The sequence below is a fragment of the Simochromis diagramma genome, unplaced genomic scaffold (assembly GCF_900408965.1).
Source record: "Simochromis diagramma unplaced genomic scaffold, fSimDia1.1 OVJJ01000377.1, whole genome shotgun sequence".
NCBI lineage: Eukaryota > Metazoa > Chordata > Actinopteri > Cichliformes > Cichlidae > Simochromis > Simochromis diagramma.
The window spans coordinates 528,060-646,294 of record NW_024387037.1 but is presented as its reverse complement, the minus strand read 5'-3'; the positions used below and the strand labels follow the sequence as shown (position 1 = coordinate 646,294).

The 118,235-nt window shown below is 45.2% G+C and overlaps 10 protein-coding genes and 1 non-coding gene across 19 annotated transcripts; 3 read left to right on the top strand and 8 right to left on the bottom strand.

Annotated features, from left to right (window-relative positions):
• Positions 1 to 5,887: 5,887 nt before the first annotated feature.
• On the bottom strand, positions 5,888 to 7,029 carry LOC120740846 (olfactory receptor 51G1-like). The gene has a single exon (XM_040043339.1). It carries the CDS (start codon positions 7,027 to 7,029, stop codon positions 6,064 to 6,066), a length of 966 nt encoding a protein of 321 aa, XP_039899273.1. The 3' UTR covers positions 5,888 to 6,063.
• Positions 7,030 to 13,990: 6,961 nt separating this feature from the next.
• Positions 13,991 to 34,252, bottom strand: abcg1 (ATP-binding cassette, sub-family G (WHITE), member 1). 4 transcript variants are annotated; one of them, XM_040043327.1, is made up of 16 exons: positions 32,829 to 34,252; positions 27,327 to 27,573; positions 24,408 to 24,525; positions 24,025 to 24,157; positions 23,898 to 23,948; positions 23,678 to 23,823; positions 22,996 to 23,119; positions 22,384 to 22,498; positions 22,165 to 22,310; positions 21,932 to 22,033; positions 18,217 to 18,385; positions 17,450 to 17,550; positions 16,477 to 16,635; positions 16,270 to 16,388; positions 16,113 to 16,180; positions 13,991 to 15,964 (listed from the first exon to the last, which is right to left on the bottom strand). In XM_040043327.1, the coding sequence occupies exons 1-16, from the start codon at positions 33,039 to 33,041 to the stop codon at positions 15,858 to 15,860; spliced, it is 2,118 nt and encodes a 705-aa protein (XP_039899261.1). In that variant the 5' UTR covers positions 33,042 to 34,252; the 3' UTR covers positions 13,991 to 15,857. The 4 variants fall into 4 exon arrangements, with proteins under 4 accessions (XP_039899261.1, XP_039899263.1, XP_039899260.1 ...); XM_040043329.1 differs by having other exon boundaries at positions 15,846 to 16,180; positions 33,290 to 34,252; XM_040043326.1 differs by having other exon boundaries at positions 15,846 to 16,180; positions 32,829 to 32,994.
• Positions 34,253 to 34,371: 119 nt separating this feature from the next.
• spcs2 (signal peptidase complex subunit 2) lies at positions 34,372 to 49,415 on the bottom strand. 5 transcript variants are annotated; one of them, XM_040043333.1, is made up of 7 exons: positions 49,407 to 49,415; positions 41,544 to 41,548; positions 38,503 to 38,561; positions 37,440 to 37,523; positions 35,913 to 36,073; positions 35,492 to 35,626; positions 34,372 to 35,390 (listed from the first exon to the last, which is right to left on the bottom strand). In XM_040043333.1, the coding sequence occupies exons 3-7, from the start codon at positions 38,548 to 38,550 to the stop codon at positions 35,204 to 35,206; spliced, it is 615 nt and encodes a 204-aa protein (XP_039899267.1). In that variant the 5' UTR covers positions 38,551 to 38,561; positions 41,544 to 41,548; positions 49,407 to 49,415; the 3' UTR covers positions 34,372 to 35,203. The 5 variants fall into 5 exon arrangements, with proteins under 5 accessions (XP_039899267.1, XP_039899269.1, XP_039899266.1 ...); XM_040043335.1 differs by having other exon boundaries at positions 38,503 to 38,555; XM_040043332.1 differs by lacking the exon at positions 41,544 to 41,548 and having other exon boundaries at positions 38,503 to 38,575.
• On the bottom strand, positions 44,847 to 52,159 carry rnf169 (ring finger protein 169). The gene is made up of 6 exons (XM_040043338.1): positions 51,766 to 52,159; positions 50,652 to 50,722; positions 50,267 to 50,353; positions 50,103 to 50,197; positions 49,914 to 50,007; positions 44,847 to 46,773 (listed from the first exon to the last, which is right to left on the bottom strand). The coding sequence occupies exons 1-6, from the start codon at positions 52,058 to 52,060 to the stop codon at positions 45,658 to 45,660; spliced, it is 1,758 nt and encodes a 585-aa protein (XP_039899272.1). The 5' UTR covers positions 52,061 to 52,159; the 3' UTR covers positions 44,847 to 45,657.
• Positions 52,160 to 52,722: 563 nt separating this feature from the next.
• lipt2 (lipoyl(octanoyl) transferase 2) lies at positions 52,723 to 55,650 on the top strand. 2 transcript variants are annotated; one of them, XM_040043331.1, is made up of 4 exons: positions 52,723 to 52,829; positions 53,452 to 53,766; positions 53,846 to 53,972; positions 55,136 to 55,650. In XM_040043331.1, the coding sequence occupies exons 2-4, from the start codon at positions 53,458 to 53,460 to the stop codon at positions 55,426 to 55,428; spliced, it is 729 nt and encodes a 242-aa protein (XP_039899265.1). In that variant the 5' UTR covers positions 52,723 to 52,829; positions 53,452 to 53,457; the 3' UTR covers positions 55,429 to 55,650. The 2 variants fall into 2 exon arrangements, with proteins under 2 accessions (XP_039899265.1, XP_039899264.1); XM_040043330.1 differs by having other exon boundaries at positions 53,248 to 53,766.
• Positions 55,651 to 56,523: 873 nt separating this feature from the next.
• On the top strand, positions 56,524 to 67,990 carry pgm2l1 (phosphoglucomutase 2-like 1). The gene is made up of 14 exons (XM_040043345.1): positions 56,524 to 58,055; positions 61,117 to 61,284; positions 61,362 to 61,468; positions 62,267 to 62,351; positions 62,592 to 62,675; positions 62,767 to 62,963; positions 63,704 to 63,893; positions 63,971 to 64,068; positions 64,147 to 64,327; positions 64,402 to 64,495; positions 64,811 to 64,940; positions 65,779 to 65,968; positions 66,044 to 66,177; positions 66,967 to 67,990. The coding sequence occupies exons 1-14, from the start codon at positions 57,945 to 57,947 to the stop codon at positions 67,067 to 67,069; spliced, it is 1,872 nt and encodes a 623-aa protein (XP_039899279.1). The 5' UTR covers positions 56,524 to 57,944; the 3' UTR covers positions 67,070 to 67,990.
• Positions 67,991 to 75,027: 7,037 nt separating this feature from the next.
• Positions 75,028 to 76,441, bottom strand: LOC120740820 (putative gustatory receptor clone PTE03). Its single transcript, XM_040043294.1, has one exon. The coding sequence runs from the start codon at positions 76,038 to 76,040 to the stop codon at positions 75,105 to 75,107; it is 936 nt and encodes a 311-aa protein (XP_039899228.1). The 5' UTR covers positions 76,041 to 76,441; the 3' UTR covers positions 75,028 to 75,104.
• A 2,976-nt stretch (positions 76,442 to 79,417) lies between these two features.
• Positions 79,418 to 79,490, bottom strand: trnak-uuu. The gene has a single exon. It is a non-coding gene; the product is annotated as a tRNA-Lys (tRNA).
• A 7,087-nt stretch (positions 79,491 to 86,577) lies between these two features.
• Positions 86,578 to 90,841, bottom strand: LOC120740819 (otolin-1-like). The gene is made up of 5 exons (XM_040043293.1): positions 90,825 to 90,841; positions 89,992 to 90,238; positions 89,672 to 89,752; positions 88,406 to 88,486; positions 86,578 to 88,325 (listed from the first exon to the last, which is right to left on the bottom strand). Exons 2-5 carry the CDS (start codon positions 90,233 to 90,235, stop codon positions 87,421 to 87,423), a joined length of 1,311 nt encoding a protein of 436 aa, XP_039899227.1. The 5' UTR covers positions 90,236 to 90,238; positions 90,825 to 90,841; the 3' UTR covers positions 86,578 to 87,420.
• A 13,630-nt stretch (positions 90,842 to 104,471) lies between these two features.
• Positions 104,472 to 105,407, top strand: LOC120740854 (olfactory receptor 10J5-like). The gene has a single exon (XM_040043349.1). It carries the CDS (start codon positions 104,472 to 104,474, stop codon positions 105,405 to 105,407), a length of 936 nt encoding a protein of 311 aa, XP_039899283.1.
• Positions 105,408 to 110,438: 5,031 nt separating this feature from the next.
• Positions 110,439 to 115,273, bottom strand: LOC120740880 (olfactory receptor 52E4-like). Its single transcript, XM_040043397.1, has 2 exons — positions 114,747 to 115,273; positions 110,439 to 111,086 (listed from the first exon to the last, which is right to left on the bottom strand). The coding sequence occupies exons 1-2, from the start codon at positions 115,167 to 115,169 to the stop codon at positions 110,439 to 110,441; spliced, it is 1,071 nt and encodes a 356-aa protein (XP_039899331.1). The 5' UTR covers positions 115,170 to 115,273.
• Between the last annotated feature and the right edge of the window lie 2,962 nt (positions 115,274 to 118,235).

The window sequence follows — 118,235 nt, the reverse complement described above, 5'->3', positions numbered from 1 at the left end:
TTACCGTACAGTGTAAGAAGTGCAAACCATTAGAGAAAAAAGCTACTTTTAGGTACCATTAGACTCTTTTTCTCCAGTTGATCTTTCTGAGTTAACTTCAATAATTACTTCCTCCAAACCATCAACGTGTCTTTTAGACCCCATTCCTACAAAACTGCTCAAAGAAGTCCTGCCATTAATTAATGCTTCGATCTTAAATATGATCAACCTATCTCTAATAATCGGCTATGTACCACAGGCCTTCAAGCTGGCTGTAGTTAAACCTTTACTCAAAAAGCATCTCTAGGCCCAGCAGTCTTAGCTAATTATAGGCCAATCTCCAACCTTCCTTTATATCAAACATCCTTGAAAGAGTAGTTGTCAAACAGCTAACAGATCATCTGCAGAGGCTTATTTGAAGAGTTTCAGTCAGGTTTCAGAGCTCATCACAGCACAGAAACAGCTTTAGTGAAGGTTACAAATGATCTTCTTATGGCCTCTGACAGTGGACTCATCTCTGTGCTTGTCCTGCTAGACCTCAGTGCAGCGTTCGATACTGTCGACCATAATATCCTATTAGAGCGATTAGAACATGCTGTAGGTATTACAGGTACTGCGCTGCAGTGGTTTGTATCATATCTATCTAATAGACTCCAGTTTGTGCATGTAAATGGAGAGTCCTCTTCACACACTGAGGTTAATTATGGAGTTCCACAGGGTTCAGTGCTAGGACCAATTCTGTTTACATTATACATGCTTCCCTTAGGCAGCATCATTAGAAGACATAGCATACATTTACACTGCTATGCAGATGACACCCAGCTCTATCTGTCCATGAAGCCAGATAACACACACCAATGAGTTAAACTGCAGGAATGTCTTAAAGACATAAAGACACAAAATCATGCGATGTGTACATGTATGTATGTATGTAGGTATGTATGTAGATAGATAGATAGATAACTTCAGTGCCAGAACAAGCTACCTGTACAGTAGGGTAGTTATCACAGTACAAACGGTTTATGATGCTCCCACAGAGTCAGATGGAGGCTTAAACATATAGTAATGACACATCTGACAGATGAGTACAACCATATCATAACAATAAAGACAATCACCTTTTGAAATGTTATATTTGATATAAATGTTTATTGCAGGAATATTATTTTTCAGTACCCAGATTTTTGTCTATATTTTGTTGGTGTTTGAGCAGGTCAGAGCATAATCTGTTTCATAAGTTAAACTACAAGGTTGATACTTCTGTTGTCGCTACCACAATACATAATCTAAGTAAACTGATCCTGCAATGAGTGATCTAAAGTATGTTTCCCTGAATGTTAAAGGGATAAACAATGTTATTAAACGTAAGAAGATTTTGACCTGGTTTAAGAAGGAGAAAACTAACATTGCTCTCCCGCAAGAAACTCACCTCTCAGATGTGGAACACCTAAAACTAAAGAGAGAATGGGTGGGGCAGGTGTGCTTTTCTTCTTTTTCATCAAGTAAGAGAGGGGTTGCAATTTTAATTCATAAAAATACTCCATTTGTTCTTACAAAGTGTATTAAAGTTGATCAGGGTAGATTTGTCATTAGGACGTTTATATGGGGAATCTGTTCTGATAGGCTGTATTTATGCTCCGAATGTATATCTGGGAAATTTTTACTCAGAACTTATAAAAGAAATATGTCAATTTGACAACATTTACATTCTGGCAGGAGATTTTAATTGTAGCATAGACCCAGAAATGGATCAAAATCCACCACCCAACAACTCAGTATCCAAAAAGCAAGAAGCTATCAAGGGACTGTGTTCTGACTTGCAGCTGATAGACGTTTGGATAACTCTTCATCCAGGTGAAAAAGATTATACTTTTTATTCTAATCCACATAAGAGTTATTCCCGTATTGATTATTTCCTTGTCTCGAGGGAGGTCAACAGAGTTAGTATTTGTGATACTGGTACGCATATACTCTCTGCAAATGTTCATTTAAAGATTTCACCTCCTGAAGCTCACCCAACTCTACGTAGTTGGCGATCAAATCCATCACTTTTAAATAATTCTATGTTTCGGAGTTATATAAAGGAACAAGTGGACCAGATCTAGAGCACTAGAGCACTCCCTCAAAATACATTTTTCACCTGACGTACTGAAAAAAATAGAAGCCACTAGATCAGCTCTGAATCAATTTGTGACTGAAAAAGCAGAGGCCAGTATATTCTATGCTAAGGCTGTTTGAGCTGGCAGATAAACCTGGACGGTTATCGGCACGTTTGGCTGCTGGGAAACTAGAATCTCATGCTGTCACGTCACTAAAAGATGAAAGAGGTCAGAATCAATATGAAAATAATAAACTGGTTAAATTAATGGAAAATTTCTATAAACAATTATATATATCTGAAAATACACAAACAGGCTGCACAGAAACATGTACATAGGTTCATGTAAGCTTCTGTTCACACAGATAACCACAATCAGAGACGTGTTGGTAGCAATGACTGTGATGTAGAACGTCACTGTTATCATAAAATACAAATATTTCAGAGCTCCTACCTTCATATAGGCTTCAAGAATGAAATACGTGAAAACTGATAAACTAGAATTCAACATCATTTCATAAAAGAGACAATAATGATTAAAAATATTCTTTTGAAAGTGTCATTATTTCCTAAACTTCACGCTGGTTTTGGACTCTCAGGTAAAAGTAGAGACAAGCAGCAGGAAGGAACATTAAACGTCCAGCTGCGTACTTGTTACCTGCTGTGGTGTAAGTCTGCAGCAAATGATTTTATAAATGTGACCTGCTGAGGGGACTGATAAGGAATGGGAAGGAGAGCTACAGGCAGAAGATGGAGAACCAGCTTCAACAAAAAACGTTGGCGAAGTCTGGAGAGGCCTCAGAACCATCTCGGGCCACAAACATCAGAACTCTCTGCCTGGGAGGGATGTTCGGTGGGCAAATGAACTGAATCATTTCAGTTCATCCACCTCCTACATCGTTCCCTCTCTCACCTGGAGACCGCTGGGAGCACTGTGACAATCATGTTCTTTGATTTCTCCAGTGCCTTCAACACCATTCTTCCCACGGTCTTGAAGGACAAGCTGGAGAACTCTGGAGTGGACCATCACCTTACTACATGGATTTTGGACTACCTCACCGACCGACCACAGTATGTGAGGACTCAGGGCTGTGTGTTGGACAGGGTTGTCTGCAGTACAGGGGGCCCCACAGGGAACGGTTCTGGCTGCGTTCCTCTTCATCATCTACACTGCAGACTTCTCCCACAACTCCACCCACTGCTTCCTGCAGAAGTTCTCTGACGACTCTGCAATAGTCGGCCTCATCACTGATGGGGACGACAAGGAGTACAGAGGACTGACCCAAGGCTTTGTGGACTGGTGCCAGCTGAACTACCTCCAGATCAACACTAGTAAAACCAAGGAGCTGGTGGTAGACTTCCACAGGCACAAACATCCACTGCAACCACTGAACATCCAAGGTATGGACATCGAGGCTGTGGACAGCTACAGGTAGCTTGTTGTTCATCTGTACACTCATAATTCAGACGCCCTCTACAGGAAAGGGCAGAGCAGGCTGTACCTGCTGCGGAGACTCAGGTCTTTCGGAGTGAAAACAAGAAAACAGTCCTTTTGCAACTACGGGCCCATCTAGATGCAAATAGCATCACTGATAAATTCCAGTCTGGGTTCAAACATGTCATAGTACAGAAACGGCATTGTTGAGAGTTTTCAGTGATCTCCTTTTAATCACTGATTCAGGGCACTCAGCGGTTTTAGTTTTATTGGATTTGTCCTCAGCGTTTGATTTAGTGGACTCCAGTATCCTTTTAACGAGGCTAGAACACATGGTAGGCATTAAGGGTAATGCTCTTAGTTGGTCTAAATCGTACCTTTCTGAAAGGTCCTTCGCTGTTACGATGGGAAATTACTCTTCCTCTGTTGCCCCCTTTTCCTGTGGTGTGCCCCAAGGGGCTGTGTTGGGCCCTATGTTGTTTTCTTTTATTTGTTACCTCTAGGTCGCATCTTTGAAAAAAATAAAATTTCCTTCCATTGTTACGCAGATGATATTCAAATTTACTTTCACCTGACTGAGGATGTCTTACTGTCGCTACACAGCTTTTTTGATTGTATGAGAGAAGTTAAGGATTGGTTATTGAGTAACTCACTCATTTTAAATGAAAAGAAAACGGAAATTCTTGTTTTCGACAGCCATATTCCTAGGGACCAACTAACAGGTTCCCTTGGGCAGTTTGCACCTTTCTTTCTGACACTGTAAGCAACCTGGATGTTCTCTTGGACAGTTCTTTTAAACTTGACAAATAAGTCTCCACTGTAGTTAAGTCTAGCTTTTACCAACTACGCCAAATTGCCAAAACCAAGCCTTACATACCCTGTAAGGACCTTGAGAAACTTATCCATGCCTTTATTGCCTTTAGATTAGACTACTGTAACTCCCTCTATATTGGCCTCCAATCTACCCTTCTCTGCAGACTGCCTGTTGCCGTGTGGTGCTGTTACTCGCCACACCAGGCGGGGGCATTGTTTGTACTCTGTGATGTTTGTGTTATGTAAGTTTCCAGGTGGAGGCTGACCATTGGTGGAAGATGGAATGAGGCCGGCTACAAATTGGGACCTAACTGGGCCGGCAGCCCCCTCCTACTTCCTGTTTCCAGTGAGCTGTGCATTTGGGCCCCTTCGTACCATGTGACTGAGTTTTCCGAGATGAGATTGAAAAACGGTTCATTACTCGAAGCTTTTCAACACAGTCCTCTCTGGTGACATCTGGTGGCCAAAAATACGAAGAGCAGCTTGAATCCACAAAATAAAACCGACCGCTTCATTATGATTGCCCACTCTACAGAGTGGAGTTCTGTCTGATATTGGGCCGCCGCTGTGTTGCTTTGAACGTGTATTTTGGGGGGTTAAAAAAATGTGGTTTATTTGTTTAATAAATAATTTTGACCAGTAAACTCTCCTTCTTTAAACATGCACCATGGCGTGGTCTTTCTTTGCTTGTGACGTCTTGATGTTGGTAAATACAATAATTAAAAAAATACCACGTTACATATAATATACATATTATAATGTACAACACATTATGGAGTATGCTTCTGCTGTGAGGTCCCGCCTCCATGCACTTATGAAATTAATCGCAAGATGGGTGTATTTATCAATAATATTATATTAGGGAAATTTTCCCAGACATATTTTTGACCTGGGGGTAGAACTGATTGTGAAATGGAAAATGCTTATGAACTTGCAAATTAAAAACATGATGCATTTAAGGTAACCCTTTTCCAATTGTATTGTGCGATGGCTGAACCTGTTCCTTTTATATTTAGATAATTTCTCCTGCCTTAAGGAAAATCCCTTCACATGGCACAGAGGAGGCTGGAGTGCAGAGAAACTGGTAGAGATGCAGTTATACAGTCTACCTGGGCCCCACAAACTATCAGCTATAGAGAATAAATACATTAAATTTCTGCACATTTTGCAGACTAACAGTTTAAGATTATTTAAAACATAAAATGTATCTTTTTATAACATTAAATGTTACGAGTCAAATGGAAGTTTTTCTAAAGTTATTTAATGATATTTATATTATGAAAAGCAGATTTTTGACATTTTAAGTTTTTCCTGTTGTCAGATCAAATAAACACGCACAAAACAAAAGCAAACAGCCAGAACACAAAGCTGGAAAACCCGACCGACCTCTCCCCGCCACATTTCCAGGGGAATCTGAGATGGTCTGAAGTCACGTAGAGTAACCAAACTTTAACTTGCTGATCCCTGTTATACTATATAATCTCTCTCTGTGTGTGTGTGTGTGTGTGTGTGTGTGTGTGTGTGTGTGTGTGTGTGTGTGTGTGTGTGTGTGTGTGTGTGTGTGTGTGTGTGTTGCCTGAAAGCTATATTATATTACAGCGTATATTTCTGTGGCACACAGGTTCTCTCTGGTGCTTCTCTTCTGTTTTGTTAAATACAAATCAGCTAAACATTAATTCATCTCCACAGGAAGACACTTTCTCATAATTTAACAAACACATTTCAAGGTCAGCTGCTGTCAATCACTCTGTGAAACTTTACTACACCCACATGACATTATAGAGGACAGCACATGTTCATAAACGCCTCTGATCTTTGACATCTGTGTTCCATACAAGATCGGATTCATGAGCGGCTGCATCATGAGAAAATACAGAGACAGGAAGATTCTCAGAGCGGCAGGTAAACCCGTCGTATCGAACCTACTCTGAAATATTTCAAAGCAACAACCAAAAGAAAAATTCAAGAGAGACACCAGCTGAGGCGTGCAGGTGGTGAGGCTTTTTTGTCTCGTCTGTTTGGATCCATAAAAACACACTTTGAGGATTTTCATGTAAGAAAACAAGATGATAAGTGTGGGGACTATGATGGTCATAATAATGTCAAAAATCCCATAAACATTATTCACCTTTGTGCTAGAACAAGCCAGCCTAACCACCAGGTAATTCTGACAATACAAACTGTTTAAGACGTTTCCACACAGCCTGAGACGCAGGTTTAAGGACAAAGCAATAAGAAATTTCGCTAAAGAGTACGCCCACATCACCATAATCAGAACAGCTGTATTGTTAGATGTCATTTGGGTGTTATATTGTAGAGGACAACAAATAGCGAGGTATCTGTCATAAGACATGACGGCTAAGTTTGAAACTTCAATGCTTCCATAAGTGTGAATGCAGAAGATCTGCAGGAAGCAGAGAGGAGCAGAAACAGTGTGAACATCAGAGAGGATCTGAAGCAGGAGGAACGGAAACAGCCCTGTACTACCATACAGCTCATTCACAAACAGGCTGCACAGAAACATGTACATAGGTTCATGTAAGCTTCTGTTCACACAGATAACCACAATCAGAGACGTGTTGGCAGCAATGATCAGGATGTATAATATTACAGTTAATGAGAAATAGAAGAATTTTAAACTTCCAACATTCATAAAAGCTCCAAGAATGAAATAAGAGAGAGGAGGCGTGGTTACATTTAACATAGCTCACAAAGTACAAATGTCCCAAATATGTCATGTGCACAGTTGTTGTGTCTGATCTAACAAACACTGCAGCTCACCTGTTCACCTGTGACAACACAGTCACCTCTGCAGCCTTTTTATACCTTCTCAGCACAAATCCGCCTTCGTCGCTCCATGTGACGGACTAACGAGTTCAGTGATTGACGGGAAGGTTCGGATTTGTTTTGTTTTGCGTCTGGTTCAGTGTAACAGCCTCTGTCTCCTGAGCACTTACCGTCTGGAATTGTTTCAGTTTTCAGAGTGAGCTATCTCGTTGCTTTAATAGCACAGGGTGAGCAGGTGACCAGAAGCCCCGAGTGCCTGGGTTTGACTCTACCTGAGGCCCTTAGTGTATCTGTCCAGCTTCAGAGGACAACCTCACAGACGCAGCAGTCCTCATGTGAAGCCTGGTTAGTTGTTGCCTCGCTGCATCACGGCTGGGCAGCTTGGAGTTGACGTGACGTCAACAAAGAGCTGTCAGTAAGCAGTCATGTGTCTCACGCTAAACCTGCTCAGACCTACAGATTCTGGCCTTGGCTCAGACTGCACCACTAATTTTGCAAACATGCAGCTGTGGCAACACGTCACTGACGTGCTGATGAAGATGGGCCCACTAAAACAACAGGCCAGGCTCAGCATGAGTCGAAATTTCTGCACTTTTCAGTTATCAACGTTTTCTTGTTTTAAATAAGCTATCACAGGCAAATTCAGCCGGTTTCACACCGACCGCTTCCTGCGCAATTTGAGCAGAACATCACAGTTCAGAGGTTCAGGAGAAGAAAACCACTTTTATTCTGCTGTGGGTGTCCTACTGTGGACAAAGGACGACTCATCCTGATCTAGTCTGATAGATCTAAATCTGGGTGTTTCAAGCAGGTGAATAATGAGTGGTAGGTTAGCTGAGCCCAAACCCTGACCTCAGATGGGTCACCTATGACCTGGTAAATAGATTTCATCCTGATACCCAGTGACAGTCAGTGTGTGGCTGCCTGTAGAGGTCTGTGCAGCCCTCTGTGGATATGCCTCCCCAGACCATCAGTGACCCCCCACAAACGATGTTACAACGTTCTCCACAACTTCACCTTCACATCTGTCACATGTGCTCAGAGTGAACCTGCTCTCGTCTGTGGAAAGTTTGGGCACCATTGGTGGACCTGCCAATTATGGTATTCTATGGCTAATGCCTGTCGGGCTCCACGGTGCCGGGCAGTGAGCACAGGGTCCACTAGAGGACGTCGGGGCCTCAGACCCCCCTCGTTAGTCTGTTTCTGATTGTTTGGTCAGAGACATTCACACCAGTGTCCTGCTGGAGGTCTGTAGCTCTGAGGACGCTCCTCCTGTTCCTCCTTACAAAGACGAGCATTTACCGGTCCTGCTGATGGGTTAAGGGCCTTCTACGGCCCTGTCCACCGATAACTGCCCATCTCTCTGCATGGTCCTGAGACCGTGCTGGGAGACACATCAAACCTTCTAGCAATGGTACGTAGATGCCATCCACAGGTAGTTGGGCTACCTAGCTCTGCAGGGTCCAGGTATGGCCTGAAACTGACTAACATCTCCTTCTAATACTTACCTGAATAGTTCAGACTCAACGCTGTAGTCTGATTAAAGTGTTCTTGTACTTTTTTAGCAGTGTGTTTGGTACCACAGTTTGGCCTGACTTTGATCAAAGTGGGTCGTTTGATTTTGCGGTAGGGTCTCTACCTTACAATATGAAGCACTTGTGAAAAGGTCGGTCATCCCAAGCCTGCTGACAGTCATGCTCACAGTCTTCATGGCGGCGCTTCTGAAAACATGTCAGGTGGTTACCAGCCTGATGAACGCCCCAGTCTGGTGCACGTGAACGCTCCCTGTGTTTAACCAAGAATAAACTCAGAAGCTTTCGATCAGATTGTTCCGCTGAGCTAAAATTAAACTGAAACTAATCATTAAAAATAGTTTTAGATTTATGAGTCACCAGTACAGCACACCTTTATCTACCTGAGGTGTCTGACTGTGTGCCACATTGTATTTCCTAATGTATTATAATCTTAAAATGTGACAGAGACCACCTGCTACATGTCAGCTCACGATAGAAAGTGATATGAGTATAGATTACATTTTTTAAAAACAGAACAAAAGTAGAAAGCAGTTTTTATAGTTTTATATATTTATATGTTGTAGAATGCAGTGGATGGTAACGGTACAGAGGGGAAGAGGGGAAGGACCAAACTATTCTTGTGTTACGTTTTTCCTCGACTGTTCATGCGCTCCACTTTGATTTTCAGAAGTTTTACAACAGATTGAACCTCAGAGTTAAAGTTCATATTAGTTTATTGACCAAAGCAACTAAAATCCATCCTGGGGGGGTCATTACAGAGCGGTCTGAGGGGATGTCGTTATCATCCCGAGCCCTCAGCGGACCACTGAGGCCAGAGCTCAGGTCCGCTCACTCTGATTGGTCGGCTCGGGACCTCTCTGGTCTCTTTGGTCTCTCAGGTTTCCAGCTCTGATTTGCTCCAGAGGGAATTAGAGGAAACTGTAGCTAATGTGAAAATGCCTCAGGGACAAACATGACGACACACTGAAATGACCTTTGACCTCAGGGACTTCATTAACGAGCCACAGTGATAGAGAAACAGTTTAGTCTCTGAGGGGTTTACATTAATCACAAATTTCTCAGGTTCCTGATTTTCCAGTGAAACCAACAGTACAGTTTGAATTAGAACGTTTTAACACCATCAGTAATAAATGTATTAAACTAAGACTTCACATTCGTCTAACGCCTGCTGAAGTCACGCACCCTCACATCTAAAGACAATTATACAGGTTCAGAGTTTTCCAGTTAGTCTCGAGGGAAATCGGACTGAAGTTAAACTAGCTTTTCCGGATCAGTCCCTCTGATAGAAAATGGATTTGGATTTTCACTCCTCCAGGAACCCAAATACTTTAATACACAACTGTAGGATTTAAGCCACACACACGATGGTTCTCACCTGATTAAATGAAGTTAAAAGTTCAACCAAAGATAGTTTGAAGGCCTCCTGCATCTTTGACTAACCCTGAGTTTTCAGTTCCATTAAAGCTGATCAGAGCATGAATGGGCCACGTTTCATCGTGTGAACAATCTGAGTGTGAAGACCACTTTCAGGCTGTCTGGGGGTTCGAAAACTCACTTTTTAAACCACTGTAGTCCACTTTAAAACGTTCACATTGACGGCGTCATTGGACGAATTTGTGACATTTGTTCTCAAAACTAGCTCAATATTTCTGCATTTTTACATGCGAATAAAAAGATCTGACCAATCAGAACGCTGCATTTGGTACAAGTCTGTTAACATGCACATGTACTGAATATTTAGTGAGATGGAAACATTGAAATACTCCTGTTTCCCTCAGACTCACAGCTGGCTACTGCTCCGGGTCGGTTGACTGTCTGAAATCATCCTTCTGCCTCCTCAGATGTGGTCCCAACTCTGCACACAGAACTCGAGCCCACTGACATCCTGAAACATGGACCAAAGCTTCGGCCATCAAACCAGGAAACCCTCCCTGCTGCTCCTGAGAATCGGATGAACCAGAATCTCAGTTTCTGCCTGTTCAGAAACGTCAGGAATGATGAACACCTCATGTCCATTGATGAACACAACAATGGACATGAGGAGCTTCTTTCAAAGAAAAAACTCAGATGTTATTTTATATATTATGCTTTGTATGTTGTTCAGTATATTTCTATGCAAAACAAGAGGAATTTCTATACACAGCAGGATATTCACAGTTTAAACCAGATATTTACACTTTATGGAAAACACAACATTGTTTTACTGTACAACATCAATTTAGAGTAAACTTGTTTTGTTTTGGATAAATAAATGTTGAAATATCTTTTGAATTAGTTAAATGTCAGAATAAAGAGAGACAGAGCTTCTGTTTTATCACTTTCATCAAATGTAGGAGTACATGTACACTAAGTTTATTGTTAATTAATAAGAAACTCCAGACGACTCCATTCTGAGCTGAAGAAGCTTCTGATTGGTTAGTAGAGTCCATGTGAGTAAACTGGTGGCACAGCTGTGGATGCATATAAGGCAAAACACAGAGCCTGTTTCTGTGACATGGGAACATCAAGAGATGTCAACCAAAACACCAGGAACAGAACTGTGGAGCTCCATAAGTGTGGCTCAGTTTGAATACAATTTGGTGCCATTTGCAATTAAGAAACACAGATAGTTTCTCTCTTTACTCTGAAAGTTAACAAATATGTTTTTATATTTATCTAAAAACTAAACATTTAGTCTGATTTGATGTTACAATTAAAAAAGTGTTTTTATCTGAAGAGTAAATATCTGGTTTCAACTGTAGATTTGATGATTGTCAGAGCAGAGAGAGAGAGAGAGAGAGAGAGAGAGAGAGAGAGAGAGAGAGAGAGAGAGAGAGAGAGAGAGAGAGAGAGAGAGAGAGAGAGAGAGAGAGAGAGAGAGAGAGAGAGTTACGTCCCCCCCACCATGGTGGAAGCAAAAGTAGGAAGGAGACAGCAACACTGGACAACCACAATCAATGAAGGAGGAAGACAACAGAGCAGTTAAGAATCAGACAGGATTTATTGGTTGCTTGCCTCGATAGTCAAACTTAAAAGAAAGGAGGTGGGGGAGGAGGACTGGGCGGTTGATCCAAATCAAAGAAATTAATAAAACAAACAGAGGTCGAAAGCTTCCAGGGCCTAACTGAAACAAAAAATGCAAAACAAAAGGCCTACCTAGCTACTCGACAAAAGGACAGTGAAAACATACAAGAGTGGCATCAACCGCATAACCTAGTGTGACGAACAGTTTAAAACCTGCAACCAGTGTACAGGGTACCCCAGCTTACCTGTCCAGCCTCCCACCACACACAATACAAAGAAGCCTGTTCATGTGTTTGTCATAAAGCAGCAGCCAGCAGCCACCAGCTGGCCAGAGAGCTGCTCATTTGTAGTGATCCTCGGAGAGTGATTGGCCACCTGTGCCCAGACCAGCCAATAGACACATGCCAATCAACTTTGAACTGGCCAATAGGTGGAGGCCTGACACCTGAAAGATAAAAAGAACACCAAAAGCAAAGCCTCATCCTTTCCAGGGATCCCAGAACACTGTGAATCCAGAGCGAGACTTTATCCTGCAGTCAGAGCAAAGCCAAAGATGTTTGCAGTCGCTATCGTCTCTTACATCGTATTTTACAGTTACACAATGAAACTGTGTGATCGTTATGAGCTTTCAACATGGACACACAACACATAAATATACACAACAGGCAGGTTTATGTGATGTAAGGGGGGCATTATAGGGGAGGAGCTGGTGTTTGTGGTGCTGTACCCGCTTTCAGCTGGAGGGACAAACTGTTTATCACTGGTGGAGCACACAACGCTGCAGCTGGCCTTTACCTGGCCACGTCCAGCATTTACTGAGCCCAGACCTGAGAGACAAGTTCCCACAATCCCTCTGTGCTACAAAACACTTCCTGTCAGAAGTGGGATTTAAACCCACACCTCCAGGGGAGACTGGAACCTGAACAGAGCAACTTAGACTAAGACTGATCGCAGAGGCCCGGACTTGGTTTTGCTGGTGGCCCACCTGTGGGCTCCTACAGGGAAGAATTCAGCACAACACAAAAGTCGAGAAGATGTTGGTCCCACTACTGTGTTTGTTCTGAGAGCTGGGTCAGAACCTCATCCCTCTGTCCACAAATACAATGAGGTAAACAACGCTACCACCCAGGCATCACTCTGACCAGTGTAGGTCAAGTTACTTGAAAAACGTAATTAGTAACTAATTACTGATTACTTCTCCAAAAAAGTAATCCTGTTACATTACTGATTACTTATTTTCAAAAGTAATTAGTTACTTAGTTACCTTTTAAAAACATGATACACAACCTGAATACGCAATAAAGCAACAGACCTTTCAGCACAATCCTATTTTTTCTGCATTTTTTCCACCATATAAAATATATAAAATGAAAAAGTCTCTTCTTAAAACTTGTTTTATTAGTTTTAATCTTTTAACTTTATGCATCAAGCAAAAATGTAATTATATGCAACAGTCTTTGACTGGAAGAAATGTGTTTAACATTTAAACCTATGTTCTCCATATTCCAGCATTTAAAATAAAATAGTGTTTCGTGTTTACACTCTTTCAAATAGATGCAAGTAAAACACAGCAGAAAATAACTAAAATCAACGACTCAGCAGCTCTTAAATCTATTGTCACCTGTGTAGCAGGAGTGGGGCGGGTGGAGGTTTGCCCACAGCGGTCATGTCAGTGGGGGGATCCGGGGTTTCTCTGTGAATGTCGCATTCCCGTGGCAGCGTGCTCGCTGCTCACTCAGATTAGAAGTTTTCTTCCCATGCAGAGTGTAGAGCAGACGCTTATGTTTGTCTCACTTTTTACAGAATCAAACTCAAAGTAATGTGACTACTTCCAAGCTTTAAATGCTGCACAGTTGTACTCTCTCCATATTATCCATTGTTGATGTACACCCATCTGTTACCACTAAAGTCACACGCACTCATGTCATTGTCATGAGACACTCTCACAAATAAAATCATGGTTTAATAACGCAGTAACGCAGCGTGCTTACTGGAAAGTAACTTTAATTTGATTAATTTTTGTAATAGTAATCCCTTATTTTACTCATTACTTGTAATGCCCCTCCCTCATCCTGGTCATGGTGGACAGATGCCCCTCCCTCATCCTGGTCATGGTGGACAGATGCCCCTCCCTCATCACAGTCATGGTGGATGGATGCCCCTCATCCTGGTCATGGTGGACAGATGCCCCTCCCTCATCACAGTCATGGTGGATGGATGCCCCTCCCTCATCCTGGTCATGGTGGACAGATGCCCCTCCCTCATCACAGTCATGGTGGATGGATGCCCCTCCCTGACTGTGATCATGGCTGATGGATGCCCCTCCCTGATTGTGGTCATGGTTAGGTTGTGTCTGAGTACAGAATGACCGCTCAGGTCTTATAAACTCTGCTTTAAATGTTTTTGTCCGTCTTAAATTAAGACGGGCAAAAACTTCCTGGGCTGTGGTAATGATGATAAAACTGAACTTGACACTGTGAAGGTGATGTACATGTGTGTCTTCTCTCAAAATGCAGCTGCTGTTGTGGACAAACGAGCTGAGCCTAGGTTTGCCAGCACTTATCAGCTGGCAAATTAAGAACATCTCATTACAGCTTTTGTGGTGTTGTCCTCTTGTGGGTGGTGGGGAGGACACAGGAGGCACTAGAGGTTCAGTGCTTGGTGGATTGGGTGGCAGTCAGGGGCAGAGGTCTTGGCATTCTGATCCCCGGATGGCTTGTGATACATGGGTGTCGCCTTGCTCGTATGGAAGGAGGCGGAGCTGGTGCGTGAGGTTGGGAGATCAGGGGTGATCATGTGGATGGAGGGCTTCCTGCCGCCGCTGACCTGTTCATCTACGGCCTCGAACTGGACGACGTCAGCAACAGCTTGAGCACGTGTGCGACGTGCACGCTGACCGGCCCGACCCTCAGGGCCCCTGTTTAATCGTGTCTGAATCCCTCTGTGTGCTCTCCGTCTCTGATTCACATCTAAACTCTGATTTTATTTTCCTTTTCTCACTCTCTGAGTTTAAATCTGATTTTTATTTAACCAGGTTTCAAAGATGAACATTTCCACTTTTGTGTTTTAAATTTCTGCTGTTAAATCAGATGTGACACAGTGATTAGAGCAGACGTCCAGTAGGATGGACGTCATTTCCCAGTAAACAGCTCCACCTGCTGGTCACAGAGACACAGTGCAGCTAAGCGAGCTGCTGTGAAGCGTGTGCGCTCAGCTGCTTTATGTGAGGAAAAACATCTGCTGAGTTTTTCAGACAAAGCTGCTTGCCTGCTGGTACATACACAGTTAACCTGAATATCAAAAACAGACAGTGTAATGTTCCCATAATTCAGTTTAATTAGTTCTGTCACAGCCAGTGAAATGATCAGGAATAAACAGCATCTCAACATGACAAATACTTTTGATATTTTCATTGTTTTGTTCATCCTACCTTTCAGAACACGGTGTGGGTAATTATTGTTTTATTGTTTTATTGAAATATCAGTTTTTCTGTTTTTTCACAGGAAAGTTTTCTAAAATTTATTTAATGTGAATTTTATCAAAGTAAACAGATGTAATATTTGTGCTTAAACAGGTTCCAGACAATGATTTTTATTCATATTTATTGTAAAACTTTTATATCTGAATCATGTGGATTTACTCCCAAACACTTTCTGCTCAAAAGTTTGATTTTTCATCATTTTTATCCCAGTTAGTTTTCACCAGCAGCCCACTGAGTTTTGTTTTAGCCTCAAAAGAAAAGCTTCCAGGATCTAGAAGATTTTTTGTTTGAAATCATGTGTCTTTGTGTGTGAATGTCGGTCGGGTGGATGGAAGATTAAAAAAACTTTTAAATGCACTGCCGAAAACTTCATCCAACAGTTTTCCAGGATTTGCAAAATCTGAAACATTCCTGCATCACTGCCTTCAGTGGATCTGCAGAGGCTCACAGGATGCTTAAACGTGAAGGACAGAACTCAGGAAATCAGGGCCTCTGTGCTGCTCTCACCTTTGACCTCAGCAATAAACTAAAGAGGCAGAGATGTCATCATCCTGCGACTGCAGAGGCTTTTATTCTAAAAAGTAGAAATCAGTCAGGATGTGGCATGGTGAAACCTCCAGGATCCAGAAGACCAGCTCCTGGTCCCACAGGACCTCCATGAGACCATGAGATCTCCCCCTGTAGGCCTGCGGTGTCCTCACACGCCATCTCTTCTTCATGTGTTGTTTAAGAGCGAGTCAAAGTGGAGACAAACTGGACAGCTGCTCTTCGGCCTCCGGGCTCTTGCTCTGCGACTCCTCCTCTTCCTCCCGGCCCCGCTCTACCTCTCAGAGCTGATTTTGTACCGGAGGACAAAATAAGCAATGAGTCTCAGAGAGAAAAAGAAGATGGTGAGGACAATGAAGTCCAGGTAGAGTTTGGCGTCCAGCATGTCCAGCTCCTTCAGGATTGCCTCAGACTTCTGGAAGTGACACGCCTCACCTTCATCGCAGTGAAGATCATCACGACCCAGGCTGTAGATGGACAGGATGACGCCCTCAAACCCGTACCTGAAACACACAAACACGTTCAGCGAGTGCAGCAGCGCCCCCTGCTGTGTGGATACAGCCGCAGGCCCGCCAGCTAACAGCGCCCCCACCTGACGTAAGAGATGTAGGACATCCACTGCAGGTACCAGGGGATGGTATCGAAGCTGACGAAGAACCCGGAGAACAGCAGAACCGGGATCGCCGTGACCGGACCCACAAACGTGGCCACCTACAGGAAACAAACACACACGAGTGATGTCAGCACAGGAACACACCTGTGAGCGGACAAGAGGTGATGGAGGAAACAGCGAGCGGACCTGCAGAGAGGTGGAGGCGGCTCCGATAAGCAGACCCAGACTCTGAGCCACCAGAGATGTCAGAATCCCCAGAGACAGGAAGAGGAAGAACCGGCCAGCGTCCGGAGGCTGAGCCGTCATCCAGTACACGATACTGCAGTACACCACCGGGAACACTACCTGTACAACAGCGACACTGCAGGTCAGCGGGTTGATACTGCCAGGTCTCCGTGTGCAACGTTAAGCTGAAGCTCTTAAATCTAGGGCTGCGTATTGCCACTGATTTCTACAACGATTCAATTCTGATTCACAAGGTTGGATTTTGACTCAGAAATATTATAATTCTGATCAATTATCTTGGATATGTACAGCATGTCCGTGTGCGTGCTGTCGGGCTTACATCCTTTTGCAGAATCTGTTCAAGCTGTTTTCAATGTTTGGTTATTGTTGAAATGGTTTTGTGAGACTGTAGCTGAGATTCTGACATTTCTGGCAAAATACATCAAATTCAGGATTTCGTGAGTCGATATGGGATTATTAAAATTAAAAACTATTTTTTAAACCCACCCCTACTTAAATCTAATAAGGTTTAAGGCTTTCATTATTAGGGGTGTGGCCTCTTAGACTGACCAGTGGATAGTGATACAGACAGCTGTAGGTGTTTGCTGTCTGCTAGCCTGAGGTGAGGCATCCCTGAACTGGACCATTGCTGTTTTTTTTAGAACATTTCTAATGACATTATCAATATCATTAGCAGTTACCAGAAATATGGCCGGGGTGAAGTTACTGTATTAACTGACTATCCATCAAGGGTGAGCTCCCAAAGTTTCTAACAAAATGATAAACTGTGCCGTCAGAAAAATGACAATAAAACAAGATCTTTCATCATCTTTCATCTTCAAATGTGTCATTAAAGAAAGAGATTCAGGAGCTGGAACCAGGAGCTGCCACTCTAAGTGCAGCTTAGAGATCGATAAAGCTGTGTCTTTGTTACCTGGAAGGGGACATCAGCCATGGTTTTGGCCAGGTAGTACGCTTTCAGGCTGTACCAGTAGTTGAGGTGTTCTCTCAGAAAGACGCCCATCTCCAGAGGAACTGAAGCACAAAAACATGGCAGCAGGTTTTCAAAGGTTGCGACGAATAAAACTCGTCCTTATTACAGAGACTTAGTCTGATGTTCTCTGACAGCAGCTCCCAGAGCGACTCATAAAATCCCAGAAAAGCTCAAATTTAAAGACACGATTTTACCGTCATTAATCCTGGCAATTGTGGGTGTCAGTTTAAGGATTTTCCCACTGCAGCCTGGATGGGTTTGGCCCTGAGAACATCAATAAAGCTTTTATTGTGTATGAGACAGAGAGTTCCTGAGTCAGAGTCGGCACCTTTGGTGCTGTTCAGGTAAAAGTGACGCACCTGTTGCTGAGCTCACCTCTGAACACTCAGCTCTATGCTTGAACCTCTGTGATGTCAGAGAGGCTAACACTTCAGAACCTCTGTTTACAAGAGGAAGCCAATCAGAACAAAGTTGTCTTTAAGGGGGAGGGGCTAAAACAGGTTGTATTGCAGGTAGGATAAATGGAGGTCTGTTGTTCTGTCCACCTTTGTAACAGCAGACCTCGTGTTACACAAGCCGATGAAGGACAGAGAACAGCTGCTCTCCAGCTCGACTCTGATGTATTTGTTACGCCGATGACACCCTGACCTTACTCAAACGTCACCTGTGTGCAGGTAAAGTGACACAGCAGCTTGAGGCGGACTCACAGGTGAGCACCGTGGGCATCAGAGCAGCGAACATGAGGAACAGCATGGAGAAGAAGAGGAACCCCGAGTTACTCAGAACCTTCTTGGCTTCGTTCCCGATACCCAGATACAAGAGACCAATAAGAACGCCGATCCCAATGTGAGACGAGATCCTCAGGTGAGTCAGCACCTGCCAATGACAATGCCTTACTTCAAACTGCAATACTGCACAGTAATATTACCACACTGACAGTGTTTTATTTCACAAATCTGTGCTGGAAACCGTCACCACGTGTTTAAGTTACAGTGAAAACAATGTTTTTGTGATTGAAAAGTAATCCGTAAAATGATGTCATTATATATGACCAGACTCAGACCAGAGTTTTAGGAAATTAGGAAGAAAATTGGCAAGAAATTATCTGTAAACCCGTCTAAGGAGCTTAGAAAGAAAAGCATCTGGACTTCTTTAAGTTTCTTGAAGACATTTCATCTGAGAAGCTTCTTAAATTCTATGAGCAGCTGGTGAAGAGTCACAGATTTTTACACCCTGTATCAGGATTATCAGAAAAACACATCCCAGTGTCCTTCAGACCCAGACAGAAACTAAACAATATAGTGTAGCTGTGAAGTGCAGGAGGAGTGCTCAGACTTCTAATAATAATAGATTGCATTTATAAAGCGCTTTTCTAGGCACCCAAAGCGCTTTACAATACCACTATTCATTCACTCTCACATTCACACACTGGTGGAGGCAGCTACGGTTGTAGCCACAGCTGCCCTGGGGCAGACTGACAGAAGCGAGGCTGCCATATCGCGCCATCGGCCCCTCTGGCCAACACCAGTAGGTGGTAGGTGAAGTGTCTTGCCCAAGGACACAACGGCCGAGACTGTCCGAGGCGGGGCTCGAACCGGCAACCTTCCGGTTACAAGACGAACACCCACTCTTGAGCCACGATCGCCCCACTGGAGACACCAAACAGCCACCTTGACAGGACAACACTCAGTTGTTCATCTGCATCTAAAGGTCAAAGGTCACTCTTTGAGAGTAATCCAATGATGTTCAGGAACAAATGAGGAAACAAAGTAGTTGAGATCTCTCAGTCTGGAAAAAGCCATTTCTAAAGCTGTAGGAATCCAGTGAACCAAAGTAGAAGCCTTTATCCACAAATGAAGGTCAGTGCTCACGACTCAGGAACTTCTAAGAGTTCCAAGACAAAAACCCCGGCTGAGCAAAAGGAACATAAAGGCTTGTCTCAGTTTTGCAAGAAAACATTTGATGATCCTCAAGACTTTTGAAAAATATTCTGTGGAATGATGAGACAAGTTGGAAGGTGTGTGTCCTGTTACATCAAAGTAACACAGCATTCACGCAGCTCAACGTGGCCAAGACCAAGGAACTGATCGTGGACTTCAGGAAGACCAGGAAACACTTGACCCCTGTTTCAATCCAGGGGGTCAGTGTTGACATTGTGGAGGACTATAAATACCTTGGAGTACACATTGACAATAAACTGGACTGGGCTAAAAACACACAGCACTTTACAGGAAGGGCCAGAGTCGTCTCTATTTTTTGAGGCGACTGAGGTCCTTCAACATCTGGCAGAAAATGCTCAGGATTTTCTATGAGTCTGTTGTGGCCAGTGCGATCCTCTATGCTGTTGCATGCTGGGGGAGCAGGCTGAGGGTCGCAGATGCCAACAGACTTAATAAACTGATCCGTAAGGCCAGCAATGTTGTGGGGATGGAGCTGGACTCCCTCAAGGTGGTGTCGGAGAGGCGGATGCTGTCCAAGATAGAGACAATGTTGGATAACACCTCCCACCCACTCCATGACATGCTGGTCAGTCACAGGAGCACGTTCAGTGAGAGATTACCCATAATGCACCACTGAACGACACAGGAAATCATTCCTGCCTGTGGCTCCCTGTACAACGCATCCACTTAACACACTGGTTACTGCTACAACTACACGTTTCTTTTCCAGCTATTTATTAATGAGTGACTTATGTATGTATATATATATATATATGTATATATTGTACTATTCTTAGTAAGCGTACTGTCTGTCTTGTCTTAGTGTTGGTTTATGTTGGTTTATAATGGAGCACTGTAACAAAAAATAATTTCCCCCAGGGATCAATAAAGTATTCTGATTCTGATTCTGATTTCAAAAAAGGATTGTATCAACAGCAAAATATGGTTGTGTGATGGTCTGGGGCTGTTTTGCTCCTTCAGGACTGGAGTGCACTGGGTTCTGCAGCAGGACAACGATCACAAACTCACCAGCAGGCCACATCTGAACTGCTTAAAAAATGAAGACTTGGAGTGGCCTAGTCAAAGTCCTGACCTGAATCTGATTGAGATGCTGTAGAATGACACTGAGTGAGTGGTCCAAAATTCCTCCACAGCTGTAAAAGACTCATTGCCAGTTATCGCAAATAGTTGTTTGCAGTTGTTACCCGCAATCAGTGAAGTTATATTTTATCCTCAGGTTTCAGAGCTCATCACAGCACAGAAACAGCTTTAGTGAAGGTTACAAATGATCTTCTTATGGCCTCTGACAGTGGACTCATCTCTGTGCTTGTCCTGCTAGACCTCAGTGCAGCGTTCGATACTGTCGACCATAATATCCTATTAGAGCGATTAGAACATGCTGTAGGTATTACAGGTACTGTGCTGCAGTGGTTTGTATCATATCTATCTAATAGACTCCCGTTTGTGCATGTAAATGGAGAGTCCTCTTCACACACTGAGGTTAATTATGGAGTTCCACAGGGTTCAGTGCTAGGACCAATTCTGTTTACATTATACATGCTTCCCTTAGGCAGCATCATTAGAAGACATAGCATACATTTACACTGCTATGCAGATGACACCCAGCTCTATCTGTCCATGAAGCCAGATAACACACACCAATGAGTTAAACTGCAGGAATGTCTTAAAGACATAAAGACCTGGATGGCCGCTAACTTTCTGCTTCTTAATTCAGATCAAACTGAGGTTATTGTACTCGGCTGCCTGACCTATAGGAGATTCTTATAGGAGATTCCCATGATGCACTGAGTGTTTCTTGTTTATACACTTTATTTTTCTACACCTCTCTGCATTGTGTTATCATTAGTTATTATTAATCTCTGTCTCTCTTCCACAGCATGTCTTTATCCTGTCTTCCTTCTCTCACCCCAACCAATCACAGCAGATGGCCCCGCCCCTCCCTGAGCCTGGTTCTGCTGGAAGTTTCTTCCTGTTAAAAGGGAGTTTTTCCTTCCCACTGTCGCCAAAGTGCTTGCTCATAGGGGGTCATATGATTGTTGGGTTTTTCTCTGCATGTATTATTGTAGGGTCGACCTTACAGTATAAAGCGGATTTAGGCAACTGTTGTTGTGATTTGGAGCTGTATAAATAAACCTGAATTGAACTGAAGTTGTTGCTGCTGAGGGTGGCCCAAACCAGTTTTTAAGTTCAGGGGGCCATCACTTGGTTTGGATATTTTTCCTCTAAAAATAAACACCTTCATTTAGTAACTGCATTTTGTGTTTACTTGTGTTATCTCTGTCTAATATTTAAATTTGTTTGATCTAAAACATAACAAAAATACAAAAAATAGAAAATTGGGAAGGAGGCAAACACTTTATCACACCAGTATAAATGGTAATGATAATTGTTATGTCAGAGTGATGGAAGAACGGTGTCATCTGTGTGAATCTGAGGTGACGTGTACGGAGGTGTTTGTCACCGAGTCTCTGAGGATGCTGAGAAAGGTCCTCCTGAACAGGATGGAGAACTGCGTCATGCAGCTAGCAGAGAAGCTGTGACAGCCTTCAGACGATGAGCTCTCCTGACGGGAGATCATCACAGGTACATGTTGATTTTCAAAGGACTCATTCGTCATGAAACATTCACAGGAGGTAAAGCGAAAACCATGCCTCTCATCAACCAATCACAGCAGAGGGCGTGCTGTTTTTTTACCTCCTCGGTGCGCTGCCACAGGAAGGGGTGGAGGGTGCTGTCTCCGTTGAGCTCGGGCTGGTGGTCTTTCTCACACTTCTTCTCCTGAGCTGCCGTCACCAGCCTGATCATCTGGTCCCCGTACTCTCCGGACGCCACCTCCATCACTGCGCACAGAACCCATCAGTGAGTCTGACGCCGCGACGGCCGAGTGGGAACAGCTCGCCGGGCGAGTCTTACCGAAGTCAGCGGGGTTGTGGTACGTGGGGCAGTTCAGCCCGAGGTCTCTCAGGTACGGGACCAGACTGGACACCTGTCCCCTGTAGATACACTGACCCTGACTCAGCACGTACAGCTGAAACACGCACAGAGAGACAGACACAAGTGAAACCCGCACTGAATCATGTTTCTTATCATTCTGTGGACCCACACCAAGGTTTTCAGCTCCAAACACCTTTGTAGAGCACTTCCTGTTCTTCTCTCATCCTTAAAACCTGAGCAGGAGGAAACGGATTTCACCCCATCATACAAACTGTTACAAGTGCTCACTCGAAGCTTCTTTACACCACATTTACTCCTCTACACAAACTTGATTTTATCCCCTTTAAAAGCTCTTTGCCCCCCTCACACACTGATTAGCAGATGACCCTCTAACCCACTGAAGGAAATGTAATCATTTATTTATTGCTTCTGACATTAGAGCTGCTTCTATAAATGTTTCAAACTGTTTCAGATCTTCAGAAAAAGAACCGCTGCTAACACTTCTGTGCATTGTCCGGCCACACGTTCATGTGATACCAGTTTACACCACTAGATGGTGCAGTGAGTCAGTGTAACGTGGAGGAGGGTCACCTTGTCGAAGAGCTCGAACAGTTTTGCGCTCGGCTGGTGGATGGTGCAGATAACCGTCCGTCCTCCTCGAGCCAGAGCTTTGAGCAGAGACACCACTTGGAAACATGACGAGCTGTCCAGGCCACTGACACACACACACACACACACACACACACACACACACACACACACACACACACACACACACACACACACACACACACCCTTCATAGAAGCTCAGCATGAAGCAGAAACATGACCAAACATCACTCACATGTAGAATTTGAAGTACAGCTTGTTCTGATCAAACGTCTGAAATAAGTCAAGTAAAAATAAAACAGCTGTGCTTTGGCATGACTGATCTCTGAGGCAGCGAAACCATTTCACACAGGTGAGTGGCGGGACCAGGAGTCGAACCACAGATCTCCCTGCATGATCCTATGTGTCAGGCATAACGTTTAAAATGAGTCTGCACAGTCTGAAAGGCTCTAAAAGCGTTCAGCCTGCGCGATTCAAAAATTGCTTTAGTGCAAAGATTTAAAGTTGGTTAGGAAGACTGAGCTGACTGAGTGGAATGGTTCAGCTGCTTTTCATTGGCTGAGGACAGAGCACCGTGGTCAGGACTGATATCCGACCTTCTGTGACCTTCTGCCAGCTTGGGATGAACCACGGAGAGGACCTGGAGGTCAACCTGATTTCTTACCTCGTGGGTTCATCGAAGAACATGACCGGCGGATTGTTGACAAGCTCCAGAGCGATGGCCAGCCGCTTCCTCTGCCCCCCCGACAGGTGAGACGTCCTGGTTTGAGCACATTCCAGCAGACCCAGAGCCATCAGGATGTCCCGGACCTGAAGGAGCAGAGATCCGAGTTCAGCCTGAGGGTAGAGTCTGAGATCAGGGAGGCCAGGAGCGATCGGCTCACCATGTCTCTGCGCGCCTCCTCCTTCTCCTGCAGCTTCAGGCTGGCCGACACCTGCAGAAACAGAGAGCAGGGTCTGCGATTACTGCAGTCTGCAGTAGGCTGAACGCTGAGGCTCAGCAGCACCTACCATCATGGCCTCCTGGACACTGAGGTGAGGCAACAGCATGTCGTCCTGCATGATGTAACAGGAAACCTTCCGGAAAGAGCGCAGGTCTCTGGGCTGCCCGTTGATCAAGATCTCGCCCTTCATCCCCGTCTCCCTGTACGCAAAGACAGACGTGCACTGAGCGCGCTCTGGACAGATCCACTGACCTGCAATCAGTAATCAGATTCTTCACTAGCATTTACTGACACACACAGAGGTACAGCAGGCCGATGTGAGGATGCGGTAAAGCTCTCAGACTGAGATGTAACATGATCTGAAAACATTTTTAAAACATCTGCAGCTGAGAGCGCTATGACCTCAACCTCACACTCAGTCATCATCTCCGCCCTGATGGATGCACCCACCTGTACCCGGCCAGGATATTCATGAGCGTGGACTTTCCGGCTCCTGAGGGCCCCATGATAGCCACCAGGTCCCCACTGGTGAATTTCCCAGAGATGGCTTTGAGCAGAGTTTTGTAACCTGAGGCGAACAGAAACAATCAATGTGCAGGTTTCCCAGCCGCTCACAGAGCCGCTCTTTGTGCTCGAACTCTCGGCTCAGGTTTCCCATCAGTTTGGAGTTTTTCTCTCATTCATGCAGACCAGCAGCTGCTCTCACACTTTAGCCGCTCCGCTCGGCTTCTGTGCGAAAAACAAACACTCCCGCTCATCCTAAAGGCTCACTGCTGATGTTTCAGTGCCGACGGTCTGGACTCAGGTCAGTTACAGAACTCGGTGAGGCTCGTGCATCGTCCCGAAACAGACCACGTTTCTCCTGGACCTGCAGATGTGCTTCAGACATCTGCAGGTCCATCAGAGACCCTCCCAACCCTTCAGCTGTCCCTCACTTACTCCGAGCAGCTACCCTGATCATAGTGTGACCAACCAGAACATTTACATCAGCGTGAGTCCAAAAACCCTGCAGCAATCATGAAAACATCTTCAGTAATCTGCTGTTAGTGTTTTGTCCTCACAGTGAGCTCAGCATCAGTCTTATCCACAAGTTTCACAGTCTCAAAGCAAACAGTCACTCATGACTGAAACACAGTGAAGCACACATGTAAGAACGTGTGTGCCGGGCTGAGAAACCATGAAGAATGTGCTGACACCTGAAATCCTGTCTCAGAGACCAGGTTTCTGAGGTTGTCGTTATTAAAACTGAGGAGTGTGTTACACGTTACACACAGAGGCTGAACGCGCTTTAATGAGATTATTAGATTTAATCTGACCAACAGTACCCTCCGCACACTGTACACCCAGATGAACGTCCTCAACTCAGTACTACCCATGACTGTACACCAACCCACCAGCCAACATCATCGTCATGTATGCTGATGACACTGCTGTGGTTGGGCTCATCTCTGATGGAGATGAGACGACGTACAGGGTGGAGGTAGAGAACTTGTCCTGCTGGTGCTCAGAAAAAAACCTGAAGCTGAACATCCTTCAAACCAGAGAACACATGGACTTCTCCCTGAAGTCCATGATGGAGAACGGGTGGTACTCGGGGGCCACGACCGAGAGCAGAAAGACAGCTATTACAACTATTCTAGCCTGTTAGCGCCTCGTACATGCCCCATTACATCAACCCTCACGTCTTCATCTGCTACTCTGCTTCATGGATCTATCTTTCTGGCCTTTTAATAACATGTGATCGCATGTTAACAGATTCTGTTGGCCTGAAAAGCATCAAAGAACCAATCAAAGGTTTTGTGTGAAAATTACAATAGAAAACCTGTAAATGTTTTCAAACTCACACCTGCACGCTGTTTTCGTGCACCTGAGCAGGTGTGAAATGTTCTCAGTGAAACTCAGCTTTTCTAATATGAACAAAGAGTTTGGCTGAGCTCCATAATAATGGTCTGTAACCTGAGGCTATCAGAGTCTCTAACAGATCTAGTTTCAGCTAGAGGTTCCCGGCACAGCTTTACACAAGCACTATGTTCATTTTCTTGCTCAGGACCAATCAGAGGTAAGATGAGGTAAAGACCGTACAATGATAGAAGGAAAACAGAAAACCCCAACAATCAAATGACCTTCTATGAGCAAGTACTATGTGACAGTGGGAAGGAAAAACTCCCTTTTAACAGGAAGAAACCTCTGGCATCCTGTCTTCCTTCTCTCGCCCCAACCAATCACAGCATATGGCCCCGCCCCTCCCTGAGCCTGGTTCTGTCAGAGGTTTCTTCCTGTTAAAAGGGAGTTTTTCCTTCCCACTGTCGCCAAAGTGCTTGCTCACATTGGTCATATGATTGTTGGGTTTTTCTCTGTATGTATTATTGTAGGGTCTACGTTACAGTATAAAGTGGATTTAGGCAACGGTTGTTGTGATTTGGCGCTGTGTAAATAGAATAGAATTGAATTGAAAATTGAATATTAACACATAGTGAGTGAAGAAGAAACACCCTGTGCATCATGGGAAGGGATTCCCTAAAATAACAATCCGACCCATTCTCAAGCCTGAGCAGAGCTCAGATGTGGGCGGGTTCACAAGCGGTGACATCATCGCTTGTTTTCTTGTTCTTGCGTCTTTATTTTCAGGCAGCGAGCGACGGCGCGTCCTCCAATCTGACCTGCAGCTATTTACAGCAGAAGACCCATCTGAGATTAACAGATTACAGCCGCTAATCCAGCGAGCGCACAAACACACAGCAGCCAAACCGAGAGCACCCAACAGCTCCCTGCTGACGCACAGCCCATCATTAACAATAAAAAGTCAAAAGAATGACATGAACCCTGTGAGGTCGGCCATCACCTTTGACCTCTCCAACTGGACAAATAAAGCCCTCAGATGGATAGATCTATACACACACACACATATATATGTGAATATACTTTTTCTGTTCAGGGCTATAAAATGTGAAGCCGTCTGAGATTAAATTTGTGGGTTTATGAGTCGGTCAGAAGCGTTTATGTCAGATCTTCTCTTGCGTTCTGCAGACTCAGCATCTCTGTGAGGTTCAGGGCGGCTCTGATGTTGGTGTTCAAAGGTCAGTGGTCACTGTGACTGTCTTTAGTCAGTCTTAGGTTGGCCTGATCCACATCTCTGTGGAAGCCTTTTAAAATAGAAGCATTCAGACCAGCTCCTCCTGCTGTCCTGATACTTTTTGCTGTTATAGGAGCGTGACTCAGGATCTGTAATGAATAAACCAGCTACAACACAAGGCTGAATCGTGCTCTGGATTATTTTCCACCCTTCAGGCATTAGCTGGCATTGAATTTACAGTGACAGTGTGTTTATTTTCTGAACCTCTGCCATCTTTGTTTTGTGTATGACTCTACCTTTCTTCCTCCACCAGGGTCCCTCTCTGACCACGAAGGAGACGTCTTTGAACTCAATGTTGACCGCGGGTCTGCGAGGTAATGAGGAGAACCTCTGGGCCTCCATCAGGTTGTTGTCCACCTTCTTCAGGTGTCCCTGCAGCAGTGGCGTCTGCTGGCTGCCCGCCAGCCGCTTGTTGACCACCTCATCCATACAAAGACAAACTGTCCGGGGATCCAACATAAGGTCAGGGGGCCCGTTGGTATTCTGAAGGTGAATAAAAGGAATCCGGCTTAAGACAACCATAGCTGACCCTCTGAGAATGTAAGCAAAAAGGTCCATCAATCCATCCATCCACCATCCATCCATCCACCATCCATCTATCCACCATCCACCATCCATCCATCAATCCATCCATCATCATCCATCCACCCACATCATCATCATCCACGTCATCCATCATCCATCCATCATCCGTGTACATGTTTTTTTCAGTGTGTTGCTAAAATAAAAGCTGAACCTAAGCTGTACCACAGAGACTTGGTAAAAGCTTACAGATTTTGGTAAAGCTGGTCCTGTACACACAGTATCACAGACTCTCGCCTGGATGATGCACTCACATATTTCTGTAGTCCTTGCTCTAATCTCAGCCTCAGTCACACTAGAACTAAACAATGTTCACTCCGCTGAATCTTTGTTTTTTCAGACTCATGGTAAAGCAACTGATAACAGCACAGGACAGAGAAGACCACTGGCAGCTGGAGAGCCACAAAGGTGAATGAAAAAAATATGACTGTGTACAGCGTTTACAGTTTAAACCATTGAAGCATGTGTTGGTGTGAAGAGAAGCTGAATGAATTCACTCATCAGGGCAGGCGGGTTTCCTGCATGAATGGTTAGCTCGCGACTGTAACCTGATTGTAGGTGCAGCGGTGAGATCAATGAACCTTTGAGGGGTCGGTGGTCAAAAAAGTGCTCTAGGAGCCATTGTTTGTTGTTGTTACCTTATGTGGTCACTTTTTGTGTTTTAACAGTATGGCATGTTTTTATGGTAGACACATGTAATTAGAGTCAGGTGTTGTTGGTCAGAAGGAGCAAACGGTTTGTGGCCGCTGATAAGAGTCTGCTGAACAACAAATGCAACTGATGGAAAGCAATAAATGTTTTAAACAGGCAAGATAAGTATGGCTGGAGTTATTGGACCAAGTTTCATTCATAATAGTGGCATTGCGTCACCTCTGCCAACGAACACCTCGGTAGCTTCAAGCGTAGGCTTAGCCTCTTGTGATGGCCAAAACCACGGCCGCACTAAAAGTGGGCAACTCTTACATATTTTAATTCATTCCTTCATCTAAACACAATCACACACTTTGGTTTGCAATAAGTTTATTGACTGGTTTGAACACATTTGTTCTATTCGCAAGCGCGTACATTTAGTTTACTTATATATTCATACCAATTCATTTCTGATTTTTGGTTTGATTGTGACTAATCTTTGTCTCTTTTACTGGTTTCTTACCTGCCATCATCCCTGGCATCTTTTGTTGCCAGACAAAAGATATTGGCCAGTGTTTAAAAAACTTAAATACATAGATGGGCTGACTGGACCACACCACCACTTCCTGTTGAAGGGGGCAGAATGTGTATTTTCTTTAGTTAACCTCCTAGGACCTGGCGTCCACATATGTGGACATCGCATTTTGGGTTAGACTAAAATACTCAATTTTGCTCTACAAGGGCCTGATATCCACTTATGAGGGCATTATACTGATACTGTTCTATCAAAATTTTAAACGAATATCCTCATATGTGGCTCTCATTTTTCTTAGAAAAATAAGACAGCTGGGATAGGCTCCAGCGCCCCCGGCGACCCTGAAAAGGATAAGCCGAAGCTAATGGATGGATAAAAATCAGGTAAAAAAAATCTGGTAATTTTTACATTCATTAGGTCCCAATCAGCCCAGATATCAAAGAGAAAGTAAAAATGCTGCCGTGGAAGAGTTCGGGTCTTAGGAGGTTAAACATGTTTTTGTAGTTAACTAGATATCTGAGTTTAATGTTTTTGATTTCCTTCTTTGCTGTTTAGTTTATTAACAAACTGAACTGCATCGTTTTTGTGGTATGTGATTGTGTTTAGTTGTCGCTGTTTTGTCATAGTGGTCTGATCAGCCATTATATATACCATCCATCCACTTATCCTTTTCAGGGTCGCGGGGGGCGCTGGAGCCTATCCCAGCTGTCATAGGGCGAGAGGCGGGGTCCACCCTGGACAGGTCGCCAGTCCGTCGCAGGGCCAACACACAGGGACAGACAACCATTCACACTCACATTCATTCACACATTCACACCTAATGGCAATTTGGATTATCCAATTAGCCTATCCCCACAAGCTGCATGTCTTTGGACGGTGGGAGGAAGCCGGAGTACCCGGAGGGAACCCACGCAAACACAGGGAGAACATGCAAACTCCACACAGAAAGACCCCTGATGGTGGAATTGAACTCAGGACCTTCTTGCTGTGCGGCAACAGTGCTAACCACCGTGCCACCGTGCTGCCCATTATATATACCTTTGTGTGTCATTTCCTGTTTGGGTCAGTTATGTTTGTTTGGGCAGTCATTTCACATTTCTTTGGCTGAGTTTAGTTTTTTTTATGAGCTCAACATTTTTGTTTTGTAAAAATAATTTTTTGGGTTAAATAAATGAAAACCTGTTTTTCTAACTCCTTGTGCAGTACAGTGAGAGCGCGCCGATAATAGAGTTTCGAACCTCTATCCCTCCTTAAAAAGCTGACTGAGGAGCCTGCTGGTTGTGATTGTCAGCTCTCATCCTGCAGAGCCGAATGTTTGTTGTCTGGGTTTGTTGATTCTCTACATGTTTTCCAGCAGGCCTGGACGCAGACGTGGATGTTGTCAGATTAGCCGTCAGCTAGTCCGGTGTTGTTCCTGTAGGACGGCCATGTGTGACTGACCTGACCCAAACGAGGCACTAATCTGCCTTCGAGCAGGAGGTAACTGTCGGGCAGAGCTTAGTCACCGAGCTAAAGAACAGGCTGAGTGCAGGATTTAAACTGAGCACCCGGCTGCTGTGATTCAGCAAAACTATTGCCATGGTCACCATGGTAACCCTTATCATTGATTTCTTCACTCTCAGTACTGAGATCTAAATTACAATTGAGGATTATCTGCGGGTCTTCACAAACTGAATATAAAGGTCAGTATCAGAGGTTTCTCCACTCCGCGTGATGAAGCATCAGTGCCTGAGATGTCTCTTGCGCCATGTTGGTTCTTGTTTTCAGGAAGTGACCATATTTGGATGAGAGGAAGGAGCACTAAGTTAAGAGCTAGTTATCAGTCTACAGACACAGATACCTGCTAATCAATAACAAAATCCCAGTTTCCCTCATTAACCCTGGAGCTCAGTTTGTTACTACGGCAACCTCACAGCAGACATATTATTGGTCACAGGTGTTTGATGTCACCTGTCAGCCAAAATTTGAGAAAACAATTTAAAAACAAAAATGGTTTCTTGCCTGGGAGTTTTTCCATCTTTGTTTTTTTGGCTCATCTAACATTTTTCAGACGTCTCCATTTGTCTGCTTAAAAAAACTACCAAATAACTTTCCTGTCATTACTCATCACTGCAGCATGAACAGCTTTACATCACTGACTCATGTTGAGAATATTTTTCTATGTGGAAGTGATGCTTTTTGTAAAACTCGAGCAGAATAGGAATACATACACATAACTAATAATTTGTGACCACACAGACAGGAGCAGAGATAATCCTGAGCTCAGAAACATATAAACATGTGACTAAACAAAGAGCTTTTCAGGAAATCAGAAGATTTCAGGATGTTTACGAGGAAACTTTGTGTGTGCAGCAGTAAAGGAAGTACAAGTACCTGTGGATCACCTCATAAATTGACTGCAACATAAGTATAATCTGAAAACTGTACTTAAATTACTGTATTTTATTCCTCCGGACAATTGTACTGCTGGAGCATCGAGACACCTGCAGCAACAGATGAATGTGTTCCTCCATTTGATTTGTAAAAGTTCTTAAAGTAGTGAGAAACCTTTGTTGTGACTCATCGTTTCAGCCCATAAACTGTACGATTTTAACATCATCCCATTTTTACAAGTTCTCCATGGTTTGTGTAAAAGTCTTAGTAAAAGACTCAATGGAGGAACAAGTACCACACATTTATACTCAAGTATTAAGTAAATGTACTTACACGTGTTAAGAAAGGAGAAAGGCTTCTATCCTCCCAGCACGAGTCCGCTCTGTGAGAGCTACTAAACTTTCAAAACTTCCAGTCATGGGCGTGGCTACTGGAGCCCCGCCCCTGCGTGGAATTTGATTGTCACACCCCGAAACAGTGCTGTGACATCATCACAGCCCGGGCAGACATTAGGAGGGGCCACAAGGAGGTCTCGATTATAACTGCACCTCCTCCAGCAGAGGCAGCAGTGAGTCAGGTTCGCAGCCTGATGTTTGGTCTCTGTGGATAATCTCAGCCATCATAACAACGGTACGCTGCGAGGGTGTTTAAATTGTAGGAAGTCTTAAAGTTTGCATTGTCAGAGGCGTGGCCTTTTGACTGACAGGTGGATGGTGACACAGGCGGCTGTAGCTGCGAGTTTCACTTGAACCTTTTGGAGCATTTTTAATGATACTATCTGACCAATAATATCGCTGCTGTGAGGGTACTGTACTCACAGACAGTCGACGAAGGCTGCGCTCCAGTGTCGGTGATGTTACTGAATTAGCATCATCTGTATCTGCGTGATGCTCCATACAGTCTCACCAAGCTGGCTAGCATTAGCACGCCACCCTCTTGTTTACGTCTGGGTAAAAAACAACGCTGTGGTGGTTAAACGCTAAAATGTGAATCCTGAAACGAATGAGTGATTTCAGTGTGCTTACTGCCATCTATTATATACAGTCTTTGTCCCTGCAGATTTACGATTTAAGCCGGAGGTCTGAGCATTATTTAGCAATGTTCAAAGCTTAGTACATATATTTTCCCCTCATTTAAAAAATCCTGTAATCACCCCGTGTGTCCACCCTGACTCCATTTTCACTATAGCCCAACATTTCATGCAGTAGGTTTCCAGTCTTGGCAGTCACTGTCTTAGAGAAACAATCCCAACAGAGGCACTAACACCCCAGCACTACAGAACTGCCCCTTCAGTGCGTGAACACAGAAACGATGAGGATAACCCCGCAGTATCATTCAAGTTAAAATCATATTATCATCATGAGAAGAGCTCTGCTCATATCATCAGGACTCTCCTCTTCCTCCCTGAGGAGCTGACCTTGGTGCAGTGGAGCTGCAGGACTGTTAACTTCTTTAAAACCCAAACATGTGAGATTTGCTGAGCCTCACACAGCTGACCGTCACATTCAGGCTGATTCCCACACAGATCTCGTTGCTTAGAAAGCTGTTTCCTTTCCTTAAACCAGCAGGAGACACAGAGGGTCACCCCTCATCATACCTCTGGAGTCCTCATACTCACCATGATGATGGAGTTGGTGACAGTGGGGTTGTGGACGGACCAGGCAGCCATCAGACAGGCCATGGCCGAGAGACAGCAGCACTCTGACACACACACACATCTGATCAGTGCCTCACTGACAGGCAGCAGCCTGCACTCATGGCCCTGCCCCCTCACCACTAACCCCACCCCTGTCTGGTGGCCACACCCCTCTCTGTGAGCAGTGAATAACATCAGTGGTGCTGCCTTAAAGAGAACAATTTAAAAACATGTACAATAATCTGCCAGCGTTTTTTTATTATTTGTGTTTGTCACCTAAAAACAAACAAACAAAAAAATTTCCACAGGTGCTCTACCCACAGCCTGTAAATAACAGATGGACACTGCCACCTGGATAATGTCAGATTAACGGGAAAACAGACCAAATTTAAACACGCTCATTTATGATGAAGGTCTTTAGACCGATGATCCCAAACACTCACCGCAGAGCTTCCTCTGAGTCTGCTGGGGGCTTCTTCCTGTCGCCAAAGTGCTTACACGCGGTTGTCTGATTGTTGTTGTTTCTGTGTTATTTAGCTTAATGCTAACCCAGCAGCCGTGTGCCGGGCTGACTCCAACAGTTTACATTTGAACCAGTTTGACCTCATTATGGTTAAAAACTCCTGTGTTTCACATACATTTTGTGTTTGAGCAACCTCAGCCTCTTGGACCCTGAGCATTTTAGCTGCCACCATCTTGGTTTTGGGGTGGAGTCTCAGAGGCCATTTGAAGACGTGTGAGTATCAGACGGTCTCTACATCATCAGCACGAATGTTGCATACGATTTTATTTGACGTAACTTTGTTCAGTTTGGTTTCTGCAGACTGAAGCCAAATACGAGGTTTGGAGTTTGACATGTTTTTATCAGGAAATCTTTAAAAGCTTTGATTTCATTGTTTCACGTCGTGAGCTCTGAAATGTTTTACAGTTCAAAGAGCGACTTTAGTTTAAATCTCTGTGCTGCAGACTGAGTCAGGTTTATATGTAACTGCATCCATCCATCCTCTTATCCTTGACAGGGTCATGGTGGGGGTGGAGCCTATCCCAGCTACCACTTGCAGGAGGCGGGGCACACCCTAGACAGGTCGCTAACACAGAGAGACAGACAACCATTCATACCTGTGAATGGACCGGCCAGGCGGGCGAATCAAACTCAGGACCTTCTTTAAATTGAAATCAGCATCGTTTTGCTGTCAGTTCAGACGTCGCTGCTGGAAAACTGAACCTCATCAACGCCTGACGGTGCTCAGAGGCACAGACAGGAAGTGCTCAGACCCTCCACGTGTCCAATCACTGACTCTTTAAGAGAAACCGTGTGAACAGTGTTGGAGCTGCACGCCGGCTGCTGCCTGTGGACGCGAACGTCAGCCTGAGTTCTCCACCTGCTGGTCGGACAGCGGTGCTGCACCACAAACACCTCCACACAAACCAAAGCCACACCCAGAGGTTGCTGACCAGGTTCACCTCTGCAGGTCACCCTGTGGGGGCTGAGGGCTGAACTCAAAGTGAGACACACATCCAGATGTTTCTCTAACAAGATCCAAGTTTAATGTTTTTTTTAACACAGAGAAAGCATCTGAGAATAAAAAACTTTCAAAATAAAGGTCTGATCAATGTCCACTTCCTGTTGTACGGCACCAACACGTCAGCCAGTGAGCCGACGCGCCGGTTAGTTCACCTGCTGCTGCAGTTCAAACTGATTCTCACATCACAAAGAAAAAAATGACGAAAACTTTACTTTTTTAAACACTGAAAAAAAATCACATTTTATTTTTAAACCGTTGGCCATCATTAGCTGCTTATTCCCCACCTCCGTGACCCTTACGTAAGGCTCCGCCCACCACAGCCATGTCACACAGTGGTCCTTAAACCTTTAATACTTGGAGACCCGGTGAAGACGCATTGAGTCTCAGGTTGTTTTTAAATAGCTGAAATGTTCCTAACCTGCTGACAGAACACCTGACCTTTGACCTCTGAGTGACAGTTAGCTGTGACAGGAAAATAAACCCTTCAGAGTGGAGCTGAGCCTCTGACTCTGGTCTCTGTCCCTCCTGAAGTTCACTGGTTTCTGATCATTCCCACTCTCGGAGCATGAGTGGGCAACACGGACCTGTGACTCCGCCTGCTGCCGAGTCTGACTAATAAAGGAGCGGCCGCCGGTTTGCGGCTGAGCGTGCTGACCTCCAGGGTTGTTCAGAGTGCGGTGGTAAAAACAGACAGACTGCAGATTTCAGATTTTTAATATGAATGCATGAATAAGTTTCCTCTGGCAGCTCCTGATGGAGCCGGCGCTGAAACCAGTGAACTCTGAGGAGGAACAGAGGAGGCAGACTCACACCACGTTTGCTTCCCGTCTTTTATTTGGTCTTCTTGTCGGCGGCGAGCGTGTCGTGCAGTTTGGAAACGCTCTTCTCAAACTGGTCCATCACCAGCGTCCCGTGTTCGTCGAAGAACGCCGACACCGACTTGGTGAAGTCCGCCTCTCTCGACTTCTTGGACTTCCCGTCGGAGAAGGACACCCGGAGCGTGTACTGGTCGTCAAACCTGGAAAACACAGACGCAAACTGATCCACTCTGAGTCCATCGCAGATGAGGAAATGTGCAGACTGCTGGGGGTTGCTGGTTTGATTCCCATACTCACTGACCGTTTGAGGGAGGAGGAGAGCTGCCAGATGTGGTCTGGATCCATCCCAGCTGGATCCTTCTGCATGGCCACCAGGAAGATGTTCTTCTCTTTGTAGGAGGTGTACAGCGTGAGGATGCCCATCATGATGAAGTACGTGAGGAAGAGGAGTTAGGGAAAGCCAACACGCTCATCATCATCATCATCATATTAGACGGAATCATTTCTACAAACGTTTGTTTTTGTGTTTCAGTGACATTCATGAGACTTTCGGTGTTTTTAATATGTAAAAACATTGTTACTGATTCTCTTTCATCTGTCGTTTCTGAATTTTGAATCTTATTTTAACATTTTTCCCCTCACATGTTTCACATATGACACACTGTGAGTTCACCATCTTATTTTTTAAAAGCAGAGGTGAGATGTGTCCGGCTGAAGGATATGAGATGACGCAGCAGGCGAGGACGGGTCTGGACTCGGGGAAGGGGTGCAGATAGTCCCAGACCAGAGCCAGCATGGCAAACAGACAGGACACAGTGCAGATCAGCAGGCGCCCGTCGACCAGCTGGAAGTTCTCCAGGTAACCGTACTTCTCCAGCAGCACCTGCAGAGGGCCCAGAGGTCATATCGATACATGAAGTTTAGCCAAACAAGGTGAACAGCAGCTTTCCTTCACATGCGTTCATGACTCATCGCGATGAGTGAAAAATCCCAGCCGACAGTGAAGCTCTCACACGCATGCTGGCTTTATGCTGCAAACATCATTCAAAGCTTAAACAAGTGACGGAGTTTCGACTGTAGCTGTGTCAAAATTCATAGACTGCGTCCTCCGAAGACCGAGAAGACCAAAGAGCGAGGCTGTGAAATGTGACGGTCGAGCCTTCAGTTTTGTGTCACCGCGGTCTCGGTGGAGTTTAATGAACTCGCCGTCTGCTCCTTGCTGTCTAAAATATAACAGGACACTGGAGTAAACTCTCGACCGTCTCACACTTCTGTTTAATCAGTTTTCTGTTTGACGTTTATTCAGCTGTGTGAAAACTAACTTTAATCTCAGCCAAACAGATTCACTCAGGAACAAATAAAACGCTGAAAGAAGCCAAACAATAACATCTTTAGGTTGTCTAAGTGACTCATATATCACGTTTAACCTGAGTAGCAAAAGTCCGCGGTGATCTGAAAGTGATCCTCCGGGAGTTGTGCCGTTCTCGGCGGCTTCAGTGACCCTCGAGCTCCCGGTCAGCTATCGAGCTGGTGGGTAACAGACGTGTCTGAAAACGTCGAAGCACTTTTACAAATATGTGGTGTCTTTATAAACCGAGCAGATATTTGAAGTTTTCACAGCTGCTTTCTCTGAAAATATGTTAAAAGTTTATTTTGTTACACAGAAAGATTAATAAGAGTAATATTAAAACTTAGTAGCGGCCGCCATTGTTGGAAACTGGAGTTTGGCTGGGCCGCGCTATGAATTCTGGGATATGGTGGGCCACGAAGGACACACTCGACCCATCCTTCAAATTCGGGGAAAAGGAGGACGCATTTGTCGGCTGCATTCGGAGGAGTCTACGAATTTGGACAGCCTTCGGCGCGTCGCTGTGACGTAATCGGTCTACAAATACGTCCTCAGGAGGAAGCAGCCCATGAATTTGGACACGCCCCCTGTGTGAATCTGATGTCATCAGCTAAAATCCGACCAATGAAATTAGCTCCTTGAAGAAACACTGCTCAGGTCGCTTCAAACGTAGGAGTTCCCACCTTCACCTTCACACAGCTGCAGTTCTCCACCCTCCTCTCATCTGAGTGAACCTTTCCTGTTTTACTTTTACTTAAAACATCTTGCTCTAAACCAGAGTCATTCATGTCTCCGAAACATGGACGTAAACTGCTGGAACGTTTCAATAAGAACAAGTAACACATGCGGCTCATGTTTGAAAATTTGCTGTTAAAATGTGGATAAAAATAACCAATTAAACCTTCTTCGCTGCGTCATCCAAGGAGTTCTTCACCGCCGCTCCATCCCATTTATCAATCTTCACCGGCTTCTCGTCGATCCTCCACTGAAACACAAACACAGCAGTTTAATCGACAGTTTCCATCTGAAGATCAGGCTAACATAAGCACGGAGGCGGCGACTGCAACTCTTCTCAGGGAGAGTTCATGTTGAGGGCGGAGACATCATCTTCCTGTCATCGTATGATGGAAGCTAAAGAAATCTGAGCCTTAAAATGAGTTTCTAAAAAATGGGCTTAAAGAATAGTTGCATGTTAAAAATCTGGAGGGGACGAGAACAACAGAGAGGTTTTGGAGGCTCGTCGCAGTCCAAAAACTGAAAGAAGACAAAGACCAGGGCGCCATCAAACACAGACCATCAGACCGGAAACAAGATACATAAGATACATGCTCTTACAGTGAAGGGCGCCTGATCGCAGGTCAGCTGGTGACTTCCTGCTCTACGCCCCCCACTGTGTCTGACACCAGCAGTTTAAAAGCCATGTTTGCTTTAATGCAGGAAGTGCCCCAGAAACGTGCTCCAGGAATTAACCCCCCCCCCAAAAGAACAAGAGTTATTGTGCCCACGTGCAGCGCCACCTGCTGCAGATGTTTTACCTGTTTCATGTGTGGAAACGTAAAGCTTCATTCTGAAGCACGCCTCCTGCACTCCTACATCACCTGTTTAACAGACGGGTGAGTTTAGTTAAACTGTCTGTTTCCGGTTTGGTGCAGCTGTTTAACAGCTGGAAGCAGGAAATAGAACAAACCGCTGAACTTTGACCTCTAATAACGGTTTATTTCCCACGCCGAGGTTAAACTCGGCTCTCAGCTTCATGCTCAACTTTGTTTTTATTTTGTTTTCATTCTGAATGTATCCACTTTAGCTCGTTAGCATTAGCTTAGCCCCTTAGCGGCGGCTCACACAGACACACACCGAGCCGCACAGCAGCTGCAGCGGGGACATAGACCTCCCAGCTCCGGGACACAGACCCTCCCCGCAGGCGTTCATCCTGCTCAGGAGAATCCGTTCACGCTTTTACTCACTTTCTCCAGCAGCCCGCTCTTTCTGTTCCCCGCAGCTGCAGCCGCCATCTTCTCTTCCGCTACAAACACGGCTCTGTGACCTGGATGCAGCCGATTGGCTGTCCACCGAAATCATAGCGCTCGACGCGCATGTCGTCACCACGTCTGCAAGCGTGGCCGAGGCAGCTGCGGCGTGCGCGCTCATGTGGAAAATACAAACGACTCAAAAATGAAATGAATAAAAACGTACGAGGTTCAGTTTTTAGCGAACAGCCAGGAGGCCTTTATTTAGAAAATCTGACACCTTAAAGCGCGTATGCTACCGCTGTATATAGTGTATCATCTTACTGAGTTTATATTTGTGTTTTATTTGTATCTTTATCCTTCTGGTATCTGTACCTGAGCTGAGGCAACGCAAAACAAAAACCCGCCGTGGAATCAATGAAGTCTTATCGTATCTCTTATAACTTACTGAAGGCCTCCATTTTGAAAATCTCAAAGTCATTTTTTGTCAAAAACCACATGTGCAGAACATACTCGGGAATTTTAAATTGCAGTGCTCCCACAGCCCTCAGTGTTACACTAAAACAGATTACAGTGTTATACACACACAACAGAGTCCAACACAATCCAAGAGTTTGTGTGCTGTGTGTGGGGGGTCAGAGGTGGATGCAGGTCTGGAGTTGGTGTGTGAGAGAGTTCAGCATCCTGACAGCCTGATGGATGAAGCTGTCTCTCAGTCTGCTGGTTCTGGGCCCGAGGCTCTTCAGTCTGATGGCAGCAAACTGAAGAAGCTGTTGGACGGATGGGTGGAGTCTCTGTGATGCAGAGAGCTTTCTGGATGAGGCGGATGCAGCAGATGTCCTGGAGGGAGGGAAGAGAAGTACCCACGATCCTCTCCGCTGCTCTCACTACCCATTGTAGCTGTTTCCAGCAGGAACCAGTGCAGGATACCACACAGTGATGCAGCTGCTGAGGATGCTCTCCACAGTGCCTCTGTAGAAGGTGCTCATAATGGGGTTGAGGCTCTCATTGCCCTCAGTTTGTGGAGGAAGTAGAGTCACTGTTGGGCTTTGCTGACCAGTGATGCTGTGTTTTGTCACCAGGAGAGATCTTCTGAGATGTGCACACCCAGGAACTTGGTGCTGCTTACCCTCTCCACAGCAGCACCATTAATGGTTAGTGGGGTGTGCAGGGTGTGAGTTCTCCTGAAGTCTATGCTGATCTCCTTAGTCTTCTCCACATTCAGGGACCGGTTGTTGTTGCTGCACCACTCAGCCAGATGGTTAACTTCACTCCTGTCGTGGAGTGAAGTTAAGAGAAGCAGTCAAAGGAAAAATAATAGCACTGTTTTAACGGCACTGTCTTCCAACTGCGTCCAAATGCAGCAATTCATTTACTCAAACTCATAACAGAAAGAAAGAACGGCAGCAGCCGATGTTCAGAAAAAACAAGCTTTTATTTAGATAAAAACCACAATGGAAAGAAACAAAGAGAAACTGGCTTCTTTTTTCCACTGTAACGGTTTTTATCTATATTACACACTCAACAAAATTCAGCACAAAGTAAGTTAAAAATCAAAATGTCTCTTCCAGCGAAGATTAAAAAAAACCCTCAGATGTAAAATTAAGTCTTTTGTGTGATTTGGCGCATCTCAAATAAATAAATGAATAATAAAGTAGCTACATTAATACTTGGGCCGCCACAAACGATTATAGTCGACTAGTCACCGATTAATTTTGTGATTAGTCGACTAATCAGATCATCATCCATTGGACGTACAGGTACAGCTTATTGCACCAGCAGCATCTGCTCTTATATAACTATCATTAGCTTACAGCTTTAAGTGTTTAAGGTGCTAACTAACAATAAAGACAAGATGATAGTTTATTAAATTTTAATGAAGTTTGCAGATTGTTTCAGTTTAATAAACTCCTTGCTATCTAAAATATAACAGGACACCGGAGTAAATTCTCGAGCATCTCACACTTCTGATAATCAGCTGTCTGCTTGACGTTTATTCAGCTGTGTAAAAACTATAACTTTAATCTCAGCCAAACAGATTTACTCAGGAACAAATAAAATACTGACAAAAGCCAAACAATAACATTTTTAAATTATCTAAGTGACTCATATATCATGTTTAACCTGAGTAGCGAAAGACGGCGGTGGGTTTGAAAACGATTTGCCGGGAGTCCGGTGTTCTCACGGCGCTAGTGAGCCTTGCCCCCGGCTCGCTATCGAGCTAGTGGGTAACAGACGTCTCCGAAAACGTCGGAGCGCTTTTGAAAATATGCGGTGTCTTGATAAACTGAGCAGATATTTGAGGTTTGCACAGCTACATTCTCGCCTGAAAATATGTTAAACGTTTATTTTGTGACCCAGAAAGAATAATAAGAGTAATATTAAAGCTAACTAGCTGCCGCCATTGTTGGAAACTGAGCAGGGCTGCGCTATGAATTCTGGGACACAGCTGCTTCTTCTTCGGGGTTTAACGGCAGCTGGCATCCTTGTACATGCAGTGCTGCCATCTTCTGTTTCAGTCCGTTATTACACTCTTAAATCCTGCTACTTATTCCTGCGTCTTTTGTGATCTTACAAAGCTTCAAACGACGCGTCGACTATTAAATCAGTCGTCGACGATTTTGATAGCCGACGTAATCGTGACTAGTCGACCAATCGTGGCAGCCCTAATTAATACCAAAACAAACGAGAAGTGGAGGTAAAACATTCCCTCTAAACAAAACGTATAAATTCTAAAGGCGCAAATCAGTGCGTGCATGATTACATTGCTCCGCCCATCAAAAAGTCTGCGCCTGCATATCACCTATTGTCGGCTGGAAAACTTTTACACATGCATGAGCACGTTTGCTGGTCGAGTTGAACTGTGCTGTCGGGACTGTCATTGTTAAGATCTGAAACATTTCTGAGCACCGTGGTGGATGTTTTTTAAATTAACTTGGGGCTTTTATTTTTGAAAATGCTCATTAACACATGTTGGCAACATCCAAAAAGTAACTGGAGGGCTTTATTTTGAAAACAAAAGAAGAACTTTTGCAAACCACATCTCACTCTGATACTTCCTGTCCCACAGCGCTGTGGAGCTCAGCCAGAATGAAACACTGTTTTCAATGATGTTCTATTGTTACAGGCTTTGCTGGTTTCTATTTCACGAAACTCTCTGTGAATATCAGACTTCACAGCAGCTGCTTTACAGCATCCTTCATTTTGATTTGGGGAATGAAACATGGATTAACAGAGTTTGTAGCATCACCTTCAACCTGCTGAGTTTTTGATGGCGATATTGTTTGCAGTTGATGGAGGACGTCCTGCTGCACTTCCTGCTTCTTCTTACCAATCATCGGCAATCTGCGGGACGCTCAGGTGAGCGTCTCAGGTGAGCCCTGGGCTTCAGATCACTGAGTGAAGAGAAGACAGGACACAAGCCAGCGTTTCAACTCTTTTACTTTTTCTTCCAGCAGCCGCTCATACAAAACTAGTCAGTTACAAAGGATCAATGTCATCTGCTCATTTGGCACTCAGCGTGACCCCTGACCCCGTCCACCCACCCCCACCTGAACTCTCTGCACCCACCAAAGAATACAAAACAGAAACGTGCACATCTTTAATGGTTTAAAAAAAAAAAAAAAGCCCTTCAGCTCCATCAAGACTTCAAATTAAACTTTAACAGCTGATGATGATGATGATGATGATGATGAAGGCCAGGAATCACTGAGGACGCAGAAATGTAAAAAAAAAAGAAAAGAAAAAAAAGAGGAAACCGCAGGAATGTTATTATTATCTAAACCAGGGGTGTCAAACTCAAATACACAGTGGGCCAAAATTCAAAACTGGAACAAAGTCGCGGGCTAACGTTAATATTTATTGAAACATATTTATTCCTCCAGATATGAGAATGAATCTTTTCTTATGGACACGTTTTGCTGAAAAACTGAATATGGAACAAGCAAAGCTTAATACTAAACAATATATATATTAGCTGTATAATACCAGTAGGCCAGCTCTAATAGTAATTTGGTATGGCTTCGCGGGCCAAATGTAATTAGGCTGTGGGCCAAATTTGGCCCACGGGCCAGAGTTTGACACCTATGATCTAAACCAATCACCTAAACCTCCAAAGCCTGCAGTTCCTCCATCGTCCAGCAGACGCCCGTGATAAAATGAACACGTCTGCAGCCTGATACACACTGTTGGTCTCTGTGGATCATTTCCCTTCATGACACCTGCATTTTACGCTCACATGGTTTGAATTCGATTCACTTTTATTTATTTAGCACCAAATCACAACAACAGCCGTCTCAAGTCACTTTATATTGTAAGCTAAAGGTAGTAATACAGTTATTAGGGGCGTGGCCTCTTACCTCCGGTAACTCCAGTCATTGAACTGGACCTGGGTTTGTGCTGCTGGCAGACATGACAGGGAGAGAGCACTGCAATCTGTCAATCACAGGTAGCCCCGCCCTAACCTGCTTCCTGTGACTCTGACGGGACCATCATCTCCAAAAAGATGATCAGCCAATCAGGAAAGTGTTAGTGAGCACAGAGACCAGGTGAGTGTCTCAGATTTTTGAGTTGCCACCCCCTGCTGGACATCAGAGAGAATGCAGGTTTAAGGAGCTACGCCTTTATTTTACATCCAGCCTGTGAGCTGCAGTCTGGTTCTAACGCCACCCAACCTCATTGTTTCTTTGCAGGTGTTCAGGTAGAGGAACTGCAGAGTAACTACACCAACACGTTGGATGTTTGTGGGCGTGTCCTCAGTTTGTCCCCGCCCTCACATCTTCTTCAGCGTCTATCATACATACGACCCCCAGAGTGAATCATGACATTACTGAGGCTCAGTGCGAGTACAGCTTTTCTAACAGCGACCCACCAGCGCTCGGTGTCGTTCAGACTGCCTCTGATCTGAGCACAGTGTGAACACAGCGTGGCGCTGCACTCAGGCTAACCACTGACAGAGCTTAGCATGGAGAAAAAACACGTGTGTTGAGGAACCAGACATCTGGACGGCCTGCAGGAGCTACAGCATCACCGATCCAACACAGACGACCTGCAAACAGAAGCCGTGCAGCTCCTTTGGAACGCTGAAGCAGAGTGTGAAGGTGAGCTCAGACCAAGCACGTGCACGCCCACCTTCAGTCTCAGCTTCAGGCTGAGGCTCCTGCAGGGGCGTGGCAGCGAGCTGCAGTTTCTGACAGCTTAAACATGGTTTCAGCCTGAAGGCTTCGTGTGGACCTCTGCTGCACTGACGGAGCGATCAAAACATTAAAAAGATCCAGATTTGGAAACCACCTCACGCATTTCCTGTAACTCTGACAGTATTCGCTGCATGAAGGCAGTTTCTGCATTAAATATGTTTACGTTGCAGACAGAAAACAGCTGACTGTGAGGGGTGAAGGGTCAGGGTGGATTTTGTCCCCGAAAGCTTGAACTCGCTCACTGATTGGTTCAGCTTGGCCCAATAGTGGAAGTTTCTCTACATAGAGATGGGGCTCTAACCTCGCTGCTAAATGGCTGTCGGCTCTACAGCCACCTGCCTCACCTGCTTCCTGTGGACCACAGGTGACGTTCTAACTCTGACTCCAGCGTGATTTTTATAAATCAATAATTTTTAGAAGTACCACAGTCAGAGCTCTGTGACCACAGTAAATTCACATTTGGTCTGAATGCACCAGCATCTGACATCACAGGCCATAAAGCTCGTCCAATCACACGGCTCCTCGCTCCTTGAGAGTGACCAGGTGAGTCTCCTGATCCGAATTCAGGTAGAAATCCTTCCTGACCAATCGGGTTCTAAAGACTGCAGTCCCCACGAGCCTCGGCAGCTCCGACTGGAAGACTGGAAGACCAGGATGACACCAGCAGCTATACTAGAGGAAGTTTATGTCCCATGATCCTCAGCTGCTGGGAGAAGTCTGACTCAACACCTTATATTTGAGCGGGTTCTGGTTTCTCCTGCATTCCCAACACATGCAGGTCGGCTGGACTTTAACCTGTGGAAAGTTCTCACGAGGATAAACCAGGGGTAACTTCCACCTGCCCGGGGCAAAGACGTGCTGCTGACCCCCTCTGGCCGACAGAAACCTGCGTCACAGCGACCGTCAGTGCTCCTCAGTATCACCTCAGAGGGTAATACCAGGTACATGTCACGCTTTCAGGGGTGGAGGGTTACCTGCACACCCAGAGGGACCGTCAGGTAGGAAGTGATGTGTTCAGATATGTGTTCACTTCAGATATGAATGAAGAGACGCGTGTCACGCTCTGAGCTACCGAAATACATACGAATCATGATTTTGGACTTTTGGAAAGTTCTGACAGTCTGGAGTTTTGGAGCCAATAAAAAATCACTTTTAACTATTTTATTCAAACTGGGCTTCATAAACGGTCACAAATACAAAGACAGATTTCTGTCAAACAGCAGCTCAGGCCGACACTCACGCTAGCAGCAAAGGAAAAGTCCCTCATCTCATTTCTTTCCATAAAGCTCCTTTTAGATTTTCCTCGGCCTCTGGGAGATCACTGTGAGGCCGGTGAGATTTAAATGAACTATATTAATAAACATCATCATCATCATCATCGCGTGGAGCGCACCGCACTGAACCGACAGAGTCGTGTTCGGCCCGGCAGCGTGCAGCCTGCCTTCATCTGAACCTTTGCAACAGTTCATTTCAGATGATGCGCAGGCCGCTGTGTTTGGAACGCAGCGCACAAATACGGATTAAACACCGCCGTCGCCTTCAGCGGTGTCGGGATGCGAGGCGATGTTCAGCTCAGACATTGTGACCTTCAGGGCCTCACATCCACCCTGGATCTATAACTGGAAGCTCAACATAAACATCCTTTGCCCCGGGCCACGTGACTATGGTTGAACCTGTGAAAGCTTTCTTTGTTCCAGCTACAGAGAAACGACTCGGCCATGCGATCTGTAAAAAAGCTCAGATTAAGCCTCTGAGTTCAAACACTTCCAGGACGTTTCCTGTGGTGATGACTGTCGCGCCATCCTGCAGCTGAAGGTTCAGTTTTTGGTGATCTGCTGGTGTTTGGAAGAAACGTCTCCAGGTTACAAACCCGTTTGTCAGACGAGTGAAAACATTCATACGTTCATTAAACCTTCGCCTTTCGTGTCTTTGCATATATGAGATCCTTCCCGTCTGTCTAGTGCTTCTTGTTGATTCGTCTGGACCTCCTCAGGCCACGCCTCCTGCGGCTCTGAGTGGACATCCAGGACCGCAGGAAATACTTGTCGGGGCTCCTTCTACGGTTCTGGTTCTCGCGGTCGAACTGTCTCTGCAGCTTCAGGGCGAGCGCTCGATCCTGCCGCTCCTGCTGAATCTGGCAGATGTACCGTTCGTCCAGCGCTTCCTGGTTGACGGGCCGGCCCCTCTTCAGATCCAAGTCGCGGCTCGAGTCCAGGTGTTTGGTCTTCTGCTTCCTCTTCTTGCCCCTCCGTGAGGTAGTCTGGTTGTGGATGCTACTGTCGGACTCCTTCCTGGGACTCTGAGAGTCCTTTGGCACTAACTTACAGGACTGCACCCCAGAGTTCTTGGTGTAGGGCGAGAACGACTGTTTCCGACTGAACAGCGCCCCCGTGCTGCAGGACTCAGGAGTGCCGGCCGGCGGCTCAAAGCCTCCCTTGAAGGTCGACTCGCTGCTGTAGCGGATCGCAGGGACGCGGATCTTCACCGACTGCTTCTGGAAGCTGTCCGTGTCGCCGGCTGGAGAGTCGAACAGCAGCCTCCTCTTGTTTGCTGACGTCACTGCGTCTCCTGCCGGGGACTGGCGCGTCTTTGCACCCTCGCCACCCATGCCGAGCTTGTTGTGGTTTACCTCGGAGACGGGGCTCGTCAGCGTGGCCTTGGAGTTCACCTTGAGGCTCTGGCGGTCCAGCTCGATCTGCCTCCACTTCTGCAGGACGGCAGGGCTGGCCTCGTAGCTGGTGGCCTTCTGCAGACCGCGGGTCAGGTTCCGGGGCGTGGACTTCACGATGGTGGGCTCCATCAGGCGGCCGTCCGGGAGGCGCTTGGGTGGCGTGCATGGCGAGCAGACGATGGGCTTGAAGTGGTTGAGCTCCTCGGAGATGCTGTCGTTGCTCTCGGGGCTGATGGAGCGCTCCGGGCGGGGAGGAGGCATGCACAGGAGAGCCGAGGAAGATGATGTCAGCACAGCTCGCCAGGTGAGCCTCCGATCGGGAGCGGTGATGGGGGCGGAGATAGAGCGGCTGTTCTCAGAGGAGAGGAGGATTCCTGCCGCATAGCTGTGGCTGATGCCAACCTGGCGGAGGACACAAGAACACAAGTCAGCAACCACACAGGTGTTTAACACAGGTGAAATATAAGAATAAACGCCATCACCAGGCCCTGTTTTATACACTTGTATGGATTTTTTCTGTAAAACCCGACACTTCCTTCTGATGGATGCTGTGCTGTTTCCATGCAGAGACTGGACTCTACACAGCTGGACCTGTGAGCATGTTTGAGTAGAAGGAGACTCCTTTAAGAGTTGTGATGTTTCACCAGGTATTTGAGCTGTAGTGGGGTGGTATCCACACGATGTGTCAGGCAGATGAGGAGGCAGAGGTTTGTCACTCTAATGCCTGCCTGATGGTGCAAGCTCACAGTGAAAGTTCAGGATGTGGACCCCAAAGCACTCTATAGACCAGGGGTGTCCAACTCCAGGCCTCGAGGGCCGGTGTCCTGCAGGGTTTAGATCTCACCCTGGGTCAGCACACCTGAATCACATGATTAGTTCATTACCAGGCCTCTGGAGAACCTCAACACATGTTGAGGAGGTCATTCAGCCATTTGAATCAGCTGTGATGAACCAAGGACACATCTAAAACCTGCAGGACACCGGCCCTCGAGGCCTGGAGTTTGACACCCCTGCTATAGAGCCTTCTCCATTAATACCTGTTTGAATCGACTGGTTTTCCATTACAGCCCAGTGTATTGTCATCAGGGCAATGTGTCTGCGCGTCTCACAACGTAATAGACCCTGTGCACGAGAAAATGCTAACTTCCTGTTTTAAGACCGGATGTGGGGTTTAGAGCTGCCACAAACGATTATTCTGATAGTCGACTAGTCACCGATTATTTTTGTGATTAGTCGACTAATCAGATCATCATCTATTGGACGTACAGGTACAGCTTATTGCACCAGCAGCATCTGCTCTTATATAACTATCATTAGCTTACAGCTTTAAGTGTTTAAGGTCTGTGCTAACTAACAATAAAGACAAGATGATGGTTTATTAAGTTTTAATGAAGTTTGCAGATTGTTTCGGTGAAGTTTAATAAACTCCTTGCTATCTAAAATATAACAGGACACCGGAGTAAATTCTCCAGCATCTCACACTTCTGATAATCAGCTGTCTGCTTGACGTTTATTCAGCTGTGTAAAAACTATAACTTTAATCTCAGCCAAACAGATTTACTCAGGAACAAATAAAATACTAAAAAAAAAGCCAAACAATAACATTTTTAAGTTATCTAAGTGACCTATATATCATGTTTAACCTGAGTAGCGAAAGACGGCGGTGGGTTTGAAAACGATTTGCGGGGAGTCCGGTGTTCTCACGGCTCTAGTGAGCCTAGCCCCCGGCTCGCTATCGAGCTAGTGGGTAACAGACGTCTCCGAAAACGTCGGAGCGCTTTTGAAAATATGCGGTGTCTTGATAAACTGAGCAGATATTTGAGGTTTACACAGCTACATTCTCGCCTGAAAATATGTTAAACGTTTATTTTGTGACCCAGAAAGAATAATAAGCGTAATATTAAAACTAACTAGCTGCCGCCATCGTTGGAAACTGAGCTGGGCTGCGCTATGAATTCTGGGACACAGCTGCTTCTTCTTCGGGGTTTAACGGCAGCTGGCATCCTTGTACATGCAGTGCTGCCATCTTCTGTTTCAGTGCGTTATTACACTCTTAAATCCTGCTACTTATTCCTGCGTCTTTTGTGATCTTACAAAGCTTCAAACGACGCGTCGACTATTAAATCAGTCGTCGACAATTTTGATAGCCGACGTAATCGTGGCTAGTCGACTAATCGTGGCAGCCCTAGTGGGGTTGTACGTTTCCGGTAGCTTTATTTTGCGGTCAATCGCTACTGCGAAGGTGGACTCAAAAATCATGTCCAAAACACGAAAACGGAAAGATCGCGTTAAGTTACAAAGAGCAGAGGTGGGAACACTCACCACTGCTGTGTCATAAAAAAAAAATCAGATGATCAGTTTTGACGTTTGAAGCGTGCAGATCGATTGGTTGTTTACGTCACTCAACACAAGCAGAACTGCATCACTGCAGCAGAAGCACATCTCTGTATAGAGACAGTTCTTATGATTTAAACAGGCAAATGTTCAGCACTCAAACTGCAGGTGAACAACAGTCAAAGCCAGATGTTTCCCCGTTATGTCCATACCAGTACAACCTACACAGCATGTCAACAAACTATGAAAAAAAGCCACAAAAAAAATAAATGAATGATTGCTGGTAACGGTTTCTATACGTTAGTATTCACGAAGGGTATGCTGTGACTTGCCTTCAAAATTACAGCGGTCCCTCGCTATAACTCCCTAACTCGCTATAACGTGGTTCACCTTTCGCAGATTTTTTGTGTGCAATTTTGCATGCTTTTTTTTTTTTTTACAGCACATTGCGTTCGGCTGCAGACCATTGTTGATCTCCTCCATGCCGTCTCTCCTGTACAGTACAGAAGAGGCGTGGGGGAAAATATCAACACGTTGACGAACATCATCTACAGATATATTCAGTAAATTCCCACGACATCTTGAGAAATGTAAATCGCCGCTTGATTCATCCATTTGGTTGACTTGTTTTGGAAAACCCGACCGTAAACAAGACGTGAATATCACACCGGAAACGAGGCGCCCTACAGGAGTTTCCCCACCGGAAGTAGCACACGGTGCACAGAGTCTATTGATATGTGACACGAACACTAAGACAAAGGTGCACGTCGAAGCAAATATATGCCTGCAGCTCACTCTGTGGCTTTTCGTCACACTCGGGGAACGCAGCGTTGTTTTTGTAGCCATCTCCTTTGATGTAGCGTTTCAAAAATGGTGGTTTTGATTTTACTGAACGAGAAGCTCTCACGACTCATCCACTGACGCTACTGACCAGCCAATCATGTAGTCTGATGAAGTCACATTTTATTACCTGCTCGGACCGCTTGGAACCCGACCAGGTACTATGACCTAAAGGTAACCCTGAAAACTGGGGCTAATCGTGCCGAGCAGGTTCTAATGGCAGAGGGGCTTAACGATCCTTCTCCCCGCAGACTGAACCTGGATGGCTCCTGAAGCATACAGTAATCTGATTACACTCTCTAACACAGCCTGATAAAACACTATTTCTTCTGAAGTTCCCACAGACATGACATGACTGTCTCACGTACCCGGTCCATCACGGCTGCCGGCTGGGTGACAAGTTTCATCTTTCCTCCTCCATCCTCCACAGGATCAGTGCAGCTCCTGCTCCTCTGACAACTCCTAAAGAATAAACACAGAGGTCAGAGGTCACACCCCAGTAGTCTGTGGTACGTTCACTGTCTGTAAAAGGAATAGGACAGGGTGGTTGTGCTCACCCAGCGGATGAGTTTTTGGTTTTCCTGATGAAGGCTGAGATGTTTCGGATCCTCCTGCTGATCGGCTCCTCGTTCTCGGAGTCAGACAGGACGCCCTGAGGAGGGACAACAGCTAGTTAAGACAGCTGCTGCAGGATGAAAACATTCAGCCTGTCATCACTCACCGGATCTTCATCACGACGGACTGACTCGTCTTTACAGTTCAGAGAGCTCCTCCTCTTCACCTCCTCTCTGTCGTCACACAGCAGCAGCTGAAACACGGAGGGGTTAAAGTTTATTTCGAGGGCTAAAACACGTCTCCGCGAGACGACGCAGCATCTGCGAGGGTATATCGAGACTCACAGTGGAAACTTTGAGAGAGAGGTGACTGCTTAGAGAGAAAACTTAATGAGCTCAAATTAAAGCCAAAGTTCTCCCAGTTTGATATCGGCAGCCTGCAGAGCTCTGCTTTTCTTCCTCAGCAATAAAACACTCAGCAGGCTCGGTCGGCTGTGACGAGCTTAACCACTCACAGGTGATCACAGGTTTACCTGCAGCTCTCTGACTCACCTTGTGTTTCCCGCTCGGGCCTGAAGGAGCGTCGGCAGACTTCGGGATGAGCACCGGAGAGACGAAGAACTCTAAAGGAACACAGCCAAAGAGAAAACAGTCAAAGAAGCCACGCCCCTAATAATTTAAAGGCTTAATACAATTTAAACAGGTGACTTTGACTACTAAAATTCTACTGTTCACTTCCTGTCTTAAAACTTTGTAATAACGAGCTCAGTGCACGTGCAGTAAACCTGTGAGCTCACAGCTCGGGCACAGTTTGCGCTACTCTTGGCTATCTGTGATGTCAGCGAGACACGACAGAAGCCCAGCATCAGACAAACAGGGATTATTGTGAACTGTGAATCACACAAAGCTGCTCAGATACAGCCTGAAAGGAAAAATGCTAAAGGTGTCAGTATTGGGTCAATGAATAAAACATAAAACATGATCACCATCAGCACCTTCTGACTTCATCCAACACACATGAACCCACTGAGTCTCACCCGAGCTTTCTTATGTAAGAACTGCTGTTCACAGTGGTCAGTGCAAGTCAAAGAGTACTTACAGTATTTATGGTTCTCCTGCTGTGTCCTGCTCTAAGTACTAGTAATAACCCCCTTGGGCTTTTCCAGCCAGTCACTGCTAACAGAGTCCACGCAGTAATACCTCCAGTACTACTAGTACTGCAGTAACTCAACTCCTCCTCCAGCTGTACATGTCTGGACACATTCCCCATCTGCAGACCTGAGCAGTGCCACATGACATGTGACCCTGCTGCCTATACCTGTGATCAGGTGAGGTCACTGTGAGCAGTCACGTGTCCTCTGAGGGCTGTTTCCATGGTTTTCTCATTGATTTGTGTCCACACGTTGACCTGTGATTGAGCCTGTAGCTCCATACAAAACTCCATAAAGAAAAGCGGGGATTTTTACGCCTGCAGCTACCACACTTCATAGATGTTTTTCACATAAAACTAACCTTTAACATTCTTAAAACCGCGCGCTGCTCACGTTAAACTTTATTAAAGTTGATTTAATTTAAATTCCCGCTGTTTTCTGCCGTTAAACAAACACCCTGCAGCGGTGTGATACAGCGATATCTGCACGGGCGATTCCCCGAGAAGCTCACCGACCTCTCCGGCTGTCGCAGTCCCTCCCGCCCGGCCTACTGCTGCTACTCTCGTGGTCGCTCCTCCCGCGGAGCCGCTCCTCGCTGCCGGAGTGTCTGCGGGCTAGGCAGAGCGGACAGGCCAGGTGTCTGCCGGCCGGGCTGCCTCCGGTCTCCGCGCACACCATGCACTTCTTGGATTCGTACTCGGGTGGGCTGGACCCGGACCGGCACCGAGCTGCGAGCCCGGCCCGGGACGTGCCGGCGGCCGTGGCGCTGGCCGGTCTCCCAGGCCGTTCGGCAGACCCTGCGGTCGCCATCTTCCCTGGTGAGTCTTCTCTCTCCGGTCCGCTCTCAAAACAAACCCCGCCCTGCCGCCGCCGAAACAGCGCGAGCGCAGAGGAGTGGACGCGCGTGCAGCCCGCCAACCGGAGCCGCTGAATCACAGCGGCGCGAGCCTCCTCTGACGTCAGGTGTCGACTTCAAAATAAAACTAAGTCGTTGCATTTTATTGTGCATTTCCAAATTTAGAAAATAAAAAATAACTTGATGGTAGTCTGTAAAAAAACAAACAAACATGTAAAATATGTAGCAAAATGTGCTTTGAAAATCAAAGCTGCTAAATATGTCTCTTTCTGTTGGGGCTGAGTTTGTGATTTTTAGTGTGTGGTTTAACAGCATTATTTTCAATAAACATAAATTGCAAGACAAAGAAATCGCTACTTAGAAAGTAAACATTGGCAAAATAAAGACGGAGGGATGAGAAGTAATAAAATTAAAAACAAGACGGCCAACATATTGTAATTTACCTGTTGTGAATTTATTTTCTCATGAAAGAGAGCATATCTTTGGCAATTTAGATTTTGTTGCCTTAATATGAATCTAATTCTTCAACTCAAGAAATGATATTTATTAATTTGACAAAACTGCGAGATTAAAAAATAAGTCGATAATAATTCAGTTTTATTATGAAAGACTTTAGGTTCCGGTTAATGGCAAGACGGCGCTGTACAACCGGAAGACGTCATCAGTCTCACAGCTGTAGAAGAAGAGCGGGTCGTGGTAGAGGAGCGTACAGAAGTTAGACAGGTGATGGTTTTGATAAAGTATTTTGATAAATTAATAAACTAACGAAATAACCACGTAGAGACACGGCGGAGGGATTTGCTTCCCATTCAGAGATGTACTGCGGTTTGCGTTGACCGTGTCACTGAGGTCAGAGCGCTCAGTGCCCGCGAGCAGAAGCTCCACCTCGATTTTATTTTTAGTTTTCTGCTTTGTGAGTTTATAATGTGTGAATTGAAGCAGCCGATTTGTCTGTGAGTAGCTCAGGTTTGTATCGTTTGGATTATGTTCGGAGAAATGTCCCAGGATCTCTGCTGAACTAAGGAAATCTAAAAACTGCGATATTCTAGGGCAGCTTGTGAACTCTCGGTTCAGGTCCTGGGAACATGAGCATGCATGTACATGTGCTGTGACACTAAAGCTAATGTGCTGCTGGTTTCAGATAACCAGATGGAGGATCTTTGCTCCTGACGGAACCCATCCACTGTATAAGTCACAGCAGACACCTGTGTCACCATCCACCTGTCAATCAAAGTGGCCACGCCCCTAGTCATGCAGCCTTTAAGGCTGGATACATTTTAAACAGGTTACAAGTAACAAAACTAAACATTTGTGCAACTAACAGTCTGGATTGGTCTGGTGTCAGTCCCAGATGCGGGGCGGCCAGCCGCTGGTGGAGGTGGTCCGCCTGGGCCTGGTCTCCTATCAGGAGGCTCTGCGACTGCAGCAGGTCTATGTGAACCGGCACCGGTCCGGCGCTGCTCACGCTCTGCTGCTGTGTGAGCACCCGCCGGTCTACACCACCGGGATCCGCCACAAACCCTACCCCGAGCCCCTGCTGGACCAACTGCGCCTGCTGGGGGCCGATGTGGCCCGGGCGAACCGGGGAGGACTCATCACCTTCCACGGGCCGGGACAACTGGTCTGCTACCCAGTCTTGAACCTGTGCAGCTTCAAGAAGGTCTGAGCTGACGTGGGAGTGAGATTGGTGTGTTTTTATCAGAGCCGAACGTATTTTAATGTTTTCTCTGTTCTCTCAGAGCGTGCGGTGGTACGTCGATCAGCTGGAGCAGACCGTCATCGCACTCTGCAACAGGTTCGCCATCCGAGCTATGACGTCCCCTCACACGGGAGTTTGGGTCGGAGACAATAAGATCTGCGCCATCGGTACGACTGCGTCGCTCTGAGCCTGAATCACCAACCATGTGTTCACTGACTGTGTGGCTGCTTTTTAAAACCAATAATTACCAATAATCAGACATGAGCAGCTGATTAATCCAGGCTACAGGTGGAGTTCACCAGGTTTATTGGCATCAGCAGCAGTCACCTCAGGATGCTTTATTTATACTGCAAGGTATAGACCTACAGTCACACAGCACTGACGCTTTGGATCAGGGTCCAGTTTGATCTCAGCTGGGCCAGAACCAGGACTGTCATAGAGCTGAAACCATAAAGTCCAGTAAAAACTCATTTTAAGCCCCAGTTACAGAAGGGTGGATAAACATTCTGTAGGAAGATTGATCCTTGGCCTCTTCCTGTTGTTGTCATAATGGTGTCAAACCAACGCTGCCGGTCTTCCTTCTGTTCTTCGCACGCTGATGTGAAGAACAGAAGAGACGTGACGTGTCTGAAATAAGCGAGTCGCAGGTCCTTCAGTCTGATGAAATCCATTTTCAGCACCACTATTCAAAAGCACTGATTCTGTCCTGTTTTCTTACTTCCTCGTCTTTAGGTGACGATGGACAAAGTCACACTGCCTTCTTTTCATTGGCACACAAATGTCCAGACGCACTGAGTCCTTTCTCTTAGCCACAAGTGTGGTTTATGGTTAAGTTATTGTGTCATTAGGAGAGCGGACCTTACATGTGACGGGAAAAAGATCGAGACAAGAATGAAACCACCACCGTGAAAAATCCTCAGTTTAAAAATTTTCAGTTCAATTCAATTTTATTTACAAAGCGCCATCTGCTGGCCGTTAGGGGTCGCAGCAGGTGGCCGACCACCGATCTCTGCAGGTGCTGTTCACCTGTTAAAGGCTGTCAGCGAGCGTGAGCTCTGAGGTCATGTGACCTAAAGGCCGCTCGCATAGACGGAACAGTTTTACTGGCTGGACTCAGGTGTGGTATAACAGTGCGCCGGCCCACGGAGGTAAAGAGGTGAAACATGCTCTTCATATCTGTTGGTCAGGTGTGAGGTTGGTAACATGTTTATGTCAGTGTGTGCGTGTTTCATTTAATCGCTACCATATTCAGCAGGACTCCAACGCAGCTGCTTGCTCTCCAGCACGTCCTGTGTAAGAATTGCCTGAATGACGGCTGTCGTGTTTTCAGGAATACACTGCGGCCGCTACATCACGTCTCACGGTCTGGCGCTGAACTGCTGCACCGACCTGTCGTGGTTCGACCACATCGTTCCGTGTGGGATTGAAGGGAAAGGCGTGACGTCGCTGAGCGCCGAGCTGCGGAGACACGCTAGCGTGGAGGAGGTCGTCCCTCACCTGCTGCACGCCTTCACGCAGCAGTTCAACTGTCAGTTGACTGAGGCAGCGCAGGACGGCGGCGAGTCACCGACGCCTGTGACATCAGCAGGAACCTCAGCACTCACTAACCTGAAGGATAACTGAGCACACACTTTCTGATATGCACGTGCTGAGCATTTTTGGTATCATCATCAGTGCCTGACCTGTAACTGACGGAGAGCGTGTGGGCGGAGCTTCTCAGAGCTCTTTTCTGGTCTTGGTGTTGATATTTTCAATATTAGGCTCACAGGGTGAAAGGCGAACACCCTGAACACTCACTGCAGTGCCCTCAGTTTACACTGCAATAAAAAACTGAGTGAAAGGAAAGAAAAGTTTTCATTTATTAAATTTTCCTCCCAGTGACTGGCAGAGCCCCTCCCCACTGAAACAAAGGTTTGAGCCGGACCAGGTGTGCTGCTCTGCTCTGGATCAAAGCTCGCTTTGACTTCTTTGATCTAACAGCTGTTTTTATAATGCTGGATGAAGGAGGTCTGTTCACATTCATCTGTGTTTATTTAATGACTTCACAGCTCATTTGCATATTCACACTTGAATACACAAAAAGGTGTCAGAGTGTCTGTGATGTGTTAAAGTGTGGTCTCCAGTGAGGTGTCAGGCAGCCGTTACTGCTCACGGAGTCTCACTGATGGCCGAGGTGAGTATTTATAACGGGACAGGTCAGCTTTGCACGCTTCACAGTTCAGAATAATCCTTCTTAATCTGACAGTGGACGTCGGTCCAGCTTCTGTCTGAAACAAGCTGTTTTAGCTCATCCCCCTTTAAGAAACGTTTCTTCTGATTGGCTGTTCCTCACCGAGGTTTAACCTCTGGCTGCTCTTCTACGTCTGTGAAAGTACAAAATCTGACAAAAGTTTAGAGCAGCCAGAGCTTCACTGCTCATCATTAAATCCAGAATTGAATTCAAAATCCTGCTCCTCACATACAAGGTCTTAAATAATCAGGCCCCATCTTATCTCAATGACCTTGTAGTACCATATCACCCTATGCACTGAGTTTTTCCTTTCCAGTCACCTTTCTCACTCACTATGTGTTAACAGACCTCTCTGCACTGAATCATACCTGTTATTAACCTCTGTCTCTCTTCCACAGCATGTCTTTTATCCTGTCTTCCTTCTCTCACCCCAACAGTCACAGCAGATGGCCCCGCCCCTCCCTGAGCCTGGTTCTGCCGGAGGTTTCTTCCTGTTAAAAGGGAGTTTTTCCTTCCCACTGTCGCCAAAGTGCTGCTCATAGGGGGTCATATGATTGTTTGTCTGTATTATTGTAGGGTCTTTACTGTATATTATAAAGGACTCTGAGGTGACTGTTTGGTGCTATATGAATTAAGTTGAATGAAATTATTAGAAACTTTTGTCATGTTTAATATGAACATCCACCTCAGGAAAATGACATGTGTAATGGGAAATAAAAAAAAAAAAGCAAACGTCCATTTTGCAAAACACTTTGCGTTCACATACAGTTTTCATTTCATTTAACAAATTGACTTTTGTACTGTTCAGGTTTCCCCATTCTTCTCTTAACTTGAAATTTCTAAAGTATGGTGCCTCATTTGGTAAAATTGGAAAGGAACTCTGTTGCACAGCACATCACCAGGACTGAACTGCCAGCCATGCAGGATCGTTATAGGCAGCGCTGCATGAGGAAGACGCAGCAGGTCCTCTCTGATCCCAGCCACCCCAGTCATAGACCTTTCACACTCCTGCCGTCCAGCAGGCAGTTCAGGAGCATTCAGACCTGCACTAGCAGACAGAGACAGTTTTCACCCAAAAGCCATCAGACTGCTGACATTCCACACTCACTACCATCACAGGACTCTGCACACTGTCACTTCAACAAATGCCACTTAAATGCTCATTGCACAACCTGTAAATACCAACTTGTCTTAAATTCTCTAATATTTAATACTTTTTTCTCTCCTTTTCTCCTTTGCATTGTTATTATTATTATTCCTGTTAATTTCTGTTATTTTCTTCTTAATGTAACTGCACACTCTCTGTATGCTCATGTAAAGCTGAGGAGCACAAGCCAAAGAATTTCATTATGGATAAATGTGGCTACACTGTTTATCTGAACATGACAATGAAACTTGAACTTGTTCTACAATTATTGCTCATAAAGCTGGCGTCAGGTGGGCAAAAATGTACCGGAAATTAATTTTTTACCTTGAATTTTAAACCGTTTTTCTAAACCCCAGAGCATATTAATCATATCAGAGAGTGCTGTGAAATATTTAAAGAACAACAAATGAAAACAAAGCTTTTGTTCTTTTGTGCCGCTTCATGTGAAGCTTTCATTTTATTAACTAGCCGGAAATGAGGAGCCCTGCCTCTGCCGGTCTCTGTGAACTTCCGTGTAACTTAAGTAAGAAAGAAAATTCTTCAGCTTCTGTCGGCCTCCAGCGGTGATCTGGCGTCATTGTCGCTAACGTTTGGCCTCGGTGTGGGAAATTATACACTACTCCGGAGAGAGCTCAGCCGCACCAGCCATAACAGGCAGGCGGTGTGTGTGAGAAGTCCGAGTCGCTAGCCGCCGGGGAGCTAATCGCCTCCAACAGCGGGCAGACAGATGGCCGTGTGGCTCTTTGAGCGTTAGCTGTCAGCATGGAGGACGACAACGGACTCGACGGAGACCTGAACGCCAACGTTAGGTGTCAGAGGACCGGCGACCCGAAGCTTGACAAGGCGGTGCAGCACTGGTTAGCCTGGGACAGGGTGAGTCTGTGCCCGTTAGTCAGAAAGCCAAGCCGGGTGTAAGCAGGGAGCGCTGCACCAGACTTCGCTGACAAATCCGTCGATTAAAATATCACCACTTTTGGGCAGGGACATGTCACAGAAACATGTTTATGAGTTATGTTTTATAGATCATTGTAGTTGTGTGGAGAAATCGGCATACAAACTGATCCATGAAGCAGCACTGTTTGCCATTAAACATAAACTTCATACAGCCTGAAGACGGGAAGTCGGTGTTGCAGCAGGTCTGAACTATAACAGTCATTTTAAGACTTTAGGTTGAAACTGTGAGCCGAATGAGCTAGCCCCCAAAATCTAGTAAGACGTATTTCCTACTTGAATTATTTTCCGAAACAATAAAGTAAAATGATCAGTTTTTAAAGGGGAGTTGTGGTGGCGGGAGGCGCGTCTGTCTCCGGGTCAGAGTATGCGTGGTGGCCGCAGTGCGGAGCTGCAGGTCGGCTGGCAGGAGCACCGCGGCTGCTCGGGGCGTGATGGAGATTACCTTTGTGGGTTACCGGAAGATTAACCGGCAGCGTGACTCAGCAGATTGAGTCAGAAAGGCCTTTCCGGTCAATAAACATTCATCCATGGGTGAATATTGATCCTTTACTCGTCTTTATTCAGGAACCAGGTCACCGTGAGCTGCTGGATGATGCTCAGATCCAAACACATTTTAAAGCCAACATGTTTTACAACCATTTTAACTTTAAATGCAAATGAAAAACAAGCTTCGTGCCACCTCCTCATCCATACGTGGCCCCCAAACCAGCACGGTGGGACCAGAAGGTGACCCCAGGTGGCCAAGTCCATCCTTTTTGTACAGTTTTGGAAGAGCCAGCCATTTATGACATCTAGCAGGAAATTACTGTTGTAATGTGCACAGTGAGAAAAACCCGGGTGTGTGATGACGTCTGTGAAGGCTGCGCTGTAGCTTCAGCTCTGACACCACGACCATCCGTGTAGGTTCTTTACATGAAGCTGTTTGTTTCAGCTTTCTCTAATCTTAGACTCGCTGTTGTGGGTCAATCTTGTGTATGCGTCAGCAGCAAAATATACAATCAGAGGACCTGGGATCGATCCCTGAGGAACTGCATCTCCTGTGGTGAACAGTCAGACGAGTTTAGGTTTTGGATGCTGGCAGAGGATTTGGATCTGGGAATAGGTCACCATGGGTCACTGGTTCAGGCCGGTGTCGCAGAGTCCCGTCTGCAGAAGAAGGCAGAGCGAGGACGTCTCTAAAACACCGCACCTCGCTGGTTCATCCTGTTGCAGAACAAAGACGTGGTGCAACTTTGTGCAAGAACTACAACTGTTTGACTGTGAGCGAGACCTGCCTGCGCTCGTTATTGCTAATGTCTCGCTTCAGAAAGGTCAAAGGTTAATCCCAGCCACACCGTTTTATACTTGCTGTTTGAAGCTGTGGCCATGTTCAAGAAGAAACCCGGAGCTACGCTGCTTGGCAGGAGACCAGAGGAAGTCCACTGTGACAGTGTTTCAGACTGGACTGGGTTTGAACCCCCCCTCGCTCCCCAGTGTCGCCCTCCCAGTGTTCAGAGCTGTGTGGTCTGTAAAGGTCACGGCTGCCTTGAACTGCGCTTTAAATGTCAGCAGCCGGGAAAAGATTCCCACTCGCTGTTTGGACTCTATCTTTATCCTGTGTGCAGAGAAACATGAATGAGGTCCATCCTTCTGCCTCTCGGAGCATCAGCTGCACATCAGCCGATGCTCCGAGGCCCGTGAGCCTACAGGGGCTCCTTCACTCCGAGTGCGTCCTAATGAAGACAGGAAGTGAGCACCCCACCACGGAGTACAGCAAACATGCACCGGGCACCTTTTCTAAATGTGTGTGATATTTTATCACCCACAGAGTGCGACCTCAGGTGATAATCTCATTTAATGTTTTTAATGAAACCTCTGTGAAGGTTCGGCTTCCTGTGTTTGTGCCTGTCGGGAGATTAGGCCTGCAGTCGTCCTCTCGGCACATTTCCAGCAGGCCACAGATACAATAATCATAATCTGTGATCCACGTGTCACAGTGGAGGGTCAGGAATGATTTGGCGTACGGCCTTCATCAGCTTGTTAGAGCGTTTAACCGTCTCAGGGCGTTCCTGCTCTTTACAAATAAATATCTGCACTGTGTGGAAATAAGGTTTCCTCACACCTGACAGGTTCCTGAGGCGTTCCCACGCTCAGCTTCACAGCATGCTTCAGGTTTGCCGTGACGTGACGTGTCCGCCTACGGCACCGTGCAGCTGTCTTTACAGTGTACTGCCTTTACATGTGCCTGATTTCTGTACATGCAGCTCAGAGACAGAAGCTGAGTTTGTGCGTTTCTAACACGCTTCAAAGTGAATATTTGGTGTGAGCACCTTTATCCTTCAGCACAGCCTGAACCTCCCTGTTTCCCTTCTTTATCAGTGGCTTCCATGCAGCCGTCCCTCCACTGAGACCTTGGCTGTGTGAATACAGGGCGCTCACGTCCCTGTTGGGGGGGCGGGTAGTTTAAAAAGTTGAGTCCAGAGTTTTCAGGCTGCCGAGGTCAGACTGTTCTAAGAGCTTTGATTAAAGAGCAAGGTGAAAAACAGCAGACAGTGCAGCGCGAGAACGTTTCCGTCCTGGTGTCAGCGGTGGGCTTAACGAGGCCCACGAGACGTCCTTACTCCTGTGTGTCTGTAAGCACACCGCACGTGCTCAGTCTGTGAGGTGAGGCCGAGCAGGCGGAGGCTTTGGACAAGTGTGTTTATGAAGAAGGGCTGGAACGCTGAAGACGCTTGGGCGGCTCACCTGAGCCAGGTGATGTGACCGTATTCACCCGGACTTCCACAGGTGTTTATGGCGGCCGTGCAGTTTAGTTTGAAGGTCATCCCCAGATATCCACGTCCTCACCACGGGGACGAGGCGTCTGCCCCTGAATCAGCTTCAGTGATAACACAGTGTGTGTGTGTGTGTGTGTGTGTGTGCTGCTGCTGTGAGTTGAGGGTGTGGTTTTACCTATGCAGGTGTGGTCAGAGGTGTGATGGTTTTCCATGCTGTGCTGCAGAACCAGTGGACCCGGGCTCAGGTGGAGTCTCTGGTGGGGGCGGGACGTGTCGATGACCTGAGGCGGAGACTCTGCAGCAGGATGAGTTTTGGCACTGCCGGGCTTAGAGCGCCGATGGGAGCGGGATTCAGCCGGATCAATGACCTCACCGTCATCCAGTCCACACAGGTGAGAGAGAGGGAGGAAACATGGCCGGCTCAGGTAGGCCGATGTCTGACCCGAGCCACTTCCTGTTTCCTTTGCAGGGCCTCTACTCCTACCTGTGCAGGTATTTTGCAGACTTCAGCAGCAGAGGCGTCGTGGTGGGCTTCGACACCAGAGGACAGGAGGAGAGCGGCTGCAGCAGCCACAGGTGGCACACACACAGACACTGTCGCACACACACTGTCACACACACACACACACACTGTCACACACACACACACGACCCTGTCCGGCACACACAGCACTGGCACACCACAGACACGTCGCAGCACACACTGTCGCACACAACTGTCGCACACACACGGACACTGTCACACACACACACACACACACTGTCACACACACACACACACACACTGTCGCACACACAGACACTGTCGCACACACAGACACACATGCGCTGACGACCCAGTCCCACCAGTCCAAGGATGTCCCTCGACACACAGATGACCATCACCACTGTGCAATATTTAATTTATGTGCCATCTTTCAGGCATTTTTCTTTCAAATTCGTCATTATTTACTTAACCTCCTCAGACCCGAGCTCTGCCACAGCAGCATTTTTAATTTCTCTTTGATATCTGGGCTGATTGGGACCTGATTAACCTCCTCAGACCTGCGTCCACATATGTGGACATCACATATTTATAAATGTTTTTAATGTTTTGTTTTCTTTGGATATTTTCTGACATAATTTCCTGATTTTAAAAACTGTAAAAATGTTAAAGAATCAGGATTTAGTGTTTTTTTTTTTTTTTTTTTTTTTTTTTTTTTTTGGTTTTTTTTATGGACAAACATCTGAGTTTATGAAGCAGAGTTCACTTTGAACCTGTGTGTGTGTCTGTGTGTGTGTGTGTGTGTGTGTGTGTGTCTCTCTGTATGTGTGTGTGTGTGTGTGTCTCTCTGTGTGTGTGTGTGTGTGTGTGTGTCTCTGTGTGTGTCTCAGGCTGGCGAAGCTGACGGCTGCTGTGCTGCTGAGCAGAGACGTCCCCGTGCATCTCTTCTCCTCCTTCATCCCCACGCCGTACGTGGTGAGGAAACACTAACGCATCACTTCCTGCATGCAGCCGGCTGCTCGCTGTGACCTCACTAATGTTCGTGCCGTCACGTTTTCCGGGCTGTAATGAATGAGCCGACCTCGCATCGGCGCCAGCGGCAGCCTGATAGCTGACGGTGTCACAGACACAGATATTTAAACACTTATTAAAACCGAACGTTCGCCGAAGGATGAAGGAGTTTCACACTGAGCGCGCTCTGTTCTCCTTTGGCAGCCTTACGCTGTGAAGAAGCTGGGGGCTGCAGCTGGAGTGATGATCACAGCGTCACACAATCCCAAAGAAGACAACGGATACAAGGTCAGTAAGGGCACGTTCGCAGCCGTGCCTCAAATGGGAAGTAAAAGTTAGGAAGCTGCAGACTGAGCTGGGTGCGTGTGTCCCCCTGCAGGTGTACTGGTGTAACGGCGCCCAGATCACCTCGCCTCACGACAAAGAGATCCTGCGATGTATAGAGGAGCAGCTGGAGCCCTGGAGCGCCTCCTGCTGGGACGTAGGGCTGGTGGATCGCTGCTCCCTGAGGACCGACCCCCTGACCCAGATCAACAGCTGCTACATGGATGAGCTCGCCTCCCTCTGCTTCCACAGGTAAGCCCACCTGTTCCTCCTCTCGGTGTCCTCCACAGGGACGCTGATGGCTCTTCTACAGCACGTTTTCGATGCCTCAGGGATTTCTGTCCAACTCATTCATACTCTGATTTATAGCATCACAGAGAAACCCGGGGTTAGTGTGTTGCCTAAGGGCGTTTGGGCAGCAGGGATTGTACCACCAACCTTCTGATTAGTAGATGCCTGCTGGTGTGAACAGTCATTTATAGTTTCCTCATTTCCACAGCCTGTGTTGTTCTGCTGATGTCAGAAGCTGTTTGCCAGCAGTGATTGAGGACGATGTTTCTGACCGCAGGCTGAGGTCTCAGCGTGATGAGTTCAGGTGTTTCGTGGAGGACTGCAGCATGTTTCATGAGACCACCTGCTGTTTGCACTGCTGCATGAAAACAGATGATCATTATTTCTAACTGCTGAGCGTTTACAGCGGAAATAATCATTTCTTTCTCAGGTTTAAGTGACAAATCAGTGACGCTATCGTTGGCGTTGTTGGCTTGGATGTGGTGATGTCACAGTGAGGTGGTCTGACCTGATCTTTTTGTTTCACGGCGTGATTGTTTGTGTCGTTAAAAGAAACGTTAGTGAACCTGCGGTAAGAGCGACACGTTCCCCTGATGTTCTGCCAGGATGTGAACGTATAAGGACGTCAGAAAATGTTGAACTTTGACCTTTAAAATGACCCCGAGCACCAACGTTAGAGCATGTTTCCTGATGCGTCTCAGGGACCTGAACAGCAGCTCCCCGCTGAAGTTCGTCCACTCCTCCTTCCACGGCGTCGGCCACGCCTTCGTGCAGCAGGCCTTCCGGGTGTTCGGCTTCCCTCCACCGATCGCCGTCCCGGAGCAGAAAGACCCCGACCCCAACTTCTCCTCGGTGCGCTGTCCCAACCCCGAGGAGGGAGAGTCCGTGCTGGTGGGTCGGGTTCCCGTCTCGTTTGCTCACAAATGACCGAATCCTGTCGTTCGCTTATCCGATGTCTTGTTTTCCAGGAACTTTCTCTCCTTCTGGCAGAGCGGGAAAACGCCCGCGTCGTCCTGGCGACAGATCCTGATGCTGACCGGCTGGCTGTAGCAGAGAAGTCTGACGGGTATGTTTGCTCAAAGGCACTTCAGAGCTGAAAGTATTTGGCAGCGCTGCAGGTTCACCTGTATCGCCCTGGTTTCAGGTGTGGCTGGAAGGTGTTCACAGGTAACGAGCTGGCAGCCCTGCTGGGCTGGTGGATGTTCTTCACGTGGAAGGAGAACCACTCTGAACCAGCAGACGCTCGGAGCATTTACATGTTGGCGACCACGGTGTCCTCGAAGATCCTGCAGGCCTTCGCTCGCATCGAGGGGTTCCACTTTGAGGTCAGAGGCTCAGGCATTAGTGAGCACACCAGTGTGTGGAAGTCAGACGATGATGGTTACTCTGTGTTCAACAGGAAACTCTGCCAGGCTTTAAATGGGTCGGGAATAGAATCCACGAGCTGTCCCAAACAGGAAGCAGAGTCATCTTCTCCTTCGAGGAGTCCATCGGTAACTAAGTTCGCTGTGACGTTTGGCGTAGAAACTGAACAGTTAGCAGTGTTTCCTGGAAACCCTCTCCTGTCTGATTTAAATTTAAAGTATCTGATTACACAGCAGTGGGGAGTAGACTTCATCACAGTTCAAGGATAATACACCCACTGTGATCATCTTCAGTGCCCTGCACCAGCACAGAGCAGCTACCTGTGTTGCTGCACAGTCCTCTACAGTATAAAGGCCCTTTGATGGTTATTGGAGAACTGAATTCATTCTGTGTTTAAAGGATTATTGGAAGGGAAACTGTCAGGTGTCCCTTCATCTCTTCAGGGTTCCTCTGTGGGGACACAGTCCTGGATAAGGACGGCGTGAGCTCGGCGGCGGTCGTGGCTGAAATGGCCGCTTACCTTCACAACAAGCACCTAAGTCTGAGCCAACAGCTGCACAACATCTACCAGACGTAAGACTGCAGGGCACCGCTCTAACATCACGATCACAACTTGTCATTTAATGTCGAGCTGTGTGACGTTTACTGACCCGCTTCAAGTGAAAAAGATTCTATGCTGGACTTTATTGCGTGTCCCTTAATGCCCATGCGCAGTTTGGTCCTCACACACCAAATCAATTCAATTCTATTTTATTTACACAGCGCCAAATCACAACAACAGTCGCCTCAAGGCGCTTTATACTGTAAGGTCGACCCTACAATACTACATACAGAGAAAACCCAACAATCATATGACCCCCTATGAGCAAGCACTTTGGCGACAGTGGGAAGGAAAAACTCCCTTTTAACAGGAAGAAACCTCCAGCAGAACCAGGCTCAGGGAGGGGCGGGGCCATCTGCTGTGATTGGTTGGGGTGAGAGAAGGAAGACAGGATAAAAGACATGATGTGGAAGAGAGACAGAGGTTAATAACAGATATGATTCAGTGCAGAGAGGTCTGTTAACACATAGTGAGCGAGAAAGGTGACTGGAAAGGAAAAACTCAGGCCTGATTATTTAAGACCTTGTATGTGAGGAGCAGGATTTTGAATTCTGGATTTAACAGGAAGTGTACAGCCAATCAGGATGCAGAACACAATGTGCTGTAAAAAACAAAACAAAGAAAGCAAAATTGCAAAAAAAAAAAATCTGCAGCAGCGAGCCCATGATAGGTGAACCGCGTTATAGCGAGGGACCACTGTAATCCTTTGAAAAACATCTCGACAAAACTTCTACTAAAACTACATTGGACAGAAAAATGTGCTCTGCTCTTATTTTGACAGTCATCCTCAGTGTGACTTCCTGTCTGTAGGTACGGGTATCACGTGTCTAAAACCTCCTACATCATCTGTAACGACCCTCCCACCATCCAGAGGATCTTCAGCCGCATCAGAAACTTTGACGGCAGCGGCTCGTACCCGAAGACGTGCGGCGGCGTCCAGATCGTTCATGTCAGAGACGTTACCACGGGATACGACAGCAGTCAGCCAGACCTCAGATCTGTGAGATGCCGTTTTGTTCTTCCTCGAGTTCCTCCTGTTCAGTTCAGGTGTGTTCAGGTGTGTTCTCCCGTACAGGTTCTTCCTGTGTCCAGGAGCAGTCACATGATCACCTTCACGCTGCAGAACGGCATCGTGGCCACGCTGAGGACAAGCGGCACCGAACCGAAGATCAAGTACTACACAGAGTTCTGCGCGGTGCCGGGGCAGAGGTCGGCTCCTCGTTTCTGTTTGTCTGTGATGGAGATGAAATGTTAGCGCAGGCTCTAGACTAACTTGTTGCCGCGGTTGCACTGGTGCGCAGTGCAAAAAAGGTCGGCGCACCCAAATGTTTCAACCGCATCGCTGAACACCACAGTTTTACATGTGTACTTTTCTTGCTGTCCATACAGACACTATTGATTTGTAAATGATCAACTAACAATCTTGTCAACACAAAGTTCTTTATTTGGAGCTCAGTTCTACAAGAAACACTCGTGACTGAAAAAGTGTTTGTGCCTAAAGTGCTTTGACACTCTTTGGCACTTCTGTCGGGCCTGGGCTGCTCACGAGGGCTGAGTATCATCACTGATTTCTATAATCCATTCGACTCGATTCAATTTTGCCTCAAACAGTCAGAAATATTATAATTCTGATCATTTATCAGCACTGATACATGTGAGACTTCATCAGAGGTGTGAACAAATAACACTGATCTGAATTGTGGTCTGCCAGCTGACTGATGGAGCTTTCTTTCCCTTTGGCTGAACTGGCTCTGATCTGTGAGCTCAATAACTGTGCTGCTAACAGGAAAAGACGACGTTTCAGAGAAACGTGTACCACAAGAAAGTTTGATGGAACTGCGACGTTTGTTTAAAAAAAGCACCAAATTTATTTAGAGCATACAGGATAAAGTCCAAGAATAATCTACGTCAGGTCCTAATGTCACTCTAACAAACTTCATGTGTGACCTCATGTGTGGGCGGGGCCTCTGTGACATCATCACCCTCTCTGTGTTGCAGCGAGGTGTCCACCCTGGAGGAGGAGCTCAGGAAGGTCACCGCTGCCCTGGTGGATGAGTTCCTGGAGCCCGAGAAGAACAACCTGATTCGCCGCCTGGTGTAGCACCGCCTGCTCGTACCTGCTTACTGTTGATGACATCACATCCTGTCATGTGTGAATCAGAGCAGCAGCTGCCTCACTCTGGTGTTGGTGAACTATGAACCCTGAAGAGATTCAGAGAGCGAGTCTTCAGATTCTTTCGTGTGATTGGCTGTGATGGGAGCTCCTCATGACAAACCTGACGTGGTGTTTGTGTATCAGAAACATTTAAATCTTATTTTCAGATTCTCTTCATGTTCTGGCAACAAATTAATTTTCTTTAAAACAAAACGTCTGACCAAAAGACAAAATGAAACAAAAGATCAAAACTTAATATCGAAACAGGACACGTGTGAGCAGAGCGCTTTATTTCACTTAATTCAGCAGCAGTGCATTCTGGGAGTTGGCTCTGAATATTCTTTTTGTGTGGATATTTTGTTGTTGTTGTTGTTCAGCCATCTGTTCTTTTCAACCAAATTTAAATGAATAAAATCGGCAGGCAGGACAATTAAATTATTTAATTTATTTTTGTGTAAAAATGCCAAATATTTGTTGTATCTTTATTTGTTACAGTAAAATCTGCTGTTTTTTTTTTTTTTTTATCCAGTTCTTGATGTTTTATGTTAAACAGATTGTAGAAGCAGCTGTTGCTGATATTTATTGTAAATATTGGTGAGAAATAAAACAGAGCTGAGTTTGTTCTGATGTCACATTGACTGTTCGTTGGCCTGAGGTAATTTATTTTTTTACTCAAGGAGATTAAAGATGTTTATGTGCGAGGAGGAGCTGCTGTTTCTGCTGTTGTGCATTCGGCTCCATGCAGATGCTTTTATTTTGTTAAAGAAATGGTTGACGACAGCGTGATGCTTCATCTGTGTATTACTGTCGCAGCTTCACTCGAACTGAAAATGAAATAAAAATACTCCTGATGTGGTTCTCTGATTACCTTCTCTCTCCAGCTCTTTGTTGAATTTGAGCCGTGAAGGATTAAACAGGATCCATGTTTATGTGAGATTTGGTTGGTAAGGAGGAGTGAAGAGCACATGGACATCCTGATAATACTGAATTACAGTAGTCCAGCTCAGAAGTAATAAATGCATGAACTAGTTTTTTCATGGAGGACCACAAGAGCCACGCGCATCGAAATAAAGACTGCATTGCTTAAATAATGAATTTTAGAATAAATTCTGCATTTGTAAATTCATTTTTGAATTCCACATTAATAAACTGATTTTTAAAAACAATTTCAAGAACCTTTTTCGAATTGCACTTTAAAGTGATGCATGTGTGCTCGTACAAAGGCTGTCCAGCCTCGGGATTTACACTCGGCTCGACGTGGATATGTGAAGAATGAAGGGACCCTGCAGCGAAACCGGAGGAGAGACTGACCTAAGCTCCAACGGCGTTGCAGAGTTCCTTCCAGACACGTGACGTAAACTGCGGCCCCCTGTCTGAAACGATGTCCGCGGGGATTCCATGGAGGCGAAAAACGTGGTTAGTCAGGAGCCAGGCGGTCTCTAGTGCAGTGGGGAGCTTAGGTAAGTAAGTAAGTAAAATTTATTTATATAGCACATTTCACAGATAAAAATCACAAAGTGCTTTAGAATAAGATCAGACATACAAAGGGAGGGCGACTAAGTGGGCAGCTTTAGAGAAGCGATCGATAATGGTGAGGATGACTGAGTTACCAGACGAGGTGGGCAGACCAGTGATGAAATCAACAGCAATGTGTAACCAGGAGCAGCTTGGAGTCAGTAGAGGCTGGAGGAGACCGAAAAATGGTTGATGGACATTTTTGTTCTGAGCGCAGGTTGGGCAGGCGGCAGTGTATTTGCGGACATCCTTAGCGAGAGATGGTCACCAAGCGAAGCGTTGAAGAAAGGTGATTGTGCGGTGGACCCCAGGGTGACAGGTGAACTTGGCAGTGTGAGCCCAATGTAGCACTCGTGACCTTACTGACGAGGGGACGAAGAGTAGCCCTGGAGGGCCCGTTCCGAGATCTGGTTCAGTCTGTTGAGCCTCTCTAATCGCCAACTCGATCTCCCAGGTCAGGGCCCCAATAACACACGTGGGAGGAAGAATGGGGGAGTCCTGAGCGGTGTCTTCGGAGGCGGTGAATTGGCGTGAGAGAGCGTTGGGCTTGACATTACTGGAACCTGGTAAATCTGGTAAAGAACAGGGCCCACCTGGCTTGCCTGGCGTTGAGTTGTTTAGCCGACCGAATGTACTCCAAGTTCTTGTGGTCAGTCCACGTCACAAATAGCTGGGCAGCGCCCTCCAGCCAGTGATGCCACTCTTCCAGGGCGAGCTTGATGGCCAGTAGTTCTCGATCTCCCACGTCATAGTTTCTCTCTGCGGGGGTGAGGCGGTGAGACAAGTACATGGATGAAGCTTACCGCCTTGTTGCTGGGAGAGCACCGCCCCACTCCCGCATCTGAGGTGTCCACCTACACGATGAACTGTTGGCTGAGGTTGTGTTGGACGAGGATGGGTGCCGAGGCAAAGCGTTCTTTCAGGTGAGTGAAGGCCTGTCGAGTCGGTTCATCCCAGGAGAAAGGAACCTTGGGTAAAATGAGACGATTCAGTGGCAAGGCAAGTTTACTATAGTCGCAGATGAAACGTTGGTAGAAGTTTGCAAATCCCAGAAAACTTTGGAGTTGCTTACGGTTAGACGGGGTCAGCCAGTTAACAACTGCTTGAACAGGGTCAGCTTTGAGATTACCTTGTTCGATGACGTAGCCCAGGAAGGAAACAGTAGTGACATGGAACTCACACTTCTCCCCTTTTACGAAGAGATGGTTCTCAAGAGGGGTTGAAGAACTTGCCTGACATGGCGGTGGTGTTCGGTGATGGAGCGGGAGAAGATGAGGATGTCATCCAGGTAGACAAAGAGGTTGATGAAGTCCCGGAGCACGTCGTTCACAAGGGCCTGAAAAACAGCTGGAGCATTGGTGAGACCAAACGGCATAACAAGATATTCAAAATGGCTGAGTTGAGTGTTAAAGGCTGTTTTCCACTCGTCCCCTTCTCTTATTCTTACCAGATGGTGGGCGTTGCACAGGTCCAACTTAATGAAGATGGTGGCCCCCTGGAGAAGCTCGAACGCGGAGCTTAACAGCAGGAGAGGATATTTGTTTTTAATGGTGATGTTGTTGAGGTCGCAATAATCTATGCAGGGCCGTAAACTTTTGTCCTTCTTAGCGACAAAAAAGAAGCCGGCGGCCACGGGAGATGATGAGGGGTGAATGAGACCTGCTGTATGTGACTCGTTGATGTACTTGTCCATGCTCTCACGCTCAGGCTGAGACAGGCTGGATAAGTGACTGGTCGTGAGTGGTGCGGCCGGGAGAAGGTCAATCCCGCAATCATATGGCCGGTGAGGGGGAAGCGAACGTGCCCTATCCTTACACACTTGCTTAAGGTCATGGTAAACAGGCGGTACGGAGGAGAGGTCTGGCGGCTCGGAGAACGGGAAATTGGTTAGCGGGTCCACGGAAGGTGTGGCGGCCTTTAAGCAGGACATGTGACATTCTTCTCCCCACCTCAGGATACTCTCCTTCTTCCAGTCAATCACAGGGTTATGTTGATGTAGCCAGGGATAACCAAAGACTAGCGGCGTGAGAGGAGCTTTGAACACATACAACTGTATGGCTTCAGAGTTCTTACCAGAGAGAGTCAGGGAAACAGGTTCTGTGATATGAGTGATGTCTGGGAGACGCTGGCCACTAAGCTCTGTAACTTGAAGTGAATGCGGCAGAGGCTCCATGCTAAAATTTAACTTAAGCGCCAGCAAGGCGTCAATAAAGTTCTGTTCTGCCCCAGAGTCAATCAGAGCCCTAAGAGAATGAGTCTTGAGTTGCACAGTTAATTTTGCTGCAATCATGAGCCGTGGAGGAGACAGTGAACAGGAGCCATCTCCGTGCGTCCCAGAGGCCTCTGGGTAATGTAGTTTCCAGTTCCCTGATGTGCTCGTAGGCGCTCGTCTACCTTCACACACAGTGTAATCACATCAGAGAGAGTCTTAAGTACATCCCTCATCATTAGTTCATTTTTCAGTTCATCGCAAACATTATTCAACAGGGTACTCATCAGTGCCGACTGCCCCCACCCGGTTTCTTCAGCCAACGTCCAAAACTCGACCGAGTACTCCGCCATACTCGATTTCCCCTGCTTTATGTTCAACAATCGGTGAGCGGCCGTCTCCGCCCTGGTGCCTTTTTCAAAAACACTTTTAAATTTAACAAGGAAGTCTTGGTACGTGATCTCAGGGTAAGTTCTTAAAACGGCTTGCACCCAGTTTAATGCCTGCCCACGTAGCAGCTGAACAGGCAATTTTGGCTCCATCAGTTTCATAGGTCCTCTGTAACTGTCTGGATTCCATTGTCACCTGGGTCAAAAATCCCACACACCTGTGAAACTCACCCGAGAAAGACTCTGGCGCGGGTAATGATCGGTCCGCGGAGGAGATAGCTGGTGCAGGCGCCGGAGGTTCGGAAGCTGGTAACTGTGGAGAAGCAGACAGAGGAGGAGTGGATGGGCTCACCAAAGGTATTTGATTAGCGTAGCCAGTTGCTGGTTAATGTGCCGCAGCATTTATTCGTGGCGTTCCAAGATTGCTTCTGGGGTTGAGTCAGCTGAGTCCATGCTGGCTGGATCGTTATTGTTACGGTTGTATGTAAAGGACTCAATTGCAGGACTCCAGGATCAGATTCACACGAGAGACTTGTATTTACAAGTCTACTAAGTGTATATACAAAAAGGTGCAGGGGAGTGCTTTGTACAACAGAGTGAGGGACGGGGCTCCAGGGAAATCCAAGGGGAAGGCACGCGTTCTCCAAACAATCCACACACAGCAGGATCTCACTCCAACACTCGCCACTCGAGAATCACACGGGGAAGAATCCAGGAAGTCTGGAGACAGGGAGACGTGGTTAAATACAAAGTACAAAGAAACACTTAACTGAACTTGCTGTGGCTTGACTTTCACTAATGCGTGGCAGACAACGATCCAGCAAAGAACAGCAGTCACCTCCTGGCTTAAATGCTCATAACCTTGATTAGGCTCAGGTGTCTCCTTTCTCTGAGGGCGTGGGCCGAGGGCATGAATCTGTCCCACCAACAGAAAGGAGGAGAAAGAGAATGGAAGTGAGAGAGAAAGATAGAAACCGCTGATCAGCGTCCAGACCTGACAAACACAATGCACTGAATCTCTTGAATGTCCAGTATATTCTAATCAGTACAATTTAAGCATTCACTGAACCTACAGTATCTACACAATTATCACATGTAAATATAACAATCATCACTTCCCAGCATCACACCAATATAATGAACTGTAACACAAATAATGCTCAGAGGTGAATGCTCTGACACAAGAAAGTCCCACAATCCCATTTGAACAGGCAGGAAACAAGAATACCTGCATATGTGAGGCAACAGAAAAGACCTAATGCCCCAAAATTAGGAAAAGTTGACAATTACATGGTCTTCAGTGCCCTCTAGTGGCTAAATAACCCAACTGCAGTGCACAGATCCAACCCGCAACAAAGGCTACCGTGGTAAGTCACATGCCTCTACCAATCTCGACAAATCTCCTAGCATAAACCCCCTGTAATTATTGTCAAAGTACAACCCGTGCTATAAGTGGAAATGGACTCGTAGAACTGGAGGGATTTTGACTCACATTTGCGCAGGAACGCACACGGCTGGAGATCCCTATTCCCCCGCACTCATGGGTCGTGTCCAAATTCATGGGCTGCATCCTCCTGAGGACCCGGCCTTCGCGGTCAACGTGGGCCGGGTCCTCAGAAGGTCGGGTAGGCCGGAAGTAAACGGCTGGGGAAATTGGACGGTCCAGCCTTCTGATTTGCGTCACCGCTGTCTCGGTGGAGTTTAATAAACTCAGCCGTCTGCTCCTTGCTATCTAAAATATAACAGGACACTGGCGTAAATTCTCGACTGTCTCACACTTCTGTTCAATCAGTTTTCTGTTTGACTTTTATTCAGCTGTGTAAACACCAAGGAAGAACCCACCCGGGGGATTAATAAAGTTTTATTTTATCTAATCTAATAACTTTAATCTCAGCCAAACCGATTTACTCACGAACAAATAAAACACTGAAAAAAGCCCAACAATAACATTTTTAGGTTGTCTAAGTGACTCATATATCACGTTTAACCTGAGTAGCGAAAGACCGCGGTGATGTGAAAATGATGTGCCGGGAGTTGTGCCGTTCTCGGCGGCTTCAGTGACCCTCGAGCTCCCGGCTAGCTGTCGAGCTGGTGGGTAGCAGACGTGTCTGAAAACGTCGAAGCACTTTTGCAAATATGCGATATCTTGATAAACCGAGCAGATATTTGATGTTTACACAGCTACTTTCTCGCCTGAAAATATGTTAAAAGTTTATTTTGTGACCCAGAAAGATTAGTAAGAGTAATTTTAAAACTTAGTAGCGGCCGCCATCGTTGGAAACTGGAGTTTGGCTGGGCCGCGCTATGAATTCTGGGATATGGTGGGCCACAAAGGACACACCCGACCCATCCTTCAAATTCGGGGAAAATGAGGACACATTTGTCGGCTGCATTCGGAGGAGTCTACGAATTTGGACAGCCTTCGGCGCGTCGCTGTGACGTAATCGGTCTACAAATACGTCCTCAGGAGGAAGCAGCCCATGAATTTGGACAGAACCATGGAGAAAAACATGCCTAGTGCTCCCAGGACTCGTGATACGGCAGGACCGTCATAAAAGCATGTGAGGTCATCACCGCAGCAAACAGTAAGAACAAAGTGGAACTTATCGGCAGATATTTCCAGTGAGTGCACTTATAACTATGTGACTGAAATAGAAGGAGACTTTCGGACATGAATTTTTTGTTAAATGGGGTGTTTGTGAGTCGGGGTTCCACTATTTATATATATATAGCCAATTATTAGAGATAGGTTGATCATATTTAAGATCGAAGTATTAATTAATGGCAGGACTTTTAGCAGTTTTGTAGGAATGGGGTCTAAAAGACACGTTGATGGTTTGGAGGAAGTAATTATTGAAGTTAACTCAGAAAGGTCAATTGGAGAAAAAGAGTCTAACTTAACATCAATGGTACTAAGAGTAGCTGTAGATAATATTACATCTGTGGGATGGTTATTGGTAATTTTTTCCTCTAATGATTAAAATTTTATTTGTGAAGAAGTTCATGAAGTCATTACTAGTTAACGTTAAAGGGATGGTTGGCTCAACAGAGCTCTGACTGTTTGTCAGCCTGGCTACAGAGCTGAAGAGAAACCTGGGGTTGTTCTTATTTACTTCAATCAGTGATGAATAGTAAGATGTTCTGGCTTTGCAGAGGGCTTTCTTATAAAGCAGCAAACTATTTCTCCAGGCTAAATGATGATCCTCTAAATTTGTGACTCTCCAGCTTACGAGTCATCTGCTTTAGGGTACGTGTTTGAGAATTATACCACGGAGTCAGGTACTTCTGATTTAAGGTTTTCATAGGAGCTACAGTATCCAGAGTTAGTCTGTGTGGTATCACAGTACTGGATACTGAAGAGAAGTTGATGAGCAGTGTTCATACATAAGTGTCGCTGCCCTCTAGTGACGGCAGTATGAAGTATGAAGGGCAGCAGTGACACTAAAAGTGTGTGTGCTGCAGGGTGCCCAACGTGGCTGGGATGGTGGTTTTCATGTGGATTATGACTATCATTTCATAACATTTTTTCATCCAGTTTCATTGCAGCCGGTGTGAGTACAACGGTTTAAAGGTGGGAAGTAACAAGGAGTTTTAGCATTTACTAGAATCTAACCAATCTTTACACAGATTCCTTTAAACAAATGAAAGGAACAGAGTGATAATTCTTTGACCCTTCGAGCACAGGACACTAAAACAATGAAACATAAACTTTAACTTAAAGTAATAAGAACCAAAAGTGACATTTTAGGGTTGGATTTTATTAGTTTTAACTGAATTCTATCCACATATTTTGGTTGACTTGAACAGAAGATTAGAAAATAACTTCATCTTCCTATGTTTTCTTCATGTTTGATTTCATTAACATGGCTTAGTTTTTCCTGAATGTCCCAGTCCGGTGGGTGAACCTGTGGACCATCCTGGACCTGATCTGCTGCAGGTTCAAGCCATAGATGATGGGATTGACGAGGGGTGGGACCACCAGGAACTGAGCAGCTAATGCATTCTGCAGGGCCTTCATTGCACTGCCGCCGCTGTAACGAGAGTACATGGTATCAAACATCAGTGAGGTGGTGAAGACCAGCAGTGTAATGAGGTGTGGCAGACACGTCTGCATGAATTTCCTGCGGTCGGCTTGAGATCTGATGGCAGCTCGTATCAGGTGGACGTACGACACCATGATTAGTGCAGTCTGTGACAGGTGTGAAAATATCAACATGAACGCATAGATATTGTTGAGGGTCGAGTCAGAGCATGACAGTTTGACCACCTCCCAGTTAGTGCAGAATATCTTGGGGATGTGGCGTCCGCAGAGCGGCAGCCTGGCGGTCAGGACGGTGCCCACGGCCGTTTCAAAAACTGAGAAGCACCAGGTGAGCATCAGAAGCTGGGCTACCTTCTGAGCTGTCATCAGCATCCGGTACTGCAGTGGTTTGCAGATGGCGATGTAGCGGTCATATGCCATGACAGTGAGACTGGTGAACTCAGAGAAAATATAACTATAAGTGACAAACATCTGCCCCAAACAGGCCGTGTACGTGATGACATAAGAGTTGGTCAGAAGGTCATGAAGCAGCTTTGGGTAGAAACTCGAAGCTCCACAGATCTCATTAAAACAAAGGCTGCACAAGAAGATGTAGATCGGCTCGTGGAGCGTTTTATCCAGGCTGATGGTGATGATGAGGGTCAGGTTTACAGACACGGTGAAGAGGTACGACATCAGAGCGAAGGCAAAGTAGATCTGACGGTTTGTCAGCGAGTCGTTCAGACCCTGAAGCACAAACACAATTTCAAAGTTATTCTCCATCCTGTAACGAGCTGCTAAAGGATCATCAACTCTTCATCATGTCAGAGTTTAAACACAAGCTGCACTGAGTCTGTATTCAGTTCAAAACTATTCTTTAAACAGAGTAACCATAGAAAAACATAAATTCAATCTTAAGGGAGGCAAGGAAAACAAAACTCAATGAATCCCACAGTGAAGGATGGGAACTTGTACTTGTGTCACTTCAGAAAGACTAAACAGAGTTCACATTGAGGAGCTCATCCTGTACAAAAGTGAACCACAGTGACATAAAAGAGATCAACATTTAACCTCCGTTCTTCATGTTTTCTGACATTTTCATTCAGATCTGCTTTAGACACTTAAAGAAGCTCTTAGATAAAGAAAAAAGGCTCGACAAAGAGAAGACATGATCTCAGGTGCCACCTTACCATCAGGCATAGAAACTTAAAGCACATGAGGACCTAACCTCAGTTTTTAATGTTTTCTTTTTCTAATCAAACAAAGAAACAAAAAGATCCAGCTGAGGTGGAATACACAATTATAATTTTAACATCTGCAGAAAAAACTTATTTAATTGCTGTGATTTCAAAGGAAAAAAAACTACTTTTAATCCTATGAGTAATTTATATACAAAGTTCTTTCTATTTCAACTGTCGGGTTGTAAAACAGGGAATCAGCAATTAAAACTGCACACAGCATTTCTGTCTTTACCTCTCAACATAAAAAGTCATTAATTAAGACAATCAACAGTAAACAGATGAGTTTCTTTAAACATCATAAGCTTGCAGCATGAGGAAAAGAAGCACTTTACATCTGTGCAATGAAGCTGGACTCAGCAACTCATTTAACAAAAACAGCAGAAACCGTGAGGCTCTTTCAGTCTGCTCTCACTGAGGCAGAATCTGTTACACCCTTAACTGAGAAACAGTCAAACTGAGAGTGAGAGTGAGTGAGAAAAACAACTCCAGGTCATCAGCACAGATTCCTCATCAACAAGAGCAAGTCAAATGACAGCAGCAGTCATCCTGTAAGAGGGACAACAAACATCAGCTTCACAGAGCAGTGTGAAGGTGTCTGTGATCCACACGGGAAGCTGCTCTTCTACACCTGACAAATGGACGGACAGGTGGAGAGAGAAATCTGCTGACGCCACGCCCTCCCCTCATGAACATGCCCAATAATAGAAAAACAGTATTGTTAAATTCTGGGCAGCCAACTGTTCAACTGGGGCCCAAAAACTTTTATAGTAAAAGTTAAGTATTTAGAGTTTATTCTTGCAGATTCCAGGAAGGAATCAGTATAAGATTACTAGCAACCACCACAACTGGCTTCATTAAATGTGGAGAAGTACTCTGATTCCCTCTCAAATGAAGGAACACCTTACCCTGTCTCTAAGGAAGAGGACAGCCCACAAGTTGCATCACCTGAACCCTGTTGTATGCCAAGAGTGAACAAGACATCAATTCACTGATCCACACCACCAGGATATACAGCAATGACATCGGAAATGATAAAAAAAGTGAGGGAAGGTAGTCAGAACTGAGGGAATCAAACTACTAGAAACACTTAGAAGGCAACATTGCAGACATAGAGGACAGTTACAAGTACCTGGGGATCCCACAGGCAAATGGGAACCATGAAGAGGCCGCTAGAAAAGCTGCAACCACCAAGTACCTGCAGAGGGTCAGGCAAGTCCTGAGGAGTCAGCTGAATGGTAAGAACAAGATCCGGGCTATCAACACCTACGTCCTGCCCGTGATCAGGTACCCTGCTGGGGTAATAAGCTGGCCAAAGGAGGAGATAGAAGCCACTGACATAAAGACAAGAAAGCTCCTTACCATGCATGGAGGGTTTCACCCCAAGTCCAGCACCCTGAGGCTGTAGGGGGGGGCCGGGGACTGGTGAGTGTCAGCACCACAGTCCAGGATGAGACAACGAACATCCAAGAATACATTGGGAAGATGGCCCCAACTGACCGAGTGCTCAGTGAATACCTCAGGCAGCAGAAACCCAAGAAAGAGGAGGGAGACGAGGAACCATCATGGAAGGACAGGCCCCTGCACGGTATGTACCACCGGCAGATAGAGGAGGTGGCTGATATCCAGAAATCCTACCAGTGGCTGGACAAAGCTGGACTGAAAGACAGCACAGAGGCACTAATCATGGCAGCACAAGAACAAGCTCTGAGTACAAGATCCATAGAGGCTGGGGTCTATCACACCAGGCAAGACCCCAGGTGCAGGCTGTGTAAAGATGCCCCAGAGACAATCCAGCACATAACAGCAGGGTGCAAGATGCTAGCAGGCAAGGCATACATGGAACGCCATAACCAAGTGGCCGGCATAGTGTACAGGAACATCTGTGCCGAGTATAACCTGGAAGTCCCGAGGTCAAAATGGGAGATGCCCCCAAGGGTGGTGGAGAATGACCGAGCTAAGATCCTGTGGGACTTCCAGATACAGACGGACAAAATGGTGGTGGCTAACCAACCGGACATAGTGGTGGTAGACAAACAGAAGAAGACGTCCGTAGTGATCGATGTAGCGGTTCCGAATGACAGCAATATCAGGAAGAAGGAACACGAGAAGCTGGAGAAATACCAAGGGCTCAGAGAAGAGCTCGAGAGGATGTGGAGGGTGAAGGTAATGGTGGTCCCCGTGGTAATCGGAGCACTAGGTGCGGTGACTCCCAAGCTAGGCGAGTGGCTCCAGCAGATCCCGGGAATAACATCGGAGATCTCTGTCCAGAAGAGCGCAGTCCTGGGAACAGCTAAGATACTGCGCAGGACCCTCAAGCTCCCAGGCCTCTGGTAGAGGACCCGAGCTTGAAGGATAAACCGCCCGCAGGGGCGTGCTGGGTGTTTTATATATATATATATATATATATATATATATATATATATATATATACGCTTTTCCAATTTTGACTCTGGAGAGTGGCACTCTGTGGGGACCGGGAGGAAGAACAGGAACAGTGAAGGGAGGAATTGTGGATTTTCAGGATGACAGCAGGCAACCGACTCCCACCCGGCAAGCAGAGGGAGCCACCGCAGGGGGGACTCATCCACAACCAATGGCAGTTACACCAGGGGTGACTCAGCCTCAATCAATGGCAGCTACACCACAGGTGACCCAGTCCCAACCAGCAGCAGGGACTTCAGGGGTGTCCACGTCCCAACTAGTAGCTGGGACATCACAAGGAGAACCATGAACATCCTGGACAGGGGAGAAAACATAGGGCGTGGTTTCGCTCAGCGGTGTTGGCAGGTCTACCAGAACGAGTGAGAGCTGACCTAAAAAAGAACCCAGACTTTGCGGTCGCAAATTCCACAAAATGGGAGAGACATGTGATACACAGACTTCAGCTGGAGCAGGACGAGGGGAATGATCCAAAGGAGACACCTAGACAGGGACTTAAACCCTGGACCATCAGATTAAAAGTCTGATGCTTTTCCATCTGAGCTACCCAGGCAACAAGACTCACGTCTTTGTCCTCTGGGCCACATATTGTCTTTCTTTTCTGTAAAAACGTGATCTCTTATCCTCTCCTTTTACTGTAGGTACTGGTGAGGATTTTCAGTTAGATATTATTAAATCGTCATTTCAGACAAGAGCCAAGGGAAGTATTTGATTCTAGGGGAAACATCGCTAGGCTGTATTATGACGTGTGATCACCCAACCTACCAAGCCCTAGGTAAGTCAATAGTATAATGGGTGAGGCCTGGGAGCTTCTGGAGGAGGACCTTCTTCAAATTCCACCTCCACTTGATGAACAAGAAAAAGGAGTTAGAGGAGGCGCAGGGGCAGCTGCTGAAACTGCAACTGGCGGAGGCCAAAAACAAAGTAAATGAAAAGAAAAAAGAAAGTAAGGAGGGAGCTAAGAAAATGCTGGTGGCAAAGCCTCAGGGCCATCCTGGGCCTGACTGGCCAGATCTGAACTCAAATCTGTATCCTGATGACCGATGGCCCGCCAATGGACCAAGGCAAGGACGACCTGCGGGGAATTGGGGGGCCGGAATATCACAGAGAGGGTGTGGTGGATACGGAAGGGGAGAACCAAGGGGTCGTGGTCTGGGGGGACCTATGCTGGACCCAAACGTGTGTTACAGGTGTGGAGAACAAGGACACTGGGCTCGACAGTGTCGTAAAGTGATACAACAAGAGCAATATTATCCAACCCAGGCACGTGGAGCCCAAAGAATGGGATATCAAGCTCCAAACCCAGGCATGGCGCCGGTGGCTCAGTATCCCGTGGCCGACTGGGGCTGGGGGGAGGAGCAGTACTGACGGGACCCACAGAGACCCGACAGTATGGGAATGGCAGATCCTATGTTGTCGATGACCGTGGAAGGCACAGAAATGACCTTCCTGGTGGACACTGGAGCGACTTACTCAACGCTGAGACAAAGACCAAGCAGTGCAATACTTTCCAATCACATGGTGAGTGTGGTGGGTTTCTCTGGGGTTCCAATGACTCTGCCAGTAACCGACCCAGCCCTGGCAGAGCTGGGAAAACAGACTTTGAAACACAGATATGTGGTGTCTCCTCACGTGCCTGTGAATCTGATGGGCAGGGACCTGCTCATTAAACTAGGAGCCACTATCATGTGTTCGGCTGATGGACTAACAGTTACACTTGTGGAAGTGGAAGAAGGCATTTTAAGACAATATCAGCTGTGGAAACCTTGAAAGTTACAAAAATTACTTGTAACGCGTTACTGTAATCCGATTACTTTTTTCAGGTAGCACTTTCACTTCGTTCTAGCTGCAAAAGCATGCAGTTTCCTGACAGCACTTTTTGGCACAGAGTGTACTCAGAGTTAGGCCTTTCTCATATGAAGCAATATAATCAGCATATAAACATTTAAGATAAAAATTTAAACCTCAACAGGAAGTAATCAGTAATTAATTACTGGTTACTTTTTTCAAGTAACTTGGCTAACACTGTTTGTTACAAGTGTTGGGCAAGTTACTTTGAAAAAGTAATTAATTATAGTTATAGTTACTTCTTCAAAAATGTAACTGAGTTAGTAACCGAGTTATAAGATTCTAAAAGTATTTAATTACTTTAAAGTAACTATTGACTTATATGTAACAGTCTGGGGGTCCAGGGTATAATTGGCCATTTTTAACCACTTTTGATGTTTCCTCTACATTTCACCTTTAAAAACTCTTTACTTTGCCTTGTTTGGTATCATTGTTTTCAGCACAACCTCACATGTCTGAATTTACAGTTATGTTTTCATTTTGACATACTGTGTTAACACAATTGATCTAAAATTGGACAAAAAACATACAATCCAAGTACAAAAAGTAACAATTTTACTGTAACAACCACAAACATTTAGTGAATCATATTTAATAACTTTAAATGCAAATATAAATTGTCAATTTTAAAATCCTATGCACAAGTTTACATTTTACCCTTTTTTTTAAAATAACCATTTCAAACAGTTTACAGAACCATCAGCTGTTCTTCAATAAGATGCCACAAATTATTTGTGCCACTCCAAATATTTCTGTCCACTATAAAGGAAACATCACAGCCTGATACCTGCAGGTCTGACAGCAGCAGGTGTATCACTCCTGTTTCTACCTGGAGACAGCAGTCGCCTCATTGTTCTGACACACAACACAAATCTATCCACAACACAACACACTAACTACACAAGACAGCACATTAACTACAGAAGACAGCACATTAACTACACAAGACAGCACATTAACTACACACTCCAAACACGCTAAATGTCACAAATCTCTCACATCTCAAAACTCTCTCTCTCTCTCTCTCTCTCTCTCTCGCCGTCACTCCTAAAACTTCCCCCTCTTACTAAACAACCAAATGTCATGTTGCCATAACATTTTTTGATTGGTCGACATGGTGCATTTTTCCACCAACACGAACGGGCTGTTTTTTGTTTCGTTTTTTTATTTTTTGCTCATAAGCAGAGAGGTCTCGCTGCGCTGTCCTTAGACAGTAAACGTGAAACTATTGAGGAAAAAACGCCGCGTATATATTGTTTATCATGACTCTGGTTTTATGTGGCCTATCAACACAGTTTATAAACTGGTATATGTCACCTTGTTGCTTTGTCATCTTGGTCATGTGATTGGCTTACCAAGACTACTTTATTCTTCCTCAGTCAAACAGCAGCACTCGTGCGATTGTTTTGCCCCCTGAGCTCCAGGTGTTGTGCCAAAAAGTGATTGTCAATGATGGGTTTAGATTTTGTTATTGTCATTTGTATTAAGAAATATTTAACCATATATGCTTAGAGGTGTATAATCATTTGTAGATTGAAAGAATGTCTCATCCTAGGAGGTCTGTAACAGCTCTGTGTAGCATGAAGGGGGAGTGCGTTCACTTCCTCTACAGAGTGTTCTGGCATAGATTACACACCCCCTAGGAGAGGTCGTATCTTCTCATGTTGATATATGGCACATGTATATCTCTTTAAGTATAAGAGCCTTTTGTTCAGATGGACCCGCTCCTGGCACCAGCGTTTGGGGAGTCTTCACAGGGTCACACCTTGACCTCACACACACACACACACACACAGTATTCTTTGTTCACATGTATACCTATGTAAGATGTTATATGTTAATGACCCTATGCATATTCATGTAACCACAATAAAAGGAGTGCTATGGGGAACCTGGCTGAGAGTCTGACGGTGGTCAAGTGGTGGAACGACACTCGGCCCCAGCCAGGTCTCCCTCATGCATGAGTAAACCAGAGAACTTTGGTGCCTTGTGTCTTGCTTTTTGCTGCGTAGCAGATTGTCCTTAACGTTCCAGCGAATAGGTTTATGCTACAAACCTATCAGTCAGCCAGAAAGTGATTGCCGCTGTAGCGCCCAGATTACTTACAGCTACTTCCGTGCAACTAATATAACCTGCGGTAAGCTGAAGACATCTTCAACCGTCTGTTTGTTGAAAAATAGTAACACGACCGCATTTTCTTGTTAGTAACGGTAACGGGGTTGTAATGATAGAAATAGAAATGAGTTAGATTACTCGTTACTGAAAAAAGCAACGCCGTTAGTAACGCCGTTATTCCCATCACTGATTGTCACTGTGTCAGAGTCGCATCATCACAGACGAACAGGGCCGGCCCGTGGCATAGGCCGTATAGGCAAATGCTAAGGGCGCCGTCCATCAGGGGGCGCCACGCCAGTGCCACAAATGTTGGAAAAAAAAAAAAAAAGTTGGTACTATTATTTCTAAATACAAAAAATAATCCCACGTTAATTAAAATGCAATGTAAAGCTTATTTAATAGAAATATTATTTGTTACAACATTACGCCCCCCCCCCCCCCGCACGGTGCGCCCCCTCCCTTCCCGTATCATGGTTCCTTTTGGACGTCACCACATCAAAAAATCAGCACAAGATGTCAAAACGGCCAAAACTGTCAGGTGCCCAGGGAAGAAAAAAGAGAAAAGAAGAGGAGGAGAAACGAGAAAAAGACAGAGGTAGGTAACGTTAGCCTACATGAAATTATTTGTCTGAATGTGATAGTAACCTAAATTTTTAGCATTAAGCTAATGTTACATGATTTGCTAATTGCTAATCAATAAATAGCTAGTTAACTGTTTTAACGTCAGTTAATATTGTGGAGGGGGCTAAATTGTTATGGAAAATAATAATGTAACGTTAGGTAATTACAGTACTCCCACCTTTCCCACCATTCCTCATTTGTATTCATCTTTTAAGCAGGTGTTTTTTGTTTACATTGTTATTGCCTTCTGGTTAGCTAACGTTTACCCTGCAGGTAATAGTCACTTTTCCACCCCTGTATATATTATAGTTGTAAGCCTAGTTGTTAAAGTGCACATCATTAATGTTAATTAAGCAATAGCACATGAGAGGGAATGCTGTTTTTTAATATGAGCACTGCTGTGATTCGGTCAAAGATAATCATAACATAACATTCTCATATGATATTATACTGTTACTTTGCATTCTGCTATTCAGCATTTCACTGTAATGATGACAATAAATTGAATCTAATCTAATTTGCATATCAGTTAACATCATACATATATCTCTTTGGTTTTTCATTTATATTATATCATTTCATTTTATTCCTGGAATCATATGTTTTTATTATTAGACTTTAATACTCAGTGGTGTCACATACTCCTCTCTTCAGATGCACTGTTGAAGTTTCTAAATCCCACCCCTGGGCCATCTACCACATCTACCGCTGCTGCTTCCACTTCAGCAGCACAACCCACCAGTGATGCAGCATCAGCAGCACAACCCAGCCATGATGCAGCAGCATCAAGCGGTGTTCCTGTTGCCTTATTTATATTGTATTTTTAATTTATTTTATCCAACTTGTTAACACGTTTTATTGTGTTTATGTATGTAAAATTTATTGTATTTCATATATTCATTTTTTATTTTTTGTATTCATTTATTTATTCATATATTTTTTTATCTTGTTAATTATTCTGATTGTGAATTTGCTTTCTTTAAGTAAAAAAAAAAGGTCAAAGACAAAGCTATTCGGTTTCTTGTGAGTACATACACTGCACTGCCGATGTAGGGGGGCGCCACCTAAAATCTTGCCTAGGGCGCCAGATTGGTTAGGGCCGGGCCTGCAGACGAACATAATCTGTTGAAAATTAAACACTGCTGTGCAGCCAACAATGCCAACCCTGGCAGTCGATGTTGAACAGAAATGAATGAAGCCTGAACCAACGTGTTGTTGGTGGAAAAATACAAGCAACTTTCTCACTGAGACAGGCAGCCAGCTGAAGCATCACACATGCTTAACATGTGCTCAGCCTTCAGACACTGTTTCTTTGTGAATGTGAATTAATTTTAGTCGAGGTTTACTTTGTAGAGACACAACAGACAGCTCGGGTGGACTCGTCTGGAGTCCAGCTCTAAAGCTGACATTGTTCTTGTTGAATGTGCAGTTAGTTTTCATTCAGACATGAAATGACAGATTCCTTTCTTTCTTATTTTAATAGAGGATTTTTAAATTTAACAACACACAAGTATTCATACAGAGGACAATCACAAACCAAAACCCACAACATCTCTAATATTTGATTTTTATTTCAGCGTGAACTAGAATCACCCCACCTGCTAATGATTTATTTTCTAATGTGGACCACAAGAATGAAGCTCTCGAAACTGTTTTGTTTGAATAGAGATGAAAAGAACAGCGAAACGTTACAGCTGCAGTGACCGTCAGCATGCTGCATGTGTTTCAGGCACTTCCTGTAGGCAGGGTTGGGACTCATTGGCTGCTACATACACTGGATGATATGGCAATGACCCTGTTGCCACTAGGTGGCACTGTGACTGTAACTGAATACTGGCAGGTAGCTGTGCTCAGGCTGGGACTCGCATGCAATGGGGTCAACTGAACAATTTATTATACACAGCAACTTAAAATTTCATATCTAAATATCAAAATTTGCCACAGTTCCCATGACACACCTCCATCACAGCATGAAGAGGTCGGCACACCAGACTCTTCAAAGTCTTCTGAAAACTGATCTGTTACGACTCAAGCAGGAGTTTGTTAAAATGTATCTTGATGGACAGAAATATGCATGAAACAACAAGAAACATTTAAATTTTAATTGACTTCCTGTTAAATAAAAGTTCAATTAAGAAAACTTTATTAGCAAAGATGCCAAAATGGAATTCAAAATGGCTGATTTCCTGTTGGGTTTGGATGCGGGAGGCTTTTTTACATGTATGTTCTGAAATTAATGTATTTATTAAATAAACTGTTTTATATATTGAGCTCCCAGTTTATTTATTCTTAGCTTTGTGTGAGGAACCTGATGACACCAACACCTGGACCTAATAACACACAGCTGAGCGCACCATCCGCTCCGAGCTCCCTGACCTGCACTCAATCTACAGCAGGCGGTGCTGGACCAAGGCCAGGAAGATCGTGAAGGACCTCAGCCATCCCAACAACAGACTGTTCTCTCTGCTGAGGTCAGGAAAGCGATTCCGCTCCCTGAAGACCAACACAGAGAGACTGAGGAGGAGCTTCTTCCCGCAGGCGATACGGTCTCTCAATCACACCACCACACAGTACTGACCCACACATACAGTTCTTACACACACTGGACATTCTGGACATTGTTTTTGCACAACACTGGTCACTATATTCTTCATTTCCGGTTAATACTTGTACAGCTGCTGTTATTGTGTATATATTATTTATATTTAGATTTCTTCATACATTCTTATATAGTTCTATATTGTGTATTTTGTTGTACAGTTATTTTATTTTCAACTTTAATTTATATATTTTATCTTATTCTTTCCCAGTTAAATTTACCCTTCATTCTAATTTGTGTTGTACAGTTATTTCATTTTTAACCTTAATTTATATTTTATTCCTTCCTAGTTAAATTTACCCTTTTTAATTTTTCATATTTATTTCCTATCTTATTCATAGCCTTTTCCTTTTTTGTTTTCTTTAGGTCACGAGCAGTTGTCCAAGCATTTCACTACATATCGTACTGTGTATGACTGTGTACGTGACAAATAAAAATTTGAATTTGAATTCGATACAAGCTTTTCTTTTAAAAGACTCAACGCCAGTTAGCACTGATCAATAAACTCTGAGAGAGAAACTGTGTGATGTTATCTGAAGACAGCAACATGAGCTCCCAAATCCCCTTAGCTTTCACTTTAACATCTTCAAGTTTTAAGTAAATCATCCTGCAATGCAAGTGTTCCAATATTAAAATACAAGTTTTTTCCTCTGGGAATTTTAAGATCCTGAGCTGTTACTGAGCAGTGCGTCTCACAGAAATCTTTGCATGTGAAGATGCTTCAGAGCTGATGTTTCTGATGCATGACCTGTTGGAAAACAGAGAACATCAGGTCATCAGGGCGCGACAGAGATTCGTGTTGTCTCGGTTTTATTGTCTGGAGCAGAGCGGAGCTGTTTTGGGAGACCCTGCCCAGTTGGGTCGGTGTCAGGGGATCATCAGGTAACTCGTTGCCTGTAAATCTCAGAGTTTGGAGCTCACACCAGTTTACAGACAAAGACAGAGAGATAAGAGGGGATATAAATACTCCAGCGCTACTGAAACCATGGAGGAAACGAGGACACGCCAACAATACAGGATGTTATTACAGCAGAGGCTCGGAGAGAAACTTCGCCATCAGATACCATCTGTAATTTCTAGAAATACAAAGAAAACAGAAAAGCTCCAAAATTAATGAGACCACAACACCACAAGTCACCCTATTGGTCTAAAACATAAGGTTGCTAAAGGATGGTTCACAAAGTGCAAAAACCTGACGGAGCATTTGATGTTCAAGCACGTCGTCTGTGGTTACACTATGTTTGTGTCGGTCTGATTGGTGGGAAATATTTTTGCCTTGTGTAACATGAGTGTAACTTGATCAGGGTTGGGGGGTGCCGCCCCAGGTGTATCCATCATCGGGAACCTTTTTGAGGGGCATGGGGGATCTGAGTAAAGCCAAATCACATGAATCTGGGTGCAGCAAGAAGCCAGAGAAAACACTGCTGGCCTCATTGCTGACATACATGCCGTTGGTTACCATATCCTTCACCTGAATCCACACCCAATCTCCCCTCAGCAGGTGAAGGACAACTGACTGTGAGGTGGTTGCTAACTGGCTGGCCTCTGTGGTTTTAATAACTGGCATGAAGTTACGAAAGAGGCCGATTTTCAGGACTTTGTCAAAGACGGTGACGTGATAGCTGAAGACATAGGTGCCATTGATGGGGGCGATGTAGATGCCGGTGCTGGGGTTGTAATTTTGCTGGATGTTGTAGAAAACATAGGAGAAAACCACGGGGGTGTCAGGTGAGGGAAAGCTGGTCGTCAGGCCTGCAGCAAAGGCCGACTGGATGGCGGGCATGCAGGGACCTGGAGGACCCATCATCCCTATGTGCCCCATGTCTCCCTTTATCCCCTGGGGCCCTCTTTGGCCCTCGGTGCCCATTGGTCCCACATCACCTTTGACTCCTGTATCTCCTTTTTCTCCTTTATGTCCATTGGCTCCATCTATACATCTGCACTCCCCCTGTGGCCCCAGCTCTCCTTTCTCACCCACAGAGCCAGGAACACCAGGGGGCCCAAACTCTCCCATCTCACCCATGACACCTTTGGGACCCGGCATCCCCGGGGTGCCAGGTAGACCTCTGGATCCTGCAGGGCCTATCAAACCAGTTGGTCCCTGAGTTCCAGGGATGGACTTGCAATTATCAGGACAGACACCATCATCTCCTCTAGGACCCGGATCCCCCTGAAGACCCACAAAACCTTGCTCCCCTTTTTCACCTGCAGACCAACAAAAACAGGATAAGGAGGTGTTCTGAGGCTCGATGGGTGAAGCACCCGATGACTGCCTCATCACTCACCTTTGAAGCCCTGCAGTCCTCTGAGTCCTGCAGGCCCCTGAGGTCCCCAGTCGCCCTTATCCCCATCATCGCCTTTTTGTCCTAAAGTTTGAACACAAAACAGATAAAGTCAGGTGACTCACACCATGGTAAACATTTAGTTATAGCAAAACAGAAAATCACAAGTAGAGTCCAAGCAGTTTAGGGCACTAAGAAGATAACACACATTTCTTTTTACTACAACGGCCCCTAGTGGTTAAATGAAGTATTTTTCAGACAAGTTCATAAAGAGAAGACAGTCAATGATGCAGAAACAGGAGCAGCTTCAAACCTTTTATAGTTTCCACTGCTCGTAACAGGAACTGATCATCTATCATCCAATAATTTAACTTCAGCCTCTCACAGCAGCTTTCGGGGCCACTAACACAGTCAGCATGTAGGAATATTTAAGAGCTAAACCAGGAATTTGTGTTTCTTTTTGCTCTCGTGGTAAATGCTATAAAAACAAAGAGATTCAAATTTGAAGTGGTGTTTTTGATTGGCTGTAGGCATTTTGGGAAAAACTGTTCAAATAGATTAAAATAAAGTAAATAATAATAATAATAATGTCTGTTCACGCGATACAACGTAATAGATAAACAATTAAATGACAGAAGAGTTCCTGATTTTTCATGATCTACTAGAGAAATTATTATTTATATAATAACAGGACAGTGTGGAGAATGAGCTATCAGAACTCTTTCTGTAACATTTATTTATTATAATTTAAGCCCAAACAGTCGTGCTAACAGTCATTTACTATGGCCACGTCTTTGTCCTGTAGAAAAACAGACACGTACAGTTTAAATTAAGCTTATTGTTCCTATATTAAGAAAATTAACATAAATTACAGATTAAATGTGGAGTTAAACTTCTCTAAACTGAGACAAAGGAAAGCTTCTCTTCTCGGGAGCACTGAAACATAATTTAACATAACATAATTTCGTGAGGGATTAATAAAGTATTCTGATTCTGAAATTCAAATCGTCCTGTTTGTGGCTCACAGTGTAAAGTAGTTTGACATTCCTTCACATAAAATGTTTTTTTAAATCCCATTTAGATTTCCAATCATAGGAATGAGATGCTTGGCCAGGTACAAAGATTGCTTTGGTGAAAAGAATCAGTGTCCGATCAGTGAGCCACATCTTGCAAAATTAGTTTTTTTCTACCTGACAGAGACTCTTAAAGAAGGAAAAATGGAAATATTGGGAATACTGAGCCTGCTTCACAGCATTCCCCATCAGTAACCTTTGGCTCCTTGGCTGCCCACGAAACCTGGAGGACCTCTGAACCCAGACATGCCTCTTTCCCCAGCACTACCAGGAATACCTGACGGGGAGAGCAACAGACTGATTAACCGACAAAGCAACAATAGCTGCAGTTCATTCACTGCCCAACAGAGGCAGAGGTAAATCATGTTAATTTAAGCATGTGTGCAGACTGATACACAATCTGTAAGCTTCTCATATTCGTCATGTTTTTCTTTATTTATTTTCGGTCTGATGGAAATAAAATAATGTAAAAATGTTCTGTGTGGTCTGTAATGTCATGATATAGAACCAGGTTACCTGGCAGCCCTTCGTCTCCGCGGTTTCCTTTGGGCCCTCTGGTGTTCTGGCACCGAGTGCAGACACAAAACCAGGGGATCTGCTGCTCGGGGACGCTGGACTGAAGGAGCATCTGGCAATAAGCATCCCGGTCACTGACAGCTGCTGGGTCAAAGGTGAGGACAGGGGACTGGGTCCCATTTGTTAACATGACAACAGGAAGGAACATCACCGCCAGCAGGGCATGAAGAAGAAAGGTCACCATGGTCTGCAGAGAAAAAGGAGATGCTTGAACTTCCTCCTGCTGCTGATGCCAGTTTGTGCAGGGCTCTGAAGCTGTGTTTGAGAGTTTCCTGGAAGGACGTGAACATTTCATCGGGGAGTTAAAGGACGGTCAGCCAGCGACGGAGGTCAGGAGCTTCCATGAACTCTGGTTAACTCACCGATGAGGGCTTGTACATTTGCCACGAAAATAAAGAATACATCTTCATTTTTATCTGAAAAAACAGTGCCCTGGAGTCCTCGGGTCACTTTTAAAATAAGATTTTATCTTCTGGAAACTTTCTGTCTTTTCAAATCTGTTCAAAGAGGGTTTTACTCAGTGCGATCTGCCTAAAATCTGTCCGTGTTATCAAATTCTATTATGTCTATATTTAAGTATAGTAAACTGTTTTTGTGTTAAATATTATTTAGTTAAGTCCGGTTTTGTGTCATTAATTCGTTTTAATTTGAAATGTTACAAACATGCTTTGGTGTCCTGTGTTTGTCGTCTAGTGTTTGAAAATGCATTTTATACAAATTAGTAAAAATAGTCACTCGTTTTTTCCTGGTTTAAAGGTTTTAAAGAAACTCACCTTGTCGTGTTTCTCGCCTTCTGCCTTTTCTCTGAGTTCACCTCTCACAGCAGCTAATAAAACACCTGGACCACGCCCACCCGGTGCCCCACCCACATGTTTGTGTGTGTGTGTGTGTTAGTCTGCATTTCATGTTTTTGACTGTACTGAAAATGTGACCTCATTGCAGCCTCACAGGTGTCAGATGACAGGGCAGACACACACACACACACACACACACACACTTACAGTTTGCAGCTGTTTGTGATCAGCAGAATGATGTCAGACCCTCATCTCCTCCTCCTCCTCCTCCTCTTCCTCAGTGGTGCACGACGGTCTCCGCAGCGTGTGCGGTTACAAGTACAGTTTTTACAGGTTGTTACTGAAACATCAAACCAACAACACGAAGGAGAAATATCATTTAAATAAAACACAATATGAGAACAAAAAGTCAGTTAAAGCCAAAAAAGAAAGCTGCTCAGGTGAGGAGGCCCTGATAGGCCCAGGTGTAACTATAATCCTTCTCTGATGTACGATCCAGCAGGTTGACTGAAGGTCGTCATCGGATCCCGCACAAACAAACGCTCCATAGGTGGGACCTCATTAAAGCCGCACCCTGGGAATCAGGATGTGGGTCAACTATACAGCAGAGCGGGTGATACACCCACGATGTGATGGCTCAGTTTCAGGACTAGACTCCCCAAAACTCCCAGCTTCACATGCAAGGACAAAGAAAAAAAGGGCTACATGGGTGGAAATCGATCCCTCCCGATGGCAAAGGTCTGTATCTGTTCTTCCTGCTGTTTTACTGGCACAGGTCTTATAACATAACACTGTCAATCATTATAATATGACCTCAGAAAAAGGAGAAGTTTTAGGGCCTGAGTGAACTTCCTCTTTTATGGGCAATAAGACGTTTTATACGAAGGAGATAACAACATACAAGATCTATACGTTACAAACCTCCTTGATGGCATTAAAGGCACATTATACAATACAGAAACATGACTGTTAGAAGTTTTAGTTTTCAGGTATCAGAGGTATAATCAGCTAGAGCAACTTTAGGAACTGCTGCCATGAAGTGTGGAGCAATGAGTGAAACCCTGAAGGAGGCAGGTAGCCCAAGAAGCAGAAAAGCAGAGAAAGAAGAACTGAAGACGGCGCCGTCCACAGAGAAGTTCCTCCCCCACCAAACACTAGACGGCGGATAAACGTGCAGACCATCGTGTTCGGTCCATGACCAGTTCAGGAGATCTGTACGACGTCCAAACTGCATCCAAATTTTAGATGTCCAACCGTGACACAACATGAAGTTCAACATCTTGGACAGCTTTGACTGGATCGTCATGTGGACGTCTGTGACAGGTGCAGGAAATTTACGTGATTAATACATTTTTTTATTTTAAAAATCCACGTTATTGTTGTAAATACAGATTATTTATAAACAAACTTGATTTATCACGTGTTAGCCTGTAGATTTATTCACTACATGTGATTTTTTTTTTTGTTATTATCTTACATTTTCCTGTTTTTCTTTAACTGGTTTACTTATTTCAATGAATCAACGTATTTGTTTTTTAATTAGGTTAAAACTGTCATTTATTAAAGTGTGTTATTAAACTGCCCCCAACTGCCTCCCTCTTCCCACTCCATCAAACGCCCCAGGCATGCAGGACCTTGGAGTGCAGGTATGTCACTGAGGTGCAGGAGAGGCCACCTGTTTTAAATGCACTTTAGAACAGCACGCAGCAAGACCACATATGAACAGGCAGAGAGAGGTGTGGGGTCTTCATAACTGCGTTCTCTGTTCGCCATCGGGGGCAGGGGGCTGGGAGGAGTAGTTGGCCATCTGGTCTGGATCCGGGATGCTGGCTTCTTTGCTGCTGCAGGACCGGGGGTGGTCTGCTTGTCTCCACCACAGTGAAAAGGGCAACATCTCCTGGGTTTGGGGTCAGATTGCCCCTTTGAGGGTGATGGTGCCTGGACCATGGCTATAGAGTATGTAGGGGGGGTGTGAGTGTGTGTACAGTGTTCATTTCTGTTTCTCTCCACGTTGAGTGAGTGCTGAGTGTTTGTATATGTGTGCATGAGGGTGGGAATGCGCGTTTGTGTCTGTGTGCACCTGTTTGTCTGTGTTTATATGTTGTGTTTTTGTCTTAGACTCCACCTCTCTGTGAACATCTCCGGCCCTCCAAAGTATGGAAGCCTATCTCCCCCCATCACACTCCCTGCCAGTGGCTGATGTCCTCAGGTGTCGGTGCGTTGGTGGTTTTTGGTGTCCGGTGCTGGGCCCTCAGGTATGTAACAGCTCATTCCTGGTGGCTGCTTGGAGGGGCCTGGCGCCTGTGACTCGGTCGGGGCTCAGTCCTCTCTGGCACAGCTGGCTGCTGGCAGAGCCTGCGGGCATTTCACCCAGCAGCCCCCCGTGGCTTCTGCGCCGTGGCTGCTGGGTGACCCCTCATCTGGAACTGTTCACAGCTCTTTCAAGGAGGGTGGCTTTGCTGGCACTCTGGTGGTCCTCCGTGGGCTCCCGCACTCTGGACGGCCTCTAGATGTCTGGGGCCTGGATCTCTTCCATGCCTGCTTCATGTCCCTGGGGGCAGGGCTATGACTCCCCACACCTACCGATCTACTATTAGACATTTACATGGAGAAACCTTATGGATACAAGCGCTCTCACACACACAGGTGGACAAAAAGGTATTCACAGACACACACTCTCTTGGCTGGCTGCTGCCTCCAAACATATCATGCATTGTCAGTCTTGTGTGCTGCTCAGTACGATTCGGTATTTATTATTTGCTGTTACCTGTGCTTATGCTAGTTGTTGTAGTTTCCCTACTCTGCTGTTTTCTTTTTGCTTGTGTTTTTTTCTCAGCAGGTGGTGAATAAGATTTTCAGTGTCTTTTCTCTTTATCCCTCTTCTCCTCTAGTTTATTCTTTCTGATTGTAATAATAAAATAAAAATAAATAATAAAGAGTGAATCAACTATGACAATCAAGTGGACGAGTATAGGAAAAGGTCCACTCGGGAAAGTAAATCTGTTGGGCATTTTTCTTGGCCTTCAGACAACAGTTTTGATTGCTACAGTGCTGGACAGGGAAGGCATAATAAAAAGAAAAAAATGTTAAACGCACCAGCGTCAAACAGAAAGTGGAAAAAGTTTGGATCCAAAAAAGAAAATCTTTAAAATGAATCAGAATATTACATTTTAATAGCCTTAACCTCAGAAAACCTTAACCTCCACTCTTTCTTACATCTTCTTCCACCTATCAGTGAAAAGCTGAACTTTCAGTAAAGTTATTGCATTAATGCTCGCTGCGGCATCAGCTGACGCACCGTGACCACAGCCAGAAGAAAGGAAGCGATGATGGTGTGGCCTGAAAGCATTGTGCAGCAAGCTGCTGTCACACCGAATTACTCAGTGACCAGCAGAAACCACGGTCTCCATGGCTACAAGAACTTTGAAGAGTCACTCTGATTCCACATGAATAAAACATCTGATATATGAACACAAACACTGCCTGCTGCGTCAGCGTTTAGGTTTTTCTGGCTAACACTTCTCTGACACTAACGTGAAACATGTTACAGGAAGCTAACGTGGCGCTGGGATCAGTGCCGTCTTGGTTCGAGAGCTGACTTTTAGTTATTTCCACAAAAGATGAATTTAAGACTTTGAACAAAGTGAGAGAACTTTTCTGTTGAAGTAAACCTGCAGAGGCTGCTGATGCTGTAAGAGTCACATCATCACTGTAACCGGTAGATTAAAGGTCACCTGTGCATGTAAACATTTCTGTCCCTGAGGTGTCTCCTCATTAGCCACAGTTTCCTCCAACTCCCTCTGATGCAACTATCTGTGAGTGCTTTTGACCAGAGAGACCAATCAGCCGGAGCGGACCTCAGCTCTGGTCTCAGAGGGCTGAGGACGGTAATGACCCCCCTCAGAGGACCCATCCATGAAGACACACCCTGCAAACTTCATACAGACTTTCTGAAACACTGCTCCAGCTCTTTCCTGGTGTTGTAGAATGTGTTGTCCATATTTATGTGGACACCAACTCTGAACATCCACCAGCTCACTGCTGATCCATTTAGTGTTGCACTTTAGCCACATGCTAAGAAACAGAAAATAATATACACATTGAGGCATGAACTCAATTTGTTTGTCTGTGTGTGTGTGTGTGTGTGTGTGTGTGTGTGTGTGTGTGTGTGTGTGTGTGTGTGTGTGTGTGTGTATGCGACAGTGGGAAGGAAAAACTCCCTTTTAACAGGAAGAAACCTCCGGCAGAACCAGGCTCAGGGAGGGGCGGGGCCATCTGCTGTGACTGGGTGGGGTGAGAGGAGGAAGACAGGATAAAGACATGCTGTGGAAGAGAGACAGAGAATAATAACAAGTGTGATTCAGTGCAGAGAGGTCTGTTAACACATAGTGAGTGAAGAAGAAACACCCAGTGCATCATGGGAATCCCCGGCAGCCTACGTCTATTGCAGCATAACTAAGGGAGGATTCAGGGTCACCTGGTCCAGCCCCAACTATATGCTTTAGCAAAAAGGAAAGTTTGAAGCCTAATCTTGAAAGTAGAGATAGTGTCTGTCTCCTGAATCCAAACTGGAAGCTGGTTCCACAGAAGAGGGGCCTGAAAACTGATACTAAAACACATGTACCTATTGTATACTTTAATATGAGGTGTAATGAAGACCTGAGGATTTTACCAGCAAACAACTCCATGACTGTGATGATAATGATGATGCAATATTCACATTTGTTTGTGTGTCTGTTATATCTAATCTATGGCAATCTATTCGACAAATATGGAACTGTAATTATATTAATAATATTACCGTTAAGGCGCATGAGTGTAAGAATCAACTTGTTAAGAATCTGTAAGAAATACTTCTCTTCATCTGTTTTAAAATTCATCTTGAATCTATTGGTATCATTTTTATGTGCTTGCACTCTGTCGTATTATCAAGTAACTGTTTTGAATTGTTCTGGGTATTTGATGGCAAACACACTCCAACCCACTACTTGTTTATTGTTTCTCTGATTTGTTGTTTTATTGTGAAAAATGAATGAATCTCTCACTCCCTCTCGCTGTCTCTTGTGTCAAGCTTGCGTTTCCCAGTTCATGTCTCTCCACTTTTCCCGTTTTACTTTGAAAGTCTTGTTTCCATGTTCATTGTGTTCAGTTTTGCTTCCCCTGTGGCATTATGATTATTTGCGTCAGCTGTTTTTCCCCAGGTGTTTCCACTTCCCTCATTACCATCCTGTGTATTTAAGTCTTCTGTCTCCCTCTGTTCAGGGTCGGGTCGTCTGTTTTCCTTTGTGTCATGGCATGTCTCTGGGTTTTTCCTGTCATAGTTTTCATAGTTAGTCTTAGTGTTCACAGTTTAGTTTTGCCCCAGTTTGTCTTGCCTTTGTTTTTTCCTGTCAGCCAAATAAACAGCCTGCTTTTGTTGTACCTAAGCTTTCTCTGTTTACCGTGTCTGCTTTTGGGTCTGCTCCGCAAACACACCGGTCCACCCTGCCGTGACCCTTACATGCTACAGTTCTGTCAGAGGTGAACATTTTCTGCCTGTTCGTTTATCCAGAGTTATGTTTTCTATGCCAGGGTGCTGGAAAGGAGAGTTCGTCCGTTAGTCGAACCTCAGATACAGGAGGAACAATGCGGTTTTCGTCCTGGTCGCGGAACACTGGACCAGCTCTTTATCCTCTTCAGGATACTTGAGGGTGCATGGGAGTTTGCCCAACCAGTCTACATGTGTTTTGTGGACTTGGAGAAGGCATTCGACCGTGTCCCTCGGGGTGTCCTGTGGGAGGTGTTGCGGGAATATGGGGTGTCTGGCCCGTTGCTACGGGCCATTCGATCCCTATACAACCGTTGCAAGAGCTTGGTTCGCATTGCCGGCAATAAGTCAGACTCATTCCCGGTGGGTGATGGGCTCCGCCAGGGCTGCCCTTTGTCTCCGGTTCTGTTCATAATTTTTATGGACAGGATTTCTAGGCGCAGCCAAGTGGCGGAGGGCTTTCGCTTTGGTGGCCTCAGAATCTCATCTCTGATTTTTGCAGATGATGTGGTTCTGTTGGCTTCATCGGGTGAGGGCCTCCAGCTCGCACTGGAACGGTTCGCAGTCGAGTGTGAAGCAGCGGGAATGAGGATCAGCACCTCCAAATCTGAGGCCATGGTTCTCAGCCGGAAAAGGGTGGAGTGCCCACTCCGGGTTGGGGATGAGTTCCTGCCCCAAGTGGAGGAGTTTAAGTATCTCGGGGTCTTGTTCGCGAGTGATGGGAGAAGGGAGCCGGAGATCAACAGACGGATTGGGGCTGCAGCTGCAGTAATGTGGATGCTGCACCGGTCCGTCGTGGTGAAGAGGGAGCTGAGTGTAAAAGCGAAGCTCTCAATTTACCGGTCGATCTACGTCCCTACCCTCACCTATGGCCACGAGCTGTGGGTAGTGACCGAAAGAACGAGATCGCGGATACAAGCGGCAGAAATGAGCTTCCTCCGAAGGGTGGCTGGCCTCTCCCTTAGAGATAGGGTGAGAAGTTCGGCCATCCGGGAGGGGCTCAGAGTAGAGCAGCTGCTGCTCCACATCGAAAGGAGCCAGCTGAGGTGGTTCGGGCATCTGACAAGGATGCCCCCTGGGCGCCTCCTGGGTGAGGTGTTCCAGGCATGTCCCACCGGGAGGAGGCCCCGGGGCAGACCCAGGACACGCTGGAGAGATTATATCTCTCGGCTGGCCTGGAAACGCCTTGGTGTTCCCCCGAATAAGCTGGAGGAGGTGGCTGGGGAGAGGGAGGTCTGGGCCTCTTTGCTTAGGCTGCTGCCCCCGCGACCCGGCCCCGGATAAAGCGGATGAAGATGGATGGATGGATGGATGTTTTCTGTTCACAACAAAGTGAGAACCAAAACAAACTTTTCCCAGGTTTTATATCTCACACTCGGTGCTCACTCAGAAACAGCCCTATCAGATACTTCGATCTTTATACAAGTCGATCGCTGCTGCCAATGTCCTGCTGATTGTGGTTATCTGTGTGAACAGAAGCTTACATGAACCTATGTACATGTTTCTGTGCAGCCTGTTTGTGAATGAGCTGTATGGTAGTACAGGGCTGTTTCCGCTCCTCCTGCTTCAGATCCTCTCTGATGTTCACACTGTTTCTGCTCCTCTCTGCTTCACTTAGCGAAGTTTAGAGAAAGTGAATGGAAAACCACTTTCAATACACATTTAGGCCACTTTGAATACTGCTATGATTTGACATATACAGTTAGGTCCATATGTATTTGGACACTGACAGAAGTTTTATTTACCTGTTTACTGAAACATATTCCCATTCTACACTGGATTTGAGGTAACGCTTGACGGCTCGTAAAGCTTGCGTGTGCTTGTCTTTGAGTAGAAGATGGAGAGGGGGTGCTTAGCTTATTAATTACTTCAGATAAGGTACCGATAAAAACTGAGCTGATTTCTGAATGAACAGAAGTGACAGCAGCAGCTTGGGGGGAGTTGATGAATTAAAAGACTGATTAGGGGAAAATAATCTTCTATAATAATAACCCCACAAATCGTCCGAGAGCAGAGTGCGAGGCCACTGAACTTCATCGGAGATGATAAGCCGTTTAGAAGCAGTCAGAACCGTGAGTCGACTTAGAGAGTGGTCTCGAATAATTGTGTCGAGGGTGGATACTAGATAATGCTAGTCCTTATCTACGAATGATGGATATAGAAGGAACCCGGATTCTGCAGCGGAGGCAGGTTGCTGGACGGGCCCCTCGAAAGGCAAACAAAGGCTGGTGCGGTTCTCCAGAACCCCCAGCGGGAACAACAGATGAAGGCCGGACGGGCCCCTCGGACCCTCCAGCAGGACCAGGTTGCAGAACAGAGGACTGGGGAGAGGAGTGGCGGTGGCAAGGGCGACGTTTCCTTCTGGAAGAGGGAACCGGTGGAGAAATGGAGACCACCTCCTCATCCTCCGACCACATAGCCGCCAGGAAAAAGGCAGGTGAACGGACAGGCGAACAAGGTCCCGGCTGACGGGAGGAAGGAGAGGAAGTCCGTGACAGCGTTGAGGCAGGTGGAGAGTGTGTGTTGTCCTGAGGCAGCGGTAAAGAAGTGGAGGTGGAAATAGAGAGAGCTAGCTCGCCAGCCCTGACTTGCTCCCTCCAGGCAGCTATGGAGCTGCCCAGCACAGTGTCCGTAGAAAACAGATTTAGCCAAGGGTTGCTCCGAATGACAGCGTCTACTGCGCTTAGCCCAACCGCCATTGTTCTCAAATCCTTGGCCTGGGCAATGCGGTCAAGAAGCTTAATCATCTGATCCATCTCAGCGTTAAACTCAAAGGCTGAAGAGTCTGCAGGGTCCATGTTCTGGTCGCATCGTTCTGTCATGAATCGCTGTGTGGCAGGCAGGAGTTGAACCCAAAATTAGGCACGTTTAAACACAAAGAACTCAGCTTTATTTGCTGGCAGAGGAAAGTTATACAAAAGCAAACTAAACTAAACTCACAGTGAGACACAGGGAGATCCACACAGCATGAGGGCAGCAAAACTACCGTATTTTCACGACTATAAGACGCACTGTACTAAAAGGCGCAGTCTCAGTTATGTGTGCCATTACTGTATTTAACACACACATAAGGCGCACTGGACCATAGGGCGCATACAAGTACCGTATGCGTATTTAAAAATAAAGCGGGAGCAAACCTGAATTCGGTACCTTACTCACATTTCTATTACCGGTAATCGTCATCATCAACAACACACAAGCATACAAGTGTGCATATTTAAAAATAAAGCAGGAGCAAAACTGAGTTTGATACTCACATTTTTATCATCAATCAAACCCTTCGAAGTCCTCATCCTCTGTGTCTGAATTGAACAGCTGCGCTAAATCTCCATCAAACATGCCAGGTTCACCGTCTTCACCGTCAGAGTCACTTTCCGTGCCGTGCGGCTCCTCGGAAACGATGCCGGCTTTTGCGAAAGCTCGAACAACAGTGCCAGCAGACATGTTAGCCCAATCATCTACAATCCATTGGCAAATTGTGGCATAACTCGCCCGGCGCTGCCTTCCACTCTTAGTGAAACTGTGGTCTCCACCGGTCATCCATCGCTCCCAGGCCGCTCGCAGCCTTACTTTGAACGGGCGGTTCACACCGATGTCCAGCGGTTGGAGTTCCTTTGTCAGGCCTCCCGGAATGACAGCAAGCTCACAGTTCATTTGTTTCACTAGTTTTTTCACATCGGCTGTGAGATGGACACACATAGAGTCACAGATTAAGAGCGATGGTGATGCGTGGAAAAAACCACCTGGTCTCCTTACATACACCTCCCTCAGCCACTCTTTCATCATTTCCTCATCCATCCAGCCCTTTTCATTTGCCTTAATGATGATTCCTGCTGGAAACTTCTCTTTAGGCAAAGTCTTTCTCTTAAAAATCACCATAGGCGGCAGTTTCTGTCCATTAGCATGGCAGCCAAGCACAACAGTAAAAGAAGACTTTTCATACCCCGTTGTGCGTATCGCTACCGTGCTGGTCCCCTTCTTCTCCACAGTGTGACTCACCGGGATGTCAAAAGTGAGCGGGACCTCGTCCATGTTTGTGATGTGGCTGGGCTGGATGTTTTTGTCGCCGATGTGTTTGCTGCAGTAGGAGCGGAAGATGGCCAGCTTTTCCTTATAATCCGCTGGAAGTTGCTGCGCTACCGTAGTCCCGGTCCAGATGGAAAAATGGCACCGTTTCATAAAACGAAAGCACCAAGACGGACCTCCTTGGAAATGTTCAATGTTCATCTCTTCAGCTAGTTAAACTGCTTTTAGCCGAATGGTGACCGTCGAAACGCTTCTCCCGCTCGTTCTTTGCTCGATGATCCACCGCTCGAGTCTTTCCTCCAACTCGGGCCACCTCGCCTTATGTCCGCGGAAACTCAGCTGCGTTTTCTTGACCTGCCGGAGCTTGTTTTCTAGCTTCCTCCATTTGCGAACCATCGATTCGTTAATCTTAAATTCTCTCGTGGCTGCTCGATTTCCATGTTCCTCCGCATAGCTGATGGCCTTCAGTTTAAACTGTGCTTCATAAGCGTGTCTCTTTGCCATTTTCAGGGTTGTTAAAACAACGATGTTCCACATAATGCACATACCTGTCCTTTTAGACAGGTATGTGCGATTGTCCCGGTATATACGATCAACGCCCACACTTCACCCTTTAGCGTTCTCATGGTGTTCTCTACTACATCCTCCTTACAACACACAGGGCGCACCGCGCTATAGGGCGCGCCGCACTTTTTGAAGAAAATCTAAGACTTTTTAGTGCGCCTTATGGTCGTGAAAATACGGTAAGACTCCAAGGTAAACTTACGCAAACAAAACACACAGCAAGATAAGGGTAGATCATGACATAAACAAACTGAAACACAGGGCTTAAATACACAGAGGGAGCAATCAGGGAACGGGCAACAGGAGGGAAACACAGCTGGGGCAAATCAGGCCTAACGAAACAGGGGAAGCACAACCAGATACATTAACATAAGACATGCACCTCCAAAGTAAAACAGGAAACATAACACAGACTGAACTTAAAGACACAGACTCACAGGCAGGCACTGCAACAGAGGGAACAGAGACGTGAACCATAAGACAGAACTCTAACAAAGAAACCGAAGACTAGAAATGACAAATAATATAATAAACTCAAAACCCCGGGTCAAAGACCCAGGCATCCTAACACAAGTAGGCCTGCAGTGTGAGAGCGAAGTGCTCTAATAGGGTGATATGGTACTACAAGGTCATTAAGATAAGATGGGGCCTGATTATTTAAGACCTTGTATGTGAGGAGCAGGATTTTGAATTCTGGATTTAACAGGAAGCCAAAACAGGAGAAATCTGCTCTCTCTTTCTAGTCCCTGTCAGGACTCTTGCTGCAGCATTTTGGATCAGCTGAAGGCTTTAAGGGAGTTTTTAGGACTTCCTGATAATAACGAATTACAGTCGTCCAGCCTGGAAGTAATAAATGCATGAACTAGTTTTTCAGCGTCACTCTGAGACAGGATATTTCTAACTTTAGAGATGTTGCACAAATGGAAGAAAGCAGTCTTACATATTTGTTTAATATGTGCATTGAAGGACATGTCCTGATCAAAAATGACTCCAAGGTTCCTCACAGCGTTACTAGAGGCCAAGGTAATGCCATCCAGAGTAAGAATCTGCTTAGAGACCATATTTCTAAGCTTTTCAGGGCCGAGTACAATAACCTCAGTTTGATCTGAATTAAGAAGCAGAAAGTTAGCAGCCATCCAGGTCTTTATGTCTTTTTAAGACATTCCTGCAGTTTAACTCATTGTTGTGTGTTATCTGTCTTCATGGACAGATAGAGCTGGGTGTCATCTGCATAGCAGTGTAAATGTATGCTATGTCTTCTAATGATGCTGCCTAAGGGAAGCATGTATAATGTAAACAGAATTGGTCCTAGCACTGAACCCTGTGGAACTCCATAATTAACCTCAGTGTGTGAAGAGGACTCTCCATTTACATGCACAAACTGGAGTCTATTAGATAGATATGATACAAACCACTGCAGCACAGTACCTGTAATACCTACAGCATGTTCTAATCGCTCTAATAGGATATTATGGTCGACAGTATCGAACGCTGCACTGAGGTCTAGCAGGACAAGCACAGAGATGAGTCCACTGTCAGAGGCCATAAGAAGATCATTTGTAACCTTCACTAAAGCTGTTTCTGTGCTGTGATGAGCTCTGAAACCTGACTGAAACTCTTCAAATAAGCCTCTGCAGATGGTCTGTTAGCTGTTTGACAACTACTCTTTCAAGGATGTTTGATATAAAGGAAGGTTGGAGATTGGCCTATAATTAGCTAAGACTGCTGGGTCTAGAGATGCTTTTTGAGTAAAGGTTTAACTACAGCCAGCTTGAAGGCCTGTGGTACATAGCCGATTATTAGAGATAGGTTGATCATGTTTAAGATCGAAGAATTAATTAATGGCAGGACTTCTTTGAGCAGTTTTGTAGGAATGGGGTCTAAAAGACACGTTGATGGTTTGGAGGAAGTAATTATTGAAGTTAACTCAGAAAGATCAATTGGAGAAAAAGAGTCTAACTTTACATCAATGGTACTAAGAGTAGCTGATGAAGTCATTACTAGTTAACGTTATTTAATATGAAGGTAATAGCAAAGTGTTACAGGCATAGCCCGAAAGCATGTAGCCTCATGGGCAGTGTAGTCCGTGCTGCAGGGAGAATGGACTGCCATACCCGTTATGTGTCTGTGAGCGAGTGTCTGTGTACGAGCTGTCATCGAGGAAAAACGGGAGCTGGAAGCATGTAAATATAATAATAACCACTGCAGCCAAGAAGAGAGCCTGACGAGCCCAGTTGTAAGTAAGCTATTAAGACTCGACTGTACACCGTGTTCGTGTTTTCCTCTGAAACAATAAGCTCCGTTGCAGCAGCCTTTCAACACCTCTCTCTGTCTCTCGCTAGCAAAGTCGACCCAGACAACAAAGTAAAGCTAGTTTTCAGCTACGAGCCCGACACAAACCCGACGTATTAGCCAGAGGTCCCTTTGCTGCGGTTCGGAGCCGCGGACCTGTTTTATATACGCGAGGAATAGTTTTCTATACGAGATCGCTGCAAAAAGTGCAGCCTTACCTAATGTCAACCGACTGTTACTCATTTATATTAAGATTTAAACATCTGGTTGGTGTTGGTGTGGCGAGTATAACTCCGAAATGACAACACAGGCACGGCTTCTTCAAGACGGGCGCTTTGCTGCATTTATTGAACGCCATGAAAACTACAAACATAAAACACAAAGGCTCGTGGCCACCTGCCACTTCGGAGGTCCTAGAACAATAACTTTACAGTCCTGTGCATTCTTGAACAGCTGGTAGACTAACCAGGCTTTTGCAGATAGCTCGCTGAACTCCTTAGCGTGATTATTAAACGTGGGCTCACAGCCTATATTATCACGCCCAAACCTCGCGATAATAGCGGTGTAACAAAACTGGTTCTTTGTGACAAGATAAACATGTCTCTTGTACAAGAAAACGCACCTTTACAATATTGTCCACAGAAATGTACAAGCAAGAACATTTTAACTGCTGGAACCATCTATTAAACTTCTTTATACATAAGCCATTTCTGTGACACTTACAGCGAGTATCCTTCAGTAACAGTAATAAACCACACAACCTGCATTTGAAATGCTGGCTACCACAGCAGTGTAGTATTGCAGCATGGCATTTGGGTCTTCTAACTAAAATAGGAAAACTTCACACACAAACAGCACCCATCCCTGTGGATCATTGTAAATGCCATTGGAAGCACACCCTGTTATGTTGCCAGTTTGAAAGCTGATGTTAACATTTCACAGCAGTCAGCAGCCAGTGGAAGGTTCAGAGGATGATGTCATTCTGCTGCTGGGGGCGTCTGCTGAGCCGAAGGCTTTAAAAGAAGCTGGTCTGATGCACTCACTGCTTTTTGACTTTTTGGAGGTTTTCAGTTAAAAACTCTGACAGGTTCCTTTCATTTGCTCTGTGAAATATTGTTATGCAGTTACACATTTCTCATCAGTGCATGTGTGTTTTTATATGAAAATATTTGGTGTAAGTATTGTTCATTAAGCTGATTGTGACGGACCTTTGCATCATGATAAACTTCACAGAGGGCTCATACTTCATCCTTGGTGCCTACTTTGATGCCGGGCCTACAAAATACTTGTTTTTCTTGCTTCTCTTGTCTTTATATTCTTTAATCATTTGCGCCAATGTCCTGCTGATTGTGGTTATCTGTGTGAACAGAAGCTTACATGAACCTATGTACATGTTTCTGTGCAGCCTGTTTGTGAATGAGCTGTATGGTAGTACAGGGCTGTTTCCGTTCCTCCTGCTTCAGATCCTCTCTGATGTTCACACTGTTTCTGCTCCTCTCTGCTTCCTGCAGATCTTCTGTCTGTACTCTTATGGAAGTGTAGAGTTTTATAACTTAGCCGTCATGTCTTATGACAGATATCTTGCCATCTGCTGTCCTCTGCAGTATAACACACGAATGACATCCAGCACGGTTTCTGTGCTCATCGCTGTGTCGTGGATCTATGCTTTGTTGCTGGTTGCTGTGACAGTTTCTCTGAGCTCACCTCTGCAGCTGTGTGGGAACATCATCAACAAAGTGTACTGTGATAACTATGCCATTGTTAAACTGGCCTGTTCTGACACCACAGTCAATAACATCTATGGACTGATCAGCACAGCATTCACCATTTTTCTGCCTCTCACGTTAATCTTTTTCACCTACATGAGGATCCTGAAAGTCTGTTTTTCTGGATCCAAACAGATGCGACAGAAAGCCGTCAGCACCTGCACGCCTCACCTCGCTTCTCTGCTCAACTTCTGTTTTGGGGCTTGCTTTGAAGTATTGCAGAGCAGATTTAATATGAACACTGTACCAAACATTTTACGTATTTTGATATCACTGTACTGGCTTATGTGTCAGCCGCTCTTTAATCCTGTGCTGTACGGGCTGAAAATGTCCAAAATTCGTGACATATGTAAAAGTTTGATCTACTGGAAAGTTTGGATCATGTAGCAGATGTATTAAACAAATGAGAATATTTAAAGACATTTCTTCACTGGCTGTTGTTTCCTGTTAGGCTGCATTCAGTCTTCAGCCACTTAAACACTGTGAGAGACAGCAAAGCCTTTAATCATTCAGCAACACATAAGCAGCCACACGGTACCTTCCACATGTCGAACTCCAGGCCTCGAGGGCCGGTGTCCTGCAGGTGTTAGATCTCACCTTGGGTCAACACACCTGAATCAAATGATTTGTTCATTACCAGGCCTGTGGAGAACTTCAAGACATGTTGAGGAGGTCATTTATCCATTTAAATCAGCTGTGTTGGATCAAGGACACATCTAAAACCTGCAGGACACCGGCCCTTGAGGCCTGGAGTTTGACACCCCTGATGTAGGATGTCCAGATAAAATTGGTAAAAGCGACACCAACATGGTGGACCTTTTGTCACTGAATTCTTTGAGACACTCAAAAAAACAGATTTCAGCAATTTTTTGAAATTAGATTCTCCAACACTGAAAGAAAAAGTCTGCCAAGAATGCTGGGTTTAACTTTTAAACGTTCCATCTTACTTTAGTAAATAACTTTGATGTAAAATGTTACATTTAATGAAATCTAGTTTGAGATGTTCTAAGAGAGGTGGAGTCTAAGACCCAACCTGACATATAGACACAGACTAACAGGCTGTCAGGGGTCGTGTGTGGATGCAAGGAGGAGATGACCCAAACGCAGGACTCACGGCGCAGGATACAGAAGTTTATTATAGTGAGCGGATGAACAGAACATGAACAAACGCTGACTGGCTGGATGATTGAATGGCTGGCTGAATTGCAAACACACACGGGAACGATGGCAGTGACAACATCACATCAATGACAAGACGGTGAACCGAAGGAAAATGAGGACTTAAATACTCTGACTGATGAGGATGATAATGAGAGACCGGTGAGTACACAGCTGAACATAACCTGACACATAGGAAGTAGAACCAGAATTAATGACTCTGAGACAGAGGGCACGGTGAAGCGGGAAACATGAATGTGGAAAATAAACGGAACATGAACTGAAATGCTGAGTCAATGACCCAGCAATCCTGACACAGGCACACACAAACATAAACACTCTCATGCACACATATACAAATACTCAGCTCTCACCCAACATGGAGACACACAGAAATGAACACTGTACACGCACTCACACTCCCAGTACATACTCTATAACAGGTACCATCACCCCCAGAAGGGCAATCTGCCCCGAGACCCAGGAGATGTTTCTCTTTAATCTGGGGTGGAGACAAACAGACCGCCCCCTGGTCCTGCAGCAGCAAGGAGGCCCACCATCCCAGACCCCAACCAGATGGCCAACTCCTCCTCCCGGCTCCCCGCCCCCAACGGGGAACGGGGGTGTGAGAAGACCCCATACCTCACTCCACCCGCTCATATGTGGTGTTGATGCATGCTTTTCTAAAATGCATTTAAATGGTGGTGCTAACAATCCTCTGCCAAATAGCATCTGGTAGCAGCACGGCCCCTCCCGGGAACCCTCAATGTCTACATGTATTTAAAATTAAGAGGTGGGCACCGGGGCCAGAAGTGAGGTTGAATAAACAGACTGTTCTCTGGATACCGGTAAGTGAGCCAACCCCCAAGGCCCTATATGTCGACCCAAATTTAGGCCGTTACAGATGCAGACTGCAGCCCCGTAACCATCAGATGGCATCTGAGGCTGTAGGGCTTCAAAAACAAAGAACTTCTTCAAAGGCCTCGTCTCCCTGAACGCCACAGAACTGACCGTTTGGACCAAACATGGGACGTTGAAAGGTGGAAGAGACTTTTATTCACTGATGAGAACAAATGTAACCTTGATGGTCCTGATGGTTTCCAACGCTACTGGCATGACAAGCAGATCCCACCTGAGGTGGTTTCTATAACGATGGAGCTCATCGCGGAGCTCATGTTTGGATCTTTGATTTCTGTTTTTGGGGGTTTACAGGTTTTTTTTTTGGAGGTGTGGTCCTAAACTTTTGATCAGCAGTTTAATTGATATTAGTGGTGATTTAAATGCTTCATGACGATCGCATCAAAGCGTCTCAATTCTCCCTGCTGTCCTCCAGGGTGTTGGAAATGATTAAGCCTATTTATTTAGTTATTCATCAATTGATTGGTATGATTTGAAGCTTAAAAAGGTTCATTCTAAGCTAACATTTAGTTTAGTTTAGTTTTGGGGTTTTTTCCACCAAGTCTCTGGCGTCTGACATCACTTATGCATTTCTATTCTGTCAGCTACCTTTCCATCCTCAGTGGCATCAAAAACTCGAAGTTTTAGTCCATAACGAACACCATGTTTAAACTTAAGGGCATCGATAAGTGCATGTGGCACCAGGGAATCCTAGGCCAAAGGTTGATGATTGATGTTATGATCATATCATCAGATCTGTGGTCAGATGTTCTGGTCACTCGGGTGAAGAGAGAGGCTGAGGTGATCGCCACCTGGTGATGAATTGGATCAGGTGGTCAGGGAGGACGCTGGACAGACTTGGAGTACCTGCATGTAGGGGAGACCGGGGATAGTTTTTGACATTTCTGTCTGTAAATTGGAGCTCTTTTAAGGTAGTGGATTCAAAATGTAATGCAAAGTATTTACATGTCTCGGCTATTAAATAGTGCAGCTATTTTCTCTGCAGCACAATTACCCATTGCATGGTATGGCCTCAAACACAAAGAGTGAAATGTTACAATTAACCCCATAGTCTGTGTTAGTTGTAACATATCCTGGGGTGAAATGTAACACAATGAAATAAGGGTACTAACAAAACATTAACATGTAATCTTTGTTTATTCAACACATGAATGCACTTAGAGCCATTTATGTAGCTACGTGTGTGTGTTACAGAATGCAGAAATCTAGCTTTTGAACATATTCCAACCCCCCAAAAAAGACAAATTATGGAATTTTCTGCAACTGAATATTTCATTCATTTTGGTTGGTCTTCCTTGAGTTTGGCTTCATTGGCTCAGTGGGCATTATAACCTACAACTCTTGCACCAATTTTGAACATAACAATGAAGCTGAAAAAATGTAGTTGTGCACCAGCATCGCAATTCCATTACTTTTTATCATGGCTTACCTTGGTGTGGTTTGCAAAGTGCTTCAGAAAGATGAGGAAATCTGTTTCTTGCACCCATCCTGACTTATTTCCACTACCAGTACTTCCTACTGGTCCATCTCTGACACAGTGGTCTGCATAATGTATGTGTGGGAACACAAACAGTGGAGGAATTGTGTTGCCAATGGCATTAACCGCATATACAAAAGCGACCAGTGAACCTCTCTCTGCTGATGTCGTTCACAAACTTGTTTAATATAAGTTAAAGTAATAGTGTGGTAAGTTGTAACATCTGCATTATTGTTACAACTGACCCAGACTGTTGCTGTTACAACTGACCCACGTTACAACTATCCCCGGTCTCCCCTATAGTGAGAATCAGCTGGGAACACGTAGCACAGGGCCCAGTCCGCAAAATCTTCCACCTCTGGCAGATCTTCAGCAGCATTCCAAGGAATAGTGGAGCACTCAGGACTCTTGCTGCAGCATTTTGGATTAACTGAAGGCTTTTCAGGGAATTTTTAGAGGCCATGCTGCTAGTGAGTCGGTTATGAGCTAAGCTAAGCTAACAAAACCTAAAGACACAGTGAGCGAATACAAATTAGCGAGTGAGTACACAGAGAGTGCTTCGGATGAAGCACGTGAAGATTCTACTATGAAATAAGAAGTTTTTTTTATTAAATTGCTCCGCAGATAAACTACACAACAAACCCCACTGTGTTGGAACAGGAAGTGATGCTCTTCCACAGAGAGAGCCAACGCCAGGTAAAAGCTCCTGACAGTCTGAACTCTTAAGATAACATGAACAGCAGTAAAAGTAAAACCTTGAATAAGCATTGAAGAGCTGTATATTAGTTAAATGTAGTTATTGCTAAAGCATATTCATAGAAATGATCAGTAGGCCTGCTGGGTGTTTATGCAAAAGAAGCTCTGAGGAGGAAGCAGAGTTGTTTTTTTCAGCCATGAAATCATCCTGGTGTTTGATTCCTGAACATTTCATCTCTTTCTCCTGGATGAAGGTAAACCGGTTCCTCTGGAGAAACTGTTTTTAAGATTGTTTTTGAAAATTGCAATTTGACTGTCATTTTGCAGAAGATAAGACATTTCTACACTCAGTGAAATAAGGGTCAAAGGTCATTGAACCACAGAGGTTGTTCTCTAAAGTGAGGTGTGCTGGCTGCAACAATTTGTGCATTTCACCTATAAAGATGTCCTACATCTGACCTTAGATCAGCTGTGACAGCCAGCTGTGTCTGAGCCTCTGACTCTGTGATGTCCGTCAGCACTTATAAGCTCCGCCCACCTCCTCTTTCATGATATGAAGTATGTGCATTCACAACCTGAGCAGACGGTTGGTTTTTTTGTTGTTTAGTTTTTATGGGTTGTTTAATTTACCTTTCATACCTTTGCATTTTTAATTTTGCCCTGAGACAAAGAGGCAACAAATGTTGAAATAAAAAATTATCAAACAAACAAAGGAAAAAAAGGTGAACCGCAATAATGCTAAGAATTTGTAATGGTATTGAAATGTTGTGAGGGGACTTGTGCAGCTGCTGCAGTTTGCAGCTGATCCTGAGCATGTGCTGCCATGATGGGCCAGGCGTTAAAGCCTCTGAGTGTCTGTGCTTTGTTTTAGCTGAGGATGCTTTCAGTTCTGTGAGGAAGGAGCACAGAACCCACAACTGACTGTCTGCCACCTTATCTCCCTCTCCCGATTAGACGCTTCAACCTCAGTCCAAAAAGCAGAGCATTTTCAGTATTTTGCAGGTCTTGTTGCTGTCTAAGAGAAAGGATGTAGTAGTTAGAAACATTATATGATATAGACTTCAGACTTTACAGAAAAATGAACGAGCCCTATTTATGGCAGTAATGAAGTACACAGAAAAATACAATAGATAAAGCCAGACACATTTATAGTTTTCATTCTTTTTAATCTAACTCAATATTGTGTTAACTTTTGAATAAAGCAAACATTTACATATGTCACGAATTTTGGACATTTTCAGCCCGTACAGCACAGGATTAAAGAGCGGCTGACACATAAGCCAGTACAGTGATATCAAAATACGCAGTACATTTGGTAGATTGTTCATATTAAATCTGCTCTGTAGTATTTCAAAGCAGCCGCTGCAAGAGAAGTTGAGCAGAGAAGCGAGGTGAGGCGTGCAGGTGCTGACGGCTTTCTGTCGCATCTGTTTGGATCCAGAAAAACAGACTTTCAGGATCCTCATGTAGGTGAAAAAGATTAACGTGACAGGAACAAACGCTGTGAATGCTGTGCTGATCAGTCCATAGATGTTATTGAGTGTGGTGTCAGAACAGGCCAGTTTAACAATGGCATAGTTATCACAGTACACTTTGTTGATGATGTTCCCACACAGCTGCAGAGGTGAGCTCAGAGAAACTGTCACAGCAACCAGCAACAAAGCATAGATCCACGACACAGCGATGAGCACAGAAACCGTGCTGGATGTCATTCGTGTGTTATACTGCAGAGGACAGCAGATGGCAAGATATCTGTCATAAGACATGACGGCTAAGGTCAAAAATTCCACACCGACATACGAGTACAAAGAGAAGATCTGCAGGAAGCAGAGAGGAGCAGAAACAGTGTGAACATCAGAGAGGATCTGAAGCAGGAGGGACGGAAACAGCCCTGTACTACCATACAGCTCATTCACAAACAGGCTGCACAGAAACATGTACATAGGTTCATGTAAGCTTCTGTTCACACAGATAACCACAATCAGCAGGACATTGGCGCAAATGATTAAAGAATATAAAGACAAGAGAAGCAAGAAAAACAAGTATTTTGTAGGCCCGGCATCAAAGTAGGCACCAAGGATGAAGTATGAGCCCTCTGTGAAGTTTATCATGATGCTCTAATTGTTCATCAAACAGTCTTAACACTAATTTTGTTACATATATGAATGTTAATTAACACAATTCACAAGCATCAAGACAACACATTAAATGCAGATGAATCATATTTAGTCACTGACATCAAAAACATTATATTCAACATATAAAATCCTTCCTGTGTGAAACTCAGGCTAACAGCATGTAAATCATACACACTCATACACACAGCCTCAGACTCGGCTGAAGCCCTGCTTCTTTTAAACCATTCAGCTCAGCAGACGTCACAGCAGCAGACTGATCTCATTATGAGAACGCCTGATTGGCTGCCTGAGTCAGAGGAAACCTGACAGGACCTGCAGGACAAAGATGTGTCGTGACAGGTTTCCTATATGGCAGTGGGCCTTTAAAAGAGTTATAAACTTCAATCAAAATTTGGTTTACTTACTGTTTATAATAAGTTCGTGTGTACTTGTGTGTTTTCAGAGTTCTGCAGCAAACACTGCTCCACTTTAGATGACAGCAGATTAACAACTTGTAACGGCGGTCTGGCGAGGAAGGAGCAGCTAGCAGGTCTAGCAGGCATGTGGTGTGGAGGTCAGCCGGACAACTCAGAGCCCAGTTAAACAGAACAACAGACCTTTACTTGTCGCTAGCAGAGTGAGAACATACAAGCCAGGTCTCCACGGCTCTAGTCTGTCCATTTTTTCTGCGAAAATGACGTCACTTCCGGTTTCGGCCAGGTAATAGCGGACATACGATAGTTCACGCTGACGTCTATTCCAACCTAGGAAGTGTTGCGAACAGCTGATCGGATCGGCACTGGTTGGGTAGGAATACACCGAATGCACTGATTTCCACAATCATACACACCATTCCCCTCCGTTTATGGACAACAGCGCTTGGACATCTCTCATGGACATTCAGATAAAACTCACGGACTTCAGTGTGGATCAGTGTTTTTGATGTTAACATGTGTTATTTATGGGGAACTCTTTTTGAGAATCTGTATTGCTTGGTATAAGCCAGAAGAATCTGCTTAGTTGTCTTTGTGCACCCCCACTGGCTTTTTCGGTTAATTGAATAGCTGCAGCAGGAGTGATTATCTAAGTTTTCCTTTTCTTGTTATTTTTCTTTGGTTTCAGTTAAATACGCGGTACCTGCGAAAGCGTTGTGTGTATTTATTAATTACTGCCCATCAGCTCCAGTAGCATTCCTAAATCTTCTGATTAATAAAAACCTAATATTTCACTCAATACCTAGCCTGTATTAATTCATTAGCGCTTCATCAGCGTTACATAACCACAATCAGAGACTTGTTGGCAGCAATGATCATGAGAGTTTTAAACTTCCAACATCCATGTAACCTCCAAGAATGAAACCAGGGTTTTAATAGTTTTGCAATTTTCATTAGTTTTTATTTTTATTTAGTTTTGACTTCAGATTTTCATTTTTATATCAGTTTTAATTAGTTTTTACCAATTGTTTGCTAGTTTAGTTTAGTTTTTATTTTTTTGAAAATCCTTAGTTTCAGTTTAGTTTTGATTAGTTTCAGTTATAGTTTTAGTCGTGTTTGCAATAATTAAGTGCAACAAAATCCCAGTTTCATCACATCAGTCATTCTCTTCGGCTCATCCTTGGGTATGTTGCTATTCCAGCTACCATACTGCACCCTGCACAGGTCGCCTGTCTGTCGCAGGGCTAACACGCAGAGACAGACAACTCACATTCCCACCTATGGGTTCTTTAGATAAATAAATACATAAATAAATAAATTAATTAATTAATTAGGGCAGATGAACAACCACTGATACCAGGCAACTATAAAATGTATATCTTGGCCCCAATGAGACTATTAACTCTTGCAGCACCGGGTGTTCGTAATTTTGGTTCAAGTGAATTGATAAACTTTTTGAAGGCACTTGACTCACACAGTTATGTAGATGTCCCCGTCCTGTTGTCTCGGGATGCATCACGCTGCCTTGCCTGGGGTTAGCTTCTGTTTCTGGGGATGAGGGTTGAGTGTGCTCCCTTACCTTCTCAAGGTAAGCTAGGTTAGCCTTCTTGTGCGAGCTTTTCAAGTGCACTTTAAGGTTTGTGGGATTTTTCCCCTTTAGAGATGTCCCTCATAATTTGTCTCTTTCCACTACAAGACTCTTGCTTTATCCAAAACACAGACATATTCAAAGTAATCCCAAATTGGACTCTGGCGCTTTCTCCCGACTTTTCCTGACATGATTCTGCGCGTGGACGGAGCAGCAACACAGACGACTCGACTAACGTACTGCCACCTGCTGGCATAATGAGACACAGCAAGAAATAAACCTGGAAACTAAACTTCATTTTCACCCAGGACACGCACACATCAATGAAACTAAACACATTTTTGCTATAAATTCAGTTAATTTTAGTTTTGTGAAAACTCATTACAGTTTTAGTTAGTTTTCCTTTTTTTGTTTTTGTTTTTATTTTTATTTCCGTTAACAAAAATGTTTTTTCACTTCTAGTTTTCGTTAACGATAATAACCTTGAATGAAACAAGACAGAGGAAGTTACATTTAGCATCGTTTTTCTTTAAGTCACAAAATAAGTATAAAAAAGATGACACTGTGTGATTCAAATAATTACCCCAAAGTCTTCAGCAACATTTGGAAACAAAAGTTTTGTTCTTCTCTGAACTTTTTATAGTTAAAAACCTGCATTAAAGACACCACCTCACCTGTGAACACTCCTGCAGGTGTTTCCACCCATAAAAAGCTGCACCAACCACTGGGGTGCAGCTTTTTATGGGTGGATCTTCCACAAACTGACTCAATCCACACAAAAAAACCCCGTTAGCTAAGAAGAGTACGAGTGATTGGTCCAGTTCATGCCCAGAGGAAACCAGTGGCCCTTCTCTGAGTAAAATGGTGATCGACACCGAGAGCATCTCTACATGTAGGACTGGAATAATCACTGTGTGACATAATAATATAAATGATATAAAATAAAGCATGCTAGGTTATTATTTCATGAGAATTTCAATACAGATCAACTTTAATGAAAGCCTTGTGCATCCACGGGTGCATTTCCCAGGAGCTTTGTTGTCAGGGGCGAACTGCCCCTTGTAGGATCTCCAGAGAACTTTGGTCCTGGTGAGGGGACGCACTGTGATCTCACAGGGCCTAAAAACAATAACTCAGCGTAGCCTCCTGTAAGTACTAACAGAAGGGGCGGAGGAAGTTGAGTGCTTTCTGGATTGCTTCGTAGTCATGGTGGGAGCTCTGTGGTCTGATCTTTGACTGATGAATCTGGCTTTAGGAACCTGGAATGTCGCCTCTCTGGTGTGAAAGGAGCCTGAGCTGGTGCTTTAGGAAGGACAGGTTACATATAGATTGTCTCACCTTGGTTTCTGGTGCTCCAGGAACCGGTTTCCTGGAAGCAGCCTGGACTTTATGCCACTTGGAAATGGTGGGTATTCTTGTATCCCAAGTTTGTTGCATGCACATTGTGTCATGGATCGCTGTGTGGCAGGCAGGATGAGGACCCAAAAATGCTAAACTCACAGACTCAGGGGATGAACTCAAAATCACAGCTTTAATGCTGGAGAGGCAGATCGCAGGAAATACAAAACTAAACTGGGGACAACAAACTAAGCACTCGCAGAGAGACACAGGGAGATCCACACAGCATGAGGGAGAACGCGACACAGAACTGAGGGAGACGCAGACATAAATACACAGAGGGTTAACGAGGGAAGTGGGAACACACGGGGACACGGCTGACACAGATAACCATAACGAGACAGGGCGGGGTGAACGTAACATGACGTATACAGGCGCGAGAGGCACAAAGTAAAACAGGAAGTGCACGGGGGTTCAGACCGGAGGAGAGAGAGAGCACAGGGAGAACATAGACATAACGGGCAGGGGAAACAGGGAATAAACACAAAGAGGGACGAGGGCTCATGAATACACAGAGGGGCACACAGGGGGTAAGAGTCACGAAGGGAAAACACTTAGGGAACAACACAACAGGGCAACTCAGGAAACATGGCCTAAATAAGGAACGAAATACAAAAATACAGGAAACTAAGAATACTGGGCCAACATGGCCCAGGACCGTGACACATTGGGTTTTTTCTGTGTGGACAAGAGGGTTACTTTCCTGCACCATCTGTTAAACCTCTCCCTGAGTCATGCCACCATGCCCACCTCTCTTAACCCTTTAAGACCTACCATAGATCCAAGTCCACCAGAGCTTTTCTTCATATTTTTACATGCCGTAGTGCCATTTTTGGGAGCGTTTCAAGTTGCTATACGTCAATACAACAAATTTTAATAATATGTATGCATTAAGTGTACAATAACTGCATAAATTGCATATTTATTACACATATTTCTAGTTAACAATTAAACTGTACATGCAAAAAAGTTGCACAAAATAGTTTCCAACCACAGGATATTTATTTTAAGTGTCTTCATAATTCTATTTTTATATACACCAATTTTTATATACTGCAGGAAAAACCAAAATAAATATTACAATGCAACTTTGCAAAAACAACCCAGCATGTGCATCAAAATGAACAATTTCCAACAGTGTAATTTGAGTTCTAAGCCTCCCAGAAACTATACAGAAAGGCATAAACTCAAACATGAATTTTAGAAACACCAGTATATCTATAGAAAAAAACTACACTTTCTGCAAAAATGACATCACTTCTGGTTTTGGGCAGGTAATGGCGGACATCAGATCTATTCCAACGTAGGAAGTGTTATGAACATCTGATCAGATAGGCAAAGCATGTTTCTGGAATATTATGTTTTTGTTGATGCAAATGCTTTTTATGCAATTTTTGCAAAGCTATATGTGGAAGGAAACCGTGACCTTGGACAAGCTGAATACGTAAGCTGCAATTACAATTCCTCCAGTTGCAAATAATAATTATAATAATTGCGTTAGCTTATGTGGTTGGAATTCTACCGGACTTTAAAAATACAGTGGTCCCTTTTTTATCCCGGGAGTTACGTTTTAAGAATAACCCGCGATAGGTGAAATCCGCAAAGTAGCCAACTTTATTTTTTACAATAATTATAGATGTTTTAAGGCTGTAAAACCCCTCACTACACATTTTCACACTTTGCTCTCTTGTTTAAACTGTCAAAGTTCAAGCCTTCGTGGAAAAATAAGTCCAGTATTATAGAATGAAACCAAAGATCAAACCCTGTTTTCATGGGAATAGAGCAGCTGCCTGAGAATCCAACATTAATGGATCAATACTGAATCAATGGTACGGAAGTAGAGGAATGAGCTGAGTAATGTTTGACTTATCTGACTGTTTTGTTTTGCTTAATGCGCCTTATAATCTGAAAAATACAGAAACTTCTACCTTCCTGTCCAGAAGTCCAGCTTTTTGTGTGATGTAGCATCTTCCTCTGCCTTTTGGCTGCTACTGCAGGAGCCTTTGAGCAGAACATTGTGTTTGTTAGAGAAAACTTACAAACATACAGTACAGCACTTCAGAGTCACACTGCTAGCGATTTATGTATGTAGGAGATTTATGTAAATTTGACAAGCTGAATGCATTCTGTACTGTACAGGAGACACGGCACGGAGGAGATTCATTGACAATGGTCTACAGCCAATCAGGACGCAGAACAAAATGCGCTGTATTGAAGAGAAAAAAAAGAGAGAGAGAGAGAAAACATGCAAAATTGCACAAAAAAAATCAGTGAAACAGTGAGGCCGCGAAGGGTATAACGGTGAAAGGGCGTTATAGCGAGGGACCTCTGTAATTACACAAAACAGAATGTGCCCGCTCCGACTGACCATAAAGGGTTAAGGCCTCCACCATCATCGCCATCCCCCAAAAGGCTGGAATAGACACCCTCAATGGCTACAGACCTATAACCCTCACATGTGTAATAATAATAATAATAATGGATTGGATTTATATAGCGCTTTTCAAGGCACCCAAAGCGCTTTACAATACCACTATTCATTCACTCTCACATTCACACACTGGTGGAGGCAGCTACAGTTGTAGCCACAGCTGCCCTGGGGCAGACTGACAGAAGCGAGGCTGCCATATCGCGCCATCGGCCCCTCTGGCCAACACCAGTAGGCAAGTAGGGTAAAGTGTCTTGCCCAGGGACACAACGACCAGGACAGAGAGCCAAGGGATCGAACCGGCGACCTTCCGGTTACAGATGCGATTCCCAACCCCCTGAGCCACGGTCGCCCACTAGTGTAGTCATGAGGTGTTTTAAGTGGATAGTTTCAGCACATCAGAGACTGTCTACTTTCCTCTCTCGACCCCTATCAGGTTGGTTACAAAGCAAATTGATCCATGAGGATACCATCACCCGTCACAGAGTGCTGAGCCATGTGGAGAACAGGAAGCACCTGGTGATGATGCTCTTTGTGGACTACAGCTCAGCGTTCAACACCATAATCCCCAACATCCTCAGGACTAAACTGGACCACCTTCAGACCCCTCCTGGATCAAAGAATTCCTCACCAACCGAAGCTTCACAGGGCTGCGTTCTCAGCCCCCTACTGCACACCCTGTACACCTATGACTGTACACCAAACCACCCAATCACAGTGGTGTCATCATCATGTATGCCAATGGCACCACTGTGATTGGGCTCATCTCTGATGGAGATGAGATAGGACACAGGACGGAGGTAGAGAACTTGTCCTGCTGGTGCTCCGAGAATAACCTGAAGCTGAACATCCTAAAACCAAAGAACTCATCATGGACCTCAGGAGACACAGACGGGTCCACTCCCCTCTCATTATAAATGGAGAACAGGTGGAATCTGTCTCCACCTTCAGGTTTCTGGGCATCCACATTTCAGCTGATCTCACCCGGACCCACAACAGCA

Coding starts and splice junctions, on each gene's coding strand:
- LOC120740846 (XM_040043339.1), bottom strand. CDS start 7,029: ATGTTAAATGTAACCACGCCTCCTCTCTCTTATTTCATTCTTGGAGCT.
- abcg1 (XM_040043327.1), bottom strand. CDS start 33,041: ATGTTATTCACTGCTCACAGAGAGGGGTGTGGCCACCAGACAGGGGTG. Junction 24,526..27,326: donor ACCCTGGTGGAGGAAGAAAG/GTAGAGTCATAC, acceptor TGTTCGCCTCAG/GTTACAAAACTCTGCTCAAA. Junction 23,120..23,677: donor TTCTTCGATGAACCCACGAG/GTAAGAAATCAG, acceptor TGTGTGTGTCAG/TGGCCTGGACAGCTCGTCAT.
- spcs2 (XM_040043333.1), bottom strand. CDS start 38,550: ATGGCGGCTGCAGCTGCGGGGAACAGAAAGAGCGGGCTGCTGGAGAAA. Junction 37,524..38,502: donor AGAGCGGGCTGCTGGAGAAA/GTGAGTAAAAGC, acceptor TTTGTGTTTCAG/TGGAGGATCGACGAGAAGCC. Junction 35,627..35,912: donor CTCGCCTGCTGCGTCATCTC/ATATCCTTCAGC, acceptor CCTCTTCCTCAC/GTACTTCATCATGATGGGCA.
- rnf169 (XM_040043338.1), bottom strand. CDS start 52,060: ATGGCGACCGCAGGGTCTGCCGAACGGCCTGGGAGACCGGCCAGCGCC. Junction 50,008..50,102: donor ACCAAAAACTCATCCGCTGG/GTGAGCACAACC, acceptor TTTATTCTTTAG/GAGTTGTCAGAGGAGCAGGA. Junction 46,774..49,913: donor CGGCAGCCGTGATGGACCGG/GTACGTGAGACA, acceptor GTCCTCCGCCAG/GTTGGCATCAGCCACAGCTA.
- lipt2 (XM_040043331.1), top strand. CDS start 53,458: ATGCGGGGCGGCCAGCCGCTGGTGGAGGTGGTCCGCCTGGGCCTGGTC. Junction 53,767..53,845: donor ACCTGTGCAGCTTCAAGAAG/GTCTGAGCTGAC, acceptor CTGTTCTCTCAG/AGCGTGCGGTGGTACGTCGA. Junction 53,973..55,135: donor CAATAAGATCTGCGCCATCG/GTACGACTGCGT, acceptor TCGTGTTTTCAG/GAATACACTGCGGCCGCTAC.
- pgm2l1 (XM_040043345.1), top strand. CDS start 57,945: ATGGAGGACGACAACGGACTCGACGGAGACCTGAACGCCAACGTTAGG. Junction 61,469..62,266: donor AGCGGCTGCAGCAGCCACAG/GTGGCACACACA, acceptor TGTGTGTCTCAG/GCTGGCGAAGCTGACGGCTG. Junction 62,676..62,766: donor AAGAAGACAACGGATACAAG/GTCAGTAAGGGC, acceptor GTCCCCCTGCAG/GTGTACTGGTGTAACGGCGC.
- LOC120740820 (XM_040043294.1), bottom strand. CDS start 76,040: ATGGAGAATAACTTTGAAATTGTGTTTGTGCTTCAGGGTCTGAACGAC.
- LOC120740819 (XM_040043293.1), bottom strand. CDS start 90,235: ATGGTGACCTTTCTTCTTCATGCCCTGCTGGCGGTGATGTTCCTTCCT. Junction 89,753..89,991: donor CGGAGACGAAGGGCTGCCAG/GTAACCTGGTTC, acceptor TCTCCCCGTCAG/GTATTCCTGGTAGTGCTGGG. Junction 88,326..88,405: donor AGGACTGCAGGGCTTCAAAG/GTGAGTGATGAG, acceptor GTTGGTCTGCAG/GTGAAAAAGGGGAGCAAGGT.
- LOC120740854 (XM_040043349.1), top strand. CDS start 104,472: ATGATAAACTTCACAGAGGGCTCATACTTCATCCTTGGTGCCTACTTT.
- LOC120740880 (XM_040043397.1), bottom strand. CDS start 115,169: ATGTTACGTTCACCCCGCCCTGTCTCGTTATGGTTATCTGTGTCAGCC. Junction 111,087..114,746: donor CTGGAGCACCAGAAACCAAG/GTGAGACAATCT, acceptor TGCTTCCTGCAG/ATCTTCTCTTTGTACTCGTA.